Source organism: Bufo gargarizans, chromosome 6, assembly GCF_014858855.1.
Source record: "Bufo gargarizans isolate SCDJY-AF-19 chromosome 6, ASM1485885v1, whole genome shotgun sequence".
NCBI classification, from domain to species: Eukaryota; Metazoa; Chordata; class Amphibia; order Anura; family Bufonidae; genus Bufo; species Bufo gargarizans.
This window is the reverse complement of record NC_058085.1, coordinates 248,141,329-248,285,507: the sequence shown is the minus strand read 5'-3', so window position 1 is coordinate 248,285,507 and position 144,179 is coordinate 248,141,329. Positions and strand designations below refer to the sequence as shown.

General features: G+C 44.5%; 2 protein-coding genes across 6 annotated transcripts in view; both read left to right on the top strand.

The window, feature by feature from the left end:
* The window catches only part of MAPK8 (mitogen-activated protein kinase 8), a 72,137-nt gene extending 28,284 nt beyond the window's left edge, over window positions 1–43,853 (top strand). Inside the window, exons 7-12 of one of the 4 annotated variants that reach the window (XM_044300263.1) lie at window positions 5,096–5,167; window positions 8,069–8,251; window positions 24,868–24,992; window positions 25,383–25,446; window positions 26,342–26,419; window positions 42,080–43,853. In XM_044300263.1, coding sequence (XP_044156198.1) covers window positions 5,096–5,167; window positions 8,069–8,251; window positions 24,868–24,992; window positions 25,383–25,446; window positions 26,342–26,419; window positions 42,080–42,222 — 665 coding nt within the window. In that variant the 3' untranslated portion in view covers window positions 42,223–43,853. Of the gene's footprint in view, window positions 1–5,095; window positions 5,168–8,068; window positions 8,252–24,867; window positions 24,993–25,382; window positions 25,447–26,341; window positions 26,420–42,074 lie in introns of all 4 variants that reach the window. The other 3 variants (XM_044300265.1, XM_044300264.1, XM_044300266.1) reach the window with 3 other exon arrangements.
* Window positions 43,854–76,211: 32,358 nt separating this feature from the next.
* On the top strand, window positions 76,212–127,008 carry ZDHHC5 (zinc finger DHHC-type palmitoyltransferase 5). 2 transcript variants are annotated; one of them, XM_044298585.1, is made up of 12 exons: window positions 76,212–76,367; window positions 93,402–93,868; window positions 104,482–104,603; window positions 111,635–111,792; window positions 116,069–116,241; window positions 119,452–119,554; window positions 119,644–119,735; window positions 122,269–122,401; window positions 122,531–122,654; window positions 123,349–123,428; window positions 124,406–124,836; window positions 126,242–127,008. In XM_044298585.1, the coding sequence occupies exons 2-12, from the start codon at window positions 93,765–93,767 to the stop codon at window positions 126,378–126,380; spliced, it is 1,659 nt and encodes a 552-aa protein (XP_044154520.1). In that variant the 5' UTR covers window positions 76,212–76,367; window positions 93,402–93,764; the 3' UTR covers window positions 126,381–127,008. The 2 variants fall into 2 exon arrangements, with proteins under 2 accessions (XP_044154520.1, XP_044154519.1); XM_044298584.1 differs by having other exon boundaries at window positions 123,328–123,428.
* Window positions 127,009–144,179: the final 17,171 nt, after the last annotated feature.

Here is a 144,179-nt window from a genome sequence, read left to right as displayed (position 1 = left end):
ATAGCCGGCTCCCGGCCTCTATGAGCTGTAGCTGCGATCTGCGGTAGTTAACTCCTCAGGTGCCGCAGATCGCAGCTACTGCTCATAGAGGTCGGGAGCCGGCTATGTGATCCTGCAGCCAGCTCCCGCCTCCTGTATATGAAATTAAGCTTCATTGGTGGCGCAGTGCGCCCCCCCAAGCCCCCCAGTATCAGTCATTGGTGGCGCAGTGCGCCCCCCCAAGCCCCCCAGTATCAGTCATTGGTGGTGCAGTGCGCCCCCCCAAGCCCCCCAGTATCAGACATTGGTGGCGCAGTGCGCCCCCCCCCCCCAGTATCAGACATTGGTGGCGCAGTGCGCCCCCCCCCCCAAGCCCCCCTCCCCCCCAGTATTAAGCATTGGTGGCGCAGTGCGCCCCCCTCCCCCCCAGTATTAAGCAGTGGTGGCGCATAGGGCCCCCCACCCCAGTTGCAGTGCGCCCCTCCACAGGATCCCCTCTCCCTTGCTCCTCCGATCGGAGCCCCAGCAGTGTAATGCTGGGGCTCCGATCGGTTACCATGGCAGCCAGGACGCTATTGAAGCCCTGGCTGCCATGATAAGCTCCATGCTGCTGTGTGCACAGAGCACACAGCAGCAGGGACAGTGTGAGCTCCTATTCACCCTGATAGATCTCTATCAGGGTGAATAGGACAAGGGTTCTAGTCCCTAAGGGGGCTAAAAGTTAGTTAAAAAAAAAAAAAGTTACAAAAAAAATAATAAAAACACCAAAATATAAATAAAAAAGAAAGATTTACAAAAAAAAAAAAATACACATTAACAATAAACATTAATTTTCAGCAGATTTGTGGGAATTTTAATTTTTTTTTCAAAAATGAAAATTCCCAGAATATCGGTATAAATTATCGGCTATCGGCCTGAAAGTTCACAAATTATCGGTATCGGCCCTAAAAAATCAATATCGGTCGATCCCTAGTACAAATATAGGGGGTCATTTATTAAGACTGGAGTTTTAGATACCGGTCTTAATAATCCTCTGCGTTGGAGATGGATCCGCCAAAGTTATGTAGAGGCGCAGGCCTCTACGCAACTTTGGCAGATCCGCCGCTGCTTCTAAATGTATGCCAGCTCCCTTGCTGGCGTAGATTTAGACCATTTTCTACGCCTGAAACAGGCATACAAAATGATTAATGAGAAGGCCTGCTGGCCCGTCCCCTTTCTCTGCCCACTTTTGTATACCTAGCGTGAGTGAGGAAGTGTCGCAGGTTTGCGGTTATTTGCTCTGCCATCTGCGTCGGAAATACACCTAATATAGACTTATTTCTGTTAGTAAATAACCCCCATAGTGAATTTAAAACGCTGTAGAAATCAGGACTTTTGGATATCATCAGGGCTGAAACTATTCATCGATGAAATCGAGGCAAAAAAATCCTCGATGCAGTTTCCCTGCACCGAGGATTCGTTTAAATCACATGACCCCGGAGCGTGAGTGAAATGAAGCTTCTCGCTCACCTCTCCGTGGCCTCCCAACTCTGCACCGCAATGCAGGGCCTTGCGTTCACACATCGTCAGAGCGCTGACTGATGTGTGTGACGTCAGGTCCCAGTGCATGTATAAAGTTATTGGCGGAGGTGGAGGGGTTAATGGGTGATTTAGTATGTTTAACGTTATTGGGGTGGGGGGGGGGGGTGAATAGGGACACCTGTGATTTGGCATGGAGGGGCTGATCTGGGGTAGCGGGGGACATGGTGGATGACCTCATGGCAGCCAGTGAACTCTGGCAGTCTGTTCCTCCACCGGAACATACTGCCAGAGTTCACAACATAGCCTTAGATACACATTCTGGCAGAAGAACAGCCTGCTGGAGTATACAATATTGGGTATAGCAACCAGCTATATGCTCTTATTGGTCCAAGGTTATCTGGCCATGTTTTGGCATACATGCTGGCAGCTTGAATGCTGTTCCAAGGCCGAACCCAATTACAGTCGATCGCTGCAGCAGGCGGCAGTATTTACATATACCCAATATGGTACATTCTGGCTGGCAGTTTTTTCTGAAAGAATGTTTATTGCAGCTGTGAAAGAAGCCTTATGTGTGTGCAATTATTTGCTATACCACTATAATAAAGTTTTTATAAAAGAATACATTATTTTAAGAAGGTTTTTCCTATTAGAGTACTCGTTTAATCGTAAAAAATAATAGAATACTCGATTTAATAAAATATTTGTTTACTACAGCCCTAGGTGTCATATTCTTCAGTAAAAATTATTTTTAGATTTAAAAAAATTGAATAAAAGTTTACTTCTTTTAATCTTTCTTCTATTATTTGCACTGTATCTGAACCGACAGCACCAGTGCTGGACTGTCACGCCATACAAACTCTGGAGCTTTTACTTGGGGAAAGTCTAGCTTTTTGGAGGTGTACCAACAGTCTGGGAATAAAAATTGATGGCCTGTCCTTAGGTTGGGCCTTTTTTGGGCCTTAGCTGTTCCTGGTACTACCGGTGGTGATACCTGTGCTGAAGCCGTTTACCCGTGGTGAATAACTGGTAGAAACTAGAAATTTTCTTTTCATTTTATGTTTGTTTCGCCGGGTCAGCAGGAGAGAGGAGCGAAATGAATGTGTGCGAAATTAAGCTTGTTTTTCAGAATGAACATTATAGAAATATAGAATTTCAACATGCTTTCTTTGTTTTCTTCCATATAAATTGTACCTAAACACTGCCCTGAGATTGCATGGAGCTTCCATGACTTTGACTGCAAATCTCAACCGTGGGATACAATTTATGTACCGTATACTGAATATGTTGTCATATATATATTTATATCCGAGAGTAAAGTATAAGAGAAACTCCTCCGCTTCATTACCAGGCTGGATTCTAAACTGATCATGAAAGAACATGGCAGCCTCATACAAACTCTCTAATTATGACTTTTGTATGGAGCCCCAATGAGGAACCCATAGGTACATGGGAACTTACAGTCCCTCCATTTGCAGATTCTGTATGAATGAAGCCTCTTTCTGAATAATATTTCTTTAGATTTTAAGGTCCTTGTCAAAAAGTGAAGGCCCCCCCCACCCCCCTTATCCTTACAATTGTAACTTGACCAAAGGTCCATGAAATGGAGATCTTTCCTCTTTGATGCCTTCTACAGCTTCACTGAATGGAATGGATTAGCCACTCTCCCTCCTTGTACTTTATTGAGCACCTTCATTTTCCTTGGCGATGGACAGTCCTGTATCTTTCATTGTCTTGTCAGCTTACCAGTAAATGACATGCATCTTTGTGCTGTGGAAGAGTACAGTACTGGAAGCATTGGCAACCTACATAAACCCGAGGAGTCATCTGGCAGTGTCATGGTGTGCAAAATGACTTCCATTAGTAACTCTCTAATTTAGAGGTTACATAGAACCTATTCATTGATATATAGACTTAAAAAGTTTGACTACTACATGAAGTATATTACTGTATGACACTTTCAGCACATCAAAATTATAGTCGTGGAGAACTCCTCTAATAAAAGTATACAAGATGAAAATTAGAAGGTGCCATTAAAAGGGTTGTCCAGGACTTGATGACCTATCCCACTTCTGGCACCCTGCCAATCGGCTGTTTGAAGGGCTGCAGCCTCTTCTATGGCCGGTGATGCTGGTCCATCAGTCTCAATACCTTTTTTACAGGTAAACTCCATTCAAGTAAAGGCGATTGAGTTGCAGTACCAAGCACAGCCACTATACGATGTACGGCACTGTGCTTGGTATTTTATGAAAAGTGCTAATCTGAGCGCTACGGCTCCTTCAAACACTGGTGGAGGTCCATCTCTCATATATCCTATGGATTTTATTCCAGGAAAATCCCTTTAAGTGTACATTACAAGTATGATTTTGTTTCTATGCTGAGATACAATTTGAAGTCTGGACTCTTCTTAGATTCTGGCATCATATCATGGCTAAAATGTAGAGATGTGCAAATTTCTTAAATTCGTTTGGGGTTCAGAAAATTTGATTCAGGTATGAGTCAGTTCTACCCAAATCAGATATGCTCGAATTGTCCTGAAAGTTGGTATATAACACTCTCTGATCTCTTAGGACTTATATTTTGTCTGGAAAGACTCCAGTAGGAGAGCAAGAAAGAGAACTGTTTGAGGCTACCACCAAGGAAAAATCCTATTATGAAAAAGCATGTTTCTGGGAAAAATATATGAAAATTAGCACATCTTACATCTATGGGCATCAGATATGCTTAGGAAAACTAATTTGAATAACTTTCCCAGAACCTCCGGGTGACCATTCCTGGCCTCCAATACTCTGCATACCAGAAGCTCTCCTTAATGAGAAAAAGTACTCCCCAGACAAGGCATAGATATGTCTGTCTCTCACTTTCTCTCACTCTGATTAGTCTGAAACGAATCACAAATATTTAGGTTTGTTACAACTCAAACTATTTGGATAATTCGGAACAAATTCTGAACTGGTAGATAAAATTTACCCATCCTTACTACAAAGTAATGCTGGAGTTAGCCCGATTATTGGGCCCATGTAGAGGTGCTGCCGATCACCCGATGAACGAGCAAAACGCTTGTTCATTTGGTGAAATGATCTTTCATGCGGACAGCAGATTGCTGCCCAGAGATAATCAATCTGTATAAGGATTAGCAATAGCCATCACTCATCCCCATAGAATGGAGGTGATCACTGCTTGTAAATGCAGCTTTTCACTTCCATTGATGAGCAGCAAATTATTGGGAAGGAACGCTTCCTTCCCGATGATTGTATGATCTCTTGGCGCAGTGTAACTGCACCTTAAGGATGCAAATTGGCAAAACGTATTTGCCACTGTCCACACCAGGTATCAAAATCTCTTGGTCCAATATGTCATGTACAGGACCTTCATCTGAGGATATTAGGAATCCATATACAAAGATTGGTTGGAACTTTTTTGGATTTTATGTTTTTGAAAAGGTACAAAGAAGAACTTAATTTCGCACGGTTGATGTCTGCAGTCAAGTAACAAGGCTTCTCACTGTAAAATTTTCTTTGGTCACACTCCCCTATCTTGCTATGACAGTGCTCCTTGAAGGCCATTCTCTGTTAATTGCCTTGCATTCTGTTTTCAGTTGACATTTGGTCAGTGGGTTGCATCTTGGGAGAGATGATCAAAGGTGGTGTGTTGTTCCCTGGCACAGACCGTATCCTTCCCATTGGCTTTCACAACCCACCATTCACTCCCCAAACCAAAAGGACGCTTCCATGCTCCAGGGAGGCCTTTTCTGTAAGTTTCTGTGTAGATTGAGCCTCATATTTTCCTTGTACCCCAGAAATGTAATGCTGGGGTGATTTTAAATAGTAAGTAAAAAGGAAAAGCTTTGGCTTCACTGCTATGTTAACTTGTTTTCTATTTGGTAACTAAAGCTATGATGTAGCCAACACATCCCACCTATTGTAGGTCTTATCAGAGGCCTATTGGATAACTAGCTCTTTAACCTTGTGTTCAGAACTAATGGAGAACGTTATGTGTTGGTGTAAACTGTTATAACTATTCACAGCTAAAGTGATATTGGCACCTGTTTAGGAACATCGTAGGGGGCAGCCTCAAAGAGTAACTAATGTAGACCGCTTGGTACTGTTTTTGGTATGGACATTTTCTATCCCTTTCTTCTCTACATCTGGTGCTTGTCCAGAGCACGGCTATTACGGCCAGTATCGCATTAACACATGGACATCATGGGGGAAAAAAAAATCTGACACAGTACTAGTTCGGCTATTTTCGAAACTCCCATAGAGGAGAATGGCTGCACTTGTGCCGTGTACTCTCCATTCACTTCTATGGGACTTCCAGAAACTGACAAACACACTCGCTCAGCTCTTTTGGGACTCCCATAGAACTGAATGGAGAGCACATCGCGCTCTTTCACTTTGCTGCTCTATTCTAAAGGTAGGTGGAACCCTCGCATATCAGACATTGGCGACATATTGCTACAGTATGTCACCAAAGTGTGAGATAAAGGGGTTGGTCTAACGGTGTTTTGTCAGCCAGTAGCTCCATGCACAAGTAGAAGAAATTGAAGATGTAGCCTGTTCTTAGGCTCTTATAGCCGTAACCTTACAACCCTTAACGAAAAATTGTGTTATTGCCCCTTAGCAGTCTGTTTTTGCTGTTACTTTTCCTTTTAGTGGCTTCTCCATTTTATGTAATACAGAGGTGCACAAATTTTTTCTAATCTGAGGGCCACATTTCAGACTATGCTGCTAACAAGAGCTGCAAAAAACTAAAGGCATTCTCTGTAAAAATAAAATAAAATGCACTGCTCCTAACTTCCTGCTGATCTGTTCTATATTTGACTGAGGGGTGAGGGTTAGCAATTAGGCAGGGCTTAAAGGAAATGTATCATCAGAAAATAGCCTATTTTAAATCATCATTATGTTTAACAAATTTAAAGATTTTTATTTTATATATTTTTTATTTTATTTTGCATGTCCGCATCTATATTTAAAGAGGACCTTTCACCTGGAAAAACATGGTGAACTAAGTATCCTGACATATACAGCGGCGCCCAGGGATCTCACTGCACTTACTATTATCCCTGGGCGCCACTCCGTTCTCCCGTTATGTCCTCCGGTATCTTCGCTCAGTAGGTTACATTAGGCGGAGACTGCCCTTGTTCTGCTGGGCGTCTCCTCCTAGGCTGTAGCGCTGGCCAATCGCAGCTCACAGCAAGGGCAGTCTCCGCCTACTATAACTAACTTACCGAGCGAAGATACCGGAGGACATAACGGGAGAACGGAGTGGCGCCCAGGGATAATAGTAAGTGCAGCGAGATCTCTGGGCGTCGCTGTATATGTCGGGATACTTAGTTCACAATGTTTTTCCAGGTGAAAGGTCCTCTTTAAACAGAAACCATAAAATCCTGCAGTTTTTCGCACTGGTAGTGAGCCTAATAATAGATGCTACTGCTTTGTCCGTACAGATCAATTTACTGCAGTTACCTGCTTATCTGTCATTCTAATTTTGCCTGTAATGATATCACCTCTGTGTATAGATGAGACAGGGACCCACACCATTCACAGTAGATGATTGTAAGAGCTTATCTATTCTTTCCTTGTACAATGACCTCTGCACGGGTCCCATAGAAGTAGATGAGATCCCCTCCAGACCATTGTGTCCATGGCCCATGAGGCTGCCATAAAGCTATTTTCTTAATGCTTTCTAAATGCTTTTAAGAACAGCTCAAGCAAGATGGCCGCCCCCATAATCATGTTCAGGACATAGCATAAATCTGTAATCAGAAAATAAAAACGGATTCGAAACAAAGTAAATGTGTTTCTATCTGGTTTTAACTGGCAGATAAAATATTTGGTGACACATTTCCTTTTAACAGTCTACATACCTTGCTGCACACAGGGAAGCCATCTTATAGACAGACTGAGCCCTTTGGAAACAAACAATATTTCTTTAGATATTTCTCAGTTTTACTTGTAATATGAGAGAAACTAGGTACAGGGGAATAAAGGGCGAGAAGAGAAGTGCTAAGCTGTTTTTTTTTTTTTTGTTTTTTTTTCATTGACCACTTTAGTGTTCCTTTAACTAGTAACCTGCTCTCACCACCAGAGGGAGCTGAGGAGCTTGCTGTATACTGCTCAGTATGCTACTATTCAGTAAACTTGTGAGCTTTGTGTAGTCGTGGCTCAGTATCAGAAAAACGAGAATGACCTAAAAATAAAAAGGGTGGAAACCATCAAAGGTAGTATGCCACCTTGTCCCAATCTTCACTACTTGGATAATTTGGTTATATAACCACTACTCTATGGTTCTACTGCAGTGAGGAAAGGCTGATCCTCTTGTCATTGCTTGTAGCCTATGCTATGAAATGTACGTTGGTGGCATCTGCTTTCTGAGGCTCCTGTGATGCATTGGAGTTAGCATAAGAGTTGTAGTTGTGGATTTGAAGCTGTTGCTTGTGTAGTGTGTTGGCCTGGCCAAAGGATTCTGTACTGTTGGTGTATTTCGGCTGCCCCCTGCATGAAAATGGTTTTGTCAGGTATTTCCGATTTTGTGAATATTTGCAAGTTTTCTTGAGCTCCACTCACAGATATTGATCAGTGGAACAAGGTTATCGAGCAGCTTGGAACCCCCTGCTCTGAATTTATGAAGAAGTTGCAGCCTACAGTAAGGACCTATGTGGAGAACAGACCCAAGTATGCAGGTTACAGCTTCGAGAAGCTCTTTCCAGATGTCTTGTTTCCCGCAGACTCCGAGCATAACAAATTGAAAGGTGAGTTATATAAAACCAGTCTATAGACCCAATGGGAGCATGACAATGGCTATATGTTCTTCATTGCATATTAAATGTGCCGGATGACACCGGAAAGACGGATCTGGCATTTCAATGCATTTTTCTGACTGATCAGGCATTTTTAAGACTGATCAGGATCCTGATCAGTCTTACAAATGCCATCAGTTGGCATATGTTTTGCCGGATCTGGCGACGGAACTGCTTGCCGGATCACTCTGCCACAAGTGTGAAAGTAGCATAAGGGAGTGAATACAAGTGCAGCCGAGTGACATGTCTGCCTGCTGGGAGACTCGGCCGCATGTTGTATGTGTCGGACTATAAGTCCTAGCTGTACAATGACACTGCTAATACACTCGGCCGCATGTTGTATGTGTCGGACTATAAGTCCTAGCTGTATAATGACACTGCTAATACACACAGGATCTTCCCCCTACCTGCAATGCTTTGCAGAACTTCTTTCAGCTCCTGTGCCCAGCATTTGTCTCCTCACTGTCTGCAGCTACACAGTAAACACTTCAGCCCTGAGTCTGTGCAGCTGAAGGGGTTAAGAATCCTGGGAGACAGCAATAAGCAGCAGCCGCAGTGCAGGGGGGGGGGGGGGGGGGCGTATCCAGCACAGTGACTTCTCCTGTACAGATCTCTCAGGCTTGTGCAGGAACATTATCAGAGCAGGGAGAGAAGCTGACATCACAGGTCATGTGACCCTCAGTGAAATCTGAGAAACCAGCCACTGGAGATAAAGTGAGTTAATTGGAAAGCTGTAACATTTGCCTAGTTAAAAACAGAGTAAAAAAAATTACTCGGACAACCCCTTTAAGGAGCTAGGACAGGAAGAATAATACTTCAGAAATGTATATCCAGGAAACCAAACACCTGCTGTAGGCTACATACACACAACTGTTTTTGCAGATGCATTGTAACAATACCTAAAACGGACAAGAATAGGACATGTTATATTTTTTTGCGGGGCTACGGAACGAACATACGGATTCACACACGGTGTGCTGTCCCCATTTTTTGCTGACCCTTTGAAATGAATGGGTCTGCATCCTATCCACAAAAAGAAAGGAATGGACACGGAAACAAAATACGTTCGTGTGCATGAGGCCTTATATATCAAAATACATTAGAGGCTGTTAACCCTTTGGATACCAGCCTGTTTTGGGCCTTAGTGACCAAGCAATTGTCTTCATTTTTCTCGTTATCACAAGTGCTGTAACTTTTTTTTTTTTTTTTCCAGTTGATGTAGCTGTATGAAGGCTTATTTTTTTGCAGGACAAGTTGTAGCTTTTAATGGCACAGTTTTGGGGTACACATAACTCATTGTTTGACTTTTATTAACCCTTTCTTGGGGTGAATTGGAAAAAAAACATCAATGCAGCCATTGAGGTAGATTTATCAAAACTGATGTAAAAGAAAACTGTCTTGGTAGCCTATAGCAACCAAATCCCACCTTTTAATTTTCCGGAGCTTCTTTGGAAAATCAAAGGTAGAATCTGATTGGTTGATTTGGAGAACTAAGCCAGTCTTCCATTCCACCAGTTTGATAGATCTCTCCCATTGAGTTTTTACAATATTAATTGAGCCGTGTTAACTTTGCTACATAAATAACATAACTTTATTCAGAGTCAGTACTATTACAGTAATACTAAATGCATAGTGTTTTTTTGTTTTTTTTTGTTTAACCTCCTCAGGACCACCGTACGCAGGATTGCGTTTTTGCGGCGGCCCTGTTATTCCGAGTGGACGTGCCGCGTCCACTTTATAAATATAAGGTGTTAAATGGCTTCTCTGCTCCTCTGCTGGTCCTTTTCATCGGTTGGTTCCAGCAGAAGAGTTCAGTGAGTACACCCAACACTACACTTAGCCCCCAGATCACCCTCCATCACCCCAATTAACCCCTTGATCGCCCCTGTCAATCACCTAGTGAAAGGGAAAAAAGTGATCAGTGTAAACTGTCACTTTTTTTTTCACTGGTATTGACTGATAGTTTTAGGATAGTTTAGGCCCCTTGGTTAGGTAGTTAGAGATCGTTTAGCGCCCTGCCCACCGCACCGCAGTCACTGATTCGCTGATTAGCGTATCGCTAATCAGCATTTGTACTTTTATAGTATCTGTAAGTGATCAGAACTGATCACAGTCAGATCTATAATAGTATTAGTGTCACCTTAGTTCGCCCTCCACCCAAAACGCAGTGTTTGCCCGATCAGGCCTGATCGGTCGCCCACACGTGCGTTCACCCACGCTCGCCCTGCCGCAGTGACAAAATATATATATATATTTTTTTGATCACTGCACAATCACTTTGCAAGCGCTGCGGCGATAAAAAAAAAAAAAAATCAGTTTTGATATTTTTTATCAATTGCAGCGGACTCCGGTACTTTGCTAGCCTCCCATTTGTCAGACAGGCTTGCTTTTTTTTCTTGGGTAGTCTCAGGGAATACCCCTAAATTTAGTTGACCAAATGGCAAACAAGGCGTATTCTTCTGAAGAGGCCTACAGGCTTCTGACCCAGTCGGATAAGGAATGGGAACCCTCATCTGACGAATCCAGCGGGTCAGAATATGAACCTGTAGAAAGCAGTGGCAGTCTGACCCAAAGTTCGGACGAGGAGGTTGAGGTCCCTGATACCACCAGGCGTACCTGGCCCCGTGTTGCTAGACCACAGGTTGTGCAGGATCCGCTTCAAGGGCAGCAGAGTGGGGCTGGCGCTGTCGGATTACGTGGTGAGGCATACACCAGCAGCGCAGCCCATCCTGGACCTAGTACCAGCACTGCCGTACAACATGGTGAAGTGGCGAGCACCAGAAGGGCAGTTGAAGCTGGTACGGTGGCACGTGCATTAGTTCCCCCGTCGCAGCCACCGCACAGACAGACCCGTAGAGCCCCTAGTGTCCCTGAGGTGCTGGCAAACCCTGATTGGCAGCCCCCAACTTCAGCCGCACCAATAGTTCCCCCTTTCACCGCCCAGTCTGGAGTTCGGGTTGAGACAGCTCAGATCGGTTCGGCACTGGGGTTTTTTGAGCTGTTCTTGACTGCGGAGCTCTTGGACTTAGTTGTGGCAGAAACAAACCGATATGCCACTGAATTTATAGCCGCCAACCCGGGAAGCTATTATGCCCAGTCTTTCCGGTGGAAACCCGTCCAAGTTTCGGAATTACATTTTTTTCTGGGCCTTCTCCTCAACATGGGCTTAACAAAAAAGCATGAATTGCGGTCATATTGGTCCACGAATCTAATTCATCATATGCCCATGTTCTCTGCTGCCATGTCCAGGACACTATTTCAGACCATCCTGCGTTTCCTGCACTTTAGCGACAACCGCACCTCCCGTCCCAGAGGCCACCCAGCTTTTGACCGGCTCCACAAAATTCGGCCCCTCATAGACCACTTCAACAACAAATTTGCAGATTTGTATACCCCTGAGCAAAACATCTACGTAGACGAGTCCCTTATACATTTTACCGGGCGCCTTGGCTTCAAACAATACATCCCAAGCAAGCGCGCCCGGTATGGGGTCAAATTGTATAAGCTCTGTCAAAGGGCCACAGGCTATACCCACGAATTTCGGATCTATGAGGGTAAAGATCAGACCCTGGAGCCGGTCGGTTGCCCTGACTACCTGGGGAGCAGTGGGAAGACAGTCTGGGACTTGGTGTCACCCTTATTTGGCAAGGGGTACCATCTTTATGTGGATAATTTCTACACAATTGTGCCCCTCTTCAGGCATTTGTTCCTAGAACAGATTGGCTGCTATGGCACCGCGCGACCTAGTCGCCAAGGCTTCCCCCAACGGCTCGTTACTACCCGTCTTGCAAGGGGGGAGAGGGCTGCCTTGTGTAACCAAGAACTGCTCGCAGTGAAATGGAGAGACAAGTGTGACGTTTACATGCTCTCCTCCATTCACGCAGACACGACAATCCAAATTGAACGAGCAACCAGTGTCATTGAAAAGCCCCTCTGTCCACTACTATAATTCGCTCATGGGAGGGGTGGACTTCAATGACCAGATGTTGGCTCCTTATCTACTTTCCCGCAGGACCAGACGCTGGTATAAGAAGGTGTCTGTATATTTAATTCAATTGGCTGCATATAATAGTTTTGTTCTCTACAGTAAGGCTGGGAGAACAGGATCCTTCCTCAAATTTCAGGAACAGATCATCGAGAACCTCCTGTATCCAGGAGGTTCCGTGGCCCCACCCACCAGTGTAGTTAGCCGTCTACACGAGCGACATTTCCCCAGTGTTGTTGCTGGTACCTCAAACCGACCGCCACCCTGAAAAAAATGTCTGTAGCAGGAGTGGAATAAGGCGTGACACCCGGTATTTCTGTCCTGACTGCCCTGACCACCCTGCCCTATGCTTAAGGGAAGTGTTTCCAGAAGTACCACACACAGGTACACTTAGCATAGGGATTGCGTTTCACAGGACAGGCACACAGGGCTATTAGGGCCCATTCACACACAGCTGCTGCAAACCTCTCCTTTCACCTGGGACAAAGTGCATAATGTACTTCGCCACATCTTTGGGCGATTTGCGCTTTGCACATTGTCCCATGGGGAAGGAGAGGTTTGTCCTATAAAGGTAAAAAAATAAAATAAAATCACCGGTAAGAGAAAAAGTTTATGTTCTGTTCATAAAAGTTAAATAAAGTTTATATGTTCCGTTCAAATGTTATTATAAAGTTTAATAAATTTATTGCATTGCGGATTTTTTTTTTTTTTTACATTCCAAGTGGACCAACCGATCGACTAGCTGCAGCACTGAGGTGCATTCTGACAGAAGCATTGCGTTGCTGTCAGATTACACAAAAGTCGGTGTATGCGGCGCTGCAGTAAAAGATACGTTTGCCAAGGCTTATGAGCTGAGGGGGAGGTGGTGTTCATATGCTTTGGCAAACACTTTGTATATAAAAAACAAACAAAAAAAAAACTCTGCAATGATTTATTCATCCACATCGATTGATGGGAATGGAGAAATCGGGTTTGCCAGGGCATACGAGCTAAGTGGGTATGGATGTTGGGGCGGAGCTCCTATGTCCTGGCAGACGCCTTTCCCCTCCTTTTTTTTTTTTTTTTTTTGGGCAGAGATTTTTTCAGCCACATTGATCAATGCGAATGAAGAAATCTGTGCCGTTCAACGGAAAAAAAAAATCTCATTACCCGTATGCTCAATATAAGGAGAATAGCAGAAACTCCTAATGCTGGCCATGCATGTAATGATTGTGGAGACCCTCAAATGCCAGGGCAGTACAAACACCCCACAAATGACCCCATTTTGAAAAGAAGACATCCCAAGGTATTCGCTGAGGGGCATATTGAGTCCATGAAAGATTGAAATTTTTGTCCCAAGCTAGCGGAAAGGGAGACTTTTTGAGAAAAAATAAAAATAAAATCAATTTCCGCTAACTTGTTCAAAAAAAAAAAAAATTCTTCTATGAACTCGCCATGCCCCTCATGGAATACCTTGGGGTGTCTTCTTTCCAAAATGGGGTCACATTTGGGGTATTTATACTGCCCCGGCAATTGGGCCCCTTTGCGCATCTAGGCTGCAAAAAAGTGTCGCATGTGGTATCGCCGTACTCAGGAGAAGTTGGGGAATGTATTTTGGGGTGTCTTTTTACATATACCCATGCTGGGTGAGATAAATATCTCGGTCAAATGCCAAATTTGTATTAAAAAAATTGGAAAAGTTGTCTTTTGCCAAGATATTTCTCTCACCCAGCATGGGTATATGTAAAAAGACACCCCAAAACACATTGCCCAACTTCTCCCGAGTACGGCGATACCACATGTGTGACACTTTTTTTGCAGCGTAGGTGGGCAAAGGGGCCCACATTCCAAAGAGCACCTTTAGGATTTCACAGGGCATTTTTTACACATTTTGATTTCAAACTACTTCTCACACATTAGGGCCCCTAAAATGCCAGGGCAGTATAACTACCCCACAAGTGACCCCATTTTGGAAAGAAGACACCCCAAGGTATTTCGTGATGGGCATAGTGAGTTCATGGGAGTTTTTATTTTTTGTCACAAGTTAGTGGAATATGAGACTTTGTAAGAAAAAAAAATTAAAATCATCATTTTCCGCTAACTTGTGACAAAAAATAAAAAGTTCTATGAACTCACTATGCCCATCAGCGAATACCTTAGGGCAGTGTTTCCCAACCAGTGTGCCTCCAGCTGTTGCAAAACTACAACTCCCAGCATGCCCGGACAGCCCTTGTCTGTGCGGGCATGCTGGGAGTTGTAGTTTTGCAACAGCTGGAGGCACACTGGTTGGGAAACACTGCCTTAGGGTGTCTTCTTTCCGAAATGGGGTTATTTGTGGGGTTTTTCTACTGTCTGGGCATTGTAGAACCTCAGGAAACATGACGGGTGCTCAGAAAGTCAGAGCTGCTTCAAAAAGCAGAAATTCACATTTTTGTACCATAGTTTGTAAACGCTATAACTTTTACCCAAACCTTTTTTTTGTTTTCTTTTTTTTTTTTTTTTACCCAAAAATATATATATTTTTTTTTTTATCAAAGACATGTAGAACAATAAATTTTGAGAAAAATTTATATATAGATGTCGTTGTTTTTTTGGGAAAAAATTTACAACTGAAAGTGAAAAATGTAAATTTTTTTGCAAAAATTTTGGTAAATTTTGATTTAAAGGGACACTGACAGGCCCAATTAGCATATTGAGTTATATATATATATATCACAGTACAGGTCATATAAAGTGTATTAGAATCATGTAAGTATCCCCCCTGCCCACCTTATAAATACGGAAATATAAAGTTTTATAACCTGCTTGTCCGGTCTCCAATCTGCCCAAGGGGCGGCGTTTCATCTGAAAATGTGCCCAGCCAGCCGCTCCCAACTGCCGTTCTGAAGCCCCGCCCAGCTCATCAATATTCACGTGACTGGGCGGCGGCTACAACTCTCCAGGTCACGATCCTGCGCATGGGCAATCAAATCCTCCTGGCATAGTTCGTGTGTAATCTTCTGCGCCTGTGCCCCGCCGTGGTTAGATCGCGCCTGCGTACACATCCTGCCTGCGTCCCCGCTGGCGTAACCTAGACATAACTAATGTCTAGGTTACGCCAGCCCTCTGGTGATCATACTTCCCACCGCCCATTCTGGGGGTCGAACAAACTGCTGCGGCCTATCCCTTCTGTATTACTAGACTGCGGAAGGTGTTCAAGGCAGTTTGTCTGCGTTGGAGTCGCCTGGATGTGGACTTGATGGCTTCGAGACTGTCTCGGAAGCTTCCCACCTTTCTTTCCCTGAGCAGAGACGTTGAAGGTTGCGGCGTGGATGCCCTGATTCCCATTGGCAGGGTTATCCCTCCTTGCATTTCCCCCCTTTCCTCCTTCCTACCCAGAGTTCTACGGAAGATCAGGAGGGAGGGTATTCTGACTATCTTAGTCGCCCTGGGGATTGGCCGTCGCACGTGGTACGCCATTCTAGGTGAAGAGATTTTTTTCGGCGGATGTCTTTCTGGGTTTCTGTGGAAGCCGAATTGTTTCGCCACTTCGTTTTGCTCTCCCAAAAGTGACCCCATTTTGGAAACCAGGGGATAAGGTGACAGTTTTATTGGTACTATTTTGGGGTACATATGATTTTCTTTTTTTATTGTTCTGTATTACGTTTTTTGTGAGGCAAGGTAACCAAAAAATTGCTGTTTTGGAACTTATTTTTATTTTATTTTTTACAACGTTCATCTGACAGGGTAGATCATGTGGTACTTTTATAGAGCAGGTTGTTACGGATGCAGTGATATCAAATATGATTACTTTGTTTCAGTTTTACATAAAGCATTTTTGAAAAATGTTTTTGTGGCTCATTTTTTTGCAGGAAGAGTTGACGTTTTTATTGGTACCATTCTTGGGTACATATGATTTTTATTTTTTTTGATCATCTATTATTACACTTTGAGGCAAGGTGACCCAAAAAAATTGGTTGTTTTGGCACCGTTTTTACTTATTTTTACAGCATTCATCTGAGGGGTGAGGTCACGTGATATTTTTATAGAGCAGGTTGTTATGGACGTGGTAATACCTAATATGTATTTTTCTTATTTATTTAAGTTTTACACAATAATAGCATTTTTAAAGCAAAAAAAAATGTGTGTGTCTCCATAGTCTGAGAGCCATATTTTTTTTTTTGGACAGATAGTTTTAGGTAAGGGCTAATTTTTTGCGTGTCGAGATGACTGTTTGGTTCTATTTTGGGGGGGGCATACGCCTTTTTGATCTCTTGGTGTTGCACTTTAAATGATGTTAGGTGACAACAAAAAAATGGCTCTTTTGGCACTGTTTTCATGTGATATTATTATAGAGCTGGTTGTTATGGACATGGCGATTATCTAACTTCATCGTTTTTTTAAATTATTATTATTATTTCACTTTAACACAATAATTGCATTTTTGAAACCAAAAAATGTTTTAGTGCCCCCATGTGCCGAGAGCTATATATTTATATTTTTGTTTTTGGGGCGATTTGTCTTAGGTAGGCGATTTGTCTTAGGTGTCTTTTATGCAGCTGTGTAAGGGCTTAATTTTTGTGGGATAACTTGTAGTTTTCATTAGTATCACTCACCTAACAGCAATTTTTTTTTTTTTATATATATTTTTTTTTATTTTCGTTTTCTCTTTTATGGCCTTCACTTTGCTGGATAAATTATATGATAATTGTGTAGTGCTGGTTGTCACGGACACAACTATACAAATTATGTGGAGAGCATTTTATTTTTGCTACTTTTTCATTGAAAGCATTTTTTAAATGGCAAAAGGTGTGTTTTAATTTTTTTTTTTTTTTTTACTGAGTTTTTTATTTTATTTTTTTATTAAAACTTTATTTCGCTGAGACCCATGCAGTACTTAAACTAGGCTGCTGTAAAAATGGCAGCTGCCTAGGCTAAGGCCCATTAGAGACTGCAATAAAAAGGCTTATTGGCTGGCACAAAGGGGTTAATAAGTGATTCAAAAAATGTAATTGCTGTTTCCTTTTAAAGGTCCCCCCTTCCCAGAAACGGCACCACTTTTGTCCATTAGCTGTGCCTGAAATGGTAGGTTAACCACCTTTGCTTGAATATAGACGCAGTCCATGGACAATAGTGGTGCTTTTTCAGGGGAAACATGCAGAACAACCCTTGTAATGTCAGGGTGTCATACTAAAATGGCGTGGGAGGTTGAGAGGGTGGTATTCTGGAGGTTCTGCACACTGAGTGCACACCAGTGATTTACTTTCCGTAACAATATGGTTGCTCTGCAGATAAGAAAATAATGTATTCAGCAGGTCTACTCCCATTCTTACCATATGCAAATTGTGGCATGACTGGCTCTGGGTCACCATGTGGTTGTGGCTGCAACTACTTTGTACACAGAAGTCTGGAGCCACCACAATTGGCATATGGTGCATGCTTTTAAATAGCGCCCAGAAAAGGTTCATAATAGCAGCCAAAGCATCACAACGATGTGAACATACTACAGATACCCTTTATAAGCTAATGGTAGATACTTTTTTTTTTTTTCACTGTCCCCAACTGCTGTATATGCAAGTAGACACAGATTAGGCAATGCTATATGCAAATTGGATGACATTAGTAAAGTTACCAGTGGGTGCACAGAAACAACATGAATAGTGGCAGAGCCACAAGATCCTGCTATCCACAACAATAGCAAAATATTGCAGATCTCACTAGAGAAGAGAAACTACATTAAAGGGGTTATCCCATGACTAATGTAAAAAAATGAAAATGAGACATCAAATAGTACATGACAACCTCTTTCTCGCCCATTTTCCTTGGGGGACACAGACCTTGGGTATAGCTCAGCTCCCTAGGAGGCGTGACACTAAGTAAAACTGTTAAGCCCCTCCTCCATCAGCTATACCCTCAGCCTGGAGATAGAGGCTACCAGTTTTAGCTTAGTGTCCAAGGAGGCAAGACACTCCCTGCTACTGCAGGGCTGTTTTCTCCTTGTTATTTTTACTTTTTCTTCTAATTTTGTTATTTTATTTTTTCCTAGGGATACCAGAGACGCATTAGACCTCTCTGCTCTCCCGGGGTTGAGCTGCGCCAGTGCCAACTTATCTGCACTGCTGCCTCCCCCACAGAAGCAATAGGAGGATCTGGGCAGCAATGGCTCCCCTACATCCCGCCAGCTAGGGGGTCGCCCGCACGCCAAGCCCCTCTTCCAGCTTCCTGCCACTGCGGTGCCAGTGGCTGAAGGGGCGACCCTGCTGGAAGGGACTGAGGGTGAAGACGTCGGACGGTGAGATGGCTATTCCAGCCCATACCCCGTCCCTATCTGCATCTACCCCTCTGGGTAAGGGGGGCACCCGTGGTCGCTCATTCTGAGCGCTCATCTGCAGGACAATGCAGCACAGCAGCATCCTCAGCACCCCCACGCCGTTCCCCCCCCCCCCCCACGCTGCTATCTTTCTCCCCCCCCCCTCCCCCTCATTCGGGGCTGACTCCATTTTTCTCTTCTCTCTCTCCCCCTTCCCGCCGAGAACGGGGGGCGGGGCTTAGCGGTCCCGGCAGGGGGCGGGGCTTACGTGCGCGTCATTTTGGGGGCGGAGCTACGTTCTCCTTCACAGGAGACATTTCAAGCGCTGGAGGGGGCGGAGCTTGTTCCCCGCGCTTTCTGCTGAGGTTTCCCGCGCTTCCTCACTCCTGACAGGAAGCTGGGACACGGTGGGGGACTCTAACCTCCTGTGTACATCGCTCGGCTTCTGTGGGCGCTCTCTGCTGCTCTCTGCTGCTGCTGATCTGGGCCATCTCCTGACGTTCTTCTGAGGCACTGGTAGGACAGTTAACCCTCTCCTAACCCTCCTGGTCATAGCTGCTATAACCCTTTGTGGTCTCTATATTAGAGTACAACCACACTTCAGCATGTCAGATCCCACAGGTGCCCCCAAACCCTGGTACCATGCCTGTACCACCTGTAAGGAACTTTTTCCGCGTGGGCAATCTGAGCCGCATTGCCTTGCATGTCAGGCCCCGGTGCAGGGCCCGCTTCCCGCTGCGCCCCCCGGTGCCTGTGAACCCCCTGACTGGGCTAGGTCTCTGTCTCAGGCGGTGGAAAGCCTTACACACGTAGTGGGCCGTCTCGTGGATAGACCGCCTCTCCCGCAGGCTGCCACAATCCCTGTCGCACCCGCTGGGACTACCGTTTCTGCCGCCCCCACTGGTTCCCTGCCTCCCAGGAATCTTCCAGGGCCCGGCATACTCAGAAACGTTCAAGGGTTGAGCGCACATCTTCTCCAGATGCTTCGCTCTCTCCGCCATGCGTGCGAGCTCAGTCAAGTCTATCCTCTCAAAGGGATACGCTTTCTGAGGGAGAACTGGCGGATTCGGACGTGGACATGGACTCAGAGCTTCCGTCCAAATTGGCGTCCGCGGTGGGGCATCTTGTCACTAGCATCCGTGATACCTTTCAGCTACACGATGACCCCCCCCCAGCTCTGAACAGGCCGGCGTGTCCTTTCTCCGCCCCAAACAGGCCTCCAAGGTTTTTCCCATACACGCTGATTTTTCTTCTGTGGTATCCAAGGCTTGGACTCGGCCTAATGTCCGCTTTATTACACCCAAAAAGCTGGACATTTGTTATCCCTTTCCAGCGGATTCTGTGACCACGTGGACATCCCCGCCTAAGGTTGATCCTCCCGTGGCTCGCCTGTCCAAAAGCACTACTATTCCTGTACAGGACGGATCTTCCCTCCAGTCTGTTGAGGACCGTCGTACGGAATCCCTCTCCAAGGCCATATTTACTGCCTCTGGTTCGGCCCTTAGACCGGTCTTTGCCTCCGCCTGGGTTGGCAAAGCGGTCTCTGAATGGGGTTTGCAACTGGAACGGGAGTTAGGGTCGGACGTCCCTGTTCAGGACCTCCGTTCCTTAGCCCAACTAATTGTTCAGGCCGGAAAATTCGTCTGTGAGGCCTCCCTTGATGCGGGTGCCCTCATTGCCCGTTCCTCTGCCCTGGCAGTTTCTGTCAGGAGGGAACTCTGGCTGAAGGTTTGGGCGGCGGACGCCGCTTCCAAACGCTCTTTGGCCGGCCTACCATTCACGGGTTCCCGCCTGTTCGGAACCCGTCTGGACGAACTTATATCAGAGGCCACGGGTGGGAAGAGTACTCACCTCCCCCAGGCCAATGGGCGCCCCCCGTGGTCGCGCTGGTTCGTCCCGTTTTCGGTCCTTTCGCAAGCCCACCGGGTCTAGACCCGCGGCCAGTTCTTCTTCCTCTGGCCCAGCCCAGGATAGACGCAAGAAGCCGTTTTTTCGGATGCAACCTACCTGGCGCAAGTCCCAGCCTGCACGGGCTCCCACAGGCCAGCAGCCCTCTGCCTGAAGGTGCGCCCCCACCCGGGTGAGGGGCCGCCTTCTCCTATTCAGGAACGTATGGCGGGCCCACATCTCAGACGCATGGGCGCTCGAGATTGTATCTTGCGGATACAAAATCGAATTTGCGTCCATTCCGCCAGACCGTTTCTTCCGATCCCGTCCTCCGCGAGATCCCGTACGAGTGGCCGCCTTCTTCGCGGCCATTCACTCTCTAATGGACAAGGGTGTCGTCGCCCCCGTGCCTCCGACGGAAAGGTTCAGGGGGTTCTACTCGAACCTCTTTGTGGTTCCCAAGAAGGAAGGCTCAGTGCGTCCGATCTTGGACCTAAAACGCCTGAACCGTTTTCTCCGACTGCAGAGATTCCGGATGGAGTCTCTCAGGTCCGCAGTGGCCTCCCTGGAAAGAGGGGATTTCATGGCCTCAATCGACATTCAGGATGCATACCTCCATGTTCCGGTTGCTCCATGTCATCACCGCTTCCTGCGCTTCGCGGTGGGGGACGATCACTTCCAATTCGTCGCCCTTCCCTTTGGTCTGGCGACGGCTCCTCGAGTGTTCACCAAGGTCCTGGCCCCTGTCTTGGCCCTTCTACGTTCAAGAAGTGTTTTTCTTCTCCCATACTTGGACGACATCCTGGTCAAGGCACCCTCCTTCTCTCAGACATCCCGCAGTGTGGAACTCACTCTGGAGACCCTGACGCGGTTCGGTTGGATTATCAACCACCCCAAATCTTCCCTTACCCCCTCCAGACGGCTGATCTTCCTGGGGATGCTCCTGGATACAGAGTTGGCGGAGGTCCGCCTTCCGTCGGACAAGCGTCTGGCCCTTCGCGGGTCGGTTCGCAGTCTCCTCCGTCATCACCGCCCTTCCCTCAGATCCAGCATGCGGTTGTTGGGAAAGATGGTTGCCTGTTTCGAAGCGGTGCCGTTCGCACAATTCCGATCCCGCACCTTTCAGAGGGCAATTCTGTCGGCCTGGGACAAATCACCGAGGAGTCTGGACAGGACCTTTCTTCTGCCTCCCCTGGCTCGGGCTTCCCTCGGCTGGTGGTTGCATATCCCTCTAAGGGGGAAGTCCTTCCTTCCACTGAACTGGCTGGTGATTACCACAGATGCCAGCTTACGGGGGTGGGGGGGGGTTTTCCCTCCCCGGTCCGTCCAGGGTGTTTGGTCTCTATCGGAGTCCAGACTTCCAATCAATATTCTGGAACTGAGGGCGATTCTTCTGTCCCTCAGACACTGGACCCATCTGCTGAGGGGCCACCCTGTTCGGATCCAATCGGACAATGCCACGGCTGTGGCATACATAAACCATCAGGGAGGCACTCGCAGCGATGCAAGAGGTGACCCTCATTCTCCTCTGGGCGGAGACGCACGTGCCGGCCTTATCTGCGATTTACATCCCGGGGGTGGACAACTGGGCGGCGGATTTCCTCAGCCGGTCCACCATCGACCCGGGAGAATGGTCCCTGCACCCAGAGGTGTTCGAAGCCCTTTGTCTTCGCTGGGGTCGCCTCGACGTGGACCTCATGGCCTCCAAATTCAACCACAAGGTCCCCCTATACCTGGCCAGGGCACGGGACCCGAAGGCATACGGCGCCGACGCGCTCGTCCTTCCGTGGCGCGAATTCTCCCTTCTGTACGTCTTTCCTCCTTTTCCCCTCCTGCCACGGGTTCTTCGGAGGATCGCGGCAGAGGGCGTCCCCGCGATTCTAATCGCCCCGGATTGGCCCCGCCGGTCTTGGTACGCCGACCTAATGTTGCTGTTGGCAGACGCACCGTGGCCACTGCCCTCCAGGGAAGACCTTCTCTCTCAGGGACCGATCTTCCACAAGCATTTAGGCTCGCTACGTTTGACGGCGTGGCTATTGAGACCGCCGTCTTAACGCGACGGGGTTTCTCCGCGGACGTAGTCCGCACCATGATCCGGGCTCGTAAGCCCGTATCCTCTAGGATCTACTATCGGGTTTGGAGGTCCTATCTGGGGTTCTGTGAGTCCCGGAGCATCCCACCTCTCCGGTTTTCTCTTCCCACAATCCTGTCCTTCCTCCAGTCGGGTCTGGACCTGGGGCTGTGCCTCAGTTCTCTGAAGGGTCAGATTTCGGCGCTGTCTATTCTTCTCCAGCGTCCCCTGGCCCCTCTAGGGCCAATTAAGACCTTTTTACAAGGGGTGGCTCACTCTGTTCCGCCGTACCGCCCTCCAGTTCCTTCCTGGGACCTGAATGTGGTGCTCTCGGCGCTCCAATCAGCCCCCTTCGAGCCTTTACGGGAGGTCTCCCTTCGCCTTCTGTCCTGCAAGGTCATCTTTCTTGTGGCCGTCACGTCTCTCCGACGGGTGTCGGAGTTAGCGGCTCTTTCTTGCTCCGAACCTTTCCTGATCTTCCACCAGGATAAGGTTGTGCTTCGGCCTGTCCCGACTTTCCTGCCAAAGGTGGTCTCCGCCTTTCACATCAATGAGGACATCGTCCTTCCGTCGCTCTGTCCCTCTCCTTCCCACCCCAGAGAACGGGAACTGCACCGTCTGGATGTGGTCAGGGCGTTGAGGATTTACTTGGAGGTCACCGGGTCCTTTCGGCGCACGGACTCCCTGTTTGTGGTTCCGGAGGGTTCGCGCAAAGGGTTGGCGGTCTCCAAGGTGGCTATTGCCCGTTTCATTAAACTGGCGGTGTCTGAGGCTTATCGAGCCAAGGGCAGACCTCCGCCTTTCGGCGTCACTGCTCATTCCACCAGAGCAGTCGGAGCTTCCTGGGCGCAGAGGCATCGGGCCTCGGCTGAACAGTTGTGCAAAGCAGCCACTTGGTCCTCTCTGCACACTTTCACAAAGTTCTATAGGGTGCATACGCATGCATCAGCGGATGCTGCTTTGGGCCGCCTGGTTTTGCAGGCAGCGGTTTCCTGATGCTCTGGTGGTGTTCCGCCTTGGGTTTGTGGTCCCTCCCTTCTTGGACTGCTCTTGAACGTCCCAAGGTCTGTGTCCCCCAAGGAAAATGGGCGAGAAAAGGAGATTTTTGTATAACTTACCAGTTAAATCTCTTTCTCGCTCTTCCTTGGGGGACACAGCACCCACCCTTCTGTGTTTGGTTACAGGGTTATGGTCTGGCGACCCGTTGGGTTGCTGGCTGGTTGTTTCCGTTATTGGTTGTTATCCTTTCACTACTTGGACACGCAACTGGTAGCCTCTATCTCCAGGCTGAGGGTATAGCTGATGGAGGAGGGGCTTAACAGTTTTACTTAGTGTCACGCCTCCTAGGGAGCTGAGCTATACCCAAGGTCTGTGTCCCCCAAGGAAGAGCGAGAAAGAGATTTAACTGGTAAGTTATACAAAAATCTCCTTTTTTCACACAACCGTTTTTTTTTCCCCATTTACGGGCCGTTTTTTGCGTTCTCTATACGGAACCATTCATTTGAAATGGTTCCGCAAAAGAAAAAAAAAAAAAAAAACAGAATGTACTCCGTATGCATTCCGATTCCGTATTTTCCGTTCCGTTGAAAGATAGAACATGTCCTATTATTGCCCGCAAATCACGTTCTGTGGCTCCATTCAAGTCGATGGGTCCGCAAAAAAACCTCAACACATATGGAAATGCATCCGTATGTCTTCTGTAGCCATTCCGTTTTTGCGGAACCATCTATTGAAAATTTTATGCCCAGCCCAATTTTTTCTATGTAATTACTGTATATACCATACGGAACAAAAACGGAAACGCAACTGAAAAAAAAGGAACGGATCCATGAAAAACTGACCGCAAAAAGCCATATAGTTGTGTGAAGGAGGCCTAACAAAGCTAGAACCAGTCCTGTACCTCACATGGTCTAGAGGTCTCTCCATTCATTGCTCAAACTGCTCTGCTAGATTTATATAAATCTGGCAGCTCAAAGGGAGTGTCTTTTCTGCTGCAGCTCAGGGGACGTGTCCATGCTCTCCCTATCACAGCTCAGGAGGCAGTTGAAGCATGTGCGGCCATCTCGGTGAGCCGGACAAAGGAAAAGGAAAAAGAAAAAGCGGCAGGTGGCGCTATACAAATACATTTTATTGAATAACTCGGTGGCTATGCTAAATTTTTTATTACATGCAATTACAAAAGTATTCACATCCAGGTGGTTTAAAAACTGTAGAATATTTTTTGTGGGACCACCCCTTTAATAAAAGAACCACAAGCAGAAAATTGTACCAAGGCTCAGGTGATGATCCACAACACTGTAACCTAGTTCTGTCCTTGGTGCCTATTAATGTCCTTTGTGTTTTGTTCCTTCATATAGCCAGCCAAGCCAGAGATCTGCTATCAAAAATGTTAGTAATTGATGCTTCCAAGAGGATCTCTGTTGACGATGCTCTTCTGCACCCCTACATCAATGTTTGGTACGACTCTCTAGAGGCTGAAGCTGTGAGTATTTTCCATTTTTTCATCTTGTATATGTTTATGGAATTCCGCTATTGTTGTGTTAAAGGATAGTGGACTGTTCAACAGTCCGCGCCCGTTTTGCAGACCGCAGATCTGCACAACACAGGCACTGGCCGTGTGCACTGAGCATCCCTGTACAGACCCATTGACTTTAAGATGTGGCCAAAGATAGGACATGTCCTATCTTTTGTGGCACGGAGGCATAGACCCAGAAGCACACATAGTTCTGAAAAAACTTGTATGTATCCATTGTAGTGGTTCAATAAGTATTGAAAGCTGACAACCCCACTGATGTGGATTTAGAGCATCTGCTGGGACTGGTATGTTTAAGATTGGGTTCTATCCACATTGATTCTCTATTTTCTTACACAGCCTCCACCAAAGATACCAGATAAGCAGCTGGATGAGAGAGAACATACAATAGAGGAATGGAAAGGTAATTGTCAAGCGCCTTTCTTCTCTGAACAGTTTGATCAAGCTTAGGTCAGACTAAGAATCTACCTGGGTCTATTCCAAACAATCTTCATTCTCTAACAAATACCTAATACCTTCATTTTTGGTGACCACTATACTACTTTTTGTTCCAAAGCTCAGTCATAGATTTAAATGGAGTTCTTCAAGTTTAGACCATAAGAGTTGAGGGGGTGTTCACAAATGTGAGCCTCTCTTTTGAAGTAATGGGAACCACTGTGTTTTTCAATTCTGGGACCCTTAGTTTCTGAATAAGAGGCTTTCAACACGGTAAGTCCACCAGGTGTGAAACCTTTTGGGCATTTTCTATGGATGTCTACAATGGCAAAGGCCTTCATTTCTTTCTTGACCTTGAGATTCCGTATTTTTGTCCTGGTGTAATCTTTATAACTCAAGCACATGCAAATATAGGTGATTTAGAAACTAACTTCATGATATACCATGTATAAATAAAGTGGCATACTAATCCACTAAATAGACCACCTCTCCCCCATATACAAAGGTCATCATTGGTTAATTATTCATATCCCCCCCAAAAAATGCGTTCCCAAACTATATCAAATAAGGGATACTATGGATGCATAGATAAAGTACCTGAAAGCACTTTTCCTTACAAATAAAGCTATAATGGCACAGATACTTTATGGGTTAGCATGTATATATCATCTCGACAAACATACAAAAAGTATAAAATACAGTCCAGGAAGGAGGGAGTGTGAGCTTACATCCAGGGAGGGATGCACATTAAAGACCTTTTTGTATTGTCCCATCAAGAAGTGTTCTGCTGGTTTGCAGTTCACACCTATTATTATAACTTTTTTTTATATTATATTCACAAGATCATACATTTTGTTTTACAGAGTTAATATACAAGGAAGTTCTGGATTGGGAAGAAAGAGCAAGAAATGGTGTCATCCGGGGTCAACCTGCCCCTTTAGGTTGGTTTCATTTGCACAGAATTGCCAATTTAGTGAATATACTGGAGATGGGAATAGTTGGAGAGATTGTGTGTGTGTGTGTGTGTGTGTGTGTGTATATATATATATATATATATATATATATATCTCTATCAAACAAATAAAGTAGCAGCACACCACTAAATGCACTAAGACTGAGTGAACAGGGTCAAATACATGACGCCAATACTTACTGCAAAGCAGTGAAGAAGCTCTTAGCGCATATTATTGATTAAAAATATGTCGGGCCCACTTACCAGACGACAAGGTAGAGAGAGAGATATATATATATATATGTGTGTGTGTGTGTATATAGCAGCAAACAAAAATAAAACAGCTAGCACGGGTGCAAAATCCTCTCAGCCGCAGGCTTAACGGCTAATAGATAGATATATGTTCAAAAGATGAGGCAGCACTCCACTCAAGTGAAAAACGATGGACCCTTTATTGACCCCTCTGCAACATTTCAACCGCTCAATGCAGTCTTTATCAAGCATAAAACATGGTGTCTCACAGGGGTATATATACCCAGAATACATAGCAGCAAAAAGAGTGACAATCAATTAATAAATAATACACATAATTTACATGATTGTGTTCAAATGTGCAAATAAACAATATTCATGATTTTTTTTAAATCAGATGTTTCTTTATTAACATTTTTTTTAGACATGTTCTATCACATCAACATGACAGTTCTTTCAGGTCGCAGACCTATACCGTATCTATCGCATATAATATATATACCATATACATTATATTACGCATATCCACGAAAGACATGACATAAATCGTTAAAGAAGCACAGATATCAAAACATATCTAGCACGAATACTAATATTTTCCATGAACAAAAAGACCCATAACCCACCCCCCTCCCATTCCCAATAAGGCAGGACACATATATAGTCACCTCTGTTATTCCAACATTCCCGGGGTGTCGGCACCACAATACCCCTCAGTAAACCATCTTCCACCATCAAGTTCCAATCCCCGATATTTCATAAGACATCACAATCCAGCAGCCATCTTCCCATACAGCCTCACTTCAATGTCAGGTAACCCATTCACCAACAAGCATCTGTATATACACCACACACCTGCTGCCACCCAATATCCTATGTATCCTCCATCCTCGCTGCATTAACCTTATATAGAAAAACTCCTTGTAAGCGCCAACCAGGAGCTGCAACACCCAGAATTATCGATCCAGCTGCCCCAGATTGCTTCAAATTTGGATAGACATTTCCTTTTCTGATATACTCCTCTTTCTAAGCGAATTACTATATTTAATCTAGCAATATATTCTGATATGTCAGGAGGTATGGATTGGATCCACTTTGCTGCCAATGTTTTCCTAGCTTGATATAGCATTCTTCCTATACCAGTAGTTATAACAGATTGTAAATTATTATCCGGTACCAAGCCTAATACACACAGTTTGGGATCCAACTTAAGATTAGCACTGTACACCTTGTTCACCAGGTGTAGTACTGCTTTCCAATAAGACGTCAGTGATGAGCAAGTCCACAGCATGTGCAATAGATCAGCCTCCATACTTCCACACTTCGGACAGGCCGGGCTATCTCTATAGCCTATTTTATGCAAAAATACTGGGGTCTTGTACACCCTATGTATTAAATACAGATGTGATAAACGCGCCGCCTCACTAAGGGATAGAGTAGGGGTAAGTTCCACCACTTCCGTCCACTGCTCATCCGTGAGTTCACCCAGATCTCTTTCCCACTGACGTCTACTCGTTAACGGATATCCCTTAAGGAAATCCTCTAATAGGGCCTGATACACCATGGAAATCGCTCCCCTCACTGACCCAGCCGCAATCACTACATTTAATGTCTGGTTTGATATAAATGTTACCGGGGCTATCTTAGACTGAGCTTCTAAAGCATGCCTAAGTTGCAAATAGCGATAAAACTGCGAGGAGGGCAACCCAAATTCAGAGCACAATTGTTGATATTGTTTTAAGATTCCATTAGAATAAATATGGCTCAGATTCCACACCCCTTTATTATTCCACTGGGAGAATCCAGTCAGGCTAGTCAGTTCCTGAAGTGCAGGGTTATGCCATAGAGGCGAGATGTTCATTAACCCTATTATCCCTAAAATACTCTTTACCTTATTCCATACTTTTCTCATAAGTAGCAAGGTCGGGATATTTCCCAATTCTTCGCTTATTACTCCTTCAATAGCTGTCAGCGGGGGAGACCTATTTGCAGCCCACCCGACCAACCGACCACTCTTCCCTCCCATGTCATCTACTACCCCCCACCCTTTAAAATGCTGGAGTTGGGCCGATAAAAAGTAAAGCATAGGGTTGGGTAAAGCCAGACCACCAGCTTCTTTATTCCTTTGCAGGATTTCGTATCTTATTCTTCCCCTATTATTTTTCCAAATAAAAAAACGGAACAACTGTTGTATTTTATGGAAGTAATGCACTGGGATCCATATGGGGGAATTATGTAAGATGTAAAGCAGCTGAGGCATGAATATCATTTTAAGCAAATTGCCTCTTCCGATCATAGAAAGAGGCAATTTATGCCAGACAGCCACCTTGTTCCTAAATTTCTCTAACAAGGGTAGTAAATTATTGGGAATATAATCTGTCGGGTTCATTGATACAGTTACTCCAAGATATTTAAAAGATTGCACCACTTTGAGTTCAGAAAAAGCAACATGAGTGGTATGCATTCGAGAGGATACCGGGAGAATTACTGATTTATCCCAGTTTATACGAAGTCCAGACTGGTCACCAAACTGCGATATTACAGAGATCGTAGAATCTATGGAATCCACTAGATTATCCACATAGATTAGCATATCATCTGCGTATAAAGATACGCGTTCCTCACTAGAGCCCCTCCCTAACCCTCTCATCAATGGAGTAGATCGTAAAAGACATGCCAATGGTTCGATTGCTATTGCAAATAGCAAGGGAGACAAAGGACAGCCTTGTCTCGTCCCCCTTTCCAATGCAACTGTGGGTGATAATTGACCGTTTACTCTGATTCTAGCTCTGGGCTCGCAGTATAAAAGCTTAACCCAATTTAGAAAACCTGTTCCAAAGCCCATCCTAGTCATGACCGCCCACAAATACTCCCACTCGATGCTGTCAAAAGCTTTGGCAGCATCAAGTGAGATCACCGCAGCTCCACTATCCTGACCTTTCCTCCCTTCCAATTGCAGGTTTAGGAATAAGCGCCTAAGATTTAACGCCGTGGATTTTCCAGGCATGAACCCAGACTGATCATCATGAATAATAGATTGAATAACCCTACATAATCGATTAGCCAAGACTTTGGCCAGAATTTTCACATCTACAGTTAGGAGTGAGATGGGTCTATATGAGTCCACGAGTGAGGGGTCTTTTCCTGGCTTAGGTAATACTACAACTATAGCCTCTCTCATGGAACAAGGCAATTTACCTTCGCGGTATGCATCTTTAAAGACCATTAATAGATGTGGAAGTAATATCTCCCCATGTTTTTTATAAAATTCCCCAGGAAGACCATCCCCACCAGGTGCTTTTTCATTGGGCATGGACTTCAATGCCATTTCCAGCTCTTCCAGAGTTATGTCTTCCTCAAGAAGTGAGCTATCCTCCATAGATAAGGCAGGGATATTTATCCTCTCAAGATACCTAACCCTATCAGCAGCAGTGGTGACCAATCTGGACCTGTACACCTCCCTAAAATGAGCATAGAATTCTCTCAAGAGATTCTCATCTCCTGTTATCAATTGTCCGTCCATTCCTCTGAGCGAGGCTATACAGGAGGGGCCATTTTGTGCTTTAGTCACTGTAGCTAACAGGTGTCCCACACTTTCCCCTTCAGCAAAGTACCTCTGAGCCATGAATAAACGTTTATCGTCTGCTCTGGTTTGTATATGTTCCTTCAAAAGCTTCTGGGCTTCCTTCCACTGTGCTTCATTAGTCAGAGTGGGTTGTGCTATATACCTTGTTTCTAGAAGCGTAACTCTATCTGATAGCTCCCTGTCCAGAAGACGACTCTTAGATTTCCTAACACTAATTCGCTTAATGTATAACCCTCTCACATACGCCTTCAGAGTATCCCACACCACAGCCCCTGATGTTGAGCCTATATTAATAGACAAAAAATCAGTAATAGCCGTAGACATATCAGTTCCTGTATCCACTATTGATAACCAAAATGGGTTTAACCGCCAGACGGGTCTAGGAACACACAAGTGCCTCCCCACCTCCAAAGTAATCATTAATGGGGAATGATCAGATAAGCTACGGGGCAAATATACGATCTCCTTAGTTAGGGATACTAACGATAAGGAACCTATTGCTAAATCTATTCTGGACAAGGAGCTATGCGACGCTGAGTAACATGAATATTGACGTCGATCAGGGTATTTGGTCCTCCATATGTCACACAACTCTATCTCCCCTATCAATCTCGCCAGAGAGGTAGGAGCGGCAGTATATGTTCCCGACCCACCATGGAATTTATCCAAAAGACCATTAAGATAGGTATTGAAATCACCCATAATTAATATAGGTACTAACGGAAATTTAGATGTAAAGGTAATAATCATCTTCATAATTTCAGCCGAATATGGAGGGGGAACATACACCGCCACTAAGATAATCCTAAACTGGAAGATACAACAATCTATACAAATAAATCGTCCGTCATCATCAATATATGACTCCTGAGCATGAAACGGAATGGCTTTATGCACTAAGATACTAACACCTCTGGCATGTGTGGAGTATGTAGAGTGAAATTCACACCCCATCCATGCTTTATGTGCTAAGTATGTCTTGTCAGCAGTCAAGTGGGTCTCAGATAAGCATAGAATAGCTGGCTGTATATCTTTCATAGCATGGAAGATAGCCGATCGCTTAGATGCCAAAGACATTCCTCTCACATTCCACGCAACAATATTAACGGAAGACATCATGGTATCTCATAAGCAAATGCAGAATTTGGTGCCGACAACCCCAATTGAATCTACCCCCAGTAGCAATACTGAAAATAAAACCTGCCTTAACCCTCCCCCCTCCCAACTGTCCCCAAACTACCCTAAGCATTCCTATAGCCATGAACCCAATAAACAGGGGTACACCATAGACATTTAAAGTGAACCTAACCGTCCTAAGTGAACAATAAAGGCACAGGTGAAGAAACAAGCGCTTAAGTTATACATGCGCTACACCCTGGATGCGCCGATATATTGGCTCACCCAACCTCCCACCCAGCCATATAGTAACCCATACAGTGTGGGACCGAACCAATGAAAAGACAGCATATAAAACCTCCCGTCTTAGAGAAACGTTAAATACTCCCACAATACCATAACTGGCAATACGGCGTGTCAAATAAGAGACACTAGAAAAACAAGAACAGTTCCTTCAGAAACATCACCGTCGCATCAGGTATTGTTGCCGCGCCGATCATGTTCATGAGTGTCCAGCCATTGACTTGCCTCAGACGGATCTTCAAACATGTGCGTGGATCCATTCGCCACCACCCGGAGCTTCGCCGGGTACAACATGGAGTAAGGCCACTGTAGTACTCTCAATCTTTTCTTTACATCTAAAAATTTCGCTCTCTTCTTCTGTATTTCAACAGAAAAGTCCGGGAACAACAGAATTCGGCTATCGCCAATTTGAATATCAGGGTTATCCCTGGCTGCTTTGAGTATAGCGTCCCGGTCTCTGTAATGTAGGACCTTGATTAGAAGAGGTCTTGGAGGCGCCCCCGGAGGCGGCGGGCGAAATGGCACCCGATGTGCCCGTTCTATTGCAAAGAATGGGGATAACTTTTCTTTCCCAATAGTGTCCACCAGCCACTTTTCCATAAATGCGACGGGGTCCGAGCCCTCAGTGCGCTCCGGTATTCCAATAAATCGCACATTATTCCGTCGTAGACGGTTTTCCAGGTCATCAGACTTGGATATAAGTAGGGATACGTTATGTATAACACGTTGTAAGTCCCTTTTAACAGGTGGTAGCTGATCCTCCATGTCGCTGACGCGACCCTCCAACCCCCCCACTCTTTCTTTAAACTGACGCATATCTTGCCTTATCAGCAGAACTTCCTCCTTAAGGCCTCCCATATTGGCATTCAAAGACGTAAGGGCTGTGCTGCATTGTGCCACCATCTTATACACATCCGCAATAGTGGGGTCAGAAATGGGCGCCTCATTTGGCGGCAGCTCAGGACCCACCTCCAATCTTTGTACCGACGTGTCTGAGGCATGTTCCAGGGGCTCCGCTTCCCCAGCTTCATCGGACATCCGAGCTTCAGGCTCCGAATCAGTTGCTGTGGCTGCCGGGGTACGAGCGTACTTCCCCAGCTTCGCTGCCACATCAGAGAGCTTGGCAGTCTGCACGGCGCCATTTTGTTTGATCGGCGTGTCCATGCCGCCGTCTTTACTCTCCTTCTCCCTCTGCTTTTGGCGAGTCATGCCGAGACCGGAGTAAACCCCAGCGTTCAGGGAGGCTTCAGAACAAGATCGGTCCCCTCTGAGGACAGGTAGGAAGCGGTTGAGCGATTATATACAGGATACTGTCCAGGAGCTCAGCGCCATGCGTCTCTCTACATCGGCGGTTAGGCCACGCCCCCCCAATATTCATGATTAATACAAACATATACTATAAACTGTGTAAATTGAACACATTAACACCTTAAGGACCCAGGACGAGAGAGCTCGTCCTCAAACGCCGGCACTTAGCGCTCGAGGACGAGCTATCTCGTCCTGGAGTCGTTCCTTCCCCCGCGTGCGGCCCTCCCCGGTCAGCAGCAGAGTTCCAGCGGTTACCGCCGGATCCCTGCTGCATCCACCAGCATCGGCGATGATGCCGGTGGATTAACCCCTCATATGCCGCGGTCAGCACTGACCCCGGCATATGGGAGGTTTGCGCTCCCTCACCTGATGGGTCGGGTCCCCGCTGTGCTGTGGCGGGGACTCTATCGTTGTCATGGCAGCTCCAAGCCATTTCGAGGCTTGTGGCCTGTTAACTACGGAAGCCTAAGAGGCCCAGCCCCCAGGCTGGGTCTCCTAGGCAACTGTTAGCGTCTTACAGTGTAAGACACTAACAGTTCAATACAGCACAATACAGATGTATTGTGCTTTATTGAAACAAGGATCAGACCCTGTAATGTTGAAGTCCCATAGTTGGACAAAAAAATAAGTTTTTACAAAAATTAAGTAAAAAAAAAAAAAAGGGGAAAATACATATAGACATATTAGGTATCGTTGCGTCTGCATCGACCAGCTCTATAAACATATCACATGACCTAACCCCTCAGATGAACACTGTAAAAAATAAAAAAAAGTGCTAAATAAACCATTTTTTTTGTCACCATATATCACAAAAAGTACAACAGCAAGCGATGAAAAAGGCGTACGCCCATCAAAATAGTACCAATCTAACCATCACCTCATCCCGCAAAAAATGAGCCCATACTTGAGATAATCGCCCAAAAAATAAAAAAAACAATGTCTCAGAATATGGAGACACTAAAACATCATTTTATTTTTTTGTTTTAAAAAAGCTGTTATTGTGTAAAACTTGCATAAATAAAAAAAAGTATACATATTAGGTATCACCGTGTCCGTATCGAACGGCTCTATAAAAATATCACATGACCTAACCCCCTCAGATGAACACCGTAAAAAATAAAAACTGTTCTAAATAAACCATTTTTTGTCACCTTACATCACAAAAAGTGTAATAGCAAGCGATCAAAAAGTCATATGCACCCCAAAATAGTGCCAATCAGTCATCTCATCCCGCAAAAAATGAGACCCTAGTTAATCGCCCAAAAACTGAAAAAACTATGTCTCTCAGACTATGGAGACACAAAAAAAAAAAACATATTTTAGTTTCAGAAATAAAAATCATTGTGTAAAACTTGCCTAATATGTATACAATTTTTTTATTTATGTATCGCCGTGTCCGTGACAACATGCTCGATAAAAATACCACATGATCTAACCTGTCAGATGAATGTTTTAACACCTTAAGGACCAAGCTCATTTTCACCTTAGGGACCAGGCCATTTTTTTGCAAATCTGACCAGTGTCACTTTATATGGAGATAACTTTAAAACGCTTTGACTTATCCAGGCCATTTTGAGATTGTTTTTTCGGCACATATTGTACTTCATGACACTGGTAAAATGAAGTAAAAAAAATACATTTTTATTTATAAAAATATACAAAATTTACCAAAAATTTGTAAAAAATTGCAAATTTCCAAGTTTCAATTTCTCTACTTCTATAATACATAGTAATACCTCCAAACATAGTTATTACTTTACATTTCCCATATGTCTATTTCATGTTTGCATCATTTTGGGAATGATATTTTATATTTTGGGGATGTTACAAGGCTTAGAAGTTTAGAAGCAAATCTTCAAATTGTTCTGAACTTTTCAAAAACCCAATTTTTAGGGACCAGTTCAGGTCTGAAGTCACTTTGGTAGGCTTATATAATAGAAACCACCCAAAAATGACACCATTCTAGAAACTACACCCCTCAAGGTATTCAAAACTGATTTTACAAACTGTTGACCCTTTAGGTCTTCCACAAGAATTAATGGAAAATAGAGATACAATTTCAAAATTTCACTTTTTTGGCAGACTTTCCATTTTAATTTTTTTTTCCCCCCAGTTACAAAGCAAGGGTTAACAGCCAAACAAGACTCAATATTTATGGCTCTGATTCTGTAGTTTACAGAAACACCCCATATGTGTTCGTAAACCACTGTACGGGCACACGGTAGGACACAGAAGGAAAGGAATTCCATACGGTTTATGAAAGGCAGATTTTGCTAGACAGTTTTTTTTTTTTTTTGACACCATGTCCCATTTGAAGCCCCCCTGATGCACCCCTAGAATAGAAACTCCAAAAAAGTGACCCCATTTTAGAAACTACGGGATAGGGTGGAAGTTTTGTTGGTACTAGTTTAGGGTACATATGATTTTTGGTCTATATTACACTTTTTGTGAGGCAAGGTAACAAGAAATAGCTTTTTTGGCACTTTTTTTATTTTATTTTTTTATTTACAACATTCATCTGACAGGTTAGATCATGTGGTATTTTTATAGAGCAGGTTGTCACGGACGCGGCAATACCTAATATGTATACAATTTCTTTATTTATGTAAGTTTTACACAATGATTTCATTTTTGAAACAAAAAAAAATGTTTGTGTCTCCATAGTCTGAGAGCCATAGTTTTCTGTTTTTGGGCGATTATCTAAAGTAGGTTCTGATTTTTTTTGTGGGATGAGATGACTTTATTGGCACTATTTTGGGTTGCATATGACTTTTTGATCGCTTGCTATTACACTTTTTGTGACATAAGATGACAAAAAATTGCTTTTTTTACACCGTTTTTTATTTAATTTTTTTACGGTGTTTACCTAAGGGGTTAGGTCATGTGATATTTTTATAGAGCCGGTCGATACGGACGCGGCGATACCTAATATGTATACAATTTTTTTTATTTATGTAAGTTTTACACAATAATTTCATTTTTGAAACCCAAAAAATCATCATGTTTTAGTGTTTCCATAGTCTAAGAGCCATAGTTTTTGGCCGATTATCTTGGGGTAGGGTATGATTTTTGAGGGATGAGATGACTGGCGCTATTTTGGGGTGCATATGACTTTTTGATCGCTTGCTATTACACTTTTTGTGATGTAAGGTGACAAAAAAGTTTATTTAGCACAGTTTTTATTTTTTACGGTGTTCATCTGAGGGGTTAGCTCATGTGATATTATATTATAGAGCTGGTTGATACGGATGCGGCGATTCCCAATGTGTGTACTTTTTTTTATTTATGTAAGTTTTACACTATTTTTGAAAAAAATAAAAATAAATTCATGTTAGTGTCCCCATAGTGTTTTTTTTTTTTTTGTTTGTTTTTTTTTGTCTCATGTAGGGGCTCATTTTTTGCGGGATGAGGTGACGGTTTGATTGGTACTATTTCGGCGTACATGCGACTCTTTTCTTGATCACTTTTCTTACCTTTTTGGGAAGTAAGGTGGGCAAAATTTCAAAGTTTTTTTATTTTTATGGCTTTCACTGCGCGGGGAAAGTAATATGACCGTTTTATAGATAAAGTCGTTACGGATGCGGTGATACCTAATATGTGTAGTGTATTTAATTTTTTTAATTTTTATTCAGTGATAAATGTGGTTTTTATTATCTTCTACTTTTTTTCACTTTTTTTTTTACTTGGTTCTTGAAGATCCAGTGGGTCTGATATCTGTATAATACAGTACAATACACCATATAGTGTATTGTCCTGTATTTTACTTACACTGTCTGAACAGATCTATGCCTTTTTAGCATAGATTTGTTCAGCAACATGGACAGCAGGATGCCTGAGAAGGCGTCCTGTTGCCATGGGAACCTTCCCCGTCTGCCACAACTGAGCAGACAGGGAAGGGGAAGGATGGGAGCTCCCTCCCTCTGTCACCCCATCCATCTGGGGGCTGCAAAGGCACAGCCGCCCCCCAATGGCAGAGGTAGGGAGCTCCCTGACTTAACCCTTTCCATACAGTGGTCCGTACGGACCGCTGTACAGAAAGGGTGAAACGGCTGACATCGCAGCGATGTCGGCCGTTTATACCAGAGTGTCAGCAATGTGCTGACACTCTGGTATACCACTGACCACCAATGAAAATTTAGGGGGAGGCGGGCGGGGGATCACGATCCCGCCTGCCGCACCTCCCGCAACTGCCAAAAAAGCTATTTCTTGTTACCTTGCCTCACAAAAAGTGTAATATAGAGCAACCAAAAATCATATGTACCATAAACAGGTAGAAAATGATCATTACAAACATGCTGCTGGCTACTCTAAGGTACTGCTGCCGGCTTGGGATGTTTGTTGAAGGTGACGGGTTCCCTTTTAATGACCATTCTCCAAAAATCTAATAACTATAACTAGATTTTTGTACTTGCCATATAATTTGTTTGTTTGTTTCTCTTCCGTTCATTGGGGGACACGGGCTTGACCATGGGTATAGCTGATGCTACTAGGAGGCGGACACTAAGCACAAAAGTGGGAGCTCCACCTTTCAGCTATACCCTTCCTACAGGGACTAAGCTAAAACAGTTTGTGCAAAAAGTATTAGGAGAAGCAGAAAAAAACTGGAAAACCAAACAATGAACAAACCCAGAACCACACAGGCCATAAAGAGGCCCGTAAAAATAATGAATGGGTGGGAGCGGTGTCCCCCAATGAACGGAAGAGGAACAGATTTTACGGTGAGTACAAAAATCTAGTTTTCTCATCCGTATCACACAGGCTTGACCATGGGACGTTTCAGAGCAGTCCCAAGGTTCGGTCATAAACGCAGAAACCCTCCAGCCAATCGGAGAGCCACCGTCTGCAAAACTCTATGCCCAGAGAAGCGTCAAAAGATGCAAAGGTGTGTACTTTGTAAAATTTTGAAAAGGTGTGCAATAACTACTAGGTTGCCGCCCTGCACACCTGAAGGGCTGAAGCCCCATGATGCACTGCCCGAGCAGAATGAGCAGTAACCCGGAAGGGTGGGGCCCGGTCACTGATGCAGTGTGCATCCACAATGGCCAAACTAATCCATTGGGAAATTGAATCTTTGGACATAGCCAGCCCTCGTTTCGGCCCCTCTGTAATGATAAGGGAATCCGTCTGTCGGAAAGATGACATTTGAGAGAGATAAATGAGAACATCCCAAACCAAATCCAGAGTGTGGAGCGACTGCTTGCGAGGATGAGACTGGGCAGGGCAAAAGGAAGGGAGAATGATCTCTTCATTGAGATGGAATGCCGACACGACCTTCGGAAGGAAGAACTGGACAGGGAGAAGGACTATTTTTTTTTGTCCTGATGGAAGATTAGGAAGGGTGAGCGACGGGAAAGAGCCGCAAGTTCAGACACCCTACGGATGGAAGTGATTGCCACCAAAAAGGCCAGCTTGTAGGATAGGAAGCGAAGGGACACCTGCTGCAAAGGCTCAAACGGTGAGGACTGGAGAGTGCTGAGCACTAGATTAAGGTCCCAAGGATTCAACAGAGGACGGTAAGGGGGCGCAACCCCCTGCATAAAGGTCCGAACCGCAGAAAGCGAAGCCAAGTTCCGCTGAAAAATAATGAAAAGGGCTGAAACTTGACCTTTGAGGGAACTGAGAGCCAGCCCCAAGTCCATGTCCGACTGCAAGAAAGACAAGAGTTGTGGCAACGAGAACCGAATGGGAGACCACTGGTGGCGTTCGCACCAACGAAAATAGCATTTCCAGATCCGGTAATAGATCTGGCAGGACTACGGTTTCCGAGCACAAATCCTGGTCTGGACAACAGCATCGGAGAAACCCCAAGCCTTTAGTGCGGTGGCTTCAACAGCCATGCCGTTAAATGAATAGACCTTATTTGGCTGGAAGATTGGTCCCTGCGACAAGAGGTCCTCCTGAAGGGGAAGACGACAGGGTTCGTTGGCGAGGAGGGAGACTAGGGATGTGTGCCGTACTCTGGCCAGTAACGGGGGACGAGAATGACGGGCAGACCTTCGGACCTGATTTTTGGAACATGGCTCTCTACCCAGGTGAGGATGAGCGCTGCTCCCGATATGGCTGCGGGGCATCGGGTGCCTCCCTGGTGGCTTAGGTATTCGACTGTCGTGGAGTTGTCTGACTGAACCCGAACTGGAGACGGTCCGTCCAATGAACCAGAGGGAGGCAAATCGCCTGCAACTCAAGCATATTGATTGGAAGGGAGCATTCCTCGCGGGACCCGGTGTACTGAACAGAGAGATTGTCCAGAACCTCGAGTTGACTTCTTGCACCCAGGCATCCGAGACGTGAGCCAGCCAGACATGCCGGAACAGATGAAGACTTCCTCCCACTCGTCTTGGGGGCCTCGGAGACCACACGTCATGCAGAGGAGAACTTGGGGGTATGGGGCTTGGAGCCCTGTTGACGAGGGCGCAAGGTAGGGCAGGGTTTAAAAGATGGCTTGCGCTTGGCGCTGGAAGAATTCTGAAGAGAGGTCTTCGCTGCTTTGACCTGCTAAAGCGCGCCCATTTCTACGGCAAATGGGTGCTTTTACCCCCTGTAGCATCAGAGCTAATCTCATCCAGACTCTTGCCGAAAAGTCTGCTGCCAGTAAATGGGAGGGACGATAAGGCCCATTTTTAAGCATTTTACACCACCCAGCAAGATAGTCAAAGGGTACAGCGAATAGCCACCAAAAGGGCTGAAGAGCGGGCCATAAGCCTGGCCGCGTCCAGAGAGGCCTCACAAATGTAAGAACTGGCTTGGGAAAGCTCCAATGCAATATCTGAAAGTTCATCCGAGGGGTCCCCAGAGATGAGGCCCTGACGTTGCTTGTTTGCCCACTCGGTCATAGCCTTGCTAACCCATGTGGAGGCAAAAACTGGGCACTGGGCAGTGCCAACTGCCTCAAAGGAATCTCTGGCAAAAGATTCAATTTTTTTTTATCCCTGGGGTCCGAAAAACAAGACTAATCCACCATAGACAAGATGGTATGCTTAGCCACGCGGGATACTGGAGGATCAACAATAGGAGAGGATGACCACTTTTTCGTAAAACCGTCTGGAAAGGATAAGCATTTCAGTAAAGCAAAACACCTGTCAGGGAAGTTCCACTCCTTGGAGAGGGAGAAATCAAACTGCGGGTGGTTGGGGAAAAATTTTGACGAAGGACAGGATCACTTGAAGGAAAAACTAGCGCCGGCAGATGAGGGTGTAGGGTCCTCAACCTGTAAAGTTTCAATAACTGCTGCAATGAGATTGTCTACCATAGTGGACACTTTGGAAGACTGTTCCTCAGGTGAGAAAAAGTCGACGTCTGACAACCCTCCCTCAGAATACACCTCTTCTACTGAGGACACGTCAGAGCAACACCACCTTCGGTGTTCGGCCCTTGGAGAGGGCTGCTACACCGGAAACAGAGGGGACTTATCGTGGGTGGCCGCGGTGACCCGAAGGCTGGCGGGATGCAGAGGCTTTGGGAACCTGTGGTCCTCCTGGTCTTCTGGAGACTGGGAACGAGCAGCGGGCTTGGGGATCCCCTGGTCTCCTGTATGGGAATGCAGGCAGCTAGGACTGCCTGTAACCCTGCTAAAAAAAATAAATGAAAAATCAGCAGACCTGCAAGGCAGGGAGGTCTGCCTCCTACAGACACTAAGCTAAAGGGAGGAGCTCACACTTTTGGGCTTGGTGTCCGCCTCCTAGTGGCAGCAGCTATACCCATGGTCAAGTCTGTGTCCCCACAGTGATACGGATGAGAAATTACTACACTCCAGAAATACATTCAAGCCCCTCTTGAACTGTTTTAGTGAACTCACCATTAGAGATGGCCAGTTCCCAGTGTTCGCCCACTTAACTGACAAGTCCGGTGAGGCACAGGGAAGTCTTTACCGATGCCGGTGCGCGAGCCGGTCTGAAATGAAATGCGGTCTCCGGGCGCCCGCTCTATATGGCAGAAAAAAACCTCCCAGGCTGTGAGCTGTGCGCTGCGATTGGCCAGCGCTGCAGCCTAGGAGAAGGAGATGCCCACAGGACAAGGGAAGACCCGCCTACTATAACTTAAGGAGCAAAGGTACCGGAGCCTATAACGGGAGAACGGAGCGGCGCCCGGGGATAATAGTAAGTGCAGTGAGATCCCCGGGCGCCGCTCTATATGGCAGCATACTCAGTTCACATAGTTTATACAAGTGAAAGGTCCTCTTTGAGGCCTATTTTTAAGCATTTTACGCCACCCAGCAAGATAGCCAAAGGGTACGGCGAATAGCCACCAAAAGGGCTGAAGAGCATTTCATTTCAGACCGGCTCGCGCACCGGCATCGGTAAGGACTTGCCTGTGCCTCGCTGGACTTGTCAGTTAAGATGGCAGATCGCATGTGTTCGCAGGCGAACACTGCGAACTGGCCATCACTACTCACCACCACCTCCTCAGGCAGAGAGTTCCATAGTCTCACTGCTCTTACTGTAAAGAATCCTCTTCTATGTTTTAGAAACCTTTCTTCCTCCAGATGCAGAGCATGGCCCCATAGTTATTAGATCTCCCCTCAGTTGTCTTTTTTTATTTTTATTTTTTTTCTAAACTGAATAACCCTATTTTGATCTTTCTGGGTACTGTAGTCCACCCATTCCAGTTATTACTTTAACATCCTATCTTCGAATCTGCTCAAGTTCTACTGTTTTTCTTGTGCACTAAAACCTCAAACTGCACACAATACATTTAATATGTAGCTTGTAATTCAAATTTTCTTCAAAAGTGTTCTCTGGGTTAGGAAAAGGGGTCTATTTATTTATTTTTCTTTCTTCAGAAAAAGCACCACTCGTGTCTCTGGGCTGTGTCAGGTATTGCTCCATTCACAAGATGATCTGCAATACCAGAAACAGCCAGAAGAGAAGGTTGGCGCTGTTTTGGGGACATTAACGCAGAGTCAGTTTCTGTTCTGAAGTGCCCATTTTTTTAAATCTAGTCTTTGTACTTTCACCTCTGTAACCTAGAAATGTGAGGGGTGATGCTGACTGGAAAGTGTAAATGCACAGAGATGTTTTAGTAATATGGTGTAGTTTGAGAACATTTACTGCAGCTAACTCCCCTGTCTGTTTTCTCATAGCACAGGTGCAGCAGTGACTGATGGCTCCCAGCCTCAAACCTCCTCCTCATCGGCTGATGCTTCCTCCATGTCCACAGATCCAACGTTGCCCTCCGACACGGACAGTAGCCTTGAAACCTCTGCAGGGGCCCTGGGCTGCTGTCGATGACTCAGCAGGAAAACCTAAGGAAAAGATGGCAGGGAAAGGAGGAGGTGCAGAGGGACCTCTAGGGTAGCACACAGTGATGGCACCAGGATGCAACGTCTATTATTGTAGAGTACATATTATTAACCCCTTAGCTACCCGACCCCCTCGATTTGCTCTGCAGTCATGGGAGTGGGGTTTCACAGGGTCTAAGAGTTGACCTGGGAAGGAGCGACAAAATACAATGCATTCCCTGCCAGGCCTATGATGGTTAACAAAAGTGTAGTTTCATTTTTATTTTTTTTATTTTTTTTGTGCTGTAATTTGAACACTTAAGTGCTGGAGGGTTTGAAAAGCTGCCATAAATATGTATTGTATTTTTATTTCCATAGTGTGAGGAAGGGATAGGGGTGGGGGGCTTAGCGCTCCGACTTTTTTTTTCAGAAAAGGTCACTTTGGTCCTGATTGTCTTGAAATTTTTATTTTTCATTTGATTTAGATTTTTATTTTATTTTTTTTGTCCGTTTCTTTGCTGGTGCTGCTCATGTTTTTGTTTTTTATCCTCTTCGAATTTTACAGATCTCTTCCATATTGTAATAATTTAAAGTTGATTTTTCATTTTTTTTTTTTTTTTTCATTGTATGAGTTTTATCACACTTAACATTTATGCCTCCATTTGCCAGTAAACCAAAGGGAGACACTGCTTCTACCCACTTTTCATTTTGTATTATTGCCTGTGCTATTGAGGTGTTGGTGCATCCACTCTTGCAAAGTCAGGAAAATAGTAAGATTTTTGTCTGAGTGAATTTCTAGCCCTTTTTATGTGAGCATTGGGTGTGGCGCATACACCGAGGTCATGCACGTTGAAGCTGCACTTAATCAATGCACAACTATTCGGTGATATCTGAACGTGCATGCAGGTAAACACTTTCAACGTTACCGGTGCTTTCCACTGTGAAGGGGCAGTATCTCCCTAGTTTAAAACAATATATAAAAATTCCCTTCCTTCCTGAATCCGTATTTCCCTTCCAATGTTTGATGTAGATGCAGTTTTGCCATGCTGAGTATTCTGTGACCTAACTGAATCATGATACTTTATGCATGTGCCCTTGTGGTGCTAAGCCGCTCATGGGTTGAAGTTGGGCTAATGTAAAATCCTTTTTTTTTTTTTTTTTTTTTTTTTTTTTTAAATAGTATTCCTCTCAGGAAGCTGAATAAATAGTTAGATGGTGGCAGCCATGTTATGTGTGGAAATGCAAGTTATTTATTTTTTTATTCAGGGTTGGGTAAGAGTAGAAGTGTTACTCTGGATAGGTACTGCTTAGTGCAGACGAGGACTTGGTTGAACTGTGAGAATGAATGCACCATAGATGCCTCCTGTGTCACACCTAAAGTATGCATAGGGCACGTTTCACATTTCCCAGGGCTGGCCTGCAATGGAGAAGCAATCTTCACCTCGTTAGAGAGTTCTTTTGTCCGTCTAGATGCACCATATCACTGCTTGTTAATTCCTCTTCTGTTTACGTTAGCAGTGCAGGTCAATCATTCAGCCAAGTGTGTGATCTACCCATGCTGATGACAGCTGCGGGCGCCCAGAGCAGCACGGCCATTTATATGATCACCGACTCGTAATAAAAGATCAATGTTGGGGAAAATCTTTAAGCCTGTCTTGTTATTTTGAGTCAGAATGTAAAGTTTAACTGTCTATTTGAATTGTGTGTTTGCCATCCGCTGGGACGAATACTTTTGTGTCTACTCCTCAAAAGTTAAGTTTTACTTTATTTGTGTGTCTGAGCTCATACTTTCAAAATAGTCTTAACCACCTAACTGTTCTGCCCGAGCTGAATTCGGGCTGTGGGTAAAGTACTTTAATGTTCTGGGTGAGGGGGCTGCTTTAGCTGCTGATATCTCCTGATTGGTAGCAGCTAGAAGCAACTGGTCTTTGTTTGAAAGCTGACATCCCAGGCTTTCATAAAAGGCAGCTAAAGTCCAAGCTAAACAGGAGATATCACTGTTAAAAATCAAGTCTGGAATAATCGCGGGTAAAATCTGCTTTTACTTTAACTTTCAGCTATATTCACTGCATCCCGATTTCTAACAATTATATATTCCCTTGTACTGAATATATTGCTGTCATTTTGGTATTGTTTGAAAGCTTGGAATGCCAAACCGATCTCTTGCTGGTACCAAACCAGAGATATAAACAGCTAAAGCAGCCTCCCCTTTTTCCCTTTAGTGTTGAGGAGAAGGGGGAACAGTTGAAGAGCTGACAGGCTGCAGGAGAAAAGGAAAAATAGTAAAAACAAATATAGAAATATGGCATTATCATCACTGTAGTAACCCACATAATAATACAATATTTTTTTTTTACCACACAGTGAATGCAAATTCTACAAAATATTAAAATAGCTTTTAACATTCCCATTAAAAGTAAAATTATTTACTACCCTATATATATATACCCCAAATGGTTCCTAAAAAAATAAAGTACTAACCACGCTTTAAAAATCTGAAAAATGTGATCGTTTTCGGAGGGTTTTTAACTTTTTCCAATTTTAATGTGACTGTTTGGAGGTTAAATCAAGACAAAGGGTGTTGGGAAATCAGAAGTCTTTGCAGATGAGTTTCCCTGAAACTATTTTTAAACCTTTCTTTCCACAGTACATTTTTTATTTTTTTACCTTGAAATGTAGGTGGCAGTAGAAAGACTGTTTTCCTTCCGTCTAGAGGAAAAGCTATTTATAGACTATGCATAAGGGGCTATAGTCGGAAGCCTAGAAGAACATGAATTGCTCACTTTCATGTATTTTTAGAACTGGTAGCAAAGAAGCATTTTGGACTTTTATTTTGAAAAGCTTTTTAACTTTTAGGGTAGCTATTTCCAATAGGTGGCTCTATAGAGACAGTTATCTTCCTCATGGAGATGAGCTAATTTATGTACCCCTCTCCCAGGGAGCATTGTCTTGCCTGTAAGACTCCTTAGGCTAACTTGGCAGTCTCTGGTTTCCAGACTGCAACAGTGATGTCACATCAACAACACATGACCACAAGAGCCAATCACTGTCTTTTTCAGGAGCAGTGCTGAGCCCAGTGATCGGCTGCAAGAGTCAAATGTTGTCGATATGATATCACCGCTGGCCGGCTGGGAGAACCAGTGCGCCAGTGCAAGATCTAGCAGGCAAGTAATTAGTTCTTTTCCCCTCACCCATGATGGCACCCATGCGGCCAGGACCTCCCATCCAGGACCGGAAACCTGACCAGATAAAAAGGTTCACACCCCCACCACACCTCAGTTCAGGTTTCCTGTCCTCCGGATAGGAGGTGCCTCAGGAGTACCGGATTATGGTTCTCACCTCGATGACTGGGGAAGATCCGGGTCTACCATACCGTAACGGGACCCATCCCTGGCGGCATAAGTCTCCCGTTGGAGCGGTCGCCCAAGTCTGCCCTTCATCCTACCTCCTCCCAAGCCTCTCCAGGGAGCCGCTATGGCAGTGTTCAGGCGTCTCCCGATCCACGGCAGTTGTTGCGCTGGTGTCCCATTTACAAGATGGCAAATCAGGCTTCAGGACGCTCTGCGCATGCGCAAACTCTGCACGGCTTCTTCCGGCGCACAGATGTGGCTTGGACCAGAGGCCTGGGTTTCATCTGCCGTGGATTAGGCACTCTTTTGGGCCCTGTGTTAAAAGGAGCTGAGGTGCTTTATAAATTTGGCAGCAGGAGAAGGCAGCCAGCCGTGGACACGGACAGTGCTGTGCAGGATCTGGAGCCACCGCATATCATGTCGGAGCCAGGTGACACTGGACACACCGATCCCGTAGAACCCTTGAGGCCCACAAGCCGAGTATTGGACCTGAGTGGGAAATCTTGATGCTACACTTTGGTGAGATTGATCCACTACTTTTGCTTTTTTGTAGGTTGCTAAAAAAGTTTCTGATTGTCTCTCAGTCAAGAGAAGAGCTGGAAAAAGATATCAATTTCCTCTGCTCCACTTTAGAAGACCTGGGATGGATAATCAGTTGGAAAAAGTCCAACTTGATTCCTACTCAAAGTTGTCTCTTCTTGGGGATTCAGTTAGATTCGGGTCTACAAAAAAAGCTTTCTTCCACCACAAAGAAAGGAGACCGTGATAGAAATGTTATGGTCCATCCTACTGTCTTACCGGTGTACTTTCAGAGAAGCAATGGCGGTACTGGGACAAATGACGTTGGCAATCCCGGCGGTTCCTTATGCACAGATCCACTCCAGAGATCTTCAAGCAAACATCCTGAGGAGGTGGAACAGTTCCCAGTAGTCTTTAGATCAGAAATTCCATCTATTCTCATAAGCAAGGCGCTCCCTGATGTGGTGGACGATACCAGAGCAGGTGTCCCATTGACATTTCCAAACCAGACCATTGTGACCACAGGTGACAGCCCTTGGGGCTGGGGTGCCCACTCCCAGAACAGGTTTTGGGGAGGTGGGACTTGAATACAAGAAAGGAATCATCCAATTTCAAGGAGTTAAAAGCGGTACAAATGGCACTGACAGTAGCTCTTCCGGAAGTAAGGAACAAGAATTGTCCGGATAAAAAAAACACATCTTCAACAGTGGTGTCAAGGGGGGGACAAGAGTCGCTTCCCTCCTACACCTGTCAGCAGATTTTTTATTTAGCAGAGTCAAAGATGCTCTTCCTTTCAGCAATACATTTAAAGGGAAAAGAAAATACTGTCCATAGTAAAATTCCAGCTCGCCTTTTAGTAGATTTAATCAGCCCCCGGTGCACGGAACAGGTAATAAGTAAGTCCTTTGGTAGCAAAACAATGTAATTGTTGTCGCTTGTCTCTTTATTCGTGGTAGCAAAATTACAGCATGTGGATCAAAATCTCACAGTCCAACACCAGTTGACGCATTTCAGACACTTAGTCCTTAGTCATAATTACCGGTAAGAGCAATTATTGTTTTTTTTGCAGGTTGATCTAGAGTTGTCTAGTTTCATCCTGAACTGTCAGAGGAAGCTACAAGGATTCATTATGAGTATTGGTAAAGTACAAATGTCAAGTGTAGTGCAGCCAGAAAGGCTAAGCCTAACTTGTATATATTGAATATTTTTGTACGTTCTGCTGCTATTGGAGAAACGCACTATTTTGTTGGATTTCATGGTATAGGCTTTTTATGCAGGATAGACAATTTTAGAAGACATTGAGCTTGTCTGTTGGAGGCAGACACACCTGCTTAACAGGTATGCATACTTTTTGTTTCTTTTTTTGCTATCGCCATATTAGTTGCACTTTCCTATGGGTGTAAAGAAAACAGGCAAATAGATAACTGTCTTTATTGCATAGACTAATTCTATTCTAAGTGGAAAGTTCTCCACAATCCACCCAACTCTTCTCTCTTGAGTGGGCCTTCGCTTAAAAATCCATTCTTTCTCTATCTCTTATAGTGGGTGTCCTCAGGAGAATCTCAGACCAGCAATTCTACATCAACAGGTTTAAGGTTACTGTGTATATTGTACCACATTATGTAGGCTCATCCCTAAGGGCTATAACCATAACCATATCCCCATTAGGAGTAGTATAGCCATAGGGTCCCCAGCAGCTACTGAGAATTGTATACTCTGACACAATGTGTACCCTTTGGGAGGACAACGTGCAGTGGCCGGGTTTGTGATGGCCCAACGCTACGATGGGTCCCCCGGACACAATCAAGGTGTCACCACGTGTTGCCAGAGAGTCAGGGTCTGCAGTAGACCAGGGTGCTTCTTTACTAGAACCTTCTAGTGGGAGTGGTGGTGTGGAGAAACTCTGCACAAACAAATACATTGTTTCAACTCCTGTCTGGTATAGACTTGCATTAGAGCTTTAATGATATTTAATGGCAACGACAAAGCAGTTTTTCCAGGCAAAAACAAGTTTCCAGGCATAACCTAGCTAAAACCAGACATTTAAAAGGTCAGACTGTCTGCTTATGGTGGTAAACAAGTCTGGGTTTTCCCTAACTCTTCCACACCGGCACTGATAGGAGCTTGATCCCACCTCCCAGGCACAGGAAACAGCGGAAGCCAAAATAAAAAGATGCCTCCTCCTACCTACTCCAGTTGTTGTTGTTTCCTGTCCCTCAGGACAGGTGGAAGCCTTGCCAGTGTGCTGGCTTGAAGATTGGTGTGCTCAGCCTAGGATTCTTTCTGTTCTTGGGAGGACTGAGCATGGGACAGAGGCTCCAGGTGTATCGTGGGCTCTCCTCTGTCCCTCTGTGTAAGTCCTGTGCTGGGCATCCTGGGCTGTTCCTGCCTCCGGCTAGGGGGGGATCGACGCCTTTTTTTTAATTAAAAACTGTATGGGCAACTATGAAGTTGGTAGAAGTTAAAGAACCCTTATCGATCCAGGACCAAATGTTTCAGGGATTGCGGGAAAAGAAAAGATGAGTGTTCCCTATTCATGATAATATAAGGGAAATTATATCTAGGGAGTGGAAGGACCCTTAAAAAAGATGCACTATTTCTAAAGCCTTGAAATGTAAATATCCATTTGCAGAATGAGATTGTGAAGCATGGGGAAAAACCCATAGGATTGATGCCCCGGTAGCTAGGATTTCAAAAAAAATCTTCCCTCCCCTTTTGAGGACGGGGTTATTGAAGATCCACATGGACAAAAAATGTGAAGGGCTACTTGGGAGGTGGGGTCGGCCATGTTTAGAACTGCTATTGCTGCCACCTGCACAGCTGGGTCTTTTTCGGTGTGGATCCACCAGCTGGAAAACCATTTAGCAGACGGTACCCCCAGAAAGAAATTATATCCTCTCTCCCGGTTTTAAAGCAGGCTTCTAATTTTTTGGTGGACATCTCAGCAGATTTGGTGAGGCTCTCGGCCAGGTCTACAGTGCTATCAAATGCTACTTGTAGAGCTGTATGGTTAAGGTCCTGGTCGGGGGATGCGGGCTCAAAGAGTCGCCTCTGTGCTATTCCCTGTGAGGGGGATAGACTCTTTGGGTCCGCGTTGGACGATATTGTAAATAAAGCCTTGGATAAAAAAGGGGTTTCCATCTGAATCCTGGTTGTTGTTTTTTTTTTTTTTTTTTTTCAGCAGAGAAAATATTTTCGTTCCCAAGCTAGCTTTTAAACAGACTCAAAACAAGAGTCTTCAGGTAGATGGCAATCCTCTAGAGGCCGGGGGAGGGGATTTTTATTAAATCCCGATTTCCTCTTCTCAGAAGTTCCAATGATGCCAGAAGTCCGGTAGGAGGCAGGCTTTCAAAGTTTGGTCAAGCTTGGGATGTTATAGTAGCCTTCCCCTGGGTCTTAAAACTAATCGGGTCAGGTCACAAGATAGTTTGATTCCTTTCCGCTTTGTAAGATTCCCCACAAACAAGGTTTTTTTCAGATCTATTCAAACAGGAGGTGCTAGAGTCAGAAGTCTCTTCCATGTTAGAAAAAAGTGTCATTGTAAAGTTTCAGTAAGACCAACAGGGTCAGAGGGTTTACTCTTATTTCTTATTTAAAAAATTTTTGAAAAAAGTGGGAAGTTCAGAACGATATTCAATCTGAAATACCTAAATCACTATCATTTACAAAAAATTCTAAATAGAATCAAAAAGATCTGCGGTGAATCTCCCTCTTCCAAGACTATTACATGGTAACAGTCGTTCTGGAGGATGCCTATTATGTTCCTATCCACAGCGAAAGTCAAAAATATCTCGGGTTTGCTGTCTACATAAAAGGAGAGCTCGATCACTTCCAGTATCAGGCTTTGCCCTTCGGACTCTCCAGTGCGCCACATCTTTTCACAAAGATTATGTCTGATGTAGTAGGTTACTTTAATCTAAAATAAATAGTTGTCATCCCCTATCTGGACGACCTGATTGCCGCAGATTCCTATTCACGTCTTCGCGACCATCTCAGGATTGTGAAAGAGACCCTTGGTTTTTAAGGGTGGGTCATCAACCAGGAAAAGTCAAGTCTAATTCCAAGCTAGCAGAAGTTATTTTTTGGGGGTACTTCTGGACACCCACCATCTATCTTCCTTTTTGCCCCAAGAGAAACAAATCAACCTAGTTGCCCTGGTAAGTGTGGTCTGTTCCAAAAGGACAGCATTGATGAGAGAGATCATGCGCTTGTTGGGGCTTTTAATGTCAACAATTTCCTCCGTGAATTGGGCACAGGCCCACACCAGGATCCTGCAGTCTTCTTTCTTTCATCTTATAGAAAAGTTCAATAGAAAAAAATTCCACAGTAGTAAAAGTAAAATCTGCGAGTTGGCGGAGAAACATCTACAAACAGGGGTGCAGTGGTGGATGAAGAACTAAGTTACAGTGACCACTGACGCAAGCAGCAAGGGTTGGGGAGACCATACTCTGCAAGAAATGGTACAGGGGACATGGAGTCTCCAGATGTCTTTAGCATCCTAAAATCTGAGGGAGTTGACAGCAGTTTTCCGAGCCTTCCTAAGCTTGAAACCAACTTATCCAACACCACGTCAAGGTACTTTTGGACAATGCAATGACTGTGGCATATCTAAATCGTCAAGGGGGGGACAAGGAGCAAGTCCTTCACGGCTGTCTCGAAAATGATTTGAATGGGGAGAGAATAACCTAAAATCTATCTTGGCAGTTCATTTCAAAGGAGAATAAAATATATTAGTGGATTTTCTCAGCATACAAACTCTCAGAGGAGGAGAATGGTCTTTGAATCAAGAAATCTTAAGACAAATCTCAGAGAGGTGGGGTCCTCCGGTCTTTGATCTGTTCCCTCGAGATACAACAAGAAGGTAAAAAAAAAAATTATATTCCATCTGCCCCTAGGAGGATCTATATCAAATAGACTCTCGTTAACATGGCCCAAGGACCTTCTCTACGCGTTTCCACCATTCTCTCTGATTTCAAGGACTCTGAAGATAAGGGAAGAAGAAGCACAGGTCACCATCTAGACGTGAGGAGATGTCTTCTAGCGTACCTTAAGGCCACAAAATCTTTTGGAAAGTCTGACCATCTCCTTGTCCAGTTTCAGGGAAAAAATCTATGGTTCTAGGAGCCTCTAAAGCTTTAATAGCCCGGTGGATAAAACTGACCATCATCCTTTGTTATAAATAACCGGTTTCTCCTCCCTCGGGGTTAAAGGCCCATTCCACAAGCGATTTGTCCACCTCTTGGGCTGAAAGAGGGGCTGCCTTGGCGGATTAGATATGTAAGGCAGCCATGTGGTCTAACCCTATAACCTACTTTTAGGCATTATAAACTTGATGTTATGGCTAGCCAGGATCTGGCGTTTGGACGTAAAGTCCTTTCGGCTGTGGTCCCTCCCTAGAAAAATTCTACTCTGAAAATCCTCCTATCGGTGCCAGTGTGGAGGGTTAGGAAAAGATGAGAATTACTCTTAGCGGTAATTTGATTTCCCGTAGCCTACACAACGGCACTGGGTTTCCCCCCCTTATATATTAAAAGAAATGTAATATATATATATATATATATATATATATATATATATTACAGTTGCAAGAAAAAGTATGTGAACTCTTTTGAAATTATATGGATTTCTGCACAAATTGGTCATAAAATGTGAGAAAAACTTAGTCCAGCTCACCTCCCGGTCTTGTATACTCCCGATTTCCGAAACCCTAGGGGTGTGTCCCCGTTGCAGGCTGCAGGTAATTTCAAAGGATTGGTCTCGGATTCAGATTGGATCCATGTTTAAAACTGCTTCTTTATTTGGACATCATATAAACATGACAAACCGCCACTTGATACAACAGAATTAATGTTGACGCATTTCGGGTACTGAGACCCTTAGTCGTAACGTTTTTGCACTGTGCAACAACGTTACGACTAAGGGTCTCAGTACCCGAAACGCGTCAACGTGAATTCTGTTGTATCAAGTGGCGGTTTGTCATGTTTATATGATGTCCAAATAAAGAAGCAGTTTTAAACATGGATCCAATCTGAATCTGAGACCAATCCTTTGAAATTACCTGCAGTCATAAAATGTGATCTGATCTTCATCTAAGTCACAACAATAGACAATCCCAGTCTGCTTAATCTAATAACACACAAAGAATTAAATGTTTTTATTGAACACACCATGTAAACCTTCACAGTGCAGGTGGAAAAAGTATGGGAACCCTTGGATTTAATAACTGGTTGAACCTCCTTTGGCAGCAATAACTTCAACCAAATGTTTCCTGTAGTTGCAGATCAGACGTGCACAGTGGTCAGGAGTAATTTTTGACCATTCCTCTTTACAGAACTGTTTCAGTTCAGCAATATTCTTGGGATGTCTGGTGTGAATCGCTTTCTTGAGGTTATCCAACAGCATCTCAATCGGGTTGAGGTCAGGACTTTGGGCCACTCCAGAAAGCGTATTTTCTTCTGTTGTTTTACTTCTATGCTTTGGGTCATTGTCCTGTTGCAACACCCATCTTCTGTTGAGCTTCAGCTGGTGGACAGATGGCCTTAGGTTCTCCTGCAAAATGTCTTGATAAACTTGAATTCATTTTTTCCTTCGATGATAGCAATCCGTCCAGGCCCTGACGCAGCAAAGCAGCCCCAAACCATGATGCCCCCCCAGCATACTTCACAGTTGGAATGAGGTTTTGATGTTGGTGTGCTGTGACTCTTTTTCTCCACACGTAGTGTTGTGTGTTTCTTCCAAACAACTCCACTTTGGTTTCATCTGTTCACAGAATATTTTGCCAGTACTGCTGTGGAACATCCAGGTGCTCTTGTGCAAACTGTAAACGTGCAGCAATGTTGTTGTTTTTTTGGTATCTGTGGTATCCTTCAATGAAATCCATTCTTGTTTAGTGTTTTACATATCGTAGATTCGCTAACAGGGATGTTAACATATGCCAGAGACTTTTGTGAGTTATTAGCTGACACTCTAGGATTCTTCTTCACCTCATTGAGCAATCTGCACTGTGCTCTTGCAGTCATCTTTACAGGACAGCCACTCCTAGGGAGAATAGGAGCAGTGCTGAAGTTTATCCATTTATAGACAATTTGTCTTACCATGGACTGATGAACAGCAAGGCTTTTGGAGATGCTTTTATAACCCTTTCCAGCTTTATGCATGTCAACAATTCTTAATCATAGGTCTTCTGAGAGCTCTTTTGTGCGAGGCATCATTTACATCAGGCAATGCTTCTTGTAAAAAGCAAACCCAGAACTGGTGTGTGTGTGTGTGTGTGTGTGTGTGTGTTTGTTTGTTGTTTGTGTTTTTTTTTTTTTTTTTTTATAGGGCAGGGCAGCTGTAACAAACACCTCTAATCTCATCTCATTGATTGGACTCCAGTTGGCTGACACCTCACTCCAATTAGCTCTTGGAAATGTCATTAGTCTAGGGATTCACATACTTTTTCCACCTGCACTGTGAATGTTTACATGGTGTGTTCAATAAAAACATGGTAACATTAAATTTTTTGTGTTATTAGTTTAAGCAGACTGTGATTGTCTATTGTGACTTAGATGTGACATGTTATGACCAATATGTGCAGAAATCCATACCATTCCAAAGGTTTCACATACTTTTTCTTGCAACTGTACATATATGCACATCTCTATCATATGCAGGGGCTTCGGCCCCTAAAAATTGATCAACATTTTGGCAAAAAATAAATAAATGACTCCAACCAGAGCCTGGTCTAGTTGGACTGCTGGAGGTGCGCCTAATTTATGATGAGGTGCCCATCTCGTCATAGATTAGGTGCATCCTTTGTTAGCAAATTCAGCACAAAAGGGGAGTAAAGCTGGATTTATATGGGCTGACTGAGCGGCCAATTGTCAGGAAGGACGCGTTCCTTCCGACAGTCTGCTGCTTGGTCAGTGAAATAGACAGTGCATTTACATGCAGCGATCTCCTTCACTGTATGAGGATGAGGGATCGCTATTGCGATCTCTCGTCCTCACTCGTACAGAATCGTGGTTTCTGAGCAGCAGATTGCCGACTGGTGCAGACAGGATCACCCGATGAACAAACGTTTCCCTCGTTCATTGGGTGATTGGTGGCACGTTTACATGGCCAGATTGGCGGCAGTTCTCTATAATCTGCCTGATTCTAATGCACCTTAAAAGCTGGTCTTTGTAATTGACCCCCATTGTGTATAATGACTGAGAACATCCTGACTGTTTCTTAACTAAAACTCTCTAAATGTGCATTTACAAGGCCAGAGAATCTGGAAGATTATCAGGAATGACCATTCCTGACAATCTGGCTATGTAAATGTGTCTACGATCACCCCAATGAACAAGCTAAATACTCATTCATTGGGTGATCCCGTCATTCATGCAGACACCACCGATCATGGCTTTTGAACATGAGATCGTGCTATCTAAACAGCGATTTGATGCTCAGAAACCATGATTCTGTATGAGGGAAAAAGGGTCCACCCCACCCGTGCCCTTATATTGTGAAGGAGAAAGCTGCATGTAAATGTAGCGGTCTCCTTCCACTGAACGAGCAGCCGACTGTCGGGAAGGAACCCTTCCTTCCCAACAATCAGTTGGCCCTTGTAAATCCAATTTAAGCATTGGTTAAACAATTTAGCTTTGTGTTCCTCCTCCAGCCTGATTTTCATTGGCAGATTTGCTTGATACAATTGATATTTTAGACAACAGAAAGCCTCCATTTTGCTGCTCCTGTGAGCTCTAAAATGCACTACCAATTTCACCTCTGTCTGCAGGTCTACCCTTGCTTGAGACCTTTTGTCTTGGATAAACTGCATCGTTTTTCTACACTTGCTAGTTTTAATGTTTAATAAAACATTGTGTTTTATCCTTCTGCCTGGTATTGATTTTCAGTGGTTGGGTTCTCAAAACAGAGCCAGCAGCATCCGTCACCTAGGTGACAATATTAACCCCTTCACTACCAGCGCTGTACATGTACGGCGATGGGCAAACATGGCGTCCACTCGCACGTGCAGCAGGCATCATGGCCACTGTTTCAAACAGCAGAGACCTGCAGCTAATTACCACGACCGGCAATAATGCAATTGCGGTAATTAAAACATTTTTAGGGGCCTTTCACACTTGCGTTGTCCGGATCCGGCATAGAGTTCCGTCGTCGGGGCTCTATGCCGGAAGAATCCTGATCAGGATTATCCTAATGCATTCTGAATGGAGAGAAATCCGTTCAGGATGTCTTCAGTTCCGGACCGGAACGTTTTTTGGCCTGAGAAAATACAGCAGCATGCTGCGCTTTTTGCTCCGGCCAAAAATCCTGAACACTTGCCGCAAGGCCGGATCCGGAATTAATGCCCCTTAAGCTAAACGTCGTTTCGCGCATTGCCGGACCCGACGTTTAGCTTTTTCTCAATGGTTACCATGGCTGCAAGGACGCTAAAGTCCTGGCAGCCATGGTAAAGTGTAGCAGGGAGCGGGGGAGCAGCATACTTACCATCCGTGCGGCTCCCGGGGCGCTCCAGAGTGACGTCAGGACGCCCCAAGCGCGTGGATCACGTGATCACATGGAACACGTCATCCATGCGCACGGGGCGCTCTGACGTCATTCTGGAGCACCCCGGGAGCCACACGGACTGTAAGTATACCGCTCCCCCGCTCCTACTATGGCAACCAGGACTTTAATAGCGTCCTGGTTGCCATAGTAACACTGAACACATTTTGAAGACGGATCCGTCTTCAAATGCTTTCAGTACACTTGCGTTTTTTTTCCGGAACCGGCGTGTAATTCCGGCAAGTGGAGTACACGCCGGATCCGGACAACGCAAGTGTGAAAGGGCCCTAAGCTGCCGTGAAAAAGTAGAGCCTTTAGATGCCATATACAGTCAATGGCGTAACAGAAAAGGTGTCAAAATGGCCAATTTGACATTTCTTCATTGATTCTCTTATGTCAAAATTTTTTATAAAATGTGATCAAAAAGTCAGACACTCCAAAATGGTATCGATAAGAACTACAGATTGTCCCGCAAATAATGAGCCCCTACAGCTCAGTAGATAGAACTATAAAAAAAAGTTATGGGGGTCAGAATATGGTGATGTAAAAAAGAAATTTCTTTTTCAAAGTTTACATTTATTTTTACACGTTTTAGACATTTAATAAAAAAAGATACATATGTGGTATCGTTGTAATTGTACTAACCTAGAGAATGAAGGGCATGGGTCAGTTTTGCCACAAACGGAACGCACTGGGAACAAAACCCATAAAACAGTGGTGGAATTAATATTTTTTTTTTTCCAGTTCCTCCCCATTTCTAATAATAAATTGTGGCATTAGAAAGTACAACTAGTCCTGCAAAAAAAAAAAAAAAAAAGCCTTTATACAGCTATGTGAACGGAATAAAAAAGTTATGGCTAGAAGAAGAAAAATAAACGCAAAAATGAAGAAAACTCTGGTATCCTAAGGGTTAAACCTGTAAATGTGCCCTACTATATTTTTATTATCCAGGTCCTAGATCCTGCACTTTATGACTGTTCAAACCCTGGACTGTTTCCAGTGATCTACCTCAACCTTTCATGGCCTATTTTGGGCCTAAGACAGCTAAATCACTAACGCTTGGCACCTAGCTAGTGTTGTGCGAACTTCTTCTGTTTTCAAGTTCAGCGTACAAGGTTTGGGTTATCTAAGAATTCCATTATGGATTCTGCTACCACGGACCATAAGGTTACCTTGTACGCTGACCTTGAAAACAGAAGTTCGCTGATCCCTACACCTACCGTAACTATGTAGGTTTTGGATGGAATCCTTGAGCTTGGTGTTGTCGATGGATTGGCGTGTTTCCTTCTCTTAGCCAACATCTCTACCCCTTGCCTTCATGTACACCTATTGCCCAGTGTCTCCAGCAGTTTATGCACTTTGCTATAGTTTTGCAACAATCTGAGTTTTTCCCTTCCCTTTGGGCATAGAACTGCACTCAGGATCTCCACTAAGGTTATGACAACAATAATGGTGATTCTCTTATTTAGACAGATAGTCCACTATTTGAAGACAGGCTACTTCCAGCCTCTAGAGAACACCCTGTGGCAGTTCCTGAGGATGCTTTTCAACACATTCTGGCTTCTTTTTACCTAAAAGGCAGAAAAGCAAGGTCTCAACCCAGCATTCCTCAAAGAAAAGTTATCTTTTCTATCTTTTTTTAGTATTCTTTGTTTTGACTTTAAAAAGTCATAACCTGGTTTTGTGACTTTCCAAACTCTGTTGCAACTAAAGTGTCCAACAGTTTCTGGAAAGGGGTGTGGTAAGAGTGAGCTATCTATCATTTATGCCAGAAAATGGTGGAAATAATGACTGAAATGTTCGCCTGATTTCAGCTAGGCACATGGGCTGCTGCAACATGCATTACATTTATGACTAGGCCTGCTTCTTGTCATAAATTAAATGCATCCAGCGACACCTGGCCTATCAAGAATGGCATAGAACATGCCTGTCTTAATAAATCAGGGCCTACAGTATTTCTCACTGGTCAGGTCCTTCATCCAGAGTGCACTGATTGCTGTATGGTTGACCTCTGGCCATTAATTCCTTGACACTTCAACTCAGGACTCCATTTAAATCACTGCATGAAATTTCTTGAACGTTTCTTTCCTAAAAAGTGGACTTTCTCATCACTATTTCCTTCATGTATGCTTTTTTTTGTGGCTTGTAAAATGCCATTAATTTTATGCATTTTTACAAGCATTTTTGGGTGGTGGCCTTGTAATTCAGGCATTTTTTACATGCATAGAAGTCTTTATAATATAGTGTTACAAGGGTGTTCAATATGTTATCTACCTGAATATGAAAACAACATTTTCTGAGAAATCATAACTTGCTACTTTTCAATGTAATCCCTCTTGACTTCAACTCTCTTATTCCACTTTGCCCCCAGTGATCGGACAGCCTCAAGATAGACTTCATGCTGCTGCAGCAGCAGCAGCAACCCTTTTACCACCTCTTTGACTGCATTATCATCTGGAAATTATTGCCCATGCAGAAATTTCCAAAAGGAAGTAATCACTGGGAGCCAGGTCTGGACTGTAGGGTGGACGGTTAAGCTCCATGAAGCTGCATTCACTGATTGTTTCGCTTGTTATTTGCAAGACTTGTGATCTGGTGCATTGTTATGAAGCAGCAACATACCTGCTGACAACTTCCCATGGCATTTCTCTTTGCCCCACATAATGCCTTCATTGTTGAGTAATTGTTGTCTCGTGTGACATGAATTCTAGTAATAAAATACCTTCTGTATCCCCAAAAAGATGTTGCCATGATCTTTCCAGCTGACTGCTGCAAATCCAAAATTTATTTGGATTTGATGACCCCCCTTCTGCTTCCATTGCATGGACTCTTGTTTGGTCTCAGGATCATTGTGGTGGACCCATGTTTCATCACCTGTAATAATTTAACAATGGAAGTCTCCTGGATTTTCTCTTAAGCATGTCTAAATTTTTTGGGGCCAAATTGCTGGAAACAAGTTTTTTTGCTTGGGCATCAACATTTGTGGCACACACTGGGAACTAAACTTTGACATTATCAAAAAATCATGAATGATTCTGGAAACTATGCCAACTGAAATGCCTAATTTATGAGCTATAACACTGACTTTGACCTGACGATCTTCCAAAATCATGGCCTCCACTTTACAGCCCATTAACCTTGAAGATACTTGATAGGTCCCCCTGAACGGAAGTCATCTTCAATTGATTCCCTGCCCCATTTAAACTACTTGGCCCAAAACTTTACTTGGTAGTAGGAAGGTGCATAATCACCATATACAGCTATCATTCTTTTAAGGATTTCTAAAGGCTTCTTTTCTTTCTTTGTAGACCCGCACTGTACTGCACTTGCCATCCTGTCACTTCCAGTGCTTTTATCGGACTAAACTGCTACTGTGTGTGTGTTGCATGTCCAGACATTTCTCAACCTGCACAGATAACTAATTGAACACCCCTTTTTTAAAGACTCCATTCATATTTTGGTATTTAGGTTATAGGAATTTTATAGATGTTCTATTGTATTCTGTTAGGGTGTTCTGGTTCTATAGGGTTATATCTAAGGCTACATTCACACGATAGTAAAAAAAAATATAATAATACTGACACGGTCACTTTTATTTTTCATTTTTGCATCCATATTCTCTGCGTTTTTAATGGCAATTTAAAAATGGATGAATTTCATTGGCTTTTTTTTTTTTTTTTATATAAAATGCCAACCAACCTCTTCAGTATACCCCCATAGTGGCCCCCAGCGGTAATAATGTCCCCCTGCTATAATGTTTGTTCTTTAACAAAAAAAATAAATTGCCTCATCCACTTGCATGCACAGAGGTCACTCCTCTCTTGATTTTGAAGGACCTGCTGAAGCCCCCAGCATGATCGCGTGGTGACGTCATCACGCTTGATCGGGGGTCATTTGGTAGGTCCTTCTGAATCAAGAGATGAGTGACTGCCTTTGTGCGTGCAAGTGGATAAGGTAATTTATTTTTTTAACCCCTAAAAGGCCATATAATGCACTAGTGTACCCATTTTAAATATCTGTTTGACAGGTGCACTTCTGTCCAACGGATGTTAAAAGCAGCTCCATTGAACTATTTTGCCGTTTCATTGCCAGTCAGACCCCATAGAAATCAGTTACTCACTGAAATGTCTTCTTTCCATGAGCCCTGAAGCAGCAGCTCCCTATTAGAACAGAAGAAAAAAAATGAACAATATTCAAATTAACTAGAACCACCCAGGGGCGAACTCTATAAGAACCCCATTAAGACAATAATCACACGTGTAAGTATGCAGAAAAAAAGAAAAAAAATATTTAATGGGTGGGGTAAAGTTGTGCTGCTTTGAGACTCATGGAAAGAAGACATTTCGGTCAGTAAATTTGAACTTTCCATATTGTCCCTCAGACGCACACTAAAAGAAACTGGCAAGCACCACGAAATTTCCTGTTCAAGCACCTTTTTGCCAAAGCCTGAGTTCTTACTGGACGAGATGTCTATCTTGTAATGCTAGATAAACATGTCTGGCGATGTCCATGTAGACGCTCTGCAAATTTGGTCCAAGGACACATTGACCATCTGCCCATGACGTGGAAGTAGCTTAAGTGGTAAAGCGCCCGGATGTTTAGGAGAGAATTGAGATTGACAGCATTATATGCCTGCGAAATCACACTCTCTTGATCCACCTGGATATAGATGCCATGGAAGCCATTTTTCCCTTGTTTCGGGCCTTAGTACTGTAAAACAGGTTATCTGATAACCTAAAATCCTACATTCTCTGTACATAAAGTAGGACTCTCATCACGTCCAGCAGTTGTAGTTTAGCTTGGTTCTCATTCTGCGCCTGAGGAAAGAAGGATGGCAAATATATATCTTGATTCAAAGCCACTGAAGACAGGACTTCTGGCAAAAAAATCTGATTTTAGGCTTAGGCCTCTTGCACACGATTGTGCCGTTTTTTGCTGTCTGCAAAAAAACGGAAGCCGCCCGTGTGCCTTCCGCAATTAATGGAACAGGCGGCCCATTGTAGACACGCCTATTCTTGTCCGCAAAACGGACAAGAATAGGACATGCTATATTTTTTTTTTGCGGGGCCTCGGAACAGAGCAACGGATGCGGACAGCACACTGAGTGCTGTCTGCATCTTTTGCGGCACCGTTGAAGTGAATGGGTCCACACCCGAGCCGCAAAAACTATGGCTTGGATGCAGACCCGAAAAATGGTCGTGTGCGTGAGGCCTTAGAGTTATGAAATCTTGAGATGATCTAAAATATGGCTCTACAGCAGAGAGCTTGGATTTCCCCAACCCTCTTTGCAGAGGTGATAGCCACCAGGAGCAATGCCTTCCAAGAAAAAAATCATCAAATCTACACTGCAGCTCAAACCATGCGGCTCAAAGGGTGCTGAGACTAGACCCTCTAATACAGTTGATAAATCCCAAGAAGGGAAGATGCTCTTAACTGGAGGTCTGAGGTTTTTAATCGCTTTGAAAAATACGACCACAGGTTGATTAGAAAACTTCCCATTGAAAGCATCGAGCGCCGAGAAGTGGACTTTCAAAATGTTAAAGTTAAGACTTTTCTTAAAACCTTCCTGAAAGAAACTTGATTATATCAGGGACATCGGAAGAGGAACAACCGACAGCATCACACCAAGAAGAGAAGGATCTGGTCACTCTATTGTAGACCTTGGTAGTGGACTGTCTTCTAGAAGCTGATGAGATCTGAATTACTTCGTTTAAGAGACCCAATCCTTTTAGCGAAAACCTGTCAATTCTCCAGGCTGGAAAGATGGAATATTTTATGGTTTGGGTGAAAGAAGCCTTTTTGTTCCAATATGTCTGAACGAACTTTAATTTCCTCTTTTGACCGTCTCCAAGCCAGTGGAAACCAGGACCTTCAATAGAACTTTAATTATCAAGGGACGAGATAAAAAAACATAGACTTTGGTCTGGTTCCATGATCGAGACAGACTGTCAAGATGATATGGACAATCCTCCCTGAACAGGGAACATAACTTGGACATTTTCCTGTTTGCCATAACATCCAACTCTGGAAATCCCAATCGATTTGCCACTTGTAAAAATAGATCTTGATGTAGACTCCACTCTGAGGATCAAATGAAATTCCTGCTTAGCCAATTTGCTCCCTGATTGGATGACCCCTTGATGTGAACTGTTCTGATATCTTAAGACCAGCAACGTTGGACCCAATGACTCTGAAGATGAGGAGACGGAGGGACAGATGAAGGCTCATGTTGCTGTGGATCATGTCTTCTCTGTGCCACCAGTTGAGGTCTACTACAGTTGGCGAGAAAATAATTATGAGATTGTTGATTGTTGTTATGAGACCTGAAGGAAACCTGTTCCGCTGATTCAAGATGTCTGACTGAAGGCTGATGAATCCTTTAAAGCTGCATGTTGCGGATGGAGTCAGGTGTGACTTATGAGTATTCAGTAGGAAACAGTGTTGCTGTAAGAGACTGACAGCTTGAAACAATTTATGTGACAGAATCTCTTCCGACGATGCTTTCAGAAACCAATCATCCAGATACGGAATGATAAACATCCCTTTCATTCTCAGGGAAGCTGCGATGATCACTGACCACTTTATGAAGGTTCTCAGAGAACTGGAAAGGCAGACAGGTGAACTGATAGTGGCGCATGGTTCTTTCTTACGAGATTGGAATCTGAAGAAAACGCCTGTATTACTTAGACTGGAACATGATGATGGGTCTCTGAGGTCGATCATGGCCATACAATCTTCTGCTATATATCACAATCAGTGTCCTTTAATGTATTCAGCCATTCTGTCTTTTAAATCCACTATAAGCGATTCTGCTCGTTCTTACCAGCTGTCATATATCATTGGCGGCATACGTGGGCGATGTGTGTGTTTGTCGCAAGGTTTCTAAGTTGCAGGCGACGCTCACACACTAGTCTCCACCCCACTTCCGGCGACCCGGACTATGATTTCCGCACTCTGCAAGCCAGGTGAGGTGGGTAATTAGGGGTTGAATTAGCCGGACATTGAGTATATTTTTTTTTTTAAACTCGTTTTATTGAAAAAGAGTAACAAGGCACATACATGGTATATACATATGCATACCGCAAAATCTCTTACAGCAGACAATATCAAGTATAAGGAGATCATTCCTGAGTATCATACAATACAGTACAATAAAGTAAAAGTACACAATTATACAAATGTCAACATCAATTCCTTCACAAGTGCAATATGGATAAGCAATGCATCAAAGCAAATGTGAGAAAACCCAGAGGCATATATGAAGTTTAGCTTCTATACCCCTCTCAAGGGTTAACTGACCTCATAGAGTCAGACGATATAGTCAGAGTAGAGTCGCACCACAAACCCCAAACTTTCTGAAATTTGTCAGGGCACTTCCTGTTCACATATAGTACTTTTTCAAACTGGATGATCTGGTCCACTAACCTCTTCCAAATTCCCACAGTAGGAAGTTCCTCCGCCATCCATTTGAGAGCTATTACTTTGCGGGCCATAAACAGGGATTCACTGAGAAGTATTTTATTGTAATGCGTCCACCTGTCATTATCCAATACACCTAATAGGCATACCTTGGGACATAGCGGAATTGGGCCTATACCCAATGATGACACATTGAGTATAGTTAAATGAGGGATTGAGCACAAACCATTGCTCTCTCAAACCACCACAAATTGCGGCGAGACATAGGTTTACAGGGGACACTTCCCTACACCTAGTATGGACGTTTGCCACTGATAGTCCATACAGTGAATATGACGGGGAACCTATGTTCAGTCGATACTAGTAAGTAGATCCTCACACTGACGATATAGCATTTAGCTTTATATGTAGTCCGTTACCCAGGACTGTTAGTAACTAATATTGTGTTTCCCTTTTTTCTTTCTCAGTATTCTCTGAAAGTTCATTGAAGTCCCCTGATGAGTTCTGGTAATTCGGGACAAAACATGGCATGTAGGGCTTTATAAATGGGGTACGAGTAGGGATTAGGCCCCAATACAGGGAAGGGTTCCGGCACTATTTTGTGTTTTACGTAATTATCTAGACCTTGTACCTCCCACCAAGAGGTGATTTGGTCTTTGTATGTTGTGGTGAGGTCTTTGAAAGCTGCCTGGAAAGAAGGCGTATATTTCTTTTGTTCAAATAGTTTTTCTGAAAAATTTATTTTAACGTGACACGTCGGAAACTATCCTATAGGGCATAAATAGGGATACCTCCCTATCTTAGGGTAAGGTATCTGAACAGGGCCGCCCCTTGCGGGGTAGGAACTCTGTATAGACAGGCAGGTGAACATCAGCAATGCCCTGCTCCCCAACCAGGGCTTACTGGGGCTATTGGTTCCCTGTACCAGTCTACATCTTCAAACAACCTACGACCACATCTAACCACCGGCCCAGACGCAGTATTTTTTCCACCACGCAAGGCTAATCCCTATCGGGGTGCATCGGAATAGTAAGACTGTTACATACTTTTTAAGCCATACCTCAATCATCTGTTTGTGGCGCCTATTTTCTGAAAAGGTCTAACAGTAAAAGTTATATTTTAAGCTCCCTCATATCTCTTATTGGTCTCTAAATTGTTAGTGGGAGCCCCCCTATTTAAACATCCACTACCCTACACATGTTTTTTTCCATTCACATATCCGCAACGTGTTTTGCGTATGCGCAAAACACGGACAGTGGCAATGTGCGTTCCGCATTTTGTGGCACGCACATTGCCGGCACTAATAGAATATGCCTATTTTTGTCCAAAATTGTGGACAAGAATAGGACATGTTCTATTTTTTGGCGGACCTGGAAGTGCGGGTCCGCAATTCCGTGTCCGGACAGCACATCGTGCTGCCCCATAGAAATGAATAGGTCCGCAATTCTGTTCCGCAAAATGTGGAACGAAATTTCAGACGTGTGAATGGAGCCTTACAAGCATCTAGCTCCATTCTGTGGCATGTGGGAGGTACATAAAAGGTAGATTTAAAGCAAAGTTGTTTTTTTTGCCACATGAAACCTCAAAATTGGGATCACATTGTGTAGGATGATTGTGCGATGCTTCCTGGTCATTCACGTGCCAGTTATCACCACTTGTCTCAAACTGAGAGAAACAGAATCCTTAAAGGGAACCTGTCACCGGGATTTTGTGTATAGAGCTGAGGCCATGGGTTGCTAGATGGCCGCTAGCACATCCGCAATATCCAGTCCCCATAGTGTGCTTTTATTGTGTAAAAAAAAACGATTTGATACATATGCAAATTAACCTGAGATGAGTCCTGTCATTGACTCATCTCACATACAGGACTCATCTCAGGTTAATTTGCATATGTATCAATTCATTTTTTTTTAAACAATAAAAGCACACAGAGCTATGGGGACTGGGTATTGCGGATGTGCTAGCGGCCATCTAGCAACCACGTCCTCAGCTCTATACACAAAATCCCGGTGACAAGTTCTCTTTAAATTGGGAGACCTTGGCTAATCAGTCCAGCAGATCGCTACGTGCCTAGGCCGAGACGTCACCAGTGTTAAATATTGCTTGTAATGGTGCTGGAGAGAACGATGAACTGGAATTACAGCAATAGGTGCACAGAGACGAACCTCTGCATGGACAGATCATCCATATGAAATATTAGGCCCTGATGGACTCCGATGTGTATTACATAATGACCCAATAATTTTCATTGGTAACATGTAATACCACATTTACATTGCAGAAATTTGTTAGAAAATACAAGACAACAGTATGTTGCTTTCAGCAAAAAAAAAAAAAAAAAAGAACACCTAGATAGAGTTAAGATAAAAAGACCATGTAGGGATCAAAGCTCCAAGATCCTTTCTTTACATACAGATGTTTCAGACTTTTGTCTGGCAGCTCTGTTTGTCGTCTACTGTCTTACAGGACTGCTGATTGGGTGTTTAAAGGGGTTATCCCATCTTAGACAATGGGGGCATATCGCTAGGATATGCCCCTATTGTTTGATAGGTGCGGGTCCCACCTCTGGGACCCGCACCTACAACGAGAACGGAGCCGGGGAGAGTTGTGGCTGGAGGACCCCGGGTTTCCCAGGGTCCGTCCACCACCAGGCGCAGCTCCCCGCCTCGCCCATTGAAGTGGATGGGAGCGCACTGCACATGCGCGGCCACCGCTCCCATTCATTTCTATGGGGCCGACAGAAATTGCCGAGCCAGCGCTCGGCTATTTTCGGCGGCTCCATAGAAATGAATGGAGGGTGGCCATGCATGCGCAGTGCGCCCTCCTCCACTTTCTCCGCTCCGTTCTCCTTGTAAGGGCATATCCCGGCGATATGCCCCTATTGTCTAAGATGGGATAACCCCTTTAAGTGTTCACCATGTCTGCTAGATGAAGGCTTGCACCATTTGTGCAATTAACAGACTTTGAAAAGGGATGAATAATGGGACTTCAAGAAGCTGGATGGTCCATCCATCAAATCTCGGAGAGAATTGGTCAAGTAGTTTCTGTAGTGCATTGATGGTGTCAATGGAGGGCACTCACATATAGAGAGAGTTCTGGATGGTCAAGACGGATAGATGCATGCCATAATCACCATATAATTAGAGTTTCTGTAGCTCAAAAAACAGCCAATAACAAATGGGTTGCTCCTGCAGTGACCATCCAGACCATAGGAAGCCATCTACTTGAAGCGGGAGTGCATCCACGTACTCCACTAGCTCATTTACCACAGAGCTCTAGTCATTACCAAGAGCTCCTGCACTGGTGCTGTGAGAGAGCCCATTCGAGGCATGAATGGTAAACAATATTGTTCAGTGACGAATGCAGGTTCTGCCATGTTAATAATGATGGCAGCATCAGAGTTTGCCGGCGGGCTGGAGAGCGCTCTACTGCTATCATGCATAGTGCAGAGACACAGAGGACCAACACCAGGTGTCATGGTGTGGGATGCCATTAGATACCATAACTATTCCCATCTGGTATCCGTGGAGAGAACATTGACAAGGCTTTGGTTTCTCCAGGACAAATCCTACTGCCTTTTATATGTGGTGTTCCAGCAAGATAATGCCTATCCATGTACTGTCCACACTATACAACATGCTCTTTAGCGTATCCAACAGCATTCCTGGCCAGCTTGATGGCAGTAAGGGTAGATGCCGAGTATTAATGTGACCCTGCCTCAACATATACCATGCTGCAGGACCCAAAATAAACGGTGTACCACCTTGGCTGTGTGATCATTGACCAAGCACCACTAGCAGCGTATACTTTGGCAATCTCCGCTCAGTCACATGAAGTTTTCTAAGTGTTCTTTTTTTCATTTTCTGCCAGTGCATTATCAGCAGTTGTTCTGTGTATTGCAGCATTGCCCCTTTCATTTGAATCAAGGTGAACGTTGAGGAGGCTGCAGTGCTTGCACAAGCACTACGGTCCCCTCACGCAGCTGATCGGTGGGGGTTCTGTGAGTTGTATCCCCAATCTAATATTTATGACCTCTCCTAAGGATCTCAGACACAGGGAGTGCCTGTGTTTCTTAAAGATCCTGTTTTAGGCACACTTACCCTCAGGAACATTGGAGCCAATAAAATGTTGACTTTTTTTGGGGGGAGGCTACAGTTACTCAGATACAGATTTCTATAAAAAGGAGGGATCCTGTGTCTTTCTAGAGTAATGTGCAAATGTCCTAGATGTCCCAATATCTTTAAATCATACTATTCTATCCCTGTTCCTGCATTTCTTTCCTGGGTGCTGCTTAAGATTATCACCTGTCTGGTAAGACATTGGCCTAGCTGATATTACAAGCAGGATGCCCCTGCAGCATTTCATTTTTGCTTGTACAATAAAATGCCAGTAATTTTCAGTAGCCAAGGTGGTATGAGATACAACCTTTCTACTAATAACTATATCTCGGGCTGTAAAACACCTAGAGAGAAGAATCTAAGCTTTAAAACAAGACCAGAAGTGTTGTGCTATCTGCCAAACAACCTGAGATATTACTGTTTAAAATTGGATTGAAAGTGAGATCTATAGGTTTTACCGGCTGATTTTGTTCACATCACCGTTTAGCTTTTCATTCCTCTGATCCATCAAAAGAACCGAAAAAAAACTGATCCATTATTTTGAGCATCAGTTTGTGCCACTTCCATCAGAAACCAGATCTTTTCGAAAGGAGAAAAAGTCCTCCATGCAGGACTTTTTCACCCTATAAGATGCACCTGCCCATAAAAGCCCCCTAGGTTTTAGAAGAGGAAAATATGGGGGGGGGGGGGAAACGAAAACATTTTTCATTCAGTTCAGACCCTCAATGTCAATCACACCTCAGACCCCCCCCAGTTTTAATTATACTGCAGCTCAGACACCCAAAAAGACCTCAGATCAGACCCCTAATGTTAATCAGACACCCCAAACAGACCCCAATGTTAATTGGACCCAAATCCCCTCTCCTGTTCAGACCCCCCCCCCCCCCCCCCCGTTGTTCCTGAGATCCTGCACTCTTCCTGCCGTGCTGTGACCAGACATTGCACAGGTCACAGAGCACAACTACGTCCTCGCACTATGCGCAGGTCACAGCAGAGTGTGTGGTGCTGGTCGATGAATACCAGGGAGCGGTGCGTACAGAACCAGTATGGAGCACTGTATTCACCACTCCCTGGTCTGACCATACTAATGAGCGTTTCAATAAGTGCATCTTATAGGGCGAAAAATCCAGTAACTGATCTCTGACAGAAGTGACACAAACTGATGCTCAAAAAAAGACGGATCAGTTATTTTTGGCGCAAACAGATGCTGAGCATAACTGATGCTCTAAATAACAGATTGTTGTTGTTGGTTTTTTTTGTTTGTTTTTTATCTTCTGACATCAGAAGAGTGGAAAGTTAAATAGTCATGTGAACTCAGCCTTATTTGGAAGTCCTGGTCGGCACACTGGTTTTTACTTAGCAACGTTTCATTTAGTAAAATCGGGGCATAAAAGCCCCAACCCCCACTTATGGACGGGGTTTGTGTTAGCCCTGCACATTTTCGGCCTGGGACGTTGAGACAGTTGGCAACTATGCTGGTTGTAGGTGGTTGGTGCTTTGTGGTAGGACAATATCTGGATCAATATAAACTAAACCACAGCATATTTGATTTACTGGTATCTACAGCAAACACACATAAGGTCGACGCAAGATTTTTTGGTCCATCCTGGACCTTTTTCACGGCCTAGGTAAGTATTTAAAAAACATTCGATCAGTGATACAATAGACAAGAGGACGTACAAGTAAACAGAAGACAGTCATCTATAATGTATAATAAATAAAAATCTAAGATCACATTGTATCATTCATAACAAAGCGCATACAAAGAGTATTTACAAGCCATTAACAGAAAAAAAAAAAAAAAGCATAAATCGGTTATCATCACACAGGCATAGGTGTCTGGAATTTGGATTTCAGCTGCTATGTTCAGCTTCAGGTAGTGGTGACAAAGTCTTAAGTGGCATATTGGGATGACACCGATCATATTTACCTAGGTGAAGTCACAGGAGCAAACTGGAAATGTAAAGTGGGCCATGTTGTAGGAGGGTCCAAATTGAAGGAAGAAGACGGGGCAACAGAAGTGGGCAGGGTCTGCAATACCATAGTGCAGCACAAAATACTGCTGATTGTAGAGGTAGAAAGAATAGGCGGCACTCACCACTGGGATCAGCGATATTCACTGACATAATCGTCATACACAATAAACCCACTGCGACAAATTCCATTCTACACCATGACAGTTTTCACCCACGTAGCGTGAAGCAATCAGTGCCCTATGGGCAGTTTATTAGGCTCAGAAGAATCAACAACACTACTACACTGACGAGGGGTAAGACAAGCAGGGGAACTAAAAGAGAGATTGATCAGAAGGGGCTACGCGGTCAGTGAGCTGGACAAAGCTTTGCATGGAGCACAAATATACACGCAGGAACAGCTTCTTCACAAGGAAGAGATCTAGAAGCAGTAGCGAAGATAGATTCACGTTCACATTTAAGTTCAGTCCGGTTTCGGATCTGATTAGCCAGGTCATCTACAACAACTGGGACATATTGAGGAATGAACCCAAAGATGTAGCCTTTAAGAGATGAAAGACACATTAGTTAGTAGTCGCTTGATTGAGAGCAGGGCTACTAAATGGTTAACCAGTAGAAGACCGGTAGGGAACTATAGATGTGGGGACTGTTCTTTCTGTAGTCACAATCACCAAATAAACATTTCTCACATTTGGAGGGGTTAATCACAGAGTAACACAGTTTATTACCTGCAAGGCGGCTTATGTCGTTTATATTGTCATGTGTCGATGCAGAGCCTTCTACATAAGCAAAACTATAAGACCGATGTTTGAGAGATTCAGGGAGCATTTGAATTCGGTGAGAATGGACAAAGGATGTCCCCACCTCATTGAACATGTACGTACAGCGCATGGAGGAAACATTAGAAATTTGAGTTTTGCGGGCATTGAGGGTGTCCCTCCTATAGCACAGGGAGGTGATAGACACAGAAGGGGGCAAGGTGGATCATCCTCTCAGATGCCGTTGGTGCACTGGGCCTTAATGAGAGGAACGATCTCAGTGCCTTTATCTAATAGCTGAATAGTGCTGGTAGTTTGCTTGAATTATTTATTGTAATAAATGAGAGGTGGTGGTGTTGGTTGCATGTGATGATGCTTAAAAGGGGCGCTGACTCAGCGCCATGATGCCAGTAGCCAGAAGAAGCACAGTTTGCGCTAAACGGCCGTCGCTACTTAGCGTTCTGGGAGATGTGAGTCCGCCCCAGCCCTATTGTGTATGACTATCAGTGATGGCCAGTTCGCAGTGTTCGCCGCCGAACACATGCGATCTGCCATCTTCACTCCCAAGTCTGGCGATGCAGAGGTAAGTCCATACCTGTGCCTGCGCCGCGAGCCGCTCTGAAACACATGCGGTCACCGGCAGCAGGCAGTTCATCGGGCTGTTCTCGGAACTGCCTGCTCCCGGTGACCGCATGTGTTTCAGATTGGCTCGCGGCGCAGGCACAGGTAAGGACTTACCTCTGCATCGCCAGACTTGGGAGTGAAGATGGCAGATCGCATGTGTTCGGCGGCGAACACTGCGAACTGGCCATCACTGATGACGATTATGTCAGTGAATAAAGAAGATTGATGATCCCAGTAGGGAGTGCCGCCTATTCTTTCTACCTCTACAATCAACGGTTTGAGTTGCTGTCTTCTATAAGGCAGAGCACCACGTACACTGCAGTATACAAGGGTCGGGAGACTAAGTCGGGTTGGAGTACGTACCGAGCGGTGCCGTCAGTGGTCTCTCTGTTTTTATGCTTGCACAAAATACTGCTTCAGCAGAACCAAATACCAGAGTGTAGCACAAAATACTGCAATATTTAACGGTATAACTATTGCGTTCAGGAAAGAGTGCGGCCATTGGCCACATGCATAAGTACCCGATGTCCTTACATTAATTCATGCTGATCGCATCAGATCAATTATATACCTGGCCAGTAGCTGTGTGGGGGGCTCGGGCGGCCCCCTGGACATCGGCAGGTGCAGTGTGTGGATCCTGGACTAATTGGGAGCCCTAATGATGTCTGGATTGGAAGTAACATCTCCAGAACCGTTACGCTAAGTATAGGAGATTAGGCTTGAGCGAATCAATCCATTCAAATACTTCAATTTTCATGCTGTTTCCTTACAGCATTAAAATGTATTGGCTCCATGACGCCAAAGTTTAGGTCGGCAGAAATCGCACCAGACTGTGGTTAATTGCTACTGTATGCATATCTTCATACTGAAAAACAATTAAAAATTGTACCAAAGCCCAGTTCGGATTGCTATTTTAAATAGTTTTTCAATACGCAGATATGCATACAGTAGGAATTAACCAAGTCTTGCACGACTTTGGGCGCGAAGAACGTTGGATCCACGGAGCCAATACATTTTAATGCTGTGTGGATACAGCATTAAAATGTAAGTATTTGAACCAATCGACTTTGGATGTATGATCTGAAGGTCAATACGCTCCAGCCTACAGGAGATCCTCAGGGATGTGTTCTCAGTCCACTACTGTCCACTCTACTGAGTCACGACTGTGCAGCAAGGCAAAATTCAAACCATATTGTCCAATTCGCAGACAACATAACCGTGGTGGGTCTCACCAGTAAGAATGACAAGTCAAAGTACAGAGAAGAGGTGGCAAAAGAGATGCACACCGTTCAGTTTTGAAAATTAATGGGGAGAAAACTGAAGTGTTTTACTGCGGCTTCAAGCTCCTGCGAAAGTAGCCTAAGTCTCATTTAACAACTGTTTTGGAGGTATTTGCGCCTGTTGAGTTTTAAGACAAATTCAGAAGTTTTTTTTAACTTTTGCGCCTAATTTCTGTCCATGAGGCTACTTTCACACTAGCGTTCGGGCGGATCCGTTCTGAACGGATCCGCTCATAATAATGCAGACGGAGGCTCCGTTCAGAACGGATCCGTCTGCATTAAAATGGCAAAAAAAAAGCTAAGTGTGAAAATAGCCTCGGACGGATCCGTCCAGACTTTCAATGTAAAGTCAATGGGGGACGGATCCGCTTGAAGATTGAGCCACATTGTGGCATCTTCAAACGGATCCGTCCCCATTGACTTACATTGTAAGTCTGGACGGATCCGCACGGATCCGCACGGCCAGGCGGACACCCGAACGCTGCAAGCAGCGTTCAGCTGTCCGCCTGTCCGTGCGGAGGCGAGCGGAGCGGAGGCTGAACGCCGCCAGACTGATGCAGTGGACACCCGAACGCTAGTGTGAAAGTAGCCTCAGGCTCCTTTCACACTAGCGTTCGCTGGTCCGCTCGTGAGCTCCGTTTGAAGGAGCTCACGAGCGGACCCGAACGCCTCCGTCCAGCCCTGATGCAGTCTGAATGGAGCGGATCCGCTCAGACTGCATCAGTCTGGCGGCGTTCAGCCTCCGCTCCGCTCGCCTCCGCACGGACAGGCGGACAGCTGAACGCTGCTTGCAGCGTTCGGGTGTCCGCCTGGCCGTGCGGATCCGTCCAGACTTACAATGTAAGTCAATGGGGACGGATCCGTTTGAAGATGCCACAATATGGCTCAATCTTCAGGCGGATCCGTCCCCCATTGACTTTACATTGAAAGTCTGGACGGATCCGTACGAGGCTATTTTCACACTTAGCTTTTTTTTTGCTAATATAATGCAGACGGATCCGTTCTGAACGGAGCCTCCGTCTGCATTATTACGATCGGATCCGTTCAGAACGGATCCGATCGAACACTAGTGTGAAAGTAGCCTTATGTAGATGCACTTTATTTTGTGCCAGATTTTATCGTAAAAACAGAGTAATTTCTGCGCCACCCCAGGGCTGGCGTACTTTTCTGTCTATGTTTTGAGTGGTGAGTTGTGCCACAATTTGCCTACTTTCATGAAGACGTGCGCCAAAATTCAGTTCACTTGTGCCACATTTTCATGCGCATATTATTTAGACCTGTTAGACCTGTTTTAGTGAATTTGAACCTGTCTTACAGACTTAGGCCTCATGCACACGGCCGCTGCGGCAGCTGGGACGGATCGAGACCCATTCAACTTGAATGGGTCTGTGATCCGCCCGCACCGTAAAAAAAATAGAACATGTTCTATTTGTTTGCGGTGCGGAGGCATGGACAGAAACACCACGGAAGCACTCCGTAGTGGTTCCGCGCCTCCGTTCGGCCCTGCAGCAATACAGCCACAACCGGGCAACTGCCGTGTGCATGAGGCCTTAAACCAAAAAAGACAATCCAGATTTATTAATGCCTCATTCACACGTCAGTGTTTTGTCAGTGATTTCCATCAGTGATTTTGAGACAAAACCACGAGCGGCTCTTAACACAGAACAGGTGCAGATCTTTCCCTTATACCTTATGTCTGTGGAGGCTCCGGTCCTGGTTTTGGCTCACAATCACTGATGGAAATCACTGATCAAACACTGACGTGTGAATAAGGCTTAAAGAGGACCTTTCACCTAAAAAAAAAAATGTAAACTAAGACCATAGCTTTACTTACATGCCCCCATGAAGTGTTGATCGTTTTTTCTTTTTTCAAACTGTGCCCCCGTTTGTCCGCTATGCCCCCCCGGAATAATTCCCGCCGTCTATGCTAATGAGCCAGCCTCAAATGGGCTGGCTTTAAAAGTTCTCCTCGGCGTGCCTTCTCTCTTCTCCCTGGCACGGAGCGCATCCAATCAGCGCGCTCCGCTCTTAGCCGGATAGACGAAATCGCTCCAGTTCTCTGAAGTCTCGCGAGAACTGGAGCGTCTTCTCCCTGGCTAAGAGCGGAGCGTGCTGATTGGATGCGCTCCGTGCCAGGGAGAAGAGAGAAGGCACGCCGAGGAGAACTTTTAAAGCCAGCCCATTTGAGGCTGGCTCATTAGCATAGACAGCGGGAATTATTCCGGGGGGGCATAGCGGACAAACGGGGGCACAGTTTGAAAAAAGAAAAAACGATCAACACTTCATGGGGGCATGTAAGTAAAGCTATGGTCTTAGTTTACATTTTTTTTTTAGGTGAAAGGTCCTCTTTAAGGTATAATAAATGAGGCAAAAATAAAATACAGACTTTTGCCAATACACCTGTTTGACAGAAGGTGTTCAATTTTATATCTGTTATTCAATCTGTTTAACAGATCCAGTGGTGATTTATCATAGCCCGGTGCCATACACTGGACTATGATAACCAGGTGCCAGCCTGAAGCTGATTTATGATGAGTGGTGGATTGGGAACCTAGTGTAGCCCTGGAAAATAATACCTAAAAGTGGCCCCATATTGTAGGAGGATCTAAATGGACAGCAGGCAGGGTAACAAAAGTAGTGGGGTCAGCAATACCATAGCGCAAAATCTAAAAGCTGTCCCTCTCAGTTGGCCATCAATAGAGGCCATTTTCTCTACTCCTCTCCCAGTTGTCTCTGATTAATATATAAAGCAGGGTGCTTAGGAGGTGAGATGTGGGGCACAGTTGAATTCAGGAGGGCATGTCGCTGGCCGGGTACATGAGTACCAGAATTAAAGAGGTTCTCTGTGCTTTTAATACTGATGACCTATCCTCAGGATAGGTCATCAATATCAGATCGGCGGGGGTCCGACACCCGGCACCCCCACCGATCAGCTGTTTGAAGAGGAGGCGCGCGCCGTGCCAGTGCTTCCTCCTCTTTACTGTTTACCTTCTCGCCGTCGCCTCTGCAGCGGTGAGCAGGTGTAATTACACCTAACCTTCCCATTCATTTCAATGGGATGGATCATTCCCATACACTTGTATAGGAGCGATCCGTCCCATTGAAATCAATGGGACGGCTTGGGTGTAATTACATCTGCTCACTGCTATATTTGTGCACGGATGCTATATGCTTGATCATATGCCTACTTTTAGGTATAAACAGTCCCTCACTACCTCTCCTGGCTTCCATAAGTACCCCCTCGAGGTATCCCCTATTCCGAAATCTCTGGTAATTTCTTCCATTCTCATGTCTTGTGTCTCAGGACCTGACACTATTCTTCTGACCCTCATGAATTGTGATTTGGGGATGTGAACTCTGGTAGTGTAACACACTATTCCTGTCTCCTTGCGATACAGATCAGTGCCCAAACACCCCCCCCTTCCTGTTTCAATATCATCACATCCAGAATTTGAGATATCTCCATGTTCAAACTGTATTTTTAGCATATAATATGCAGAGCGCTTCTCTAGCGATACCCGTTACATGCTACAGTAAAGGAGATCACTATCACCGGATAAGAATAGCTAATATATTTCTGACAGATGGAGAAGGTTTCTGTTAGGCGTCTTTCACACGAGCGAGTATTGCGTGCGGGTGCAATGCGTGATGCAAACTCATTGCGCCCGCACCCATTCATTTCAATGGGTCTGTGTACATGAGCATTGTTTTTTAATGTATCACTTGTGCGTTGTGTGAAAATCGCAGCATGTTCTATAGTCTGCGATTTTGACGCGCAACGCTGGCCCCATAGAAGTGAATGGGGCTGCGTGAAAATCGCATCGGCAAGCAAGTGCGGATGTGATGCGTTTTTCACTGATGGTGGCTAAGAGATGTTGTTTGTAAACATTCCGTTTTTTATCACGCGCGCGCAAAACTTATTAAGTTTTTTCCTGGCTATCTGGTTATTTTCTCCTTCATAACAGCTCATTCATACATGATGCTATTGTGATTCACACGCTGCAGGTTGGGAGCATATCCTATGTAAATGGATGCCACTTTTTCTTCCTCTCTCGGAACTCTCTCAGATGTCAATATAACAATAGCAAAAGTTGGGAGGTCTGCGGTTTCAGCAGGTCACATATTTAGGGTTTTGGTTACCTTTTCAACCACTGAAATCAATAACTCCACTGATATGAGTTACTACCGATTAGCCATTTTGTCAGAGCCCATAGAGCGCTCGGTAGGGAGGTTGCAGCTGCGCTCACCCTCTAGTAACGAACACTCCCTGCGTCCACCAATCACAAGCTCCCTTCTCGAAAGGAAATAACTAGAGCGTCAGTGCTCTGAAAGCACGGAGGCGGGCGGGGGAAATCCTGCAGCCAATCCGAAGGCTAGAAGAACGCCGCCGCTATTGACGTCATTCTCGCCGACGTCCAATCGGAGATGACTAGGCCCGAGAGCTAGTTGAGTGAAGTCCAGAGGAAACGCGAGCCACCGGAGACGACAGCGGAGGAGACAAACCGCCACATATCGCGATAGACTCCCCGATTGTGTGTGGGTGGAGCCTGAGGACGACATCACCACCCCTTACTTGCCGGGTAGGAATAAGAAAGTGATATTAGGGGGCGCAAACCTCCCAGTTGTCAGGTCGACCCGGAATTAAAGCAGCTATCAGGATCCCGGCTACTCCCTATATTGTTAATGTGTCACCTGTACCGACCGCCGGGAGCTGGCTGTGGAAGCCTGAGATGTCCTATGGGTGGCCGTACCCTGCCTGTGTTATCAGATACAGTACCCTGGCATCGCCGCGATCACCTGGCATGGTCTGGTCACTAGGATGTCTGTTACCCATGTCACCATGCTGTGGCCACCCTCGGTGACACCCACCTGCCTTCACTCAATGCATCACCATGGTCACCCACTGCCTTCACCTGGCACGGTCTGGTCACTAGAATCTCTGTAGGATGTCTGTTACCCATGTCACTATGCTGTGGCCACCCTCTGTGGCACCCACCTACCTATACTGCCTGCACTCAATGCATCACCATGGTCACCCCCTGCCTTCACCTGGCATGGTCTGGTCACTAGAATCTCTGTAGGATGTCTGTTACCCATGTCACTATGCTTGGCCACCCTCTGTGGCACCCACCTACCTATACTGCCTGAACTCAATGCATCACCATGGTCACCCACCGCCTTCACCTTGATCTGATCACTGATGTAGAATGGCAGTCACCATGCAGTCTTATCAGATCCATTACCCTGGCAGTGCCAGGATATCACCATGATCATTCACGGCCTTCACCTGGCATGATCTGATCACTCATGTAGGGTGTCCATGCCGTGGCGACTCACAGTGCCATCCCTCATACAGATCCCGTCTTATCAGATCTGTTACTCTGGCAGCGCCTGGATATCCCTGTCATCACTCACCATGGTGGATGCCTGTGCTGTATGTTTTTCTGTAGGGTCTTCTTACAGAGGCGACCTGTGCCAGCGTGTCAGGGTGCTCTCACCTCCTGTCATACACATACCACTAGCGCTGTCATATCCTGGCTGCCCATAGGTCTGGTGTTTTGGTGGTCAGCACTGATGATCTCTGGTCTCATAGGGCACAGTGAACTCTGTAAAAACGTCACTTCTTTTTTTGGAGAATCCTTAAAAAACCCTTGTACAATGATTTAAAACCCTACCTACGCATTTTGGACGTAGTATGACTTGTCCTTAATCATGGTGTAGGCCTGTGATGGCTAACCTCAGCACTGCAGCTGTGGGAAAACTACAACTCCCAAGATGCACACTTGCTTGGCTGTTCTCAGAACTCCGCAGAAATGAATGGAGCATGCTGGGAGTCGTAGTTTTACCACAGCTTGAGTGCCGGAGGTTAGCCATCACTGGTATAGGCCATCAGTATCCGCGGTGGAAATCGGCAGAAAGATGTGACGTTGTGTGCGTTTCAAATCCTCAGGGCATGTCAACTTCTGTTAGGATTTGTCATTGATATTTATTAAATTAAACCTGCAGATCCAGATGGTACTATAAGGGCGGTCCGCACGCCCATGTCGGCCACATCTCCCAGACAGACCCTGACTTACTGCATCGTAGTGATTTATGGTCATCCACATGACAGTATAAGAGACCCGCCATCAGATAGGAACAATCGCGGTCTGGGACCTGCAGCCGACACATGGACAGTGTTCCCCGGACTCGGCACATGGATGTCACCTGTGTAGGCGCTGGTTGCAGTTTTACGAGACGGAAGATTAGATTGTGGACAGCAGTGCTGGGTTAATGGATGCTTCAGTACCTGTAAAAGGGTTTAGCGTGTAATGCTGCGGCGTGACTCATGCGCGTGTCATTGTTCTGCTGTAGGCTATGCTTGTCAGTGCATTCGCTTTCATAAACGGGTCTGGGATGGGTAACTGTTCTGCCCAAAAAATAAAGAAAGATTATACTCGCCCCTGTATACAAATGCCTCCCAGTGTCAGAATATATCACGTGGGGGCTAAAGGGAATCTGTCACCAGTGACCTGTCTGCATAGACCCATAGGCGGAGATTTATCAAACTGGTGTCAAGTAGATCAGCGCCTTCGGAAAAAGAAGGGTGGAATCTGGTTGCTATGGGCAACTAAGCCAGTTCCACATCGTCTGAACAGGGTCTTACAAGAGTCAGCTCTGAGATGGGGACTGTAAGAAGCTGGACTTCTCTCCTAGAAGTAACACTAGAGCCCCCTACTCAATCACACAATAAAAAGCTCGCCTGCACACAGCTCTGGAGATGGCAAAGAAAAGTGGTTTCAAAGGTTTTTATTCTTTTAAATGTATTGAAGCTACAGGTGAAACTCGCGAAATTAGAATATCGTGCAAAAGTCCATTTATTTTAGTAATGCAAATGAAAAGGAATTGCATTAATGCAGCTTAAAATTAGAGGCTCAATATTCTAGGCTCAAAGTCCCACACTCTAGTCAGCTTATTAATCCATACCCCCTGAGCAAAGGGGACCTCAAAATTGTGACTTTGGGGTTTCATGAGCTGTAAGCCATAATCATCCAAATTATAGCAAATAAAGGCTTGAAATATCTCGCTTTGCATGTAATGAGTCTATCTCGTGTGTTAGTTTCACCTTTTAAGTTGCATTACTGAAATAAATGAACTTTGCACAATATTCTAATTTTTCGAGTTTCACCTGTATACAAGCTATAAAAATATGGTAACGCTGTAATCGTATCAACCCGCAGAATGAGGATGTCGGCATTTTTCTGCACAGTAAACACTGTAAAAACAAAACAAATAAAAACTGCGCGATTTTCCTTTTTTTTTTTTTACACGTGGTATCGAATGGTATCAACTAGTATCGCAATACTTTTTTATGGTATCGAAACCGAATCAAAATTTTGGTATCAAAACAACCCTAGTGTGTACTATAGAGCCGTATCTCCAGGCTCATTGGACTTTGCCATTGTTTTGCTTCTAAATTAAACTAAAGTGTAAATATTTAGGAGCCAAGTGATATTTATTGGTGCCAAATGTGCTGATTGGCTGTTGGCAGCAGTGGTTACATTAGGCTGGGGACTGCCTGGCGGCACTGTATACGGTGGGCTGGGGACTGCCTGGCGGCACTGTACACGGTGGGCTGGGGACTGCCTGGCGGCACTGTACACGGTGGGCTGGGGACTGCCTGGCGGCACTGTACACGGTGGGCTGGGGACTGCCTGGCGGCACTGTACACGGTGGGCTGGGGACTGCCTGGCGGCACTGTACACGGTGGGCTGGGGACTGCCTGGCGGCACTGTACACGGTGGGCTGGGGACTGCCTGGCGGCACTGTACACGGTGGGCTGGGGACTGCCTGGCGGCACTGTACACGGTGGGCTGGGGACTGCCTGGCGGCAGTGTACACGGTGGGCTGGGGACTGCCTGGCGGCAGTGTACACGGTGGGCTGGGGACTGCCTGGCGGCAGTGTACACGGTGGGCTGGGGACTGCCTGGCGGCAGTGTATACGGTGGGCTGGGGACTGGCCATTGGCATCTCCTGACATGAACTGGGTGTTGCTATTTTTCTTGCTAAGGGGGTGTGTCCCTACGTAGTCTGACACTGACAGCACTAATGGGACAGTCTGAGAGTGCAGGGACACACCCCAGCTGGAAACATCCAGTTGGTAATTTCTTCATAAATGTTATAAAATCCTTTAGTCTGCAGGTCAGTATGATTTCAGCAATGAAAAATTATGTTTTACTAGTTATGACCTTTGGAAGAAAGTTTCTTTGCATCGCCATATACTGACACCCCAAAATGTTTTATATTTCCATCTGCAGAACTGTATGAGGGCTTGTATTTTTGGAGGGCACCTGTAGTTGGTATTAGTGCCATTTTTTTTCCATTAGTGTCCACCGTGCAGTATAAATATTTTTATAAAACACCTGCAAAAATAGCCGTAAAAAAAAAATCACAAGGGTACCCCCATATTCATAACAGAAAACATAAAGGATTCACAAGGAAAAGAGGCTATATACCCTTGCTTTAAAAAAAAGGTTATTAGAAGCATCAAAATAACATCAGCTTACAAAGAGAAAATTTAGGCGATAACTCCTAAAAAGCTGTACCAAGAAGAACCACGCCCAGCAAATAATATTGGCCCCCCAAAAGAGTGTAATAACATACTAAAAAGAGGGGGGGATTTATAAGGAAAACAAAGGGCCCAGGGCTCAACGTGTATTATAGCAGTGTGCCACTGCATCCACACAAATAGGATCATCATATATATATTATTATGTTCATAATATGAAAAAATACAAAAAATAACAATAGACCGTACCACTTGTAAGCAATATCACATGTCTTGGAATACAGTACCCCTAAAACGGAACCAGTGTACTAGTAACAGTTCTTTGTAAGTTTTGTGTTATTTTTATAATTCTTGGACATTTTGGAACGTTTTCATTATTTATAGTATTCTATAGTTTGTGGGATTTTTATTGTTATTTTTACTGGCTTCCTATTAACCCCTAAAACCAGGCCTATTTTAATTTTTTCTTTTTTTTCTTCTCCATGTACCAACAGCCATAACTTTTAGATTTCTTTTCCGTTCACATATCCATATGAGGGCTTATTTTTTGCGGGACAAGATGCATTTTTTAATGCCACCATTTAATTTACTATGTTTTGTATTGGAAAACGGGAAAAAAAATCTTTGTGTAACTTTATTTTAACTTTTTATTTATTAACTATTAGCCCCCTTAGGGGGCTAGAACTTGGGATCTTTTGATCCCTTTTCCAGTTGAACCTAATAGAGATCTATTAGGGTGAATAGGATTCTGACACTATCCCTGCTGAACTGTGCCTTGTGCACAGCGCAGCAGGGAGCTTACCATGGCAAGCCTGGAAGGCTTTAGAAGCATCCAGTCTGCCATGGTAACCGATTGGAGCCCCGCGATTTCACTGTGGGGGCTGTAATCAGAAGGCAGAGGGAGTCACATCCCTCTGCCTTGCCTCACAGATGCCATGATCCGCGTTGAACGTGGCATCTGAGGGGTTAAATGACGGGATGTGGTGTGATCACCATTTCCCATCATTGTGGCCGGGTGCTTGCTGCATGATACAGCCGGCACCCGCCCCCGATGGGTGCGGGCTCACCACAGCAGCCCGCTCTATACAAATGCGGGTGCATAATGCCATACATGAAAGGATGAACGGGTCTTTCCATTCAGAATGCATGAGGACTATACAGATTTTTTTTTTTCTGGTATTGAGATCCTCTGCCAGATCTCAAAACCGGAAAACAACAATGCAAATGTGAAAGTAGCCTCAACCAGGCATATTGCTTGGTAGGGTTGATCATTCATATTAAAACAATAACTTTCCTTTGTATGTTAAACAGCTGCAGAGCGTTCTGTGTGGGTTTTTTTCATATGCAAATGAGCACATTGGAGCATCGGGGGACAAGGCTGAATCCTTGGAGCACTGCTTTTGTAACACCCCTGTGCTCTCCCCACTCCCCCTCCCCTTGATTGAGAGGGCTAGACATCCGGATGCTGAGGGCAGAGATGTTTCCTAGCATGTACTTATCACATACACTACTTATTATAGCCTTACCATGTTAAGCATAGAGGTTTTCTATGCTTAGAAAGCTAATCCATATCATTCGTTTTTCAGAGGCCCAATATATGATTAAAAAGAAGCCAGTAATTGTATAAGCTTTCTAAGTATAGACAACCACTCTTCTCAATATAACAAGGCTGTAGCTTTAGGGTTAGTGGCCAGCCTTGCATGTAGATGTCCCAGGTTGAAATTCAAGGAGAGACTACACGATTTTATTTTCTCCCTTATTTAACCCACAGTAAAAGGCTATAGCTTTATACATATTACTGTTGTCTATAATCCTATATTGTGACCTGTGAATAAACTAGCAATATGTGTTAGGATTCTAAACATAGAAAACCTCTATTCTTAATATAGCAACGCTATAGCCTTTTATATTATGGGTTAAATAAGGGTGGAATATATCTAGAAGCTATTCCTGGAATTTCATCTTGGGACATCTACATTCAAGGCTATAGCCTTATCATATTGAAAATGTATTAATATATATTATAGGCTTCTTTATAGTCCTATATTGTGCCTGTGACTAAACCAGTAATATGTATTAGCTTACTAAGCATAGAAAACCTCTATTCTCAACATAGTAAGGCTATAATAAGTAGTGTATATGATATGTACATGCCAGGACACAGCACTGCCCTCAACATGCTGATGTCCAAACCTGTCAATCAAGGGGAAGGGGCAGTGTGCAGAGCACAGGGGTGTTACAAAACAGTGCTCCAAGGATTCAGTCCCACCTTCTGGTGCTCCAACATGCTTATTTGCATGATTAATAAAAACGTAGATATCTCTGCAGTTCTTCAACATACAGGCAAAAGAAAAGTATTGTTTTAATCAGCATGATCAACCCTACCAAGCAACATGCCTGGTTTAATAGGATTGATCATGCTGACAAAGGCTCTTTAAGCCCTGTCATTATTGCCCATGGCATGTGATGGGTTAAACTACTGGGATCGGAGTCATTAACGATCTCGGTCATTGTGGCCAAGCGTTAGGCGTATTAGGCTTCGTGCACGCGAGTGCAAACCACAGATCTGCAAAATACAGACCCCTTCCGTGTGCAATCCGCATTTTTCTCATCCCCCATTCCTACAAATTACTACTCTTGTCTGCGATACAGGCAAGAATAGGATATGCTCTATAATTTGCAGGACGGACACAGATTCTTACAGCACCCTCTTTTTTTTTTTTTTTTTTTTTTTTTTTTTGGATTTGTGGACCCATAGAAATGAATGGGTCTGTGTGTAATCTGAAAAAAATGCAGATCGGACATAATATGGTTGTGTGCATGAGGCCTTTCACATCCAGCAGCCGCTGCGTATGGAGCGGGCTCAGCTCATGAGTCCACCTCATAGTTTTATTTTGCAATGTTTTGCGTTAAGGGGATAAATGACTGTTCTAGAGCATCTTTTATAACTCTATGCTGTGTTTTTCCTGTATTATTTTTACTAAACGTGTATGATTAAATGTACCACTGGTTGTTACCATCCCTCTTGTCAAAGAGGTGTGTCCCTAGACAGTCTGCCACCGGGAACACCGATTGTGCTGATTGGTAACGTAGTCTTAGATCCTGCAGAATAGTAATTTTGTGTGGAATATGATAATTTACTAAAACGGACATGTCAGGAGAGATGACAGGTCTTCTTTTAGGAGTCATTGGTGACCATTCTCTTTGCTGCCAGTAGGAACAATGGGGGAGATTTATCAAAACTGGCTTAGATGCCCATAGCAACCAATCATGAAAGGTGGAATCTGATTGGTTGCTATGGGCAACTAAGCCAGTTCTACTTTACACCAGTTTGATAAATCTCCCCAGTGAGTATATGGTAAATCAAGCGCTCTGGTTGCTTCTGGCCACATGGTCATCTATGCTTGGCTTCCATAAATGAAGCCTGCGATGTGACCAAATTGTCCATGTGCTATATGTATGGTAGACCGATTCCTGCCGTGTTGGGAAATGCCCTTGTGACACACCGTTGGTCTTGCTCTTGAGATATCGGGCGAGGGAGACATAGGAACAGTATTTTTATCACCGGAGCCTTCCTGCCGACGTACTATCCTGTTAGTAGGAAATCTCATAAGCAGTAATTGGCTTTAACGTTAGGCCGCCCAGAATGTGTCAGGTAGGGTGTGAATACTTTTTCATTAATTTTGTTTGTGACAAATTTAGAAATTATATATTTATACATGTCAGATAAAGTCTGCTAAACAGGTTAAAGGGGTTCTCCGGAACGTTATCTACCTATACTTAGGGTAGGTTGTCAGTGTTTGAATAGGGCGCAGTCCAACCTCTGGGCAGCCTGCAGATCACTAGAGTACAGGGCTGTCTTGATGTGGCTATGTGGACAGTAAAGCGGGATGATCGTCAGGGGCCTCGGATGCCCAAAATGTAGTGGAGAACCCTTTTGACACTTACAAATCTGCTGACAAATGCTCTTTATCTATGAAACTGGCTGACCTGTTCCATGTGGCAGCTGAAGGCATCTGTGTTGGTTCCATGTTCATATGTTCCTGCATTACTGAGAAAAATGATGTTTTAATATATGTAAATGAGCCTTTAGGAGCAATGGGGGTATTGCTGTTACTCCTGTAGGTTCTGCTCTGTATGTAACTGCCACGCCCTCTGCACTTTGATTGACAGGGCCACACAGTGATAACATTTATACTCCTGCCTGTCCCTGTCAATTAAAGCACAGAGGGTGCGGCAGTTGCAGAGAGAGCAGAGCCTCTAGGTGCAATGGCAACGCCCCTGTTGCCCCCTTAGAGGGTCATTTGCATGTATTAAAACATCATTTTTCTCAGCAGTGCAGGAACATAAGAACATGGAACCAACACAGATGCCTTCAGCTGCCAAGCGCACATGTAACAGGTCAGCCTGTGTCATGGGTACAAATCTGCTGACAGATGCCCTTTAACCACCTCCGGACCGCCTAACGCACATGTGCGTTCCGGAGGTGGCAGGCTGGCGCACAGTCACGCATATATGCTTCATCTCGCGAGACACGAGATTTCCTGTGAACGCGCGCACACAGGCGCGCGCGCTCACAGGAACGGAAGGTAAGCGAGTGGATCTCCAGCATGCCAGCGGCAATCGTTCGCTGGCAGGCTGGAGATCCGAATTTTTTAACCCCTAACAGGTATATTAGACGCTGTTTTCATAACAGCGTCTAATATACCTCCTACCTGGTCCTCTGGTGGTCCCTTTTGTTAGGATCGACCACCAGAGGACTCAGGTAGGTCAGTACAGTCGCACCAAACACCACACTACACTACACCCCCCCCGTCCCGTCACTTATTAACCCCTTATAAACCCCTGATCACCCATGATCACCCCATATAAACTCCCTGATCACCCCCCTGTCATTGATCACCGCCCTGTCATTGATCACCCCCCTGTCAGGCTCCGTTCAGACGTCCGTATGATTTTTACGGATCCACGGATACATGGATCGGATCCGCAAAAAGCATACGGACGTCTGAATGGAGCCTTACAGGGGGGTGATCAATGACAGGCGGGTGATCACCCATATACACTCCCTGATCACCCCCTGTCATTGATCACCCCCCTGTCATTGATCACTCCTCTGTAAGGCTCCATTCAGACGTCCGCATGATTTTTACGGATCCATGGATACATGGATCGGATCCGCAAAACACATGCGGACGTCTGAATGGAGCCTTACAGGGGGTGATCAATGACAGGCGGGTGATCACCCATATACACTCCCTGATCACCCCCCTGTCATTGATAACCCCCCTGTAAGGCTCCATTCAGACGTCCGCATGCGTTTTGTGGATCCGATCCATGTATCCATGGATCCGTAAAAAATCATGCGGATGTCTGAATGGAGCCTTACAGGGGGGTGATCAGTGACAGGGGGGTGATCACCCTGATCACCCCCTGTCATTGATAACCCCCCTGTAAGGCTCCATTCAGACGTCCGCATGCGTTTTGTGGATCCGATCCATGGATCCGTAAAAAATCATGCGGATGTCTGAATGGAGCCTTACAGGGGGGGTGATCAGTGACAGGGGGGTGATCACCCTGATTACCCTGATCACCCCCTGTCATTGATAACCCCCCTGTAAGGCTCCATTCAGACGTCCGCATGCGTTTTGTGGATCCGATCCATGGATCCGTAAAAAATCATGCGGATGTCTGAATGGAGCCTTACAGGGGGGGTGATCAGTGACAGGGGGGTGATCACCCTGATTACCCCCTGTCATTGATAACCCCCCTGTAAGGCTCCATTCAGACGTCCGCATGCGTTCTGTGGATCCGATACATGTATCCATGGATCCGTAAAAAATCATGCGGATGTCTGAATGGAGCCTTACAGGGGGGGTGATCAGTGACAGGGGGGTGATCACCCTGATTACCCTGATCACCCCCTGTCATTGATAACCCCCCTGTAAGGCTCCATTCAGACGTCCGCATGTGTTTTATGGATCCGATCCATGTATCCATGGATCCGTAAAAAATCATGCGGATGTCTGAATGGAGCCTTACAGGGGGTGATCAATGACAGGGGGGTGATCAGGGAGTCTATATGGGTGATCACCCCCCTGTCATTGATCACCCCCCCCCCCCCCCTGGTAAGGCTCCATTCAGACATTTTTTTTGGCACAAGTTAGCGGAAATTTTTTGTTTGTTTTTGTTTTTTCTTACAAAGTCTCATATTCTACTAACTTGTGTCAAAAAATAAAATCTCACATGAAATCTCACGGAATCCAAATGCGTAAACATTTTTAGACATTTATATTCCAGACTTCTTCTCACGCTTTAGGGCCCCTAAAAAGCCAGGGCAGTATAAATACCCCACATGTGACCCCATTTCGGAAAGAAGACACCCCAAGGTATTCCGTGAGGGGCATATTGAGTCCATGAAAGATTGAAATTTTTGTCCTAAGTTAGCGGAAAGTGAGACTTTGTGAGAAAAAAACAAAAAAAAATCAATATCCACTAACTTATGCAAAAAAAAAAAAATATTCTAGGAACTCGCCATGCCCCTCATTGAATACCTTGGGGTGTCTTCTTTCCAAAGTGGGGTCACATGTGGGGTATTTATACTGCCCTGGCTTTTTAGGGGCCCGAAAGTGTGAGAAGAAGTCTGGGATCCAAATGTCTAAAAATGCCCTCCTAGAAGGAATTTGGGCCCCTTTGCGCATCTAGGCTGCAAAAAAGTGTCACACATGTGGTATCGCCGTACTCAGGAGAAGTTGGGGAATGTGTTTTGGGGTGTCATTTTACATATACCCATGCTGGGTGAGAAAAATATCTTGGTCAAATGCCAACTTTGTATAAAAAAATGGGAAAAGTTGTCTTTTGCCAAGATATTTCTCTCACCCAGCATGGGTATATGTAAAATGACACCCCAAAACACATTGCCCAACTTCTCCTGAGTACGGCGATACCAGATGTGTGACACTTTTTTGCAGCCAAGGTGGGCAAAGGGGCACATATTTCAAAGTGCACCTTTCGGATTTCGCAGGCCATTTTTTACACATTTTGATTGCAAGGTACTTCTTACACATTTGGGCCCCTAAATTGCCAGGGCAGTATAACTACGCCACAAGTGACCCCATTTTGGAAAGAAGACACCCCAAGGTATTCCGTGAGGGGCACGGCGAGTTCCTAGAATTTTTTATTTTTTGTCACAAGTTAGCGGAAAATGATGATTTTTCATTTTTTTTCTTTTTTCCTTACAAAGTCTCATATTCCACTAACTTGCGACAAAAAATGAAAAATTCTAGGAACTCGCCATGCCCCTCACGGAATACCTTGGGGTGTCTTCTTTCCAAAATGGGGTCACTTGTGGCGTAGTTATACTGCCCTGGCAATTTAGGGGCCCAAATGTGTGAGAAGTACCTTGCAATCAAAATGTGTAAAAAATGGCCTGCAAAATCTGAAAGGTGCACTTTGGAATATGTGCCCCTTTGCCCACCTTGGCAGCAAAAAAGTGTGACACATCTGGTATCGCCGTACTCAGGAGAAGTTGGGGAATGTGTTTTGGGGTGCCATTTTACATATAACCATGCTGGATGAGAGAAATATCTTGGCAAAAGACAACTTTTCCCATTTTTGTATACAAAGTTGGCATTTGACCAAGATATTTTTCTCACCCAGCATGGGTATATGTAAAATGACACCCCAAAACACATTCCCCAACTTCTCCTGAGTACGGCGATACCAGATGTGTGACACTTTTTTGCTGCCAAGGTGGGCAAAGGGGCACATATTCCAAAGTGCACCTTTTGGATTTCACCGGTCATTTTTTACACATTTTGATTGCAAAGTTCTTCTCACACATTTGGGCCCCTAAATTGCCAGGGCAGTATAACTACGCCACAAGTGACCCCATTTTGGAAAGAAGACACCCCAAGGTATTCCGTGAGGGGCATGGCGAGTTCCTAGAATTTTTTATTTTTTGTCGCAAGTTAGTGGAATATGAGACTTTGTAAGAAAAAAAAAAAAATAATCCTCATCATTTTCCGCTAACTTGTGACAAAAAATAAAAAGTTCTATGAACTCACTATGCCCATCAGCGAATACCTTAGGGTGTCTACTTTCCGAAATGGGGTCATTTGTGGGGGCTTTCTACTGTTTGGGCATTGTAGAACCTCAGGAAACATGACAGGTGCTCAGAAAGTCAGAGCTGTTTCAAAAAGCGGAAATTCACATTTTTGTACCATAGTTTGTAAATGCTATAACTTTTACCCAAACCATTTTTTTTTTTTTGCCCAAACATTTTTTTTTTTATCAAAGACATGTAGATCAATAAATTTGGCGAAAAATTTATATATGGATGTCGTTTTTTTTGCAAAATTTTACAGCTGAAAGTGAAAAATGTCATTTTTTTGCAAAAAAATCGTTACATTTTGATTAATAACAAAAAAAGTAAAAATGTCAGCAGCAATAAAATACCACCAAATGAAAGCTCCATTAGTGCGAAGAAAAGGAGGTAAAATTCATTTGGGTGGTAAGTTGCATGACCGAGCGATAAACGGTGAAAGGAGTGTAGTGCCGAAGTGTAAAAAGTGCTCTGGTCATGAAGGGGGTTTCACCTAGCGGGGCTGAAGTGGTTAAAAAAAAAACCACATAAAAAGAATAAAAATTGACTGCAGCACTCCTCTTTCCTAAATTGTAATCCAAAGAGGTAAAAAATAAGAACCTTAAATATTCTTATGTTTCTGGTGGTGTCCATTTTATTTCTCCTATATGAATCATGGGTTTGGGGAAAGAAATGGGGCTTGCGCCAGTTTCTGGCTGGGGTGTAGTAGAAGCTATAGAGATACTTCCTCCCCTTCGACCTCTTTCTGCATCTGACAATCGTGTGTATAATACTCCTATAGTACACCTTAATCAGTGTGAGGAGACTTATAGGCCATACATGCTCCTCTGGAATTCTGGGAGGGAAGGGATGCAAATGAGCTCTTAGCAAGCTCTGCCTCTAATGCCACCAGATGTAAGGCAGCTATCCTATAAGTCAATATTCAGCTCTTAAAATAAGCCTTGAGGCATGACTTGGATATTAAACAAGCCAGCACCTCATCTGCAGACAGCTGTTTCGGGGTGATTGCCCTCATCGGTGCAGAGCAGAGAGTATTGGCTTAACTGGGTGAGAGGCCTGTGTCTAGTTCCCCCCTCACCTGGACACAGGCCTCTCACCCAGTTAAGGCTCCTTTCACACTAGCGTTCGCTGGTCCGCTCGTGAGCTCAGTTTGAAGGGGCTCACGAGCGGACCCGAACGCAGCCGTCCAGCCCTGATGCAGTCTGAATGGAGCGGATCCGCTCAGACTGCATCAGTCTGGCGGCGTTCAGCCTCCGCTCCGCTCGCCTCCGCACGGACAGGCGGACAGCTGAACGCTGCTTGCAGCGTTCGGGTGTCCGCCTGGCCGTGCGGATCCGTCCAGACTTACAATGTAAGTCAATGGGGACGGATCCGTCCCCCATTGACTTTACATTGAAAGTCTGGACGGATCCGTCCGAGGCTATTTTCACACTTAGCTTTTTTTTTGCAATTTTAATGCAGACGGATCCGTTCTGAACGGAGCCTCCGTCTGCATTATTATGGGCGGATCCGTTCAGAACGGATCCGCCCGAACGCTAGTGTGAAAGTAGCCTAAGCCAGTACACTCTGTTCTGCACTGATGAGGGGCAATCACCCCAAAACAGCTGTCTGCAGATGAGGTGCTGGCTTATTTAATATCCAAGTCATGTCTCAAGGCTTATTTTAAGAGCTGAACGTTGACTTATAGGATAGCTGCCTTACATCTGGCGGCATTAGAGGCAGAGCTTATTAAGAGCTCATTTGCATCCCTATACTCCTATAGTTGCATGCTGTGGGTTGTCATTTCATAACCACTAGGAGGCTATTGCTAGACACACTGTGAGGATGCATTTTTTTCCCGTTTTATGATTTTTCATCTTGACAATTTTCTAATTGATTGCTGTAGATCCAACATCTGGAATCCCAAACGATCAGCTGTTACACCTCAGTGAACCTGCACATTTTGCGGTGGCCTCTGCAGGATGAATTTGGTATTACATTGTGCTCACTCATAGTCCATGCAATGTATGGTCACACTGAGTCCTCCAGAGCAAGAGCTGCTCTCACAACAATGTGGTTTATTACTCTGTTCCACGTGTCAAGCCTGTGACAAACTTATGGACCCATTCTTGATGGAATCACAGAATTTTGTAGCTGATTTCTTCCCATGGAGCTGTATTAGCACTCCCTAGTTCACTGTCACAAGTGCTGCCTCCCGTCAGGTACCTAAGTAGAAGTCACCTTTCCGGGACATGATGATCACAATGTAAATGGTGCTGCTTCTCAGGGTAGTAAGAACCTGAAAATGGCAGTTTAGGAGGCATGACGGCGCAGCAATGCCCCTGTAATTCCCATACGACTGGCAGCTGGTACTCCAGTACATTGCTGGGGAGCCACTTAGTGCCCTTTAGTGGGGATTATATTGTGCATTATCAGCAATTCCCTCGTGTATATCTATTAATGGAATCACTTGCTTGATAAGCCTGGTTGATTCGGTTAATAGAGCCTCAGACAGACATTAAAAGAGTACAGGTAACGGTTAAGGTGGCAGCTGGCAGTCATATGCTGGCTGTTCAGGAAATGTAGGCTATGGCTAATTAAAGGGGTACCTCACTCGTAACCGTGATCTATTAGTATGAGTGGAGTAGCAGTTACAAAGAGCATCCCTGACTGTAGGAGCCTCCTTGTCAGTAGACTGCATAGAAAGCTCATTGTTTTCAGCCTCATTTACACTGTGGTGGCGCTGCAGAAAAATGACCCACTTGTTGCCAATGTCCTGTACAAATCACAGGTGATGGGCTGAGCACCTTTGACCAGCTCAGTGAGATGGACAGAAAATAAGGAAAAGAACAAACAGCAGGTGGCGCTATACTGATACATTTTATTGAAAAGCTCACTGGCTATACAAAATATTTCATTACATACAATTACAAAAGTGTTCAGATCCAGGTGTTGGTTTGAAACATGTAGAATATGCTTTGTGACACAACCCCTTTAAACACCCAGAAAGCCCCTTTAATGTCATAAAGGGTGGAGAAAGACACCATTCATCTACCACAATCTCCTTCCGCAGATCGCCCGGGGACAGTGGTGACTGTCAGGACGGGGGAAACGCAGCATTACAGGGCTATTCCCATTTCAGCCGTTCATAGTTGGGATTGGACTGTCTTAGGCCTCATGCACATGTCTGTATTTTTCATCCGTGTGCTGTCTGCGTTTTATGCGGGCATAGCACTGTGCCATTCATTTCTATGGGGCCATGCACACGTCAGTTTTTTTTTTTTTCGGATGCATTTTTCTGTTCCATAAATTCTAGAACATTTTTTGCAGACTGGAATAGCCCTTTCTACTGATGAGAGTAAGGAAAACACGGAAGGTATCAGTATTCGTTGTTTGCAGACCAGAACACAGCCGTGTGCATGAGGCCTTCTGCTGTGGTCGGGTTGGTCAGAGTTATGGAGACAATTGAGGAGGCTGCTCTTCACTGTTTCGGTTATTCCCATAGAAGTGAATGGAAGCAGCGTGGCATAGTTGTCGCATTGAGTACCACATCAGTGACCTCCCCCTGTGATCTCCTTTTGCAGTAACTGCAACCATACAAACAATTCAAGACCTCTGCTTGTAGAAGCTGAATGGGAGCAAGTCATGTGATGGACACACAGATAACATATGTGCACCTGTGTAAGCCTAACAAGGGCATTTCATCCCTATTAGGCTGGGGTTTTATGGCGCCATGACATCAAGGGTGAATTGCTGTATGGCATGGGACTGAAAGGTTTTGTTTTTACATGGGGCTGTATTCCAGCACCACCTTTCTCCTTCTGATCGGTTGGACCACCACTAGTCAGAAAGTGATGGAATATCCTAACATATCCTATGGCGTCACTGGCTTATGCAGAGGTGAACATTGTGGCTGCCCATTCACTGACAGCAGGCAGAGATCTTAGTAACTGTGGGGGAGATTTCTCAAACTGGTGTAAAGTAGAACTTGCTTAGTTGCCCATAGCGGCCAATCAGATCCCACCTTTCATTTTCTAAAGGAGCTCTGTAAAGTGTAACGTGGAATCTGATTGGTTGCTATGGGCAACTAAGCGAGTTCTACTTCACACCAGTTTGATAAATCTCCCCCTGTGAGTTTCAGATCTCCTCATTCTCCAATGATTAGGTAAAGCTGGAGAACCTCGTGTCACCAGCATTCTGAGGGTAAAGGGATGTGGCTCTCACACGTGCTGTATTATTACTCACTGCGCTCTGATATTACTCACTGTGTTTTGTCAGGCTTCTCAGGGCAGGATGGTATAACGTCAGTCATATGATTAATAAGGACGTACGGGCTCCATTACTCACATCGCGTATTGTAGGGTGTATGGGTATCAGAGAAGTGAACTGGAGCGGATAGCCACTAGCCGGCAGGGAAGAGGAGCAGACAGCAGTTTTCTGTGTGCAGTTCTTGGGACCCCGACACACCGTCTGTTATGTATGTGATGAGACCCAAGCCTTTAACTCCTTAGAGCATTGGGACATACATTTACGTCTCATTCTCATGCACATGAAGGGTGAATGGAGCTGAGTGGACACCCGATCCTGGGCACCTCAGATGCCGTGGTTGAGGGGGCTGACTCCTACATGGTCTTCACCTGTTCTGTGTGTGACTAACATCGAGACTTGCACTGGCACTGCTAAGGGTAGTATAATAAATGCCAGCTAGCTGTTAAACAAGTCTGGGCATGGCACTGTGTAGTGCTCGAAGTTGTATTTTTTGGGCTTTCCCCTGTGGTACTCTGAAGGCATTTGGATTACCTGTGTTACTCAACACTGTAGTGCTTAGTACTAATGAAAAACACATATGTAAGGCTACCATCAGATAATGTGCTGCCATGTTCACCGCCGTTACAGGCGTGTCCTATAGAATCATACGTGTGTCATGTGTTGTTTAGGTCTGTGTGTAGCGTGCTTCACTATCTCTCTCTTCCCTCTTTCCAGGTCGTGACTTAATCCAGGAGTGCAGCTCCGAAGCAGACTGAACCCCCGCCCACCAGTGTCATCAGCCACATGGATTACCAAGGGATTACTGCAAGGAGGGAGACGGACTAATAAGGGGAGGGGGCAAAGGGCTGCAAGACATTGCATGCTCCCCTCACTCTGGAGATTTGGAGGAGGGGAGGCTTTCACTGTTAGCGACCCCCGAATTATTAGGCGCTGATTTGCTCGACCATGTGGGGAGATATTTAATAGCCTTTGTATACTGTCCCCTCTAGATTGCTTCCTGTATATATTTCTCCCATTGCCTACTAGTGCTGTGTGGGGATATGCTGTACCCCCTAGTTCCATCCTCCCATCTTCACGATGCCTGCAGGAACTGTCAAGTCATTCAAACCCAGCAAGTACATCCCTGTGGCAGCAGCAACCGTCTTTCTAGTGGGATCTACCACACTTTTCTTCACTTTCACGTAAGTCTGGCAAGACCTTAAGCGGCTCCCCTGTGTGCAGATTGCATTTTTTCATTTATTACGATCATCTGTGAATAACACGTGTGCGTGTACCGTGTCTGTACATACCTGGTGCGCCCCCTGTTTGCCTGACCCCACATGCCACATTCATACTAGATTGAATTTATACGTATATTTATTAATCGTTTTTTTCCCCCACCGGTTTCTCTTCATGTCTCTTCCTTTATCTTCCATTTATTTATTTGTCTGGCAACCCCCATCTGTCCCTTTTAATTCTGTCCCAGATTTGGGGATTACTTAGTATATACAAACCATCTAAAGAGATTACACCAGTCTGAACCTCATGATATGTCCATCAGTGTCTGACTACTTCAGAATGACAAAAGACAAACAATGACCTCACTTCAGTCATTTAGTCACGTGAGAAAACACAAACAAAAAAGACCGAGCACTGTTTATCTCTAGCGTAAATGTTAAAATGTTAAAAAGCGTTACTTAATATGTATAAAATCAGAATACATGGTACAGAATATGTAAAAAAAAATACTTAGTAAAGTACTAAATATGTATAAGGAATACAAATATCATACGAATGTATTTTGTTTCCGTGTCCGTTCCGGTTTTTTTTTTGTGGATAGGATGCAGACCCAGTTATTTGGGTCCGCCAAAAATGCGGACAGCACACTGTGTGCCATCCAGCAAAAAGCCAGTCATTGGCTGGAGCGGTGCAAGTGACTATGCCCATGTCCAACCGGATGTAGAAGATGAAGACAGCGGGAGCAGGAGACTATGAATCTTCTCTTTCTGGCCCGTTCTGTAGGAACGTGTTAAAAATCTTTTTTTTACCAGGAAATCTGTAAGCCCCTGTTACACGGCACGATATTCAGGACAATTACTGGGAACAAGTGTTCATAGGAGCGATCATTCCTGATATCTGGCCGGTATAATTGTGCCGCTGATCAGCCGGTAAACAAGGAATCACTCATTTGTCGCCTGATTTGCATATTTTATCAGGATGAAAGATGTACAATTATCGTCAGCACATCTCACCGTGTAATCGGGAATGTGCTACCGATAATCAATAGAAGTGAATGAGGGACTGTGGTAGCGATCATTCCTCCCCAGTCACTTTACATTAGCCTATGTAATAGGCTGATTGATTAACTTTATTTAATTTGTTGTGGCCCCTTGAAATAGTGCGATGTGACAATGTGGGCCCCAGACCAAAAAAGGTTGTGTACCGCTGCACTAGACCAGCTCCCCAAGGAGTGTGGCGTGAGTATGATTAAGATGGGTCATCCACTGATGTCAACCAAGTAATATAGTATGTAAAGAAAAATATAGTGCAAAATATGTAAAATATAGTACTAAATATGCTAAATAGTAATGTAGTCTTAAATATGCAAAAACAAATAATGGAGTACTAAGTATATAAAAAATAGCATAGTACTAAATATAAAAATAATATAGTTATATGTAAAAAGTACAGTAGAACTTAATTTGGAAAAAATATATATTTTATGTAATGTATGTAAAAAGATTTTTTTGTAAAATGGTACTAAATATGGAAAAACTGAATATGCAAGAAAAACTAGCACAAAATATATAGTAAAGTGTTATAGTACTAAATATGAAGCAGGCAGGTTTTTGGCTCATTCTCCCAGGAAACGTCTAGTTGCAGTATACATTGTTAGCCCGGTTTGTCCTAATAATGTTTGACTGAAGGAAAGCATAAATATCATAATTTTACTTTTTTTGCAGAAATCAGCATTACATACGTAAAGCTTTGTCTCATCAGGGGCACGTGACATCTTCCTTACCTCCCAGCAGTCTGTAGTCCACTTCTCTCCACCTACTGAAAGGTTCATAAAGACAGGGAGAATAAATAGTAAAAGGGAGAGGGGGAAGATGCAGCTGCAGTTTTTTTCCCTATCTCAGTGAGACTGTATGCTGTGAGAGGGAGGGAGGAGCTGCAGGATGAGAAATGTGATTGGCTCAGAGCATGCAGCACAGCTCTGATATCACACAGGAGTGGTGAGGGACAATGTACCCTAACACAAGGTAATGGTAACTCTAGTTTATGCTGTTTTAGCTGAACACTCCATTCCTGTCAGATCACTGGGTTCCCATTTGCTCACAAGAACAGGGATCCCCTGTCCTCTTGTTGAACGGTGAGGCTGTCTAGCATGCGCACTGCCAATCCATTTAGACTCAATGTGATAACGTAGAATGTGACCCAGCAGTTGGACCTCCATCAGTCAGACAGTTTTCACCTAACGTGGATAATTAATAAGTCGTCATCCCAGAAGAGCCCCTTTAATAATCTAGATGGGGGGTGTCCTAGTAATGGCAGAGTGAGCATGCACTGTTGTGGAGCTTCTGCCGCAAACTTGCTTCTGAAATGCATCCCACCCATTCTCCTAGCAAATCAGAGGTCCAATGGTGAGGAAAAAACAAGGGTTTAAATCGGAGCCAACCCAGAGAGTAGCTGTTGCAGAATGAAGCAGCCTGCACCAAATGTCTGAGCAGTGCGGTTACTCAGGACCAGGAGGTGAGGGACTGTACTACAGGAGCGGCGCCATTTGTTCCCACATCCCCGAGGTCTCTCCAGTCGACTTCTACACCGGCTTGTAATGGGGTGAATGGCAAACCCAGCAGCTCCCCTTGTGCCTTCCCTGTGACTGAAATGTGGGAGGAGGATGAACGGGCATCCAGCTCAGACTTGCTGAGGCCTCAGCTTCCCTTACCTCCTCGTACTGGTGGATGCTAGATGTAGAGTCTTCTGCTCCCTTGTTCTGTGTGCAGGCTCCTTATAGACTCAATGATAAAATGCCAAGTCACTGGGGCCACCTCTACTGAAGCAACAGCCGCGCTTCCTGTGTCGCCCCGGCCTTCTGCTAGACTGGGCTCTGACTGGGACTGGAGGAAGCATGTCAAGCTGCTACCTATCAGTAGAGATGGATGTTTGTTGAGCCCCTTAAGTGTTCATAAAAGATGGAGTCGGTCGCATTGAGTAACAATGTTACTACAAGCTAGGAGGCTCTATCCTCCACGGTGGATGATACTGCTCTAAAATGGGACCTCATGAACAACATTCCAAACAACTACATCAGCTTCACAATGGAGTAGGAGGAATAATATTTGGATTTGGGGATTGCCAGAGCCCATTTATACCATGGATCTTATTTCTATGCTACAGAACGTGTTCAGCGACATTCACTGTAACCCAGCTTAGGAGTTGTTGGAGACCGCGCACAGAGCCTTTGGGCCCTATCACCCGGGATGTGAATAAACCTTGTGATGTGATTTATTGCATGTATTACTACCCAATGAAGGAGGAAATTATGCACAAGGCGCAGAATGCGGATTACTATGATTTCGCAGGAGCCCAGGTCATCCTCTTTTATAAGACTTACCTCATCCTATACTATTGCAGCGCAAGGCTCTGTCACTCTTCTGGACCTATTGAGAGGGCACGATATTCCTTACTCTTTACAGCTTACACCCTTTCAGCTAGTAGTACATAGAAATGGGAGACGATTGGAGCTATGTGACCCGGCATATCTACACAACTTTCTGTCGGCCCTGGAGCTGCCTGCGGTGGCCCTCCCTGACCGGTCTGCTATACCGCCTCTTCCTCTGCGCTGGTGATTTATGTTACTTCACCTCACATGTCTCTTCCATCTATTCTCTGAGAATTTAATAGGTTTGACAGTTGGAGCAATTTTAAGGCCAATCTGTCAAAAACAGAGGCTTTAAATATTTCCCAAGCAGACCAGGTGTCTAGTCTCTTCAGTTTATTTTCTCTTGGTATTACCTACATAGGGATTACCTCCATCTGCAGAAGAAAACGGTAGAGGATCTGACGTAATATCACCTAAAATGTCTCTCCTGGTTTGGCAGGATGGACATTTTGCTTTGGTTCTTCTATCTTTTTCAGATTTTGCCAATTTATGTCTCCCTTAGGGCTCATGCACACAAGGGTACTTGCTCAGTGCCCATTCTCTGGCACTGAGCAAGTACCCCATTCTCTGACTTGAACGGGCCCACAAACTGCAACATACAGCCAAAGTTAGAACATGTTCTATCTTTTTGCTGTGCGGAGGCATGGATCTTTAGAAGGCATGGAGGCATCAGAAGCCCACGGAAGCGCTTCTGTGCCTCCGCACCGCAAAAAGATAGTGATGTCCTATCTTTGGTCTTATCTGGCGGATGCAGAGCCATTCAAGTCAGTGGGTCCACATATGTGATACTGAGTGCACACAGCCAGGGCCCGTATATTGCAGCCCACAATACGGGCACTGAGCCAGTATGCTCATGGACACGAGCTCTAAGTTTGTACAAAAGGCCCTCTCTACTTTTGTCTGGGGCATTGGCTACCATAGGCCTGGGCAACATATTTTGACCCGAACAGGTCACTGCTGTGGCCATTGATTGGCTGCAGTGGTCACATGTGCCTAACAGGATGTTGATAGCAGAGCATCATGGACCTGTACAGACAGCTGGGGAGCAATGGAGCCAGAACCCAGTGGTGGGGACCGGGTAAATGCGGGTCAGCCACTCTTATGAGGTCTTTTTAAGTCTTGGATAACCCCTTCAATTTATCTTATTCAATGCTCATTTGTTCACGTATTATATTTGGCGAGCTCTTGCATGCGAGTGTTGACTGATTGCTGTGCTCGCTTTGAGTGGGAGTATAATATTAGGCCTTAGTCTATTTACAGCTCGTTTTCTCATTATAGAATGTATTTGTTTCTAGATGCTTTGATGGTTCTTTATTGTGAAATGTATTGGAATGCTGTTTTTCTTTAAAGGGCATCTGTCAACAGATTTGTATCTATGAAACTTGCTGATCTTCCGCGCCCCCTGCACTTTGACAGGGCCCGATGTGATCGCATTTACACTACCTGGCCCTGTCAATCAAAGTGGAGAGGGCATGACATGAGCCTCTAGGTGTACCGGCATCGCCCCCATTGCTCCTAGAGGCTTATTTGCATATATTAATGTAGGTCAGACAGTTTCTTAGGTACGAGTCTGCTGACAGATGCAATCTAATAAAAAGAGAGTATACATAATTATCTAGACAAACTGCACTCCAGTATTCTGGTTTAAGAAAGTCGCAAAATAGCGTTTTGCTTTATCGTAGGGCTAATTTGTGCAGAGAAAATTTGACATTTGGAATTTTTACAGTTTTTTAAAGTGAGCATGATTAGCCTGTCAGTCTGATATAAGACCGACTTATCAACTGCGACTTTTTGAAAAGTTGCAAAAATTGTCGCAAGTATATAGGGGTAGGGTAACCTCTCAAGACAAAAGTAACAGACTTAAAGATGCACCAAATTTGAGAACATTGTGCGACACATGATACATTTGGCACAAATAACTGCACTGTACACTCCCTCATGGTACATTTATGAATGAATGGATACAGGAGACATAAATAGTAAAAAGCTATAATTAGGGATGAGCGAATTTCATATTTTGAAATTCGTTTTCGGTTCATGTTGTAGTATAATGTGAATTGCGTTATGGATTCCGTTACCACGGACCATAACGCGATTCCATAATAGAATGCCTGTTCTGTCATAATAGATGTCTATGGCCTGCATAACGGATCAGTCTCGTTTCCATTATGCTGGAGTCCTCTCCTGCATAACAGAAACGGGACGGATCCATTATGCAGCCATAGACTTCTATTATAACGGAATGCCTCTAAAGGCATTCCGTTATGGAAATGCGTTATGGTCCGTGGTAACGGAATCCATAACACAATTTACATTATACCACGACACGAACCGAAAACAAATTTCAAATTATGAAATTCGCTCATCCCTAGCTATAATATACCGTAATTGATAATATAATTACTCTAGATGCAGAAATACCGCTGACCTAGATGGATATTTAATATAATAATAATCTTTATTTATATAGCGCCAACATATTCCGCAGCGCCTTACAATTCGGGGGTTCATGTACAAACAGTCATAAATAACATAGCTGTACAAGATGGATGGCTGGCACTCCACTTTTCTTATTCTCGCTCGGTGCTCTGTTATGAGATGATGTCCCAATAATTATAGAAATCAATTCACGGCACTCGAAAATTGCAAAATGAAATTTGAATATTTATTTAAGCCCCCAATGGTTTTCTGTTTTGTTGGGCCAATTCCTATAAATAACATAGCAACAGACCAGTCGATTATTACAACAAGAGGAATGAGGGCCCTGCTCGCAAGAGCTTACAATCTGTGTGGGGATAGGGGTGACACAAAAGGTAGAAGTGCTTGTTATGTACGATAGTCCAGCCATCTTTGGGAGAATAGGGGAGCAGATATAAAGCCACATGAGCTGGTCAGCAGCCAATATACGAAGTGCTTCTGGGTGCAATGGAGGTTCAGCTTCAGGGAATGATAAATGGGCAATAGGAGGTTAGATCAAGGGAGGTGATAGGCCACCCTAAAAAGATGTGTTTTTAGCGAACACTTAAAACTGTGAATGTTGTGATTAAGCCTGATTTCTTGGGGTAGGGCATTTCAGAGAACCGGAACCGGTTCAGCTTGGGAGAACTCTTGGAGCCGGAAGAGAGAGAGGTTTGGATTTTTGTGGAAGTCAGTCGTAAGTCATTGGCTGAACAGAGAGCACGGGTAGGGTGGTAGACAGAGATGAGGGAAGAGATGTAGGGTGGTGCAGCATTGTGGAAGGCTTTGTGGGTGATGACGAGCAGTTTGAATGAGATTCTATAGTGTATGCGTAGCCAGTGCAATGACTGACACAGGGCAGAGGCATCAGAGTAGCGGTTGGACAGATATGTGACCCTGGCTGCTGCATTATGAATAGATTGGAGAGTGGAGAGTCTGGTGAGGGGAGGCCAATTAATAGTGAGTGGCAGTAATCAAGGCAGGAGTGGATCAAGGCAACAATGAGAGTTTTTGTTGTTTCCATAGTGAGAAAGGGGCGGATACTAGAGATGTTTTTGAGGTGCAGGGGACATGAGTGGGAGAGAGATTGAATATAGCATGTGAAAGAGATCAGTGTCAAAAGTCACCCCGAGACAGCGGGCGTGCTGCCTAGGAGTGATGACTGTGTTGCACACCGAAAGGCAGACATTGGGTTTAGGTAGGTTAGTAGATGGAGAGAACGCAAGAAGTTCAGTTTTTGAAAGATTTAGTTTCAGATAGAGAGGACATAATATTAGAGACGGCAGAGAGACAGTCACTAGTGTTCTGTAATACAGCAGGTGTAATGTCAAGGGATAAAGTGTATAGTTGTGTGTCATCCGCATAGAGATGGTACTGGAAACCAAATCTGCTGATGGTCTGTCCAATTGGTGCTGTGTACAGGGAGAAGAGAAGAGGGCCTAGGACTGAACCCTGAGGAACTCCAACAGCGAGGGGGACAGGTAAGGATGTGGAGCCAGCAAATGATACAAGAGCGACCAGAGAGATAGGAAGAACACCAGTAGAGGGCGGTGTCCTTTAGGCCGATGGATTGGAGCATCGCGAGTAGGAGATGGTGGTCTACAGTGTCAAAAGCTGCAGAGAGGTCAAGGAGAATGGGCAGAGAGTAGTTACCGTTGCATTTTGCTGTCAGGAGGTCATTTTTCACTTTGGTGAGGGCAGTTTCTGTTGAATGCAGGCGGCGGAAACCATATTGTAATGGATCGAGGAGAGAGTGATCAGAGAGATGGTGGGTAAGGCGAGAGTAGACCAGACGCTCCAAGAGTTTAGAAATGAAGGGAAGATTGGAGACTGGTCTGTAGTTAGTTGTGCAGGATGGGTCAAGAGATGTTTTTTTTATGTTTTATTAATGGAGTAATGAAGGAAGATACCAGAAGAGAAGGAGAGGTTGAAGATTTTTGTTAGGTGAGTGGTGACAGCCGGAGAGAGTAGGTGTGAGGGAATGGGATCAGAGGTGCAAGTGGTAGGACGAGAAGAAGAGAGGAGCCTGGAGACTTCTTCTTCCGTGACTGGATCAAATGTGGACAGTTAGCCAGAGGATATTGGGGGGGGGGGGGGGGGGGCTGGGAGCTGATTTCTTGACGGATATATTCTATTTTCTCTGTGAAGTAGGCGGCTAAGTCTTCAGCAGAGAGGTCTGTGGTGGGACTGAGGAGGGATTGGAAAGTGTCAGAGTTTTTTTGGGTTGTTGGACAGTGAGGAGATTCGAGTGGTGAAGTAAGTCTGTTTAGTGAGGTTGAGGGCAGTTATAGGGCCGTAGCATGAATTTGTAATGGAGGAAATTCTCGGGTGTGCGAGTTTTCCTCCATAGGCGTTCAGCACTCCTGGAGCAACGCTGGAGGAAGCGAGTTTGCAGTGTAAGCCAGGCTTGCTTTGGTCTGTGTTTGAAGGTTCTGAAGGTAGGGGGCGCTACTTCTTAGGGTGTCATTGTAGTGATTTACATCCTTATCTGGGCAGGAAAGGGAAGAGATTGGGGACAATGATGCATGTAGTGTTTGTAAGTGTGTGAGGGTCGATGGCCACTAGGTTTCTGTGCGTGTACTAGGTAGGGGAGTGCTGGGATGGGTACAGATTTGTGAGAGCGAAGGAGAGGATATTGTGGTCAGAAAGCGGGAGAGGAGAGTTATTAAAGTTGGATTGAGCAGAGCCGGTGGAAAACCAAGTCAAGTGTGTTACCGTCTTTGTGTGTCTGAGAGTTAGAGAGGTGAGAAAGGCCAAGAGAGGAGGTTAGGGAGAGAAGCTGGGAAGCAGATGGGGAAATGGGGCCGTTTATAGGGATGTTGAAGTCTCCCAGGATAAGGGTTGGTATTTCTGAGGACAGTAAGTGTGGCAGCCAGGCAGAAAAGTGATCCAGGAACTGGGTGGGTGAGCCAGGGGGACGGTATACAACTGCTACTCTGAGGGAGAGGGGATGGAAGAGCCTGAGGGTGTGAACCTCAAAAGAAGGGAATGAGAGTGATGGAACTGGGGGGATGACCTGGAAAGGGCATTGTGGGGACAGGAGAATGCCAACTCCACCACCATGTCTATTCTCAGGTCCGGGGGTATGGGAGAAGTGTAGGCTGCCATAGGAGAGTGCAGCAGGGGAAGCCGTGTCAGATTCCTGAATTCAGGTTTCAGTGGGGGCCAGCAGGTTAAGAGAGTTAGTTAAAAAGAAGTTTTGAATGTAGAGGAGCTTGTTACAGACTGACCATGAATTCCAGAGCGCACAGTTAAGAGGGGAAAGAAGGTGGACAACAAATGTTGATGAGGTTTGCAAGGTTTCTGTGAGAGATGGGGGAGGGGTTGATGTGGGGGCAGGGTGGGCCAGAGTTAGGAGAGATATCCCCTGAAATAAGAAGTAAAGGTAAAGAAAGGAAAATCAAATAGTTGTAGGAGTTATGGGAGGGCTTGTTGTGCTGCACCCTGGGACACAATGGTTTCAATTGATTGAGGAGGGTGAAAAAGCATGGGATCTGTACATGGGCGAATGGAGGAGAGAGGGGCAGATGTGGATGAAAGGTAATGGAGGAGGAACAGGGCGGTGAATGTGGAGGTAAAAAGCACAAGAGACATAGAGACAAGGCACATAGTTGAGGAAGAGTGTGAGGATGTGTAGTACTGATAACCTACCTGTCTCCTGCCCCATCTAGCTGCCATGTTTAACTGCATGACACTTAGCGATAAAGCCACTTTGCGGTAGAAGACCCGTCCGTGCATGCACCCCACTGATAGCTTAATGATACAGATTTATAGAGATGCTAAGTAATTGGATAAATAGATAAAGAGATTATGGATAGCTGCTATAGATAAATACAGTAGCTATAATAGATAATACTGGAGCTATAGATGGATAGGTAGTTAATATAGATGGCGGCTCTGGGCACGTTGTTTGGATAATTCCCCAGATCATGTTAAGTCTTTATTTTTCTCTTATGCCTCATTTGTCTGAACACTGTCTACTTTTGTAGTTTTGTATGCTGTCATAGTATCTGCTATTACTAGCTCTGGGGAGAGGGTATGCCATAGTTTTACTACTGTAACTGAAAAGAACCCTTTCCTGTATTGTTAATGTAACCATCACATGCATGGTCTCTTAGCCGATTACATAGTGACTTTGTGTATATTTGTACTATGTCTTCTAAGATGTCTTATGTAATCCTTTTATCTATCTCATTGCCTTTGAACCTTTTCCAATTTTCCTAATGTACATTGTTCCTAAAGGTTTACGAGCTTATATGTGTCACTTGCTTGCATGTTTGCGTATGTTTACTGCAGCCAGTCACAGGCATGTAAATGACTCACGGGGTGTACAATTCATTGTAAAACGTAAACCAATGTGTTGATGCATCAGTTTGCTTTATGTTAGGATGTCCTAGTATTGCTGAGGACCCATGTAGCTTGTCACATACCCCTTTCCTCTCCACCATTTACTGGAGCAGATTAATCGTATGACCCAAGAGGGCACTTCAAGAGGTCATTTCATAAAAGTAGTTGCACCCTCAAGTTCATATTTGATCGAGTTCTGTGAGGAATCCTCACTGAGGATGCCCCCTATTCTAAGCGGACTTTCAGAGGAGGTGGAGAGGAGGGTGTATTTATGTAGGAGGTTGTTGGTATTAAGTAATTTTACTCCACTTGTGATCTGCTGAACTCTCTAACTTGTCTTCTTAGATGCCCATGGCTCAACACGGAGGTGTCCCCTGCTCTTCCTGCTTATAATGCTATCATGTTCCTATTTGTTTTGGCCAATTTTAGCATGGCCACTTTTATGGATCCCGGAATATTTCCAAGAGGTAAGAACTGAAGTGTCCACTTTTTTTATTAAAAAATTAACCACCATGCTTTGCTGCTCAACGAGTTATTCTCATTTTGTAAAATTATGGCATATCGCTAGGATATAACATCATTTGACATAATTTCATATCATCTGGAACCTGTGTCATTACTTTTTAATCTTTGGTGGTCTGACCTTCGAGACCTGTCTCGTCACTTTCTAATATTTGGTGGTCTGATCTCTGGTACCTTTGACATCACTTTATAATCTTTGGTGGTCCAACCTCTTGGCCTCTGCATCACTTTATAATCTTTGCTGATCTGACCTCTGTGACTTGTGACATCACTTTAACCACTTCAACCCCGCTAGCTGAAACCCCCTTCATGACCAGAGCACTTTTTACACTTCGGCACTACACTACTTTAACCGTTTATCGCTCGGTGATGCAACTTACCACCCAAATTAATTTTACCTCCTTTTCTTCTCACTAATAGAGCTTTCATTTGGTGGTATTTTATTGCTGCTGACATTTTTACTTTTTTTGTTATTAATCGAAATGTAACGATTTTTTTGCAAAAAAAATGACATTTTTCACTTTCAGCTGTAAAATTTTGCAAAAAAAACGACATCCATATATAAATTTTTCGCTAAATTTATAGTTCTACATGTCTTTGATTAAAAAAAAAAATGTTTGGGCAAAAAAAAAAAATGGTTTGGGTAAAAGTTATAGCGTTTACAAACTATGGTACAAAAATGTGAATTTCCGCATTTTGAAGCAGCTCTGACTTTCTGAGCACCTGTCATGATTCCTGAGGTTCTACAATGCCCAGACAGTAGAAAACCCCCACAAATGACCCCATTTTGGAAAGTAGACACCCTAAGGTATTCGCTGATGGGCATAGTGAGTTCATAGAGCTTTTTATTTTTTGTCACAAGTTAGCGGAAAATGATGATGATTTTTTATTTTTATTTTTTTCTTACAAAGTCTCATATTCCACTAACTTGCGACAAAAAATAAAAAATTCTAGGAACTCGCCATGCCCCTCACGGAATACCTTGGGGTGTCTTCTTTCCAAAATGGGGTCACTTGTGGCGTAGTTATACTGCCCTGGCAATTTAGGGGCCCAAATGTGTAAGAAGTACCTTGCAATCAAAATCTGTAAAAAATGGCCTGTGAAATCCGAAAGGTGCACTTTGGAATATGTGCCCCTTTGCCCACCTTGGCTGCAAAAAAGTGTCACACATCTGGTATCGCCGTACTCAGGAGAAGTTGGGGAATGTGTTTTGGGCTGCCATTTTACATATAACCATGCTGGGTGAGAGAAATATCTTGGCAAAAGATAACTTTTCCCATTTTTTTTTTATACAAAGTTGGCATTTGACCAAGATATTTTTCTCACCCAGCATGGGTATATGTAAAATGACACCCCAAAACACATTCCCCAACTTCTCCTGAGTACGGCGATACCACATGTGTGACACTTTTTTGCAGCCTAGATGCGCAAAGGGGCCCAAATTCCTTTTAGGAGGGCATTTTTAGACATTTGGATCCCAGACTTCTTCTCACACTTTCGGGCCCCTAAAAAGCCAGGGCAGTATAAATACCCCACATGTGACCCCACTTTGGAAAGAAGACACCCCAAGGTATTCAATGAGGGGCCTGGCGAGTTCCTAGAAATTTTAATTTTTTTGCATAAGTTAGCGGATATTGATTTTTTTTTTTTTTCTCACAAAGTCTCACTTTCCGCTAACTTAGGACAAAAATTTCAATCTTTCATGGACTCAATATGCCCCTCACAGAATACCTTGGGGTGTCTTCTTTCCGAAATGGGGTCACATGTGGGGTATTTATACTGCCCTGGCTTTTTAGGGGCCCTAAAGCGTGAGAAGAAGTCTGGAATATAAATGTCTAAAAATGTTTACGCATTTGGATTCCGTGAGGGGTACGGTGAGTTCATGTGAGATTTTATTTTTTGACACAAGTTAGTGGAATATGAGACTTGGTAAGAAAAAACAAAAACAAAAACAAACAAAAAATTTCCGCTAACTTGTGCCAAAAAAAATGTCTGAATGGAGCCTTACCAGGGGGGTGATCAATGACAGGGGGGTGATCACCTATATAGACTCCCTGATCACCCCCCTGGTAAGGCTCCATTCAGACGTCCGTATAATTTTTACGGATCCATGGATCAGATCCGCAAAACACATGCGGACGTCTGAATGGAGCCTTACAGGGGGGTGATCAATGACAGGGGGGTGATCACCCATATAGACTCCCTGATCACCCCCCTGGTAAGGCTCCATTCAGACGTCCGTATAATTTTTACGGATCCATGGATCGGATCCGCAAAACACATGCGGACGTCTGAATGGAGCCTTACAGGGGGGTTATCAATGACAGGGGGTGATCAGGGTGATCACCCCCCTGTCACTGATCACCCCCCCTGTAAGGCTCCATTCAGACGTCCGCATGATTTTTACGGATCCATGGATCGGATCCACAAAACACATGTGGACGTCTGAATGGAGCCTTACAGGGGGGTGATCAATGACAGGGGGGTGATCAATGACAGGGGGGTGATCAGGGAGTGTATATGGGTGATCACCCGCCTGTCATTGATCACCCCCTGTAAGGCTCCATTCAGACGTCCGCATGTGTTTTGCGGATCCGATCCATGTATCCATGGATCCGTAAAAATCATGCGGACGTCTGAATGGAGCCTTACAGGGGGGTGATCAATGACAGGGGGTGATTAGGGAGTGTATATGGGTGATCACCCGCCTGTCATTGATCACCCCCCTGTAAGGCTCCATTCAGACGTCCGCATGTGTTTTGCGGATCCGATCCATGTATCCGTGGATCCGTAAAAATCATACGGACGTCTGAACGGAGCCTGACAGGGGGGTGATCAATGACAGGGGGGTGATCAATGAAAGGGGGGTGATCAGGGAGTTTATATGGGGTGATCAGGGGTTCATAAAGGGTTAATAAGTGACGGGGGGGGTGTAGTGTAGTGTTTGGTGCGACTTTACTGACCTACCTGTGTCCTCTGGTGGTCGATCCTAACAAAAGGGACCACCAGAGGACCAGGTAGGAGGTATATTAGACGCTGTTATCAAAACAGCGTCTAATATACCTGTTAGGGGTTAAAAAATTCGGATCTCCAGCCTGCCAGCGAGCGATCGCCGCTGGCAGGCTGGAGATCCACTCGCTTACCTTCCGTTCCTGTGAGCGCGCGCGCCTGTGTGCGCGCGTTCACAGGAAATCCCGGCCCTCGCGAGATGACGCATATATGCGTGACTCTGCGCAGGGCTGCCACCTCCGGACCGCACATCTGCGTTAGGCGGTCCGGAGGTGGTTAAATACAGTGCCTTGCAAAAGTATTCACCTCCCATGACTTTTTTCGTATTTTGTTACATTACAGCCTTAAGTTCTATGTTTTGTTAATCTGTATTTTATGTGATGGATCAGAACACAATAGTCTAAGTTGGTGAAGTGAAATGAGAAAAATATATAAATAAAACTGTTGTATAGAAAACAGAAAATTGGCATGTGCGAATGTATTCACCCCCTTTGTTAGGAAGCCCATAAAAAGCTCTGGTGCAACCAATTACCTTCAGAAGTCACATAATTAGTGAAATGATGTCACCTGTGTGCAATCTAAGTGTCACATCATCTGTCATTACATATACACACCTTTTTTGAAAGGCCCTAGAGGCTGCAACACCTAAGCAAGAGGCATCGCTGCCATGAAGACCAAGGAACTCTCCAGACAAGTAAGGGACAATGTTGTTAAGTACAAGTCAGGGTTAGGTTATAAAAAAAAAAAATCCAAATCTTTGATGATCCCCAGGAGCACCATCAAATCTATCATAACCAAATGGAAAGAACATGGCACAACAGCAAACCTGCCAAGAGACGGACGCCCACCAAAACTCACGGACCGGGCAAGGAGGGCATTAATCAGAGAGGCAGCACAGAGACCTAAGGTAACCCTGGAGGAGCTGCAGAGCTCCACAGCAGAGACTGCAGTATCTGTACATAGGACGACAATAAGCCGTACGCTCCATAGAGTTGGACTTTAAGGCAGAGTGGCCAGAAGAAAGCCATTACTTTCAGCTAAAAACAAAAAGGCATAGTGCGAGTTTATGAAAACTTTTTGGCTATCAAAGAAAACGCTATGTCTGGCACAAACCCAACACATCACATCACCCAAAGAACACCATCCCCACAATGAAACATGGTGGTGGCAGCATCATGCTGTGGGGATGTTTTTCAGCAGCTGGGACTGGGAAACTGGTCAGAGTTGAGGGAAAGATGGATGGTGCTAAATACAGGGATATTCTTGAGCAAAACTTGTACCACTCTGTGCATAATTTGAGGCTAGGATTGAGGTTCACCTTCCAGCAGGACAATGACCCCAAACACACTGCTAAAGCAACACTTGAGTGCTTTAAGGGGCAACATGTGTTGGAATTGCATAGTCAAAGCCCAGATCTCAATCTAGACTTAAAGATTGCTGTTCACAAGAGCAAACATCCAACTTGAAGGAGCTGGAGCAGTTCTGCAAGGAGGAATGGGCAAAAATCCCAGTGGTAAGATGTGGCAAGCTCATAGAGACTTATCCAAAGTGACTTGGAGCTGTGATTTCTGCAAAAGGTGGCTCTGCAAAGTATTGACTTTAGGGGGGTGAATAGTTATGCACATTGACTTTTTCTGTTATTTTGTCCTATTTGTTGTTTGCTTCACAATTAAAAAAAACATCTTCAAAGTTGTGGGCATGTTCTGTAAATTAAATTATGCAACTCCTCAAACAATCAATGTTAACTCCGGTTTGTGAGGCACCAAAACACAAAAAAAAGGTCAAGGGGGGTGAATACTTTTGCAAGGCACTGTAGGTCACATGTCCCAGAGGTCAGAACACCAAAAATTAGAAAATGATGCCAGAGGTCCAAGAGGTTGGACTGATAAAGATTATAAAGTGATGTCAAAGTTCCCAGAGATCTGACCACCAAATATTATACTCTGACCTCTAACATACCGCTATAATTTTTGGCAGCCTGGCCTCTAGGACCTCTGTCATCACTTTATATTCGTTTGGGAACCCCCACCGATCCTTAGAATGAAGGGACGCAGCATGATTCAGTGCTGCATCCCCTTCTAAGTTATCAATACACAGCAGCGCCCCTGGCCACCCAGTTTGGCAAGGAGCTGCAGCCAGCCTCATTTACTCGGATGGGTCCATTATGCAGTTTCCCACATGGAGTGGCCGAGGGCAGTTGTACAGGAAAAAACAGTAAAGTGGACGCAATGCTGAGGTAACACTGCAGTCCCTTAATTCTCAGGATCGGTTGGGGTCCCCGAGGTCAGACCCCTATAGAGTATAAAGTGATGTATTTTCTTAGAGATATGCCATCAGTTTACAAGATGGGAATAACCCTTTAATTTCTTAATATATTCTTTATAGCAATCAGAGCTCTTTATAATTGCTGCAGAGCTCCACATTTCCTGCATAGACTTATACACAGCAACCCCCTGGAGACAATATCCGTGATTGGTGATAATGCTGATCATGAACATTTAACCAGAGGCTGCGGTCACATGCAATCATGGCATCTGAGAGGGCTTTCCCCAGAAGCCATGTACTCCTGTGGCCCAAATGGTTCCCCTGCGTGGCGATCAAGGGAGCCGTTCGGTTGCTATGGTAGCCTCGGATGCGAGGCCTGGTGCTTGCATTTTCAAGACTCCTAGTGGGGCTTTTTTTTTTTCTAAATAAAAAAAAAAAAAAAAAAAAAAGCTCCTTAGATGTAAATATAAAAAAGTAATGCGGGTCACAATATGGCAATGCAAATAAAGAATCATTTTTGTCTTTTTAAATATTAAAGCAAAAGAAAAGCTATATAAATGTGATATTGCTGTAATCGTAGTGACCTACAAAAGGAATGCATTAGGTCAGTTGTATTACATAGGGAACTCAATAAAAACAAAACCTATAAAACTATGGCAGAATTGCATTATTTTTCCATTTCCACCCCATTTGGATTTTTTTCCATCTTCCCACTTCATCATATGCAATATAAGATGGTGCTACTAGAAAGTACAACTTGTCCAGCAAAAAAATAAGCCCTGTCATATGGCTATGTGAATTGCTCGGTCCTTAAAAGGGTTCTCTGGGAATTTAGAAAATGAAAATAACTGAAATATTACTTTATTATAAATATATTCCCAAATACCTTTTTATTAGCTATAATGGCTCATTTTGTCTAGGGAGCAATTATTAGCAGAAATAAAATGGCCGCCGTCCTATTAGTACACACAAAACCCGTCCTAATCGCACAGGAAGACAAGTTAGAGAGGAAGGCTGTGACTAAAGAGCAGCAGCAGTCTCCATTACCACAGCCCCACATTACCACAGTCTGTCCTGTACGTCCTCTCTGTACTTCATGTCTCCTCACGAACTCCATTCCTACAGAGATTAAGCTGTATTTAGTATCATAATTCCTGATAAGTAGAGCTGAGAGGAGGATAAGGCAGCAATTTGGCTCAGTGTTGTGAAGCAACTTGTCCTCCTGTGTGATTAGGACGGGTTTTGTGTGCAGTACTAGGACGGCGGCCATTTTATTTTCCCTTATGATTGCTCCCAAGACAAAACGAGCCATTATATCTAATGAAAGGTATTTGGAAATCTATTTATAATAAAGTAATAGTTAAGTATTTTCATTTTCTTAATTCCCGGAGAACCCCTTTAAGGGATTAAATGATAATACCACCTATTACTTAGCTTACTTTGCACCAGACATTTAAAGAAAAAATTCTCATGCAGTATTGGGGCTCGATGTTGCATCTGATGCCATGTCACTTTCGTGTAAAGCCACCCCCATTTTCACACTAATCTATGCACCTTTTGTAGGAAACTGCAGAGGATGTGTTTGCAACACTTAGTAAATGTGGTGTAGGGAATGGTAGATCTGCCCCATTCAACTCAATACGCAGTGATCGCCCTCTAGTGGTAGCTACAGTCAGCTTAAATTGTGTTCTACTTTCTGCAGCGGAAGAGGATGAGGATAAGGAGGATGATTTCCGAGCCCCCTTGTATAAGACAGTGGAAGTAAGAGGAGTACAGGTTCGCATGAAGTGGTGCTCAACGTGCCGATTTTACAGGCCACCACGCTGTTCCCACTGCAGTGTCTGCGACAACTGTGTTGAGGTGAGTTCTGTGTAAACTAGTGTTCGTTATTCAGTTTTTTTATACCTGAGTGGACATGGAATTGTTTCCCACCCCCAATACACACTGCATAATGGAGACTATGGCTGTTACAGGGACAGTTTGGCACCTGATAAAGGTACACACATGACTTTTTGGTAACGTGTTCCGTTATTACACATCTGTGAGTGGCAAATGTGTGTGACCCTTAGCTTTCAGAATCTGGTGTGACCCCCTTGTGCAGCAAAAACTGCAACTAAACTTTTCTGTTACTTGTTGATTAGTCCTGCACATAGAGGAATTTCAGCTCTTTTCTCCGTACAAAACAGCTTCACCTCTGTTACTCTGTTATGTTGGTGGGTGCCCTCCCATGAACTGCACGCTTTAGGACCTTCAGGATTTTAAAGGGCATCAGTCAGCACATTTGTACTTCTGAAATTGGCTGACCTGTTGCATATGCTCTTGGCAGCTGAAGGCATCTGTGTAGGTCCCATGTTCATATATGCCCGCATTGCTAAGAAAAAGAATGTATTAATATGTGCAAATGAGCCTCTAGGAGCAACGGGGGAGTTGCCATTACCCCTAGAGGTTCTGCTCTTTCTGCAACTGCAGCACCCTCTTCACTTTGCTTGATAGGGCCAGGCATCACAAGGCCATTTTCACTGGCCCTGTGACTTAAAGTGCAGGGGGGTGGCAGCTGCAGAGGGAGCTTATCCTCTAGGTGTAATGGCAACGCCCCCATTGCTTCTAGAGGCTCATTTGCATATATTAAAACATGAATTTTCTCAGCAATGCAGACATGTATGAACATGGGACCAACACAGATGTCTTCAGCTGCCAAGTGCACATGCAAAAGGTCAGCCACTTTCACAGCTACAAATCTGCTGACAGATGCCCTTTTAACCATTCCTTGGTAGACTGACTTGTGTGCTTAGGGTCTTTTCTTGCTGCTTGACCCGTGTTTTCCTGAGATTTCAACATTTTCCTTTTAGAATTTGCTGGTATAATTCAGAATTCAATGTTCCATCAATGATGGCAAGCTGTCCTGGCCCAGACACCGCAAAACGGGCCCAACCCATGATGCTACCACCATCATGTTTCACAGATCGGAAGTAATTATGCTGCAATGCAGTGTAACGCTTATCATTTAAACTAAAAAGCTCTATTTTGGTCTTATCCGACCACAAAATATTGTTCCAGTAGCCTCCTTGCTTTTCCAGGTGATCTTTAGCAAACTGCAGACGAGCAGCAATGATGTTCTTGGAGAGCAGCAGCTTTCTCCTTGCAATCCTGCCTTGCACACCTTTGTTGTTCAGTGGCCCCCTGATGGTAAACTCGTGAACATTAAAGAGGACCTTTAATGGGTCCAGACATTTTGAAATAAGTAGGGGGTTGTGTAGAGCATAGTGCAGGCATCTTAGATCACTTACTAGCTAATCTGTCCGGCACTCTGTTCCCCCGCTGTGCCCCCTTTTTACTTTTCCTGCCTGGTATGGAAATGAATATCATCGGTACAGGGAGGAGGAGACTGCCCTGTTTCTCAATGAGTGTCTCCTTCTCCCTGGCTGTAGCGCAGTCCAATCACAGCGTAGAGCGTCACAGCCAGGGTGTCACGGCTGAGGATGGGGGAAAACCCTCAGCGGTGCGGTATCAGAAGATGGACGGTCAGAGCATGGCCAGGACAGGAATCAGGGAGCAGGTCACCTCCTAACAATCCCTAATTCTGACCCTGTCTCCTAGCCTGTATGAGCCGACCCTGATGGTAGGAGGGCTCATACTCCGGAACCTGATATTCCTGCTAGCCCTCAGGGTGGCCCTGGACTAGGAGCAGGGAAGACGACCTGTTCCTCCTAGACACGGAGGAACAGGAGTCTCACTGGCCAAGCTACAAAGAAAGGGGAACATAAACAGACATATGGCAATGACAGGTAAGTGCGACTAGTACCACACCTACCTGCCACAGACACACAACCTGGAACCCATGTACAAGTGCTGCTGTCCACAACAACACAAAGGACACAGCACACACCAGACATCACACGGGAACCCAGGAAACCATATGCTGCAATAATAAGGAGACCAAACAATCTTCAAAACACCATAAGTGAACTTATGACCACAGGGGTGGCCCCCACTGGCAGATGGTATAACAGGAGGATGTCTCCAGCAACCATGGCTGAAGAACCCCTCAGCTAACTGAAAACAGCAGAGGCTTTATAGCCCAAAGTAGCCATACCCACACTCAGACACACCAGGTGATCACACACACAGAAGGGAGTTAACCCTTCCAACACAAGGCAAGGGAAGACGGCCACTTAAAGGGGAAGTACACACATAAACACACACTTTACCTGTTGCTGCGGGCAACGGCATGCGTGGCAACCATGTCCTGGGGATCAGCCATAGGGCTGAAACACTGCCACCACATGCACACAACACCACACGTTGCCACGGGCAACCAAGTGAAGGAAAGTGTCACAAAACACACCATAGGCCGTGACACAGGGAGAAAAAAAAGCACACCTTCTCCCTGGCTGTGACGCTCTCTGCTGTGATTGGACCATGCTACAGCCAGGGAGAAGGAGACACTCATTGAGAAACAGGGCAGTCTCCTCCTCCCTGTACCGATGATATTCATTTCCATATCAGGCGAGAAAAGTAAAAGGGGGAACAGAGCACCAGACAGATAAGCTAGTAAGTGATCTAAGATGCCTGCACTATGCCTTACACAACTCCCTACCTATTTCATAATGTTTGGACCCATAAAAGGTCCTCTTTAACATTAGCTAATGTGAGACCTTTAGTTGCTTAGAGGTTCCTTTGTAACATTGCTGACTATTACACACCTTTCACTTGGCATGATCTCTGTTGATCGACCACTCTTGGGCAGGGAGATAATAGTCTTGGTTCATTTGTACACAGACTGTGGACTGGTGGAATACACATGTTTTAGAGATGGTTTAGCAACCTTTCCCAGCCTGATGAGCATCAATGACTCTTCTTCTGAGGTCCTCAGAAATCACCTTTGTTCGTGTCGTGATACACTTCCGCAAACGTGCTTTGAAGATCAGGCTTTGATAGATCCTTGTTCTTTAAATAATACAGGTCTCCCCCTCACACCTGACTCTAATTTCACCGTCTCATTATCTTCTTATTCTAAAAGTTCACATACTTTTACTCCTCACAGACGTGATATTAGATTATTTTCCTCAATAAATAAATTACCAAGTCTAATATTTTCACTCATTTGTTTGATTTGGTATTTTTATCTACTTTTAGGACTTGTTTCCAAATCTGATTTAGTTTTAGGTCAAATGTATGCAGAAATATAGACAATTCTAAAGGATTCACAAACTTTCAAGCAGCACTGTAGATATAAAATCTCTAGAGGCTCTGGATTCGATTCACGTAATGCCCATACTGCTTATCCTTTTAAAGGGAATCTGTCACTTACTTCTACCATTGAGGAGGTGGTTCTGGGGCTCTTGAAGAATGTGGTCTTGTGCTCATTGAGCACTTTGACGTCTGGCTGGGCACTTTAAGACTTATTTGCATATCGATGAAAGCTAATTTTCTAGGGGGTGAGAAACGTGGATAAACATAACAAAGGTATGCTTGGAATGATGTCTTAGGGCACTACAGTGCATTGGTATGTGTTGCAATTGGTAGAAATAGGTGTCAGATTCCCTATAAACTGAGAGCTTCCATGATGATCAGCTACCTGGGGAAGTTGTTAATGCGTGCTCATTTTTCCATCAGTAGCTGTTAAAAGTAAAATGTATTATATGGCAGCTATTCAGATAAATGGCCGTCCATGTATTACATGAAAGGGCTTTTCCGACTCTTTCCAACTGATGACGTATTCTCTGATCAGTGGGGGTCTGACACCTCTGCTGGTGAGCTGTTTGAGAAGGCACCGGTGCTCCTGTGAGTACTGCAGCCCTCTCTCAGCTTACTAAGCACAGCGCCGTACATTGTATAGTGGCTGTGCTTGATATCACAGCTCAGTCCCATTCAGTTGAATGGGTGTAAGACCCCCACTGATCAGAAACTGATGACCTCTTCAGAGGAGAGGTCATCAGTTAAAGTGTCAGAAAACCCCTTTAACAGCCCAAGTCCATCATAATAGGAAACTCATCCTGTCAATGGCTCTTTTTGGTATGTCCTAGACGGGGTCCTGAGTGGGGGGGGGTCTCACCTCTGACGTCTGTATGATTTGATGCCGGCATAATTTGGCAGGATGACCACCATTGATCCCTATCATACTTTCTTATTACAGGAGTTTGATCACCATTGCCCATGGGTAAACAACTGCATTGGACGTCGGAACTACCGTTACTTCTTCCTGTTCCTGGTGTCTTTGACATTGCACATAATGAGCGTCTTTATCTGTGGCCTTTTCTATACATTAGGACATCCCGACCAGCTCAGAGACATCCCTGCAGCTGTTACGTATCCTTCTCTTACCCATCAGAAGTTCTAACCCTTCCACTGTAGCGTTGTGTATACTGTATATCACGTTTTTTCCTCAAATCCATATTGTACCTGGTTTGTTCCTCCAATCTGTACTATACCTGGTTTATTCTTCCAATCCCTACTGTCCCTTGTTTTTTCTCTAATACCTACTGTACCTGGTCTGATCCTCCAGTCCCTACTCTACCTGTTTTATTCCTCCAATCCCTACTGTTTTTGGTTTATTCTTCTATCCCTACTCTACCTGGATTGTTCCTCAAATCCTTATTGTACCTGATTTATTCTTCCAGTCCTTACTGTACCTTTATTCCTCCAATCCTGACTGTACCTTATGTATTCGATCTCTACTGTACCTGGTTTATTCTTTCAATCCCTGCTGTACCTGGTTCGTTTCTCTAATCCAGGGGGTGCACAACCTGCGGCCAAGGTTTGTGGACCCCGTCCTCCTAGACAGAAACACAGCTGATTGTGCGATCAGCTGTGTTTCTGCCGCAGCGCTGCATGATGGAGCATTACAGCTCCTGCACTGTAGCAGGAGCAGGACGGGCCCCCGGCTGTCAGAGAAAGCACAAGACCCAGCGGAGCACTGTGCAGTTTAGACCCAGCGATCACGTGATCGCCGGGTCTCAGGGGCAGAGAACTGCAGAGCCTCACCAGCTCTGCCCTGTACAAAGTCCCCCCAGCAGGCTGGTTTATACCCTGTAACTAGGGCTCCTTTGGATGCTCCAGTTACAGTGGAAATAGTGCAAACAAAAAGTCTGTGTCCCCAAAGGTCTTTTATGGACCTTTTGGGGACAAATAATGTAGCAAATATATATATTAAAAGTAAAAAAAAAAATTTGAAAACACAATTAAAAAAAATACAAATAAAAGGAAAAAAATTGTGCAAAAAAAAAAAAAAAGGCTGTGTCACCCAGAGGTCTTTTAAAGACCTCTTGGGGGACATACAGTGCTGCAAAAATATATTAAAAAAGAAAAGAAAATTTTAGCAAAAAGATGTAAAATAAATAAATAAAATACAAGGGGAAAAAAACTATAAAAAGGAAAAATTGTTCACTCATAAAGAAAATATAGTAAAATACATAAAAGAAAAAAACGCCCACACCAACCAAAACCATTACAGTTATCACCCCATTCATGTGAAACTACACATATTGTATAATAAAACGATCCAACACATATAGGGAACTAATTATACTAATTTGCATATTTAAATAATGAGCTATAGTTTGAATAAAAATGACTTAAAAAAATATATATATATGTACAGTTTCCCAGGAGAGTATAAATCTTCTGTTTCAGGCCCGTGCTGCAGGAAAGTGTTAAAAATCATTTTTTACCAGGAAATCTGTAAGCCCCTGTTACATGGCACGATATTCAGGACAATTACTGGGAACAAGTGTTCATAGGAGCGATCATTCCTGATATCTGGCCGGTATAATTGTGCCGCTGATCAGCCGGTAAACAAGGAATCACTCGTTTGTCGGCTGATTTGCATATTTTATCAGGATGAAAGATGTACAATTATCGTCAGCATATCTCACCTTGTAATCGGGAATGTGCTACCGATAATCAATAGAAGTGAATGAGGGAGGAATGACTGTGGTAGCGATCATTCCTCCCCAGTCACTTTGGATTAGCTTGTGTAATAGGCTGATGCAAACAAGCGCTGAATAACGTTTCTTTTTGCAGCCCCTAGAAATAGTGCCATGTGACAATGCGGCCCCCAGACCAAAAATGGTTGTGCACCCCTGCTCGAACCCTTACAGTTCATCATTTATTCAACCAGTATCTCCTGTACTTGGTTTATTATTCCAATCCCTACTGTGCCTGGATTGCCCCTCTAATCTCTACTATACCTCGTTTGTTCAATCAGTTCCTACTGTACCTTCTGTGCTCCCCCAATCCCTATTGTACCTTGTTTACTCCCCCAGTTCCTACTCCTACTGTACCTTGTTTACTCCCCCCAGTCCCTACTGTAACTTGTTTACTCCCCCAGTTCCCTAATGTACCTTGTTTACTCCCCCAGTCCCTACTGTACCTTGTTTACTCCCCCAGTCCCTGCTGTACCTTCTGTGCTCCCCCAGTCCCTGCTGTACCTTGTTGCTCCCCCAGTCCCTGCTGTACCTTGTTTGCTCCCCAGTCCCTGCTGTACCTTGTTTGCTCCCCCAGTCCCTGCTGTACCTTGTTTGCTCCCCCAGTCCCTGCTGTACCTTGTTTGCTCCCCCAGTCCCTGCTGTACCTTGTTTGCTCCCCCAGTCCCTGCTGTACCTTGTTTGCTCCCCCAGTCCCTGTACCTGTTGCGTACCTTGTTTGCTCCCCCAGTCCCTGCTGTACCTTGTTTGCTCCCCCAGTCCCTGCTGTACCTTGTTTGCTCCCCCAGTCCCTGCTGTACCTTGTTTGCTCCCCCAGTCCCTGCTGTACCTTGTTTGCTCCCCCAGTCCCTGCTGTACCTTGTTTGCTCCCCCAGTCCCTGCTGTACCTTGTTTGCTCCCCCAGTCCCTGCTGTACCTTGTTTGCTCCCCCAGTCCCTGCTGTACCTTGTTTGCTCCCCCAGTCCCTGCTGTACCTTGTTTGCTCCCCCAGTCCCTGCTGTACCTTGTTTGCTCCCCCAGTCCCTGCTGTACCTTGTTTGCTCCCCCAGTCCCTGCTGTACCTTGTTTGCTCCCCCAGTCCCTGCTGTACCTTGTTTGCTCCCCCAGTCCCTGCTGTACCTTGTTTGCTCCCCCAGTCCCTGCTGTACCTTGTTTGCTCCCCCAGTCCCTGCTGTACCTTGTTTGCTCCCCCAGTCCCTGCTGTACCTTGTTTGCTCCCCCAGTCCCTGCTGTACCTTGTTTGCTCCCCCAGTCCCTGCTGTACCTTGTTTGCTCCCCCAGTCCCTGCTGTACCTTGTTTGCTCCCCCAGTCCCTGCTGTACCTTGTTTGCTCCCCAGTCCCTGCTGTACCTTGTTTGCTCCCCCAGTCCCTGCTGTACCTTGTTTGCTCCCCCAGTCCCTGCTGTACCTTGTTTGCTCCCCCAGTCCCTGCTGTACCTTGTTTGCTCCCCCAGTCCCTGCTGTACCTTGTTTGCTCCCCCAGTCCCTGCTGTACCTTGTTTTTTCATCCATTCCTCACTGTACCTGATTTCTTTCTACAACACCCCTTTTCTTCAGCAGTGTTTCTGGCTGTATTCTCTTAACTTCGTCACAGTATTTCAGTCATGTGTGTCGCTGGCCTATTTTTCTTTCCCGTGGCTGGTCTCACAGGATTCCATATTGTCCTGGTTTCCCGAGGTCGTACTACAAATGAGCAGGTCTGAATTCTTCTCATGTATAGTTTATTTTAGTCAATGTACCTGTTGCTCAGTGGATCTGTAAATGTTTAATTTTTAATATTTTAAAGGTCACTGGAAAGTTCAGAGGAGGAGTTAATCCTTTTAGTAATGGATGTTGTCAAAATGTGAGCCACGTCCTATGTAGCTCTTCACCACCAAGGTAGGTCTTTAGTCCTGGGTCCTGTTACTTTAGTGAGGAAACATTTCATATCAACCTTAACCCCTTAAGGACCCATGACGTAGCTGTACGTCATGGGTCAGATCCCTAAGCATGGCGCGTGCAGCGGGTGCCTTAGCTCTGCTCTTTTAAATAGCAGAGACCCGCGGCACATGTATGCGATCAGCCATAACGCTGATCGCATACATCTTACCTTTCAGATGCCGTGGTCAAATGTGACCACGGCATCTGCGGAAACCGGAAGTCGCATGCTTCCGGTCCGGTAACAGCGTTCCCCGGCTGAGATCGGGGTACCTCGATCTAATTGACCGAAGCCCCAAGCCGACTTCCGAGTCAATTAGATGTATATATCAATAGGTGGCAGCCTTGTATTGATATAGTGCAATTTAAGTCTTCAATGATGGCTTTTTATCCATCACTGAATACCATGGGAAATCAAATGATTGCCAGTTATTGTCACCCAAGGTGACTTAAAAGTAAAAAAAAAATTATTACAAATATAAAAAAAAAAAAAAGTTCAAATCACCCCCCTTTCCTTAAAATAAAAATACTTAACCAATAAAAAAAATAAACATCATGGGCATCGCCACGTGTGAAAATGCCCATACTATTAAAATATAACAATATTAATGGAATACGGCACATTGCGTAGTGGTAAAAAAAAAAAATTCAAACAGCCAATTTGCCATTTTTGGTCACTTCAACTACCCAAACTTTTTTTAAATAGAAAATGATCAAAAAGTTGCACACACTTAAAATTGGTATCACTGAAAATAACAGATCGTCCCGCAAAAAATGAGCCCTCACATAGCTCCCGCAAAAAATGAGCCCTCACACAGCTCCGTACACATAGCTACTAAAAAGTTATAGGGATCAGAATATGGTTATGAAAAAAAAAAAAAGTATTTTTTTGTCCTCAAAGGTGTGGTGTCGTGTGAACCGTACTGACCTGGAGAATGAAGATAACAGGCCAATTTTACTGCATAGTGTACAATGTAAAAAAAATAAAAACCTTTATCAGAATTGCATTTTTTCCCAATTCTACCCTATTTGGAATTTTTTCCCCGCACCCTACTACATGGTATGCAATCGTAAATGGTGGCATTAGAAAGTACAACTTGTCCCGCAAAAAATAAGCCCTCATAAGGCTATGTGAATGTAAAAATAAAAAAAGCTAGGACTATGGGAAGGCGGGGAGTGAAAAATGAAAATGCAAAAATGGAAACTCCCAGGGTCCTGAAGGGGTTTTCCCATCTCAGACAATGGGCGCATATCGCTAGGATCTCGTAAACCCAGCCAGCAAAGTGAAGGAGGGCGAACTGTGCATGCACGGCTGCCATCCATTCATTTTTATAGAGCCTCTGAAAATAGCCGAGCGCTGGCTCAATTATTTCCGTCATCCCCATAGAAGTGAATGGAAGTGGTGGCCGCGCAAGCGCGGTGCGCTCCCATTAATTTCTGTGTGGATTCTGAAAATAGCCGAGCGCTGTATAATCATTATGTCTCCAAATATGTATTTGTCTGTTTCATGCGATGGAAAACTTATTTTTGTTCTTGGTACACCACCCCCTCAGGCCCGGCACTAGGAGTAACACCATGTATCAGTTTTTCCTGGAGTGTTCCTTTCAAACCACTGCTTGTGTTGTACAGTATTACTGAACAGCTCTAGGCACCATGCAGATAAATGTAGACCTAGAAACCACGGTTTCCTATAAAACTTGGATCTCTTGGGCATTTTGGTAAATCTTGCTCCGGGAGCCATACTTTAGCACAGATGCTTACAAAATTGGTACTATTTAATATCCTCCAACCACAAAGTTGCCATGTGAGGTTATTTCTTATATCTTGTGGCATACTTAACCTAAAGGTAGGCCACACCACAACTATTGGGCCTATGGTGAGAGGGGGGACTGGAAATGAACTGCTTCCCTGGTTTCCTTCATAAGTCATAAGAGTTAAATGATAAAAGTACGCTTATATGGAACTAAGACCTACACTATGTAGTAACTCCCTGAGAAGTGTCTGCAGGCAGCTAAAATTTTATGTAACAATGGCGGTGAGATGGGAAGCAGAAGATTTGGAGCTCTGTGTAAGAAAAATGGCACTGCAACCCCCTATGAAGATATATTATAAGAGCGATTGCCATAGAACTTAGGACTTAAGATGCAACTGTAGTGAGCTACAAGTGAAGATAAAGGCTAAGTATAGAATAAAATTTATAGCAAATTGGTGGAAGTCCAACCCCTGGAATCCCACAGATATTGAGATGAATTTTCTGGAGAGAGTTATGGTGGGAACAGTACACGGCTGGTAGTAAAGGAATGTAAGCATGCATGCCTCCCATCTGTCTGCCAGGAACAGGGAACCGGAAAGTTCTGTTCTCACCCTTGGTGGTGGTCCCAGCAGAACTTTCATTGACATCAAATGTCGTATCTATTGAATGTGGTCTACTACCAATGCCGGTTATCTTGCACTTGTTTATCTATAATTTACCTACATATTGTCTGTTTCTCAGATATATAAAGCGCAGTCAGAATGAGTCAGTCCTGTCTATATCACCTCCATTTTTACGGCCCGAAGTTTCCGAGAATCAGATTGGCCTTAAAATACTGGATAATGGTATACAGAGTCCCCTTCAACACTACCAGGTATTGTGATCCCCAGCAAACCGTTTTCATTTGTTTGTGCTTCCTTTTAGCTAGACCACTTAAAGGGAGTGTCCATCATAGATGTTCCTTGTACTATAATGTGATATTCCTATTATTACCCTTTCACAGTCTCGAAGCAGTCTCGAGTTGACAGAATCTCAGTCCGCAGATGCAGAGCCTCCACCACCGCCAAAACCTGACCTAAGTCGCTATACAGGACTGAGAGGCCAGTTAAGCCTGGGGGAAAGAGAAGGTGAGTAATCTGATGGTATAGTCATACTGCGCACAAACCATGCCACCGTCTTAGTGCTCAGTGTAATTGTATCCTGCCACATTCAGTTGACTGCAGTGAGCAGTGTCTTATGAATGCCATCCTTTTCCTAAATCCTGATTCACACACGTCCTACATTCAAATCGTGTCATAAAATAGTTGCCCAACAACAGATTGCAGATAAACCGCATACATTTTGGCCATGCGGAGCGAGCCTGGGGCTGCACGAAGACTTTGGCCATAACACGTGTCGTGCTGTGAAAGATTTCAGCATCACGATGCCTCTTTGCAGCATACTGAAAGTGAATGGGGTTGCATTACGACCACAATTTTGTGCAATATGAGTCACCAGTAAACCATACCTGGCGGATTTCTGGTTACCTTTCTGTCATAGTCGCAGCAGCTTGTGAGTTGCAATGCATCCCCAGTCGGCGATGTGTAGCTATATAGAGCTCTGGGGGGTCCGGCATGCCATGCATTACAAGGACTGCCCATTGATTCTTATAGGAATTGTGTTAGGCTTCCTTTCTTCTGAGACAGAAACTAAGCACTTGCCGACAGGTTCCCTGGCAGATTTTTTACATCAGCAATGTGTTTGTCTTCATCGTGCATGTCTGTGGTGTTCATTTTGTCATCTTGTATAACTTTTAACCAGACAATTCCCTATTGACCACAGAGAGCCCACCTACTCCTACTATGTATAGATTTCGCCCAGGCTTCAGCAGTGGAAGTGGAGGACCAGCGCCCATTACAAAGGTAAGATCCCCTTTGGATGTGTTCTTGATGTTCCATTTTTATTATAGAAGGAACACTTGGCCTTAACTTTGCTGGATTATCATTTGATGTGTTGTTAAAGGGTCTATTTGCGCTTTCTTAAATCTTTTGATATGTCATAGTGACATAGCAAAGGTTTTCATTGGTGAGAGCTGAGACCTCCAGTGATCACTAGAATGAGAGCTTTCTCCATGCTGCCGGAGACATGCTTAATTTAAAGTCTATGAACCCTTCTCGATTCTGTCCCCTGCAGTGAGGAGAGAGATTGTGATATGAGAGTGCTTCTCTCTCCTTGTGCTAGTGCTCTTGGGGGTCTCGGCGCTCAGCCTCCCTCCAAGCAAAGCTTTTGATATGTCTCTTTGACATACGAAAAGGTTTATGGTTCCCTGATTGCTGTTTTATTTCGCATATAGGAGCTGCACTTTTATATGTGGCCCTTTTAAAATGCTAGTGTTCACCAAAGGTCGTGCTATCTGGTCATGTACCCATCATTTGAGGATTAGGAAGACATGGCTACTTTCTAACAGAAACTGCACCACCCCTGTCCACAGGTTGTGTGTGGTACAGCAGCCAAGTCCCACTTGTTTTACTTTACTATAGCTCGGCTGCAATACCAGACACAACACATGGACAGGCTTGGAGCTGCCAGAGCCGCCATATGTTTCTTATGCTGCTTTTCTGCTGCCAGCACAGTACAAACTGAGCTTTGGGATGAACATTCATGCCTGATGTTCTGGTCACTATGGATGCTGTGTCTAACAACTGCCGCCTGCTATAACTGGGTCAGGCATCATGCCCTTTCGAACCAGAGACAAGATTTTTGTCACCGTTTGCATAGTGCTACAAAATATGTAAAATTGGCCATGAAAGCATGAATAGACTAAGTGTCAGCACAGATGGCCAGATACCGGAATTATTATATGGAATTCTTTTCTGCATACTTGTCTTTTGTATTTCAGCTTCCCCGTGTAGACAGCCTGCAGGACTCTCCTATGCCAAACTCAGATCTGTCTCGTCCCCCAAGTTCTCGCTCGGAGCCAAGTCTAGAACCAGACTCATGCCATGCACCACCAGCTCGGTCCTCCAGTCTGCGCTCTGCAGCAGGGACTTCTGCTCCACTTCCCTCTCTTCCATCAGAAGGAACAACGTCCACCTCATACAAAAGTCTAAATCAGACACAGAATGGAAGTCTGTCCTACCAGAGCCTACTGAGCCCTTCTGATGAGACAGAGCCTGAAACAGCTGGATACTCCTCACCGTATCTATCAGCTCGAGAACGCCTTCGCCCAGCCTGTCCTCCTCCAATTGCCCCCCGTTATGGCAAACCACGAATCACTCACCATCGTGTGGTGGACACAGATGCAGCAGCTTTACCACTATTGACATTAAAGTAAGTTTGCTGCTCATGCTGTCAATGCTCTTCTGTGTCCTCCTAGTTCTAATGGTTTCTTCTGTCATAAGGGGAAATTTGTACCATGGTATAAAGGCCAGTTTTAGAGGGTCTGCTTTTTCTAGAGCCCACAGAGGTGGAACCTCAGAAACATCCTGAGAGTTGAGCAGAAGAACAGTCTGCTTACACAGAGTGGTGTGCCCAACAATTGTGAGAACTGTACCGCTGTTAAAACAGCCGCACAGTCCTTTCTGTCTCCTCCTCTGCACAAATCTATCTAGTGATATTATATGGACACTGAATTGGACTACCATTTAGGGAGCATTAAAGGGGTATTTGGTTACATTAAGTTATCCAACCTATACCTGTCCTACTTCTGGGCCCCCCCACCGATCATGAGAACGGGGCCCCATATCCCCTGCAGCCCCCCTGAAATGAACAAAACGGCCGGTCGGGCATGTGTGTGACCGCTTCATTTATTTGTAAGGGAATTCTGGAGATAGTCGAGTGGTGCATATCTCTGGAACTCGCATAGAAATAAATGGAGCGGCCATGCGTATGCCCGGCCAGCCGGTCTGTTCATTTCAGGGGGTACGGGGCCCCTATTCTCTTGATCGGTGGTGGTCCCAACGGTAGAACCCCCATCATTCTTATAGGGTAGGGGATAACTTTAAGTAACCATAATACCCCATTAATTGGACACTGCGTGGTAGTTTTTGTTGGGCATTGAATGGTAGTGTTATGTGAGTGGTATATCGGTGTTACAGGTGAAACTCGAAAAGTTTGCACAATATTCTAAGTTCATTTATTTCAGTAATGCAACTTAAAAGGTGAAACTAACATATGAGACTCATTACATGCACAGCGAGATATTTCAAGCCTTTATTTGTTATAATTTGGATGATTATGGCTTACAGCTTATGAAGCACCAAAGTCTCAATCTCAGGTCCCCTTTGCTCAGGCGGTATGGATTAATTGGCTGACTAGAGTGTGACACTTTGAGCCTAGAATATTGAACCTTTTCACAAAATTCAAATTTTAAGCTGCATTAATGCAATTCCTTTTAATTAGCATTACTGAAATAAATGGACTTTTGCGCGATATTCAAATTTTTCGCGTTTCACCTGTGTGTGGGTAATATATGGGTGTTTTGTAGGTAATATAAGACCACTAAATTATATGATAACTTAGATAAAGTATGTCTGTCTTTTAAAGTCATTCTATTGCAGTATTATTTTATATATGTAGATTTTACAAATATGGCTTCTTTGGGGGATGCAACTTTGCTTGTTGCTCATGGCCTCGCTGTCTACCTACACAGAGCCATAGGCTGTTTCAGTATTTTCTCAATGTTTTAGTTACAGTTCATTCACCATATTTCTTTTGCTCCCTTGTATCTCTGTAGAGATGAGTCTCCTGTGAAGTCAGTGCACTCTCGCAGCAACGGCCAAGCTACTGTCTCCCCTCCAGTGAGCCCCTCTCGCCCAGGGGGTGTAAAGACTGTGTCAGGCGTGGGGGGAACTACATACGAGATATCCGTATGAGAGACTGAGAACTTCCGGACACACAGACGGTCAAAGTGACTAAACTTATCAGTGTGAGCATCAACAATGGCCAATGCTGGACCCCTCTGTGTGTGCCCCCCTTGTTTCCGTGGAGTTGCTTGTGGGATCTTGTTTCTTTAAACTTTTACAAATTTTCCCCATTCACTTTTCAGCGTTTTCAGGGGGCAGAAGATGAGCGCTCTGATACAGATACGTTTTAATTGAGCTCCACTTGTCTCTTATTGATGAAATGGTTATTCCTTACTCCATATTCATTTAGACTCTACTGCTGCCACCAGAGTGCCGCCATGTCTTCTCTGGAATGTTGCTTACGGTTACACCTGGTGATTGCTTTCAGATCGGAAGTCCTTCTTTTTCTTAGGCGTGGAAGTTGGGGTGCATTTCTTTTTTTAATATTTTATATTTTTTTATTTTCCTGTATCTGAGAAGGATCGTGATCTGCACAAGTTTATAAATACAGATGAATATATGATATTATTTTACAGCTGGGGAGCAGGCAATAAATACCCCTCCGCCTCCAAACAAGGGAGAAATGAGGGAGGGTGCCTTCATTTTTATGATTTCATTTAAAATAAATAAAATGAAGACCAAATTGTTGAGACATGTATGATGGGTGTGATAGTATGTTACTTAACATAGCAGTGTATGCTTGAAAACCTTGTATCCTTCCATTGTTGTTGTTTTTTTTTTATTCCAGACTTTTTATCCGTTTTCTCACGCTCCTTAAATGGTTTTTCTAGGATATTGATGGGCTATCTTCAGGATAGCCCATCAATATCAGATCGGCTGATGTCCAACATTGCACACCCCAATGATCAGCAATTTTTCTGTCTACTGCCACGTGTAGGTACCTACCATGTAAATAAATGTCCAACCCTTTAAAGGGAACCTGTCACCGGGATTTTGTGTATAGAGCTGAGGACATGGGCTGCTAGCACATCCGCAATACCCAGTCCCCATAGCTCTGTGTGCTTTTATTGTGTAAAAAAAAAACATTTTATACATATGCAAATTAACCTGAGATGAGTCCTGTCCCTGACTCATCTCACATACAGGACTCATCTCAGGTTAATTTGCATATGTATCAAATAGTTTTTTTTACACAATAAAAGCACACAGACCTATGGGGACTGAGTATTGTGGATGTGCTAGTGGCCATTTAGCAACCCATGCCCTCAGCTCTATACACAAAATCCCGGTGACAGGTTCCCTTTAAACATGGCAGCACTGTTTTGGTATTCCACACCAGTATAGATTAGGGTTATGTTTCCTCACTTGTTTGTCACTAGGATCTTCTTCCCCTTCAGAACCACGTTCCTTCAGGGGCAAGTCAGACCTAACCGTTTTCAGTTCTAAGGGATGTTTGCACATCAGTCTATGCAGACACCAGAAAACACAGATGAGAGTCCTTAAATGGGGTTTCCCATTATTAATGGAATTTTTTTTTTTTTATTAGACATCAGATAGTACATGCCAATCTCTTTATGAAAAATCTAGAAACAGCCTTGTACCTCACATGGATCTAAAGATCTCCCCATTTAATGCTCTGCTAGATTTAGTTCAGACTGGCAGCTCAGGGGATGTGTCCTCTCCCTGTAACTGTCACAGCTGCTGGGGCGGGTGGCAGTTGAAGGATGGGACTGAACACGTGTGACCATCTCAGTGAGGTGGACAGAGAAATGAATACAGCAAGGGAGCTGGCGTAGGTTTAGGTTGGCGGTGGATGTGCCTAAGTTATGCAGAGGCCAGCGCCTCTACATAACTAAGGCTACTTTCACACTAGCGTTCGATCGGATCCGTTCTGAACGGATCCGATCATATTAATGCAGACAGAGGCTCCGTTCAGTACGGATCCGTCTGCATTAATAACTTAGAAAAAATTCTAAGTGTGAAAGTAGCCTGAGCGGATCCGTTCAGACTTTCAATGTAAAGTCAATGGGGGACGGATCCGCTTGAAGATTGAGCCATATGGTGACATCTTCAAGCGGATCCGTTCCCATTGACTTACATTGTAAGTCTGAACGGATCCGCTCGCCTCCGCACGGCCAGGCGGACAGCTGAACGCTGCAAGCAGCGTTCAGCTGTCCGTCTGTCCGTGCGGAGGCGAGCGGAGCGGAGGCTGAACGCCGCCAGACTGATGCAGTCTGAGCTGATCCGCTCCATTCAGACTGCATCAGGGCTGGACGGAGGCGTTCGGGTCCGCTCGTGAGCTCCTTCAAACGGAGCTCACAAACGGACCTATGAACGCTAGTGTGAAAGTAGCCTTAGGCGCATCAAGTGCCAGTGTAGGGTTATTAAGACTGGCATCTAAAACGCTGGTCTTAATAAATTACCCCATAAGTGTTTGTTATAGGACAACCCCTTTCTTATCCTTGAACCTTTTGGGGCGTTCTGGCTTGAAGGGTTAGGGTGTAGGACAGTGGCTTTTTTCATTTGAAAGAAGTCTTCAGATAGACCAAATCCTTGTGTGCTGGCTACAGTTGGTTATCTCAGGTTTGGCTAATAACCCAAGTCATGTTTCAAGCCGGTTTAGAGGGTCAGACATTGATTTTGTATGTTAGTCACCTATAAGTGACACTTGAGGATAGCTATTTTTGCATACTTCTTCCTATACAGTCCAAAATTGCAGCAGCATAAGCTTCCATCACATGTACAGCGCGCGACTTGTACAGTACCCAACATGTCCCAGGCTACACACTTGGGTGGAGAGTCAAGTTCGGTGTCAGTTTGACATAGCGCCAAAACACATGCAGGTCCCATTTCTATGGCCACTTGTGAATTATGATAGAAGCAGCATCTTGCAGAGCTCAAAGAAAGAGAAGTTAAGCGGGTTACAGTCAGGCAGATTTTAACACCAGTACTATGCCCACAAGACCTGCACACCTCCAGACAGCATATTGGGAGACTGTGATGTCCTTTCCTCAGGCAGCGGGACCCCACCTCAATCAGTACATCACTGTGGTCCTAGCATATACTAACAGTATATAAGGCTGAAAAAGATATCTGTCCATCCAGTTCGGCCTATTATCCTGCAAGTTGATCCAGAGGAAGGAAAAAAACAACAACCTGTTAGGTAGAAGCCAATTTTCCCCACTTTTTAAGGGGAAAAAAATTCCTTCCGGACTCCAATCCGGCAATCAGAATAACTCCCTGGATCAACGACCCCTCTCTAGTAGCTATAGCCTGTGATATTATTACACTCCATAAATACATCCAGGCCCCTCTTGAATTCTTTTAGTAAATTCACTAGGGATGAACGAATCGACTTCAGATGACACATCCGAAGTCGATTCGCAGGAGCTCCGTACAGTATTAGAATGTATTGGCTCCAATGCGCCAAAGTTATTACTTCGAAGTCTCGCGAGACTTCACGTAATAACTTTTATAAATTAATTTGTACTGTAAAAAGACATTTCCCGAACTCAGGTTCGGTTCTAAGGTACCACTCCTCAGGCAGAGAGTTCCCCTCGTCACAGTCCTGGGGATAAATTGATGATGGGAGAGATCGCTGTACTGACCCTTGATATATTTATACATGGTTATTAGATCGCCCCTTAGCCGTCTATAGCTACCTATACTGTAGATAAGGGTTGTCCATTCCTTCCTCACAAGATTGGAAGACATAAAACTGGGGCTGCAGGATCTCAGTCACAATGTTAAAGGGGATCTCCAGTAATTAAAAAAATTAAAACACTTAAATATTATTTTATAATAAATATATTCACAAATACGTTTCATTAGTCTAGGGAACAATCATTAGGAGAAATAAAATGGCCGCCATCCTATCAGTACAGACAAAACCTGTCCTAATCACACAGGAGGCCAAGTTACTTCACCACAATTAGCCATAGTGCTGCCTCATCCTCCTCTCTGCTCTGCTTGTCACGAATCATGATCCTGAATACAGGTGAATCTCTGAAGGAATGGAGAAGATGAGGAGACATAAGAGGAGGGTGGGGTGCGGCTAATAAGCAGCAGCTCTTGTATGCAGCCTCCATTACCACAGCAACACATTACCACAGTCTGTCTGGTCAGTCCTCTCTGTATTTCATGTCTCCTCATGAACTAAATTCACCAGAGATTCAGCTAAAGATCTTATAATCTGTATTCAGGATTATAATCCCTGACAAGCAGAGAGGAGGCTGAGGCAGCTCTTTACCTCAGTGTTGTGAAGTAACTTGGTCTCATGTGTGATTAGGACAGGTTTTATGTGTGCTAATAGGACGGCGTCCATTTTGTTTCCCCTGATGATTGCTCCCCAGACAAAACGAGCTATTATAAATAATGAAAGGTATTTTAGAATATATTTATAATAAAGTAATATTTAAGTATTTTTATTTTCTTAATTCCCAGAGAACCCTATTAAACGGTAGGGCTCCACTTGCTGATTAAATAAAACAATACTTTTCTTTTGTTTGTACGATAAATAGCTGCAGAGAGATCTGCGTTTTTATTCATATGCAGATGAGCAATTAGAGCACTAGGAGACGGGCTGAATCCTTTGAGCACTGCTATGTAACATCCCCTGTGCTCTGCACACTCTCTCCTCCCCATGATTGATAGGGCTAGACATGCCGAGGGCACTACTATAGCTTCACCACACTGAGATCTGCTCAGAAAGCTAATCTACATATTTCTGCTTTCTCTGATTCACAGGCACAATATGTCATATATAATGACACCATACTTCTCAATGTGGTAGTGCTATAGCTTGGTGGTATAGCGGTTTACCATGCATGTAGAGATCCTAGTTTTAAATCCCAGAAGAGATATAAGTTTTCTTTCTATTTTTTTTCGCTTATTCAAAACCATATTAATAGGCTATACTATAATAAATAATACATACTTATATAATTATAATAAGGCCTTACAATATTGAGAATAGTGTTTTGTTGTTTTTTTTTGTTTTTTTTTTTGCTAACACCTATTACCTATAAATTCACAGGCATAATATATATATATTTATAAAGAAACCAGTAATTTTTATTAGCTTTCTAAAAAAAACATTCTGACTATAAGAAGGACATAGACTTTTCTTATGGATTAAATGTGGAAGAAAAAAAATAAATCTGAAGATATTTTTTTTTTTTGATGTTTCTCCAAAGATGCAAAATCAATCACTAGTGATGAGCGAACTTCAGTTTAGTAAGTTCGAGTGCAGGTATTGTGCTGAATTGCGTTACCATGGACCATGACACAACTCCATAACGGAATGCCTTTAGCGCAGTGCTCAGACGATCCAGGCCTGCCTCCTGGTGCTCAAAATTCTCATTTGCATATGAATAAAAGAGCAGATTTCTCTGCGGCTGTTTATCATACACACAAAAGAAAGGTATTGTTTTAATCAGCACGGGGAGCCCTACCAGCCAGTATGTCTGGTTTAACCCCTTAAGGACCCATGACTTACATGTACGTCATCTATGGCCGTGATTTAAGGACTAGAAAAGTACATGTACGTCATGGTGATCAGGCGGGTGCAGGAGCTGCGCCCCCCCCCCCAATCAGCGGCAGGGGTCTGGCAGTCACTGATAGCCGGACCCCTGCTACATGCGCCGGCATCGGTGAAATCACTGATTCCTGCGCATTAACCCCTGCACAGCTGCGGTCACCGCTGACCGTGGCACGTGCGATGTCCATGCAGTGAGGAAGCAGTCATTGGGTCCCTGCGCTGCTGTGACGGGGACCCGATGGCATGGAAGGCAGCCCGGTGACTTCCTTAGGAATTGTGGCTGCCTTCCGGGAGAGCCTGTGAGATCCAGCCCCCTGGATCTCACAGGCAGGAAGGCTGTAAGTGTAATACAATGTGTAATACACTTACAGCCAATGCATGACAATACAGAAGTATTGTCATGCATTGTAAAGGGGATCAGACCCCCAAAAGTTGAAGTCCCAGAGTGGGACAAACAATAAAGTTAAAAAAAAAAAACGTTTAAAATGTGTTTTTTTTTAAAAGCTTAAAATAAAAAATAAATAAATATCCTTTTGCCAAAATAAAGAGAAAAAAAGAAAAGTAGACATATTGGGTATCGCTGCATCTATATCGACCGGCTATATAAAAATATCACATGACCTAACCCCTCAGGTGAACACATACAAATAAATTCAAAACTGTGCTAAATAAACCATTTTTTTGTCACCTTACATCACTAAAAGTGAAACGCCAAGCGATCAAAAAGGCATATAACCCCCCAAAATAAAAATAAACTATGGCTCAGAATATGGACACTAAAACATCGTTTTTATTTTGTTTAAAAAATGCTGTTATTGTGTAAAACTTGAGTAAATAAAAATAAAGTATACATATTAGGTATTGCCACGTCCATAACAACCTGCTCTATAAAAATACCACATGACCTAACCCCCTCAGGTGACCACCATAAAAAAAAAAAAAAAACGGTGTCAAAAAAATATTTTTTTTGTCACCTTACATCACAAAAAGTATAATAGCAAGCGATCAAAAAGTCATATGCACCCTATAACAGTACCAATCAAAACGTCATCTCATCCTGAAAAAATTAGCCCCTACAAAAGACAGTCACCCAAAAAATAAAAAAATAACGCTTTCAGAATGTGAAGACACAAAAAATCTTTTTTTTTCTCAAAAATGCTTTGTTATGTAAAGCTGAAACAAACCACCAAAAAAAGTAGTCATTGGTATTGTCGAGTCCGTAACAACCTGCTCTATAAAAATACCACATGATCTAACCTGTCAGATGAATGTTGTAAATAACAAATAAAAACGGTGCCAAAAACATCTATTTTTTTGTTACTTTGCCTCACAAAAAGTTTAATATAGAGCAACCAAAATCATATGTACCCTAAAATAGTACGAATAGTAAGAAAACTGCCACCTTATCCCAAAGTTTCCAAAATGGGGTCACTTTTTTGGGGAGTTTCTACTCTAGGGGTGCATCAGGGGGGCTTCAAATGGGAGATGGTCTCAAAAAACCAGTCCAGCAAAATCTACCTTTCATAAACCATATGGCGTTCCTTTCCTTCTGTGCAATGCCGTGTGCCCGTACAGCAGTTTACAACCACATATAGGGTGTTTCTGTACACTACAGAATCAGGGCAATAAATATTTAGTTTTTTTGGCTGTTAACCCTTGCTTTGTTAGTGGAAAAAAATTATTAAAATGGAAAATCTGCCAAAAAAGTGAAATTCTGAAATTTCATCTCCATTTTCCATTAATTCTTGTGGAACACCTAAAGGGTTAACAAAGTTTGTAAAAAAAATGGGTCATTTTTGGGTGGTTTCTATTATGTAAACCTCACAAAGTGACTTCAGACCTGAACTGGTCCTTAAAAAGTGGGTTTTGGAAATTTTATGAAAAATTTCAGGATTTACTTCTAAGCCTTCTAACGTCGCCCAAAAATAAAATGGCATTCACAAAATGATCCAAACATGAAGTAGACATATGGGGAATGTAAAGTAATAACTATTTTTGGAGGTATTACTATCTATTATAAAAGTAGAGAAATTGAAATTTGGAAGTGTGCAAAGTTTTCCAAATTTTTGGTAAATTTGGTATTTTTTTTATAAATAAAAATAAATTGTTTTCACTCAATTTTGCCATTGTCATGAAATACAATATGTGACGAGAAAACAATCTCGTAATGGCCTGGATAAGTAAAAGCGTTTTAAAGTTATCACCACATAAAGTGACATGACAGATTTGCAAAGAATGGCCTGGTCCTTAAAGGGGTTGTCCAGGTTCAGAGCTGAACCTGGACAGCCCTCCATTTTCACCCAGGCAGCCCCCCTTACATGAGCATCGGAGCAGTTCATGCTCCGATGCTCTCCTTTGCCCTGCGCTAAATTGCACAGGGCAAAGGCATTTTTCTGAGTTCCGGTGACGTACCGGGCTCTCTATGGGGCTGACAGGAACCCCGGTGACATCACCGGCACTGATGGGCGGGATTTGGCTCTGCCCTAGCCAGTAAAACGGCTAGGGCAGAGCTAAAGCCCGCCCCTCAGAGCCGGTGACGTCACCGAACACACTGCTGGGCGGAAGTTACCGCCCGGCAGTGTGTTATTGAAAACACAAGAGCCTGTGCCCTGCGCGATTTAGCGCAGGGCACTGGAGCGCATCGGAGCATGAGATGCTCCGATGCTAGGCTCAGGGGGGCTGCCGGGGTGAAAATAAGGGTATGTCCGGGTTCAGCTCTGAACCTGGACAACCCCTTTTAAGGTGAAATATGGCAGGGTCCTTAAGGGGTTAATAGGGTTGATCCTGGTGACAGAGCCTCTTAAAAGATTGGGTCTATTCACTCACCATGAACATGTCAGAAGAAAGCTAAAGGGTGCAAATATATGTATTATCAGTTCTATATTCTTTTCCATATTTTTTCTTTTAGTTCATTACAAAGTGCAATAAAAAAAATATTAAGTAGGGTACAAAAAGTTTTCATCGGCAAAGAAAAAGTGTAATTTTTCTTGCCGTAAATTCTCTTTCCTTTAGTCCAAAGCAGCAGCACGCACGTGGATTTGTAATCCTGAAAGCATAGGACAGGAGATGTCAATTAATCAATTTAAATGCAGATCCTATAAAACTGCCTAACCTAGACCCTCCTATTGTGTAATTCTAACTGAACTTCCAGTCATACGGTCGTTTTTTTTTTTGTTTTTTTTTAACAACACTTTATTGGGCGGGTAAGTATGTGCTGCTGCTTTGGACTAAAGGAAAGAGAATTTACGGTAAGAAAAATTACACTTTCCTTTTCGTCCTATAGCAGCAGCACCCACGGGGATTTAGCAATTAATCCCACAGGGAGGGCTCTGCATTATACTGTGGACTCTATAACCACTCTGCCAAAAGACATCGATCTCATTCACCTGCTTGGCTGAAGTGATTACTACTAAAAAACAGACCTTCATGGACAAAAATTTCATCTCTGACTCTTGAAGTGGTTCAAAGGGCGTGTTACATAGCTGATCTAGAACTCGCAGAGGTCCCCACTTTGGGATCAGGTCGATTAACTTGCGGTTTAATTCTTCTTATAGCCTTGACAAACCTCTGTATTAGAGGCTCCTGGGATAACTTCTTCCCCAAAGAAGCCAATAGGGCTGATATATGGACTTTAATCGTGCTAGGTGTTAAGCCCTTCTCGAACCCCTGCTGCAGGAAATTCAGGATATCCTGGATTGTAGGAGACTGGGTTGCTACTACATTCCTTTCGCACCAAAGATTAAACGCCTTCTTGATTCTTAGGTATACTTTGTTTGTAGAGCGAGCTCTGGATTGTAGCAGGGTTCTTTCCACCGCCTCAGACAAGCCCTGTTCAGTTAAAAGGGCGCAGTCAACATCCAGGCCGTCAGTTGCAGGTGGCGTAATTGCGGACAACATCTGTCGCCCTGAGTTACTAGGTGCGGAATCTGAGGTAGCTTCCAGAAGTTGTTCTTGCTTATCACTATCAGTGGGGTAAACCATGCCCTTTTGGGCCAGTAAGGACAGACTAGGATTGTCGAGACCTGGTCCCATTTGATCTTTTGTAAGACCTTTGGGATCATAGGGATGGGTGGAAAAATGTAGGCCAGTCTAAAGTTCCAGCACCCAGGGGTTGTCCTCCCTGAATAGGGAGCAAAATAGAGATACTTTTGCATTGTCCCGAGTAGCCATTAAATCTATCTGGGGTCGACCCCAACCCATTAGTTGTGTGAATATTTCTGGGTCCAAAGACTGCTCTCTCGGGAGAGGTAAGTCTCAGCTTAATCTGTCGGCTACTACATTGTTCTTCCCTCTGACGTGTACAGATGACAGCTGTTTAATATTGGCCTCCGCCCATACGAAGATCCGCTCCGTCTCTTTGAGGAGGGATAAGGATCTGATACCTCCCTGGCGATTTAGGTACGCAACGGTGGTTATCGTGTCTGATTTTATTCTTATGGCTTGATCCCGGACCATGGGGTGGAACTGCAATAGGGCATTGTAGACTGCTCTCATCTCTCTGAGATTCGAGGACATTAGTCTCTCCACTGGAGCCCAGGTTCCTTTTACTCTCTGCCCCTTCATGTGAACACCCCAACATGTGGCCGAAGCATCGGTTATAATCTCTGTCCAAATGGGAAGGGCAGACTTCCTGCCGTTTTTTAAAGCCATCCACCACCTCAGGGAGTCTTGCGTCTCTCTTGAGACTATTGTCATCTGATCTAGAAAATTGCTGTCTTAATCCCACTTCTGTAATATCTCCCATTGTAACTGCCTCATGTGCCAATTTGCCTACGGAATCGCCCGGCTGGCAGCAGTCATGAGACCCAGCGTCTTCATCTTCTGAAGAAGGAAAATCGGTCTGGTCTGTCTGAACAACTGTATTTTCTGTCGCAAAATATTTATTCTCTTCACTGGAAGGGAAACCGTCATTGCTTTGGTGTCCAGGATGAATCTATATTGACTATCCAGCCTAAAGACTGAATTCTATTCAATATTAACTGGAGATGTGAGTTGAGAATCTCCACGCTCGACCCCTTTCACCAGCCAGTCGTCCAAATAAGGGATTATTGTTATCCCCAGTTTTCTGAGACTGGCTACCACCCTCGCTATCACCTTCGTAAACGAGAATGGGGCTGAGGAAATCTCAAATGGGAGTGCCGTAAACTGCAGGTGATGTAGTTGACCCTCTAAAGAAACTGCAATGCGTAGGAATCTTTAGTGACCTGTATAAATAGGGATGTGCAAATATGCGTCTTTTCGATCTATCGTAGCAAAGTAGTCTTCTAGCTCTAGTAGACCTAGTGCGGACTGAATCATCTCCATACGGAATCTTTTCTTGCGTATGAATCTGTTCAGATATCTTAGATCTACAATAGTTGTCCACCTCATCTGAGGTTTTGGAACCAGAAACACTTTCGAATACACTCCATGAAAGATTTCTCTTTCCGGAACAGGTTCTAGAACAGTCATCTAAATAAACTCTTTTATAGCCTGTTCTACTAGGCCTTGTTTTTTACCTTGTAATTTCTGTGTTCTAACATACCTGTCTGGGGGGTCTGGCCTGCAGCTCGATACAATAGTAATTTTGTACACACAGTGTGTTTTTAGAGTGGGCATCTGCCTCCCAAGGTTTTAGCCACAGGGATCTTCTGCCTGCAGTAGACAATGCCATGGACCCTGCTGCAGACCTCGCTTGTTGCACTGACACATCACAGAGGAAATCAGAAGCTAGAGCAATCTTTTTAAAAGATAATAAACTGTCATCTCTCGGCACACCTCTATGTCCTCCCCCATCTGGAGAGGCCATGAGCTAAGGTTTTTAGCGACCGTATAAGAAGATAATGCTGCCTTTGACTGGCCCGAGGCTGAGAAAACTGCGAAGCAGGGCATTATCTCTCCTTCTATCCATTCGGTCTGTAAAATTAGATCCGTCTGCTTGGAACCAACGTGTGTTTGAATAGCTTCAAAATGGCTATGCCTACTTTAGGGGGGGGGTTGGTCTGGGTTCTCCCCACAGTTTTTCTTGCTCTTGATCTATCATACACATAGTTTTAAACCTTTTGTTGAATATTGGCCCCTTATCTGGTGTCTTCCTTGATCATAAGACTCTTCACTAAGGGGTCAACTTTAAATGCTCTAGATTTTTTAGGGATACCGTCATTTCCGATTATTTCCGTCTGTACTATACACTCAGGCTCAAGCTAGTCAAATAATTTTGACATTCTTTCTAACATAAATAAATGTATCTGTTGATCATTTTCTTCAGATTCTGAAGAGTTAATCTCGTCTATAACTCTGTATTTCTCAATAATGTCAGACTCTTTGGGTGAAGAATCCATCTTTTCAGAAGTAGCCACCGGCCTGAACTCTGTCTGAAGAGCTGCTGCTTCAATATCCTTACTAGCTGACTGCTTAAAAGCATGATGTACAAAATCCTTCATCCATAATAGGACGTCTTTATTGGATAAAGGCTGATCCTCCACAGGAAAATCATTTACTCTGCAGTGTGAGCAGAAGTAAAACTCACTGCCATCTGGCAGGGAAGTGTTACATGAGCTGCAGGACATATGTTTTTCGCTTCCCAGTGGGCTTTCTTGCAGTGGAGCCTCTATCTTCAGAAGTCTGAAACATTGTTCTACAATAGAATAAAGCAAAACTTAGATTAATCTGTTCCATTGTGACCAGCCCCCAAAAGCTGACCTAGTCGACAGCCAAAGTCACTAATAATCTAATTTAAAAAAAAACGGAATTAGTCTTACCGGTAATTCTGTTTCCATGAGATCATCACGACGGCATACAAGGAGATTGACCCCTGACCTCTGTAGGGGCAGGAACAGAGAAAGGTTAAATACCCTCCTCCCACCACCAACACCAGTGTTTCCAAAATCACACAGAGCAACCCGGTGGTGGAAAACAGTGAAAAAAGGTATTACTCCATACCTTCTAGAGACCCACTAGGTCAAACAATTTAAATCATAGGGAGGGAATAACGTGCCGTCGTGATGATCTCATGGAAACCGAATTACCGGCAAGACTAATTCTGGTTTTTCCATAGCATCATCACGACGGCATACAAGGAGATATAAAAAATATATCAGTTAAGGAGGGGGGCTACAGCCTGGAGGACTTTCCGCCCGAAGGACAGATCAGATGATCTGGAAAGATCCAGGCGATAGTGCTTTATAAAGGTATGAATGCTGGATCAAGTGGCAGCACGACAGATTTACTCCAGAGAAGCCCCAGCTCTCTCAGCCTGAGAGGAAGACATGGCCCGAGTGGAATGGGCCCTAATGTGGACTGGACATGTAAGATTTTGTATTTGGTAACAAAGACTAATGGCTTCTTTGCGCCATCTAGCTATAGAGGACCGGGAGGCTTTTTGGCCCTTAAATCTTCCTCCAAAGAGAACTACTAAGTTGTCAGATTTCCTAAACTTTTCCGTCACAGCGATATAGTTTAGGACTGCCCGTCTAACGTCCAGAGAGTGAAATGCGGATTCTTTGTCATTAGAGGGGTGTTGGCAAAAGGAAGGTAGGGTAACTTCCTGGCTCCGATGAAAATTGGATACAACTTTGGGGAGAAATCCAGGATCCAGACGGAGAATTATTCTATCATCTAGAATACGGAGGTAGGCTTCCCTGATTGATAGGGCTTGTAATTCTCCTACTCTGCGGGCCGAAGTTATTGGAATTAAGAAGGCCGTTTTCAAGGACCATAATTTTATTGGACAGTCAGACATGGGTTCAAAGGGTGGTAAAGTAAGGCCTGTAAGAATGATGTTCAGATCCCAGGAAGGGACACGGGCGGTGATCGTTTGGCGGAGCCTCGTCACTGCCTTAATGATTCTTTTGATCCAACGATGGCCGGCTATATCTTGGTCAAAAAAACAACCCAGGGCTGAGATCTGGACCTTCAAGGTAGAGGGTCTAAGTCCCAGGTCTAGACCTTGCTGTAGGAAATCCAGTATTCTTTGGATGTTGGGTTTATGCAAATGTGGCGATTCGTCCCCACTCCAGGAACAAAAACGTTTCCAGATCTTAAGATAGATTGCTGATGTTACCTTCTTTCTGGAGGCTTTCAAAGTAGCAATAACTTCGTCTGACAGGCCCTGAAGTTTCAGGGTTTGGGACTCAGGATCCAAGCTGCCAGTTTTAGAAACTGCGGGTTTGGGTGTAGAACTGGACCCTGCTGGAGTAGATCCCCCCGCACAGGAAGGAGCCATGGATCCTGTAGAGAAAGTTTCTGGAGAGATGAGAACCAACTTCTCTTTGGCCACAGGGGAGCGATCACAATCACCGTGGCCTTGTCCTGGAGAATTTTTTGTACCACCTTTGGAATTAGAGGAAGTGGAGGGAAGGCATAGCACAGATTCCAATGCCAACGGATGGCGAAGGTGGCTAAGGCATGAGGTCTGTCCCTGGGGTTTAGGGAACAGAATGTTTCCACTTTTGAGTTTGCCCTGGTGGCAAACAGATCCACGTCGGGCATCCCCCATTTTCTTACTACTAGCCCGAATATTTCTGGACTTAGAGACCATTCTGTATGATCGATCCTGTGGCGGCTGAGAAAATCCGCTTCCTGATTTAGTATTCCCTTCAGATGAACTGCCGATATAGAGGCCACCTTCTGTTCTGCCCAAGCAAAGATTTTTGTTGTCAGTGCCTGTAGGGTTATGGACCGTGTTCCCCCCTGATGGGAGAGGTAGGCAATGGCCGTAGTGTTGTCCGATAGCACTTTTATGTGATGATGACACAACATTTCCTCTGCTACCTTCAATGCTTCCCAGACTGCTCTCAGTTCCCTGAAATTTGATGACTGGGATCTGATCGAATCTGGCCAAGTGCCCTAGAACATACGATCCCCCACCTTTGCGCCCCAGCCGGACAGACTTGCGTCTGTTATTACCTGAACCTGGGGAGTCTTCTGCCAGGGATTTCCCCGTGATAAGTTCCCATGGTCCTTCCACCAATTTAGGGACTGCAGCATCCGAGCTGGTGGACTTACTTGATGATCTAGCGAGGATGGGCACCTGTCCCAGACACTCAGGATCCAGGACTGAAGGGGTCTGAAGTGTATTTGACACCAGGGAACTGCCGGAATACAAGATGTTAGCAGTCCCAGCATACTCATCGCCTCTCTGATAGAGCAAGATCTTCTTTTCTGAAAGGACCTGATCTTTTGTTGGAGAACTGATATTTTGTCTCGAGGTAGGAATACCGCTTGCTTTCGGGAGTCTAGGATCATACCTAAGAATCGAATTTCTCTTGAGGGGGTGAGGACGGACTTTTCCTTGTTTACGATCCACCCCAGGTCATCTAGGATGGAGAGAAAGAACCTCAGATTTGAATTGATTTGGCTGAGACTTTCGCTGATCAGAAGGAAATCGTCCAAATAAGGGATTATCATAAGTCCCTTTCTTAGGGCGAAGGCGACCATCTCTACCACTACTTTGGTAAATATTCTCGGGGCTGATGAAATCCTGAAGGGAAGGGCTCTGAACTGGTAGTGATGGATGTTCCCTGATATCCTGGATTGCAAACCGGAGAAAACTCTGTGAGTTGGTGTGAATGGGAATGTGGTAATAAGCGTCTCGCAGGTCTATTGTGCACATGAAGACGTCTTTGCTTAGCAGAGGGATTGTAGATGCTAGGGTCTCCATCCTGAATAACGAATGAACCTGTTTAGTGGTTTCAGGTTTATGATAGTCCGAAAAGTACCTTCTTTTTTCCTGATTAGAAATAGAGTTGAATAGAAACCCTTGCCTCTTTCTAGAGGCGGGACCGGTGAGATTACGTTCATTTGATGAAGTTTCTGTACTCCTTGCCAAAGGTTCGTTTGGAACCGTGTCAGTGAAAATTTGTTTGGGGGTCTTGAAGACCACTCTATTTGATAGCCTGCACCGACTACCTTGGAAATCCAGGGGTTCTGGGAGATAGATTCCCATGACCCCAGGAATTTTGAGAGTCTTCCCCCCAACTCCGGCGTCATTGCTTATCTGAAGATTTTTGGTGGGAGAAGGATTGGCCTCTTCCTCTTCCCCCTTTTGGATAGCTCCAACGCCCTGATTTCCCTTTCCACCTGTAGCTTTTTTCTTGACCCGAGGAGTGGCGAAAAGGATACCGGCGTCTGGAGGGGCGATCTTCCGGAAACCCCTTCTTTTTGTCCGCGGCCTTCTCTAGAATTTTATCTAGCACCGGGCCAAACACATATTCTCCAGAAAAGGGTATGGAACAAAGCTTTAACTTAGACGTCTTGTCCCCCAACCAGCACTTCATCCAGAGGGCTTCTCTGGCTGCATTGGAGAGCGCCGCATCTCTGGCGGGGAATCGGACTGATTCGGCAGAGGCATCCGCCAGGAAGGCCGTGGCGGATTTTAAAAGAGGGAGAGAATTAAGAATCTGCTCCCTAGATGCTTTATCTTTAATATGAGTTTCTAATTCTCCCAACCAAAGATACATGGATCTGGTGACTGAGGTAGCCGCAATATTGGTTTTAACATTAAACATGGACGCCTCCCAGGATTTCCTGAGAAGACTGTCCGCCTTACGATCCATCGAATCTTTAAGTTGGGAGGCATCCTCAAATGGAAGGGACGTTTTCTTGTTCACTTTGGCAACCTGTACATCGATCTTGGGAATTTCATTGAAAATTTTTGACTCCTCTGGATCAAATAGCAACCTATTTTTGAACGCCGCCGGGACTCCCAGCCGTCTTTCTGGGTCTGCCCACTCATCAAGGACCATATCCCTAATACTTTCATTGATGGAGCAAGCTCCTTGCCGCAGACAGCTCGCAGCATGGAAACAAGTGCCTCACTCTCTCCCCCCTTCACCTTATTACAGCAGGAGAGGGGGATCAACAGACTCCCTGACCCGCTCATATAATACCCCCGAAGGGGACTCACGGTTGGAAGCAGCGCCGGTGGCTCAGCTCTAGGGGACCGCTCCGATGCCGACATGGTCGTCCTCTTCTGCAGGCAAGGGTTCCTCAACCAGTGGGGACCGATCCTGGGAGCGTTTACCAGAGTTCAGGCCTCGGTTTTAAGCCAGGCCCCACGCTGCCGCCGCAACGTCACTTCCGGGTCGGTGGCCGTGACGTCATAAACATGCGCCCCATGCGCCGGCGCGCAACCCAGCTGCCGCCTTAATAGGCCAGGAGGGAGTCTGCGCCAGGGAACAGGCCCCGGAATTACCGGGACGTGATAGAGCCCTGAACCCCTGCCCAGCGTTAGTACTGGACTGCGGGAGGGCAGGGGGACGCCATGCAGGATGCCGGCGATTTTCTAAGGTAGCAACCAAAAAGAAAGATTCCATTTCCTTAGCTTCATCTCCCTGCATACAGGGAGACCTTTCTCTGCCCTGTCCTCTGTAGGGACAGGAAACACTGGTGTTGGTGGTGGGAGGAGGGTATTTAACCTTTCTCTGTTCCTGCCCCTACAGAGGTCAGGGGTCAATCTCCTTGTATGCCGTCGTGATGATGCTATGGAAATATATATCTATATAACCATATACCTTTCTGCTGAAGAAGTTAATATCACAACTAGGTGGTAATAATAAAAATAACCACAAGATGTCAGCAGGCTACCTACCATACTAGCATCTCACCTAGGTTGATCTCAAACTGACCTGCTGCCACAGACTCGACATAGAAACCCAAGGTTTTTCCACAGGGACTGAATACAATAAACCTCATAAGAGGGACCTACCCATGTAGCGATCTAGGTAAAGTCTTCTTACCAGATAGGAGTGTGGCAAGATCCTGGAAGAGCGGCATGGCTGATGGATGCTGGCGTGTTTTTATCCCTCCCAGCGCGGCGGCGCACGCACAGAAACATGCACACAGCGCCGGCTGGGGAGAGGCGGAACCACTAGAGGGACGCATCGCCATCAGTCAAGGTAATACATTGTCTCTTAAGGAGACAGGACTAATATACCAGAATCACCATAAGTTTAATGTGGCGCTACAGCGCACTAGATTACTAATACTGAACCTGCTTAAGGCTGCAAGCCATACTCTATCCAAGCGGAGGGAACATTATCATAATTCAAAAATAAATGAATACTTCCCAACATTTCCACCTTCACCAGAAGGAAGTCCTTTCCTAGGAAGGACAGAAAAAAAAAACACAATAGGAGGGACTAGGTTAGGCAGTTTTAGGCCCCTTTCATACGGGCGAGTTTTCAGCGCGGGTGCAATGCGCGAGGTGAACGCATTGCACCCGCACTGAATCCGGACCCATTCACTTCAATGGGGCTGTGCAGATGAGCAGATAACATGGTTATAAGGGAAAATATTAATACAGAATGCTTAGTAAAATGTCGATTGAGGGGTTAAAAAAATAAATAAAA

Coding starts and splice junctions, on each gene's coding strand:
- ZDHHC5 (XM_044298584.1), top strand. CDS start 93,765: ATGCCTGCAGGAACTGTCAAGTCATTCAAACCCAGCAAGTACATCCCT. Junction 104,604..111,634: donor TCCCGGAATATTTCCAAGAG/GTAAGAACTGAA, acceptor TACTTTCTGCAG/CGGAAGAGGATGAGGATAAG. Junction 111,793..116,068: donor TCTGCGACAACTGTGTTGAG/GTGAGTTCTGTG, acceptor TTCTTATTACAG/GAGTTTGATCACCATTGCCC.